The 118,960-nt window shown below is 41.7% G+C and overlaps 8 protein-coding genes across 8 annotated transcripts; 5 read left to right on the forward strand and 3 right to left on the reverse strand.

Annotated features, from left to right (window-relative positions):
* Window positions 1–311: 311 nt before the first annotated feature.
* On the forward strand, window positions 312–707 carry nhlh2 (nescient helix loop helix 2). The gene has a single exon (XM_030081264.1). The coding sequence runs from the start codon at window positions 333–335 to the stop codon at window positions 705–707; it is 375 nt and encodes a 124-aa protein (XP_029937124.1). The 5' UTR covers window positions 312–332.
* An 8,091-nt stretch (window positions 708–8,798) lies between these two features.
* LOC115379867 (vang-like protein 1) lies at window positions 8,799–24,306 on the forward strand. The gene is made up of 8 exons (XM_030080805.1): window positions 8,799–8,869; window positions 9,537–9,708; window positions 15,141–15,569; window positions 16,426–16,601; window positions 17,400–17,533; window positions 19,595–19,745; window positions 20,283–20,517; window positions 21,991–24,306. Exons 1-8 carry the CDS (start codon window positions 8,799–8,801, stop codon window positions 22,249–22,251), a joined length of 1,629 nt encoding a protein of 542 aa, XP_029936665.1. The 3' UTR covers window positions 22,252–24,306.
* Window positions 24,307–27,155: 2,849 nt separating this feature from the next.
* casq2 (calsequestrin 2) lies at window positions 27,156–32,766 on the reverse strand. Its single transcript, XM_030080850.1, has 11 exons — window positions 32,480–32,766; window positions 30,589–30,673; window positions 30,277–30,377; window positions 30,048–30,159; window positions 29,371–29,444; window positions 29,163–29,293; window positions 28,976–29,021; window positions 28,803–28,857; window positions 28,576–28,676; window positions 28,397–28,471; window positions 27,156–27,548 (listed from the first exon to the last, which is right to left on the reverse strand). Exons 1-11 carry the CDS (start codon window positions 32,714–32,716, stop codon window positions 27,282–27,284), a joined length of 1,284 nt encoding a protein of 427 aa, XP_029936710.1. The 5' UTR covers window positions 32,717–32,766; the 3' UTR covers window positions 27,156–27,281.
* A 2,221-nt stretch (window positions 32,767–34,987) lies between these two features.
* Window positions 34,988–55,927, reverse strand: LOC115379859 (potassium voltage-gated channel subfamily E member 2-like). The gene is made up of 4 exons (XM_030080794.1): window positions 55,800–55,927; window positions 36,730–36,857; window positions 35,681–35,718; window positions 34,988–35,416 (listed from the first exon to the last, which is right to left on the reverse strand). The coding sequence occupies exons 2-4, from the start codon at window positions 36,818–36,820 to the stop codon at window positions 35,084–35,086; spliced, it is 462 nt and encodes a 153-aa protein (XP_029936654.1). The 5' UTR covers window positions 36,821–36,857; window positions 55,800–55,927; the 3' UTR covers window positions 34,988–35,083.
* On the reverse strand, window positions 46,305–55,932 carry slc5a3b (solute carrier family 5 member 3b). The gene is made up of 2 exons (XM_030080793.1): window positions 55,800–55,932; window positions 46,305–50,992 (listed from the first exon to the last, which is right to left on the reverse strand). Exon 2 carries the CDS (start codon window positions 50,718–50,720, stop codon window positions 48,588–48,590), a length of 2,133 nt encoding a protein of 710 aa, XP_029936653.1. The 5' UTR covers window positions 50,721–50,992; window positions 55,800–55,932; the 3' UTR covers window positions 46,305–48,587.
* A 1,765-nt stretch (window positions 55,933–57,697) lies between these two features.
* Window positions 57,698–68,782, forward strand: LOC115380359 (ATP synthase subunit O, mitochondrial-like). The gene is made up of 7 exons (XM_030081501.1): window positions 57,698–57,768; window positions 58,336–58,386; window positions 59,126–59,236; window positions 61,053–61,182; window positions 67,887–67,999; window positions 68,105–68,191; window positions 68,560–68,782. The coding sequence occupies exons 1-7, from the start codon at window positions 57,742–57,744 to the stop codon at window positions 68,668–68,670; spliced, it is 630 nt and encodes a 209-aa protein (XP_029937361.1). The 5' UTR covers window positions 57,698–57,741; the 3' UTR covers window positions 68,671–68,782.
* A 1,987-nt stretch (window positions 68,783–70,769) lies between these two features.
* Window positions 70,770–93,205, forward strand: dop1b (DOP1 leucine zipper like protein B). The gene is made up of 38 exons (XM_030080580.1): window positions 70,770–70,992; window positions 73,166–73,343; window positions 74,048–74,229; window positions 74,344–74,514; window positions 75,232–75,421; window positions 75,579–75,677; window positions 76,280–76,403; window positions 76,558–76,667; window positions 76,952–77,063; window positions 77,576–77,696; window positions 78,984–79,103; window positions 79,243–79,351; window positions 79,538–79,774; window positions 79,887–80,197; window positions 80,994–81,394; window positions 81,500–81,771; window positions 81,877–82,029; window positions 82,216–82,316; window positions 83,187–83,377; window positions 83,507–85,103; window positions 85,653–85,752; window positions 85,894–86,085; window positions 86,280–86,402; window positions 86,488–86,622; window positions 86,742–86,797; window positions 86,896–87,000; window positions 87,625–87,691; window positions 87,809–87,968; window positions 88,816–88,898; window positions 88,991–89,100; window positions 89,198–89,347; window positions 89,538–89,599; window positions 90,653–90,781; window positions 90,908–91,044; window positions 91,171–91,226; window positions 91,344–91,487; window positions 91,649–91,781; window positions 91,902–93,205. Exons 2-38 carry the CDS (start codon window positions 73,206–73,208, stop codon window positions 92,169–92,171), a joined length of 6,951 nt encoding a protein of 2,316 aa, XP_029936440.1. The 5' UTR covers window positions 70,770–70,992; window positions 73,166–73,205; the 3' UTR covers window positions 92,172–93,205.
* Window positions 93,206–98,086: 4,881 nt separating this feature from the next.
* On the forward strand, window positions 98,087–115,130 carry LOC115379600 (MORC family CW-type zinc finger protein 3-like). Its single transcript, XM_030080346.1, has 19 exons — window positions 98,087–98,152; window positions 99,202–99,274; window positions 101,354–101,486; window positions 102,690–102,916; window positions 103,742–103,898; window positions 104,156–104,300; window positions 106,597–106,725; window positions 107,650–107,769; window positions 107,875–107,972; window positions 108,185–108,289; window positions 108,423–108,551; window positions 109,397–109,471; window positions 110,081–110,123; window positions 111,162–111,248; window positions 111,442–111,550; window positions 111,718–111,787; window positions 111,883–113,014; window positions 113,443–113,645; window positions 113,763–115,130. Exons 1-19 carry the CDS (start codon window positions 98,114–98,116, stop codon window positions 113,935–113,937), a joined length of 3,249 nt encoding a protein of 1,082 aa, XP_029936206.1. The 5' UTR covers window positions 98,087–98,113; the 3' UTR covers window positions 113,938–115,130.
* The last annotated feature ends 3,830 nt before the right edge of the window (window positions 115,131–118,960 follow it).

Below are 118,960 nucleotides of genomic sequence, written 5' to 3' on the forward strand. Positions count from 1 at the left end.
AGTTTTACATTAACCAAATAGTTTGAAACAAGCAATAAGCAGAGATGTAGTGATAAATCAAAAGGCGCATGGGTATGTCATCACAAGTACTAAAATAAAATACTTATATTATTTTTTAAGTATTAACCTACTGTAAATGTAAAAGCTGGGTAGTGGCTAAAGTTTAAGTGGTTTTACCTTACACTGCATCCCTGCAGGTAACGAATGGCTAGTTAATGATGTTCATTTAGGTCACAGTTTAAGACAGCTTCCAGTTGAGTTGACTTAAGGGTTTGTCTTTTACTGACCTTCTACCAATTTTCTCAGGAGTTTTGAAGTCATAGGACGACAAGATGATGCTCAGTCCAGACCAACCCGACCCGGACCTGTCCTGGAGCCAGTCGGACACAGAGAGCCTGTTGGACTCTTTCAAGGTGGAGTACACGCCTGTGCCGGCCGAGCCCGCGGATGGAGAGGGGAAAGCGCGCTCCCTGTCAGTGCCCGCTCTCAGCAGGGAGGAGAAGAGGCGGCGGAGACGCGCAACAGCCAAATACCGATCTGCCCACGCCACCAGGGAGAGGATCCGTGTGGAGGCCTTTAATGTGGCCTTTGCAGAGCTGAGAAAGCTACTTCCAACACTCCCACCCGACAAGAAGCTGTCCAAGATAGAGATCCTACGTCTAGCGATCTGTTACATCTCCTACCTCAACCATGTCCTGGATGTATAGGCCGATAACAGCGCTGCTCTGGTGGTGGGAGAGTGGCAGGGGATGACAGGTCGCTATCAGACACGAAGCTGTGCGAAAAAAGCTTAACCTTACAGAAAAAATAATTTTTAAAAGGATAATAGGCTTCAAATGTCACAGCAAAGCCAGATCTGTCCCCGTATGATGGTTTTTCTGTAGCTCCTGTAGGATAAGGAGATTAAATATATATATATAATGTGAAAAGGCGACTATAAACTCGTACACTATAAACCCCTCCAGGACAATTGAAGGAGTATCACAGAGATTTTTCGACATGGGCAACAAGACGAGCGCAATGTCACTAAATAGGAGGGGCGATGAAAAGTCATTCCTTCTGCAGATTTTGAAAGCTGCTGTATAGGAACGTTGTGCATTAAAAATGATCACGCTTGACCTTACATGTGCAGGCCTTTATTTTAATCAGGCCTATTTGTAACTTAATTGTTTTGTGTTTGAGCCGATTTAGTATTTATTTTGTTGTCTTCATTTTCATCACATTGGGAATGTTGTTCTTTTGTGCACTTTTATTTATTAAACCCTAAGGGGGGTAAATGCAATACTGAGGCATGTGAATTAGCCCAGAATCTACAACTGCAAACTACAATTATATTGTATTCCAATTTTAGCCTACAAAAACTGTGACTGCTTAGACTGTAGTTTTAAGATTATTCTGTTAAAATGTATTTTGTGCGTGTGTACCGGCTGCAGTTGAGGCTTTGAATTCAAATAAATATCTGGGATTTTTGTTGTTTTATTTTAAGCAATGTATCACGAAGTGTTCCCTGTGATATGAGAACCACGAGGTCTTGTCTCTCCGAGGAGAGGACGGCAAAGCGGTGGGCAGACAGACGCTTTGCGCATAGATGGGGCAGGTGTTCCTCCAGACGAACCGAGACAACCACATTACGGCCCATCCGTCTGCCACGTCTCTGGAGACACACACACACACACACACACACACACACACACACACACACACACACACACCAGACGAAAGACAAGAGGATAAAAAGAGTCTGTCAAACAAAATAAAACTCAGAAATATTGCAGAACTTTAGTAGCAAAGACTTTTTTAGGATGAAGCAGCTATAAACCATTGGTACATGACCTTGTTCACAGTTTGCTAAATAGATTCAGCACTGCTTTTGGTAGGCTATACAAAATTAAATGGGTTGCTGACAGAACGGAGAATCACTGAAACTCCAAATCTTCTATATAGGAGGAATAATACTGTATGTTTGGCGTCTTTTCTGTCCCACAGACTCGACCAGAATGCCCCTTTCAGCTCAGCTGCTTGGCCCTGTGCTTTTTTTTTCTCTCCATTAAGTTAGACAGGCCTGTTTGCGCTCCTATTACTCTTGTCCCTTTATGCGTGTCTCTACGGTGTAATGTGGCCCAAGGGGTACAGCGCATTGTGCATGTCCACTCCAGCAGCAAGAGTGACAGCCCTTTGTCTGCGCTGAGAGAGAGAGAGAGAGAGAGAGAGAGAGAGAGAGAGAGAGAGAGAGAGAGAAATGTGCAGGGTGTGTGAAATAATAAGCGAGGAGGAATTATGTTATGTTCTGTAGGCTATAATTGCAGTTTAGGAAATACTCATCTATACCTAAGTACATTTTCAACTGCGCATACAGCTGTGACGCACATCAGTAGTCCCACAAGGTTTTGGAATAGCTAATGCTTGATCCTTTTTCGGGGTTATAATTTGATAGAATCTGGTTCCACCTAAATTTCAAGGTTATGGGCCTACGTGATATTTTTTTAAAAATGTGGTGCGGCCTGTAACCTACTAGTCAAAAAAAGCAATGCGGTGTTTGGAAGGAGCAACACTGCCCTCTGTTGGCTACATCGTTCATGGAGGCAAAATTAAACTGCAGGTTGAAAAAATTCTAAAATGTTAAGTTACAAATTAATTTTGAGCACAATTTTTAATTTAGTTTTTTTCTTCTTTGTTTGTTTGATTGTTTTGTTTGTTTTGTTTTGTTTTGTTTTTCCGTCATATGCCACTGTAGAGAGCGTAATGCGACTTTAAGCAACCTTTGCCCGTACCCTTTACTATGTTCCCGACCTCTAGAGACCTTTAAATACAGCGTAGCACTTAAATGTATGTGTGAAGATGTGTATAGAAAGAGAGCGTGGTGTGTGTGTGTGTGTGTGTGTGTGTGTGTGTGTGTGTGTGTGTGTGTGTGTATTGGCGGTTGGTTGTTGTAGCCCATGTCAAATAGTATCTGAGGAAGCAGGTGGAATTAAATGACTGGAAAATCTCTGGTTTAGCTATGCTCAAGAACTATTTTGCTTAGCGAAAGAATATGTTTCGGCTATTATTATTATTATTATTATTATTATTATTATTATTATTATTATTATTATTATGCCTATTATTAGTAACGGTTCATCACTGTTGTTGTGAATAAAATCTCACACTGACTACATTAGCTCTGCTTTTTCATGCTATGATTGAAGGTGCTTCAAATGCTTAATTATGTCTTTAATTATAGTGATCAACACCACAACATCAAATTTTAATACACTTGGGCAAAGGTATGCAACTGACACTCATCGGTGGCTCTAAAATCACTGCGAAGCACGACCTCTCGTGGTTCTTTGCTTAATTAGTAACAAGTGCGCCAGTGCCTCTAGCGTCTGTCTTCCCTCCTCCATCCTGCCCCCTCTCCCTGGTCCTGCTAACCACAATAGCGAGGCGCGTATGGAGGAGCGGCTCTTCAGTGGGCTGTGCAGCTTACAGTAGGCTGTAGGTGCGCCCCGCAGCAGCGCAGCTGCAGCACATCCGGACGCAAGTGAAGGAATGGCACACTTTTGAAAAGGTAAGTGAACGATTTGGTTACAGCATGGCTTATCTGCTATTTAAAGTGCGGTGCGGGCTGCTCATCACGCCGGCATTTCTCTACCCACAGCCCGAGACACAACACGAGACAGGAATTAGGCGACTGTAAGCTGGTGAAGTTCAATGCCGCCGTCGTGAAAAAATGGTTTCCTTCTCACCAGACCGATGTGGGGTCTTTGCATTCTGCCTAAGCCCTTGACCTACGTAGATTGGAAGATTGGCTCATAATTTCATGCAGAAAACAAAATTCATTTTATCTTTGATTTCCTATGTGATAAACGTTTGTAAATAAATGCGCCAAGTGAATGTGTGCATGATTTGGCGTAATAGCTTAATTGCTTATGTAGTGTAGCCTGTGGTGTTTAAGGTGAGACTGAAACGAGATCTATTGTAATTCAAACCGCAGCGGTGTAACAGAGAAGTAGCATCTCTTGTAACCTATAACCTACATGGTGTTTCACTACAGGCTTGCCTCTAATGTCTAGTCCTATATGGTTTCTCTGTGGGCTGCCGGTGTGTTTCCTGTTGTTCACCATCATCAGCTGCCTTGCTGCACACTGTGCACTGTGCACAGCTGGATGAGCTGTTCATATAGGCTTGACTGAAGCAGCTTCAAGTATATCCAGTGACTTGGCCAAAGCCAGTAATTTCCACCTCTTACCCTTCTGAGACATGATGGTGTGGTGAAATTGCACCGCTCATACAGCCATTCATTATTGATAGTGCTTATAGGTCCCATCCAGAGAGGGATAGTGGTCGGCTGCACTCAGTTGTGAGATATGAACCTTTAAAATAGATGAGTCAGCTGCTGAAAGATGTTAGTTACTGCCCTGAGAGCTCACTGCTGTGCTTTTGGAATTGAATTTTTTCACTGTGCTATGTTTAACGCTTGTTTGTGGCCAAAGTTGCAGTGGATTCCAGGTGTGAGGTGATGTCGCTCTACCTGTAAACTACCTTGAGGCTATTTAGAGGATTTGGGATTCTGCATGGGTAACAAAAGCTGCCGAGTGTATCATGGTGGTACAGCAGAGTGTATTTATTGGCTCAGAAAGCACATAATACTCTTCTTGAGATAGGCATGTTGGCTTGAAAAAATATCTCCCAGACCCTTCCTCCCACCTGTACCACCTCTCCCTCGCTCTTTTTTCGCTTTTATTTCGTTCCACATGAAGGGATCAGGAGTGACAGAGTTTGCATTCCAGAGAACTGTGTCAGCTCTTAACTTTCTCCTTTTACTGTGTGTGTGTGTGTGTGTGTGTGTGTGTGCCAGCATATCTTAAGGGCAGCCGAGTGGGAGGAGCTGAGACATTATCCCGTCACTCATAGGTCACAGGTTTGATCCCTGCAAATACCAGTTTCCATCCTCGGCAAATATCTTTGTGTAAAGCATTATACGCCTGGGTTTCACAGTATTCAGACCTCAGTGAAGGACCATTATATGCTTTTCTCAAGTAAAAATACATTGAAACCATTTCCTATGTACACTGTAAGCCCTAGTGCTTAAGTCAACTAAATAAAAAAAACACCTTTGAGTTATCATTGGCTTGTTCTGTGTGATTTGGCCAGTCAGTGCTGCAATATTATGTTAATCAACAGCTGTTCCTCAGTGTTATCTGAAGTCTGTGGGGGGATTGGAGATTGTTATCACTATAAATAACACTAGTGGACCCTCTGTCACCCTTTATTTGATTTCAGAGAGCATTTACCCAGCTTATTGGACTCTGTGTGTGTGTGTGTGTGTGTGTGTGTGTGTGTGTGTGTGTGTGTATTTTTCCATTAATCCTACTCAGTTCACCACTTTAAAAGTATGTGTTTTTGTGTTTAAAATGTTATATACACCACATGTTGTAGGGGGAGTATATGTGTCCTTTTAAACTGTCAAAGAAACAAACAATGCAGAGTGCCAGCTGCTGCATCTGGCACATCATGGCGCAATGCCACCAGGGCAGGGCACACACAAAAGAAGATAGGCAAGAGGACTAATGGGTGTGAGGGAGGGAGGGCACAGATGCCATGGTAACCAGGCCTTAGTGTGCACTCTCGATGAGCTATGAGGTCGATCTGTGCCATGCAGGGTAACAGCGCTGCATACGGGCACTTCATGGGTGTCTCAAGTTGCAAACCCCTCCCTGCCCAGTCGTGTGGCCTAAAGACTTTGTAATCATGGGAGATGGCTGCATGCTTGAGAATAAATATATCCTCCCATTTGCACTCAGATTTCAAATGATCCGTTTCACGTGTAATAGATGAGTTGGATCAGCAGGGAAAGGGTCACTGAATAAACTGACCTCTCGGTTGTTTTAGCTCTCCCCATCGATGCTGACACCCTGTTGTTGCAGTAGTACAGTCTCTCAGTGTTGCCTAAAAATGATTCCCTAACGACACACACGTGCCTACACCTCTGAGCCTGACCTTGCATAATTAGCTCCCACTGCGCTGCAGCCTCCATCCGCTAAACAAACACATTAATGAGTGTTTGTTTTACATTAGTGTCACTTTCTGCTCTCATGAATTCCTCCTCAGTGCAGCCAGCCAGAACTGTCTCCGCAGATGAAATTACGCCTCAGCAGAGCCTATATTTTCTCCCAGCGCCAGGTTTTGGACAGACAGGGTTAGGCTAGGAAGGCAGCAGCTCTCTCACGCACGTTGTTATCCCAGCATGCTTTATTCACGTTTATCCATCAGTTTGTAATTGATAGTTTTTCTTACCCCGTGGCTGTGATTTTCCACATGGCCTGTTTCTCTGTGCCTCTTTATGCTTGTCTCGTGGATGAGTGACTTCTCGGAGGGATTGGCTTGGCCCACATACCACTGCCACACGGTCAGAGATCAGCACTCTGGGGGTTAACAGCTTTTATTCAAACTATAGGCTTATTCATTTAACCATAAGGATGCTCAGTGTGATGAGAGTCCATTGTTTGCTCTTTGCGCTCTCTGCATGTGCCACCCCCACCCTTTCTCTCTCTCTCACACACACACACGAGTATATCTCACAAATTTACTCTCAGCAGGGGTGATTGATTACTGCTGCTACAAGGGACCTCCTGCCTCCGGTGTTACCAAGGCAACAGCAGACGCTCCAGATGTGGGTTAGAGATGAGAGATGACTTTCTTCAGTCCAACTCTGGCTGGTTTTAAAATTTGATGCCCTAACATGGGCTTTGATGCTCTGAGTGGTGTGTTCCATTTATGTTCAAGTCCATTATTTATTGAAGTCCTGCATATATGCTGTTCAGCCGTGTTCAACATAATGTTTCTCGCTTGTGAATAACATACTAAATGTCACGGCTCAGTGGAAGCAGATGTTAGACAATCTCAGCCAAAAAAAAAAAAAAAAAAAAGAGCAGCATTGTGCCTTTGTCACTGAGACTGCTTTTCAGTGGTTTACACCTGTTTTGTTTGGATTAGAACGGGTTACATCATGTGTCTGAGAGTGAATCCCACCTCCGGCTTTTGCGTGACACATGCAAAATCATATAGACAGCTGGAAGTAATGTTATTACATAATTCATGATAACCTATCATATCCGAACACATTCTGAAACACTCCTAATGGCAAATCTGTGGTCTCCCACCATGTATGTAGTAGACATATTTTCTATGAGGGATATTTGTAATGAAAGGAGAGCACCCAAACCCACAGATAAGATCCTAATGGAAATCAGCCATACAGCTTTCCAGTGGAAGCATCGCTGATATGAGGGTTTACATCCTAATATGCTGAATGGGCTATTTTGCTGCTTATATGCCCCATCGGTTTGACAGATAATGAATTGCCTCTAAACGGGGCTTGAGAATGCATGATATTTGCATAATCCTGGTTAGTAAAATGAAACTCAGCTGGAGGCCGTGATTGGCAGGTGGTTGTCAGGACAACTGCCGGCGGACAGGCGGAGTATATCGAGATCTAAATGAGTGGTCACGGATGGCGGGGCACTCAGATGTCCTCGTGGAGCACACAGCACACATTAAGGCCCAGGAAGGCGGTCTGGCAGATTCAATCTGAGGTCATTACAGCTAAAATGAGAGTAACAGGATGGAGAGTCAGCTCTAAACCAACAGTTCATTTCCAAAACATGAAATGTCCGTTTTGGAGGAAAAGAGAAAAAAAAAAAAAAAACACTTCCCTGCAAGTCATCATTTAATATCACATTATGTGCTCTGAGACATTTTGTAGGAGAGGTGTCACTTTTTTCAAACTTGAAACTCGATTTTTCATTTTGAAACCCGATTCTTCAATATTGTATCTTTCAGCATCTTCAATATTTGAAACCCTGCCCTCTCGCTTCTAGAGCTGTGGAAAAAAAGGATATCACTGAGTATTGCAGTATTATTTTTCACAATATTATATCAGTTCTCTAGCCCCCTGCATCGACATGTGTCACTTATGCACTTCATTTTGATATGATGTCATGACATATACAGTTGCATGCCTTGTGTTTACTATGTGCATTGTGCTAAATCTATTGTAATGAATTGGAATGTTAATTTTGGATCAAATTGTTTTGAGTCAGTTTATCAACCGATTTACCATATAATATGTTGTATATTTTTGTTAGTATAGCCAGATAGCATGCAGTAGCCTTTATTTTAAGCTCAATTGTGTTGAGTACTGCATTATATCATGAAAACGTTTCAGATTGTGACGCTGGATTGTGTCGTAAGGTTCTCTCCAATAAGCAGCCCTGCTGGCCTCTTTTATTATGGATAATCTTGCATCTACCTGCCAATCCTCTTATAGGTCTGCCTACTAGGGGAATTGTACAGTGAGCTATAGCATGTCTCTGATGCTCTGTTCTAATGACATGGATGATAACTCTGATCAGTGGTTGTTGGAACAAATATAATTCTAAACCCTCATGAAAATGCATTGAATGCTTAATATCAGCAAAAGCATGAGCAGCTTAGTAGGGTTCAGACAAATCTCGGCTGGCATCTGCAGGCCAGTTGTACATCCACTTCATTATTTGTCCGTTGTAGTTGTGATGCAAAGCCTTGATGGCAACCTTGCTCTCTCTCTCTCCCTGTGTCTCTATCTCAGGTCAATGTGGCTTCTAAAGCAGCTCTCCGTGGTAGTTGTCAGTCGTCGCAGATTCCTGAGGTCTTCTGCAGGCCAGTCGCTATAGCAACCCCTTCCCCCTCCTGTGTAGTGTTGCCAACTTGCCCTCTGTGCCACACATCGAAAGTCTCCTCATTCCCCGGGCCAATCGCTGAATCTGAACTGCGTTGGAATGGACACTGAGTCGATCCACTCGGGCTACTCCTACCACTCCAGCCGCTCCGGGAGATCAAACCGACATGGGTATGTCTCGTGCCTTATTATCTAACTGTCTTTGTGTCTCCTTCTCCGTGACATGAGTGTGTGTCCAGCTGTATCGCTCTCCATACACGCAGTGCATCGCTCACACCTGCGCTTGCTAGGCGCTTCACGTTTCGCAGAATGCATTCAGCACTTGTTGTCCGCTCTGCTGCTTTTTATTTGACAGTTTTGTTGTGTTTTTTTTTGTTTGTTTGTTTGTTTGTTTTTTTCCAATTTGAGCAAGCCACATGCCAGTTGTGGAAATAAAATGAGAGAGCAAGAGGGAGGAAGAGAGAGGGAGTGATCAAGCGAGAGATTGAGAGATGGACAGAGCTTGTGGATTAGGGTCGTCACAGCTGAGTGGCTCTAACCTATTTCAGTGATTCACCAGGCGCAGTCTGTAAATGAGAGAATAATTCGCTTCCCCCTCCTCTCTGCTGCTGCTTAGCTGCTGGAATATTCATTTTATTCCCATACCACCCCCTCCGCGCTTTGTTTGTGTTTATGTGTGTCTGTGTGTGAGTCTGAATGCACATGAACAACCACATTTGCCTGCTTTTATGTGTAATAGAAAGAAAACAATTTTTTTTGTCCCGTATGTTCCTCTTCCTCCCTTCTGACTGAGTGTGTATGTGTGTGTGTTACATGCACTTGTATGCCTCTCGCACAGGGAGCGGAGCCGTGAGCGGCACAAGCCCAGCAGCAGTAAGGACAGCAGTCGCTCTGAGAGGTCCGTCATCATCAACCCCCCCGACACGCCCTCACAGAACTCCCCTGTTCACAACGGAGAGCCGCTGCCGGGGGAGCCCACACCGGCCGCAGAGCTCGGAGACGACGCCCAGGTACTCCTTCACATCCTCCCAGGCGTCTTATTGGGGTTAAAAATATAAGATGTGTTGCGTTTGCACATGACAAACATGAAAGAATGAATGCACCCTGCTTTGTGTAAGTGCATACTTTCAAACTGCACTTGAAGTAATCCCATTCCTTTAAAAAGGAAGGCCCAGCACACCATCTGTGAACTCTGCAGCACGACCTTCTGAACTCATCTTCACACAGCTGCCTGCTTTTTGCTGTGGTGCCTGGTCTGTAATCACTATGGCGACAACGGACCAAATAGGTCAGAGGATTAGCATCCCTCCTCCAGGCCTGCATGGATTTGTACGGACTGCGCTGTACTGCAACGTGTGTGTGTGTGTGTGTGTGTGTGTGTGTGTGTGTGTGTGATGCAACTTCCATGTATCTGCATCCATTTGCATATTACATTCTACTTTGTTTCCAGTGGAAAGGAAGTTTACAACTGCATGATAGCCTTTACTGCAGAGTGTATTGGTGGGGGTCTTCCTTGCACAAGGCACAGAAAAGAAAAGAAAAGAAAAGAGAAAAGAAAAGAAAAGAAAAGAAAAACCATTTCCTCCTGTGCATCAGTTTTGCCAGTTTCATGATTTTCCATCAAACGATTTAAAATGATGGTGATGCAGAGGGGATAAAGGTCCTGGAAAAGAAAGGAGAAGAGAGAGAGAGAGAGGGAAAGACAGACAGAAAAGTAATATCGCAGTAAGAGGTGAATGAGAGAGGGAGAGGAGGAGGAGTAAGAAGTGATAGACAACTAAGGAGAGTGAGGAAGAGGGAGAAAGGGAGTGAGTGATACAGAGGACTGTGCCTTGGGCTGACCTACTTGATAGTAGAAAGGAGGCATTTCATTCAGGGCGTATGTACTGTTGGTTTGTGTGTGTGTGTGTGTGTGTGTGTGTGTGTGTGTGTGTGTGTGTGTGTGTGTGTGTGTGTGTGTGTGTGTGTGTGTGTGTGTGCGTGTGTGTGCGTGCGTGCGTGCAAACAGATGTGCTCGCCCGAGCTTTCATTTACCGCGTGTTAGGGTGGGCTGATACATCAATATAATATCAATACTGTGTTATTAGACTGTGTTGAAGGAATTTCTGATTCCAAGGGTGCATGAGCCTCTCACATGTTCTGTGTTCTGTATTCTGCATTGTGTTGTCCTTGTCATTTTAGCATGTTATTCACATGGTTAAGCCTAAGCCAAATTTCCACATGAGTAGACAGTAGCCATCCTGTTCTGTTCTGTTCTGTTCTATTCACAGGGGATATTTGATATCATAGTTACATGATACGGCATGAGTGTTGTCTTTTTCTGGCTAAAAAGGCTGGATTACAGTAAAGGGATGACATTTTCTGAACTTATTAGCCTGTCGTAGCTGTTCTGTTGTTTGCCTCGATCTGTATCCACATGATGAGTTTACAAAAATCTTGTGTGTAAATGTCTTTCGAAAGCACCCGTAGCCATCCCTACAGTATCAACACAATCAACACAAGGTATTCAGTGAAATATCAAACTGTGGCATCTGATTTTGTCCGTATTGCCCAGCCACACTGTGTGTAGGACGCACGCACGTCTTATTCCTCAGCCATGCGTTCTGAAAATTTCTCCCAGATCTGACCTGTTTTTTTTTTTTTTTTTGCCGTCTCGTTCGGCGTTGCCCTCTGGTTGGACTCCCAACATTCCACGCTGTCATGTGATCGCCAGCTTGGAGCTCGCGTCCATTGTGCGCCGTGTAAAGTAATCTGCCATTGTGTGACGTTAGCCTGCCAGCCAAATGTGTCCAAATGGCACACACACACACACACACACACTACCACCACCACTAGCATCATTACCATCAGTACCAGCACTGTGTCCACCGGGGCCTGTGAGTTTGAGGAGCAGCTCTGTGAGATTGGCAGAGCGAATAGAGCGCTAATAGGCTCTAATGCACAGAGGAATTCTCATAGACTGAGATTAGCCTTAGCATGCAGCCAAACACCACTCTGAGGAAAGCTGATATGGATAATCCTCCATGTTTACACGCATGCCTATGACACAACGCTATAGTCTTGATCTTGCATGCGTGTGTGTGTGTGTGTGTGTGTTTGTGTCCATGTGTGAGTCATACACAAGATGCCAAACCTGGAACCGTGAGACTGTCCCAGCTACCTTGTGAGACTGAGACATTGTGACTCTGCGCCGCGAGGCAGCAGCTTCGGTTTCTTCAAGATGTCAGCTCCAGCAACATTAAAGTGTAACTGTGCATCACATGGGGGCGAGGCAAAGCGTCTGATTTGGGTGTTTTTCGCTTGTGCTCGTCTTCTTGTTTCTATGCTCATTGTGCACAGACACACACACACACACACACACACACACACACTTTTTATTTGATCTCACAATAACCTTTCCAACAAAGGAATGACGAAAACGGGAGGAAAACCGTGAGGTGTTTTCAACAAACGCTGTTTGTTTGGGTCTCCCGTATCCTATGACTCATATGAACACACACACACACACACCCATACAAACACTCACACATCGACACATGCACACAAAAGTGGCACAACACAGAATTGTTAATGCTGTTTTAGCCTCCACCAGGCCAGTAGATTTTGGCTGTCGTATTTTGTAGGCAGCCGACTGTTCAGTGTGTGTGTGTGTATTTGTGTGTGTGTGTGTGTGTGTGTGTGTATGTGTGAGAAAGAGAGAGCAGAGCTAAGCCTGTCATTTAGCATTTAGTCTGTTGTTTGTTGTTGTGCTTTCTGTTGGTGTAACAGGCCTAACCATAATCCATATTCACCCTCTGCCATAGAAGGCTGCCAGGCACACAGCACTCATCTCTCTCTCTCTCTCTCTCTCTCTCTCTCTCTCTCTCTCTCTCTTGCTTGCTCGCTCGCTCTCTCTCTCTTTCTCCTTCTCACTTCATATAGAGATCAGACCTTATTAGTGCTGCATTAATCTTTTGGATTAAGCCACTGAGAGTCAGTGGTAATGGTTGGTTTAACTTTGTATTAGCTAGGTCAGTAATACCAGTAATACACACCTTTCTTTCACTGAGACTTGAACATGAAAGCTTGTCTTCATGAACACCTTGGCATTGACGCTGCTAAAGAGAGTGAGGTGTTAATGCAGAATAGAAAACATTAGTATTCACATTTTCTAAAGCTAAATGGTCTCATTTTTCAGCTGAAATGCGCGCAGCTAATGGCCACTGAACCGCCTCTGCTCAGGTAACAGATATTATTTCCACATTGCTGTGTCGCTCATCATGCCCATTCAGACATCTGAGGTGTGGAATGAGGTTTGCTGTTACTGTAAAAGAGTTGGCTTAGGAGAGAAAATGAGCAAAAGGCGAGAGGTGTGAGAGGAATAGAAATGAGATGGGTATTGAATGGAGATGAGGCGGAGTACAGTAACATTTACAGAGCTGACCTCTGGTCACACACATGACTGTGACAGACGGAGCCATATGATGAAATGCTGCTTCTGCATTCCCCCCATCTATTGTCAAATTCAGATGAGCTTTACTGGCATGGCAGGTAAAGACCTACAGGCAGCTGACAAATTAAAGGAAAAGCCGAGATTATGTGTGTCAGTGAGGGATTGGATCAACACAAGCTGCCGGAACAGCTTCACTGTGCCTTGGCATAGATTCTCCACGTCTACTGGAAGTCTACTGGAGGTCTGGAGCTCCATTCTTCCAAAATATTCTGTACTTTATTGTACAGTATAAACACCAGCTGGGGGTGTAGAATCTATGCCAAGGAGCACTGAAGCTGTTCTGGTGGCTCATGGTGGCCCAACACCTTACCAACACATTTTATTTTGTTTCCTGTCTGCATGTTGCCAAAGCATAACAGTACAACAGCAATAGAAAATAGAAATAAATGGCAGATAACATTATGCAATTCCCATGTAATGTTATTGACAATGAAGTGAACAGTTATAATAGGAAATAAGATCATTCTTAAGATAATTATTATTGTATTCTTTATATTCTTCTTTAAAATATCCCTACTGTCTTGTGTAAATACCGCCTATCATCTTTCTCCACTATTCTTCTGCTCTCACAGACGTTCCCCCATTGCCGTCCTCCTCTCTCATTTTCCCTTCCTCCCGCTCCTCCTGCTCGCACTTTCATTCATCATCTGGCTCCCGCTGGCTTCCTCTCCTCCAGCGTGGTCGAGTTAATCGGGTGCGAACAGTAATGGAGGCCAGGATCCATACTTACGTGCAGCATTCATGCTTTTTTACTCTCTGCTTTCTTGATTGGCAATATGCACAGTTCACGCCGAAGGTAAATTTCGTATTTCGCATTCAACAAATTGTGGCGGGGACCACTTAATTTGGCACGGCTGATATCAGCTTCTTAATAGCCTGGAGTGGGACAGCTGACAGCAGCCCAGACTCCAGACAGACACGGTGGGTTGTGAGGTGAGTCTGTGGTGAGAATTAGTCCAGCCTACCTCCCCTACCTGCTTTTTTTTTTTTTTTCTTTTGCGCTCACAGCCTGTCTCATTTCCAAACAGCTTCATTAGATAGTTAGGGCCACATAACCAGAATATGAGGGTTTTGCAGACTATGTGCTGCAATTAGGTATGTGTGTATGTATGTGTGTGTGTGTATGTGTGTGTCCACAAAGGCATATTTGTTGAGCTTCGTTTCTTTCTCCCTCTCCACTCTCTCTGCGGTGGCTGCATCCGTGATTGGTGGTAGTGGGAGGAACACAGAGTGACACTATAGGAGAAAATGAGTGGCTAATTATATGAATTAATGACAGACACGCAGACAAAGACTGAATGCCTCCCCAGACAGATTTATCATTAATTTCCTCTCACCGTGTGTCTTTCCTGGAAAGATTTATGCTTTAAATGACCCTGTCGGCGAAGGAGAATAAAATTTGACTCTAATTTGTGATGATGGGCATGCAAAGCCTCGGCTTTTGTTGTGATTCACTGTATGTGTAGGTGCGCATGTGTATATGTGCCTGTGTGTGTGTGTGTCTGCGTCTGTGTCTGCGCTGCATTACCCATCCTGTCATCCTCTATCACATCAATGGGACTTTGAAGACTTCCTTATAATGAGGCAGAACTACAAGAAATCAAACATCTCTAAATAGCATGAAAGATGTGCTGTGTGCATGGTGCATAAAGTCGTTGGCGATTCCTACTCATCATCCAGTCTGGCCTGTCACTCTCGTATACGTGCAAAGAAAGAGGGGGGGGATCGGATAAAGGAGGCATTGTTGGTTGCCTGACTCAGGTTTGTATTTGTCTGTTGTTTTGCCAATTGTCTATGTATTCTCCGTCATGGTTTTATTGTTTGTCTCTTTTAACGTTAATTTTATCGTTTTTCTGGGAGTAAGAGCTAACATGTACAGTCTAACACATCTGAACATATATCCACCAGTTGTAAAACGTCTTCCTTTTGTCTTTGTTCCTGTCCTGTCAGGATGATAACTGGGGGGAGACCACCACCGCGGTGACAGGCACCTCAGAGCTGAGTCTGTCCCAGGAGGAAGTGGTTGGCCTGGGGAAGGGGACCGAGGACCGGACCCAAAACTGCCGGCGCTATGTCCCCCTGGCTGTGGGCCTGTGTGTGGGGCTCCTGGTGCTGGCCACCCCCCTGGCCTTCCTGGTTCTCCCAGCTATAATGTGGCCCGACAGGCTGCAGGCTTGTGGTGCGGCCTGCGAGGGCCTCTTCCTCTCCATCTCCTTCAAGCTCCTCATCCTCCTGCTGGCTGTGTGGGCTTTGTTCTTACGCCCGGCCCGCGCCAGCCTGCCCAGAGTGTGTGTGTACCGTGCCTTCCTCACCACACTCACACTCCTGCTCACCATGTCCTATTGGCTCTTCTATGGCGTTCGGATCCTTGATGCACAGGTGTGTGTGTGGGTTTTATAGGATACTAGCTGTCCTTAAAAGATGTGAAAAACTCCTAAAGTAAATTGTCTTCACCAGAAGTTATGAAACATGGTGTTTTCTTCACAGTATATTACAGAACTTGTACTCACAATAAGTAGATCCACATGCGTGTCCACTCTGAAGTGAATGGGGTATATTACAGGGTTAATACAAAATGCAAATGTGTTTTTTTCATCTGCATTCATAAGCACATTTGGACATGTACGTGTTTCTATATAATAACTTCCTTTGCTAGCTTTACAGTTTTAAAATGGGATGTTTCGACAGATTTTCATTTTGGTGATAAAAGCAGTCATCGGCTTTCTTAAACCTGCGCTACGATTTCAGGGAAAACACCGTTATTTTTATACACTCCTGATCAAAATCTTAAGACCAGTTGAGAAATTGCAAGAATTTACATTTTGCGCTGTTGGATCTTAAGAAGGTTCTAAGTAGAGCTTCAAAATGCAAAAAGAAGAAATGGGAGTGTGACAAAAAAAAAAAAAATGAGTAAGCAATTTATTGCAAACAACCATTAAACTGAAATAGGCTGTTCATCAGCTGATAAAAAGTTTAAGACCACTGCCTTTAAAAGCCCAAATCTTGGCAAAAATGTGGATTCAGTGTCATTTTCTGTCAGGTATCCACACTGTCATGACCTCCTGATGGCAAAGGCAAAAAATCTTGTTAATCACCTCAAAAATTCGTTCCGGCATGCTTGATGCTAGTGTTTCTTTGCTAGTGTTGCTAGTGTTTCAAAAACGAAAGCATCAGATTCAGAGTTACCACCACAGCGGTGTATGTGTTCGTGACGCCTGTGATGTGTGCTGAACAGGATGAGGACTACCACGGCATCGTCCAGTTCGCTGTCTCCCTGGTGGACTCCCTGCTGTTTGTCCACTACCTGGCCGTGGTGCTGCTGGAGCTCCGCCACCTGCAGCCCTGCTACAGCGTGTGTGTCATCCGCTCCACAGACGGAGAGACGCGCTACTACAACATGGGACAGCTCAGGTACACGTCCCTCACTTCTTACGAAATGAAACTGTGAAGATAAGCCTCGCATATGCTCGCATGACAATTTGTCTGGCACTGCAAGAGGCTCCGCAAGCTCAGGTTTACACACACATCCAGGTGAACACACACGTACAGTACACATCCACACACACACACACACATTATGACAGTCACAGTCATTACAACCTACCATGTTGAAGTATGTGTGTAATTGGAGGCCATATCCTGAGGGAAGAATGGCGTGGCAGTAATCGAGTTACTCATCATTGTCCAGTTTGCTCGAGGCAGGCTATTCTATTCTAGGAGTCTAGGGGGGAGGGATGGGAATGTGCCCCAGACAGGCACTGATGCCGCGGCAGGCTTATTTTGTCTCAGTTATGATCAAGCGTGTGACCATGACGGGGCTGGGAGACACCGAGACACCGGGGTTATTTAGCTCCAGTTGTGTGTCGCTCTGATAAATACCAGACATTGCTGACCAAGTGAGAGAAAACTTGATGGGTTCGCTTCGACTTTGCCCTTGGTCTGATTCTGTGTCAGCTGGCGGGATAATAGAGAGGAAAGTCGAGGCCCAGACAGGGGCAATAAAAGTCATCTGCTGTAAGCAATGTGATCAATTTGTAGTCGTCTGTTCGGTGGGAAGGCTGCGGTTCAGACAGGATTGTGATTCCAATCAGGTAATTATATGAGCGGAATCAGCCAGGACTGTAATATGTATTTCTGCTGTCTCCCTCACTCTCTCCCTCTCTCTCTTTCTCTTGCTCTCTCTCTCCCTCCCTCACTGTGTGTGCACAGTATTCAGAGGGCAGCTCTGTCCATTTTGGAGTTCTACTACAGGGATTTTCCTCTTCACAACCCGGCCCTCCTGTCTGCCTCTAAGCACCGAGCTGCCAAACACCTGGCTGGATTAAAGGTCTACAACGTGGACGGTTAGTCTCAATTATAACCTCTTACCTCATTCTTAGAGGCTCACCCAAAACAAGAAAATGTTGTCATTATCTACTCATCCCCTGTGCCTGCTGAAACACAAGTGCCTGGCTTATTTTCCAAAGAGGTCAAAATTGCCAACAAAACATAGATCCACGCAGCGTGTGCAGCAGTCTCCTAAAGCCACATGAGCTCATCTTGAGGCCTTTTCTGATTAGGATGTGATTGACCCGCTGGCTGATGCACAAGCTGCATGGAGTCATTTTGCTATCATTCTTTGCCCCTTTTGAATCTCTAAAGTGAAGGCCGCTATGGAGCTGTGCTAGTTACCTCCCTGTGTGTTGTATGATGCTTCACCTGTGTTTCAGCGGGAACAGGAGTGAGAAGACAATCGCAAAATGTTCATGTTTGGGTGAACTTGTTCTTTAAATTGTGTTTCTTTCGGTCTCCCCTCCCATCGTTTCCTTTACCAGCTCTTCCGCTCCTACCCGTCTCCTGTTTTTGACGTCTTTTCTCCATCTCCCCCTCTCCTCCCTCGTGCTCCCATAAGCAGCTTTTAAAAACAAACTGAGAACGTACCTTTTTGACAGTAAGTACCGATGAAAGTCCTCCCTGTCACTCGGCACGGCACTTTATCACAGGAAACTGCTAATCTCACGCCTCGGTTCACTCCCATCTTCATCCCACTCTGCAGCCTCATGTCCCAAATGTCACGTATTTATTGCATCCCTGGCAAGCACTCCTATATACACACACACACACACAGACACATATACACTCTCACCCCCACACACTGTGATGCCACATATCACACACTTTACCCCAGTTAAAAGCATCCCCCCCCCAACACATTACCACTACCCCCACCCGGTGGTTGTGATCTGTGGGACAGATGCAGTATGGGATATGGTGTCCTTGTAGCACCTCCCTCCCCCCCTCACGGCTATCAGTGTACAGCGGAAAGGCCTCAAGGGGCCGTGGAATTTCAAGCCTTCAATAATTCATCAGAGTGAAGCTCATTCCTCGCATACCCCCACATCTCTGCCTCCTCCTGCTCGCCCCGTCTCTGGCTCGCTCTCGCTTTCCTTTCCTTTTGTCTTTTTTTTTTTTTTTTTTTTTTTTTTTTTTTTTTACCCCGCCCACACCTCCCTTTTCTCTCCCCCGATCATTCACTCACTCTCTTCTCGTACCATGAATATGTAGGCCAAAAATGTTCAAATTCAGTTAGATTAGTTATTATTTTCTGTGTATATATATATAGTGGGGCAGCAGTGGGTTGAAAATATTTACAGTGCACACCTAGTTTATAATCATATTACAGTCTGGGTGAATCACTCTACAGGCACCACTCTCTGTTTTTCTCTCACCTAGTCGCACACACACACACACAGAAAGGTATGCAGATCAGACTATTAATGATTTATATCCCGTACTTGACCTGCAGGGGTTACATTTTCTAACTTCCCCCAAACTGTACAGATCTTCATGAATATGGACCAGATTTTCCTCCTCCAGACTCATACCCCAGGAACTCCTAATATACTGCTGTATGAGCTCCATTAGTTTTATGGGTTTGTCACACAAACTAATGAATTCACAGATCTAACTGGAACTATGGCCTTTGAAGTGTAAAATGATGAATATTTAATCCACTCCCCCCCAATAAAAAGGTTTTGCCATCAGACTGAGGAGAGCTACTGATGTTGCCAGTGGAAGCTGCCTCTGTTCTCCTCGCTACAATTACCGAGACAGCAGCGTGATAAGCTGGCAGGATGCCCCAGATATGTAACGAAGATAAACAGGCACCCTCCGCCTATCTTAAAACTTGGATCAGGTCCATGGAATATAAAATAGATGTAATGCTGACCAGGACGGCTGATTCATGGTTGTTTAAAACATTAAAGTGCGCTGAAGTGGGAGATCCTGGCTCTCCTCCCTCCTGACCTTTTCTTCCCATGATTCAGTTTGGGATACAGCCCATTAATCAGGGGTGCTGGAGCCACTTCCCCCATGCAGCCCCAGCTGATATCGCCCTCCCGCCTCTGTCCTCTCCCCTGGTGCAGGCCCGGGGAACACGGCGGCAGCACAGCCCGGTAATGGGAATCAGTCACGGGCGATGGTCGCAGCTGCCGCCAAGCGCAAAGACAGCACCCACAACGAGCTGTACTATGAAGAGGCCGAACATGAGAGAAGAGTCCGCAAACGCAGAGCCAGGTGAGAAACAGGAAGGGTTGGGAAGGGTTGCATACGTTTGGAGAACAACGTGGTGGAAGGAGGCCACATCCCTGGTCTTAAAGCAAAATTTAACCTTGGGTGTTTTGGTCTGAACAGTGACCTGGATGCACAATCAGTCCACTTGGTAATGAAATATCCCTATTAGATGCACTGCGCTCCCTTTGTATGGCAATTCAGAATACTGTAGATATTTCACCAAATCGTCTTTCTTTTTTATATTGGCATAATCCAATTTGTTGGCATTTGTTTATGTGCTAGAAGTGTTATCTTTGACCCTGTTTTGCTGTGTTATGGAAGTGAATGGAGAAATATAAATATGGTTTTGTGGACTAGCGATCCAGGGGAGCACGGAGCAGCTAATGAGGATATTTCAGCACCCATGTGGACCAAAGTTAAATTTTTCTTCAAAGTCACACTTAAACTTTAGCATGTTGCTTTATGATCAGTACATAGCATAAACTTGAAGAGGTGATGAGCTAACACGGTGTTGGTGTTTGCATGGTGCCTCAATGCCAGGCTGGTGGTGGCCGTGGAGGAGGCCTTCACCCACGTGCGCCGCATGAAGAAGGATGACGAGCGCGCGTCCCCCTCGGATATCATGGACGTGCGCGAGGCCGCTCTGGCCATTTTCCCCTCGATGGCCCGTGCCCTGCAGAAGTACCTCCGCACCACCAGGAGGCAGCACTGCCACAGCATGGAGAGCATCCAGAAGCACCTGGCTTTCTGCCTCGTCAATAACATGAGCCCCAAGGTAGGCTTGGCTTTTACATGTAAACACACTTGGTAGGCAGCAGACTGTTCAATGTGTGTGTATGTGTGTGTGTGTGTGTGTGTGTGTGTGTGTGTGTGTGTGTGTGTGTGTGTGTCCTTGAGACCTAATTACATGCTGAACCCATTTCCTCCCTCAAAGGACATTTTCAAAGCCTTATTTTGGGATAATTTGTATTGTTTACATTGTCGTATATAATATGTCATCCTCTTGCTCATGACATGCACATGTTTTTAGTGAACACTACAGCATCACCAGTGGTCACAAACCACATTGGGTACCTTTTAAGGGTCTGCAGAAGTGGTTTTGAATATGTCATTTTAAAATAAAAAGCATAATACCTTTTTTTTTTCTGGCCACAGTTCTTGCACATGCAGTTTTCTGTTTTTTTTTTCCCTATATGTGTGATGCAAAATTGCAGAAAACACTGTTCTGAGGACCATTCAACACAGATTTCATCAATGAGCACGTTTACATGCAGACCTTATTCCTGTATTAACCGGAATATTCGCAATATTCCGGTTGCGCACGTGTCATGTAAACACGCACCGAACCCGATTAAGGTCATATTCCGGTTGGAGAGAATTCCGAATAAGCCCCCTGGAATATTCCTGTTCCAACCGGAATATTGGGGCATGTCAACACCTTAGTCGGAAAACTCCCCGAACCGGAATATTCAGTCACGACTGCGCATGCTCGACTCACAAGGACTTCTGTGGCGTCCTCGTTGCTATGGTTACCTGCAAGCGGCAAACGGCATGGCGAACAGCAGCAAGAGCCAGGAGACTGCAGTCCACCTTCAGCTAATGAAAGACTTAAATATCATGGAGGATATCGATGGGAGAAAACATAGAACTAGCGACAGAAGAAGAAGAAAAAGAAGAATAAGACGAGGAAGAAGACTTCTTCGTCTGTTTTTCCGGCAGACCAGACGCCTATACGCGTGCTGCTGCCCCCCGCGGCTGAGTGTCGCATTACGTCAGAGAGTGGAATACGCCGAAACACGGGGGCATGCCAAGTAACATGTAAACGGAATATTCCAGTTGCCGCGGCGCAGTTACCTTAGCCGGAATATTGAGCCGAACCGGAATATGGTGTGCATGTAAACGTACTCAATAAGAGTAATTACTAAAAACTGACTTTCTCGTGAGCCAACTAGAGTGGCATTCTGTCTAGCGTTTACTAAAGCTCTATTACATTTTTTGTGTGAAATTGTCGTTTTCCTTCTTATTTTACAAAGAAAACTTGAAGTCTGAGGCAGTCAAGCTTCCTGTGGTTTAACCATGATACGAACCAAACCATGGCCTGAATAGTGAGGCCCAAAACATACACCTCTTCTTTTAAACAGGAAAATTAATTTTGCAGTTTCCAGTTTTGCTCATTCATGACTCAGCAGCCAACATATTATGCGATACTGTTATAAAGTTAGTTTCTTCTCTGTTTGTCTGTGTGCAGGCCTTCCTCGAGGCCTACCTAAACCCCGGTCCGACCCTGCAGTACGGCCCCGAGCGCTGGATGGCTGACCAGTGGACTTTGGTGAGCGAGGCGTCGGTCACCAGCAGCATGAAGGAAGGGACCGAGTTCCTGCTGAGATGTCTTGACTTCAGCCTAGCTGTCACCGTGAAGAGCATCCCCTTCATCCGAATGACTGAGGAGTACATCGACCCCAAGTCCCATAAGTTTACACTGCTGCTCCAATCAGAAACCTCTGTTTAAAAGACTCGTCGTCACACAGTGGGCTGGTGCTGCTGATCTGGACTGACAGGACTGTTAGGATCACCTGACTGAATTTTTTTAAAAAAGACCCTTTTGTACTTTTTTTGTACTTCTCGTTTTACACCGTCTGTCATCTTTTTTTTTTCTCAATTGATTTGCTCACACACAGCATCTCTGTGAATTTCTTTGGGCACACAGTTGGTCGAATTGATTGAATGATGCTTGTTCAAGTCTTTGTCCCCGGCGACATGAGAGAAGTGAGGATTAAAGACAGAGAATGGGGGGCAGTATGCTTGGGTCTCTCTGTCCTGACGCTCCCAGAACACAGTTCAGGTATTCCTCTATGCACTACAGATGACCCTCACAAATTTTGTTCTTCCTTTATTTGCATGTGCCAGTGTGTGCCTGCTTGGCGTGTTTTTTTTTTTTTTTTTTTTCTGATTTAAGAAGCATACGTAATAGTGTGGGTGTATTAGCTGGTGTGTGCGTGTGTGTGTGTGTGTGTGTATGCCTGTGTGTGTGTGTGTAGGTGTGTCTTAAGTGAGCGGTGCACCCTGGGTCTGTCTCGACCTGTCTCCACTTTCTCCTTTAGCGTTACTATAGCAACAGGGACATTTTCGTATCGCCTGGTTGCCCCTCTGATATGAACAAAACTCCTTTTCACCAAAACTGCTCTTATTTCAATCTGAGTCCACAGCTCATGCAGTGATTATTTAACTGTCATGTATTACAAATGTATAGTATTTATATGTGTATATACTTCATCCTTACATACTTTTTATATCAAAACTGTGCATTGTTTGAATGATTTTTTTTTTTTCTACCGTGTCTGGAATTTGTTTTTACCTTGTTTGTCTTCATATTTGTGGAGATTATTGACTGTAAATAAGCTAAGACATGTTTGTAAATGTCAAGACAAATCACTGGACCCAGATGGACCGAACGTCACAGTTAAATACAGATGTAGGCCTGCCTAATTGGTTACGAATGAACGCACCCATTATTTCGGTGGTTTGCGCGGTACGTGTGTGTGCAGTGTACACTGAACTTTTAATAGACCAACAGAGATAGTGGGTGCAGGGGGCTCATGTGGTTAACCTTTTTATCTCTGTTTAAATCGGTTCCCTTTGTACTGGTCCATCTGACATCTTAACATCTTAATGACTGAACATATGCCCTGGATTTTTGTCTTAATTCAGCATGAAAGGAATCCACTATTACGGCACATCTCTGCAAAGCTCAGCCCTCTGGTTCTCATATTCCTGAGACAATACCTGAAAGACAAAAGACGACTCCCACTTTTCACGAGCGACTTTTAAAGGTTGTCATTCTCTCAGACGTGACATCCCTCTGCAAAATTCATAGCCACTTCAGTTGCGCTGGCATCAGTGTTTAAATAAGTGTTGAAATTTCACAGGGTTAATGTAGATGAACCTATCCAGTGTCAGTATTTCTAGTGTCAGTATTTTCTGTGGACACATGTGACTGAGTGTCACACTACTGCCACCTATCTACACATATTGGAACCACTGTTATACTAATACTGTGTCTCTGAGCACCAACCAAAATGTTAATTTGTATGAATATTAATGTATTTCAGATCTTCTCTATTTAGTAAGCCTGTGATGTAGTACATTTATATTTACACAAGTGTTGCTATTGTCAATGACAATTTTGTGTAGCTTTGTTTAGGATTTTATAGTGTTGACGGTTGTGAAAAAGCACGATGTCTCCCCGACTACACATGTGCCTCGGTTACACATACTTAAGGATGTGCTCAGCATACATGTGCAGTTTGCGTGTGTGTGTGTGTGTGTGTGTGTGTGTGTGTTTGTGTGTGTGTGTGTGTGTGTGTGTGCGTGTGCGTGTGAGAGAGAAAGACTAAAAGGAAGACAGAGAGAAAGCAAAAAAGAGAACCACAGAACATGGGAGAAATCAATTGCTGTCCTAGACGTCATGCAGCTGACAAGTCATGAGTTTTCTTGGCGCCTTTTATAAGACAGAACATGTAAAATCACAACAGCTGTGTCAAAGTCACATTTGTAAAAAAAAACAAAAAAACATAATAATAATAATAAATATTTGTATTGACCTTTTCAAGATGTTTGAATATTGTATTTTTTTATAGAATGATTTATGTCGTGATTACTGCCTGTCATCTCTTATCCTTGATCAGTAAAAGGTTTTCTATAGTCTGGTGTTTAGAGTTGACAGTGGTGGTCAATGGTTCCACTACATGAAATTAAACTAGTAGTTTATCTGCATTTTGCGATAGTCCAGTTTAAATTTGGATAGTAATTTTTTATTTGTAATTTTATATTTTTGTAATTTTGAAGTGCAGTTAATTACTTGGATAAGCAGTTACTTTCAGCTATAAAAGATTCATTCATTCATTTTCCAAATTGCTTATCCTCATAAGGGTCTCGTGCTGGAGCTGATCCCACGTTCATTTGGTGGAAGGAAACACCCTGGACAGGTCGCTGGTCCATCACAAGCACATTCACACACACATTCATACCTAGGTGCAATTTAGCATCCCCAGCTCACCTGACTTGCATGTCTTTGGACTGTGGGAGGAAACCGGAGCTCCTGGCGGAAACATGAGAAGAACATGCAAACTCCACACTGAAATAAATTATTTGTTTTGTTATCTGCTTCTCATCAAAGTTGTCCAACTTAGGTACCACAGAGACCCTTTATTTAACTTACATAATACATAATAAGGTATCATTACTTCTATTTTGTCTGTATAGAACACAAACTGAGTTGCTGTGTTGAGTTTTCGGTCCGCACTGTATCGTCTCTGGTATCCAAGTGAAAACATTCGGCTGTACAAGAGAATGTTAAGGTTCTTTTGCTTTAACTGAACCCGGGTTGGGCCGCTTGGTTTGTTTGTCCAGACTTGATTTCCTGGCAACACCGATGTCACTTTGGGCATTATAAACACCCAAAACATCCCATACATTTAATTATTTTTATCAATTATCATGAAAATCCTAATCAGTGGTATGCTTGCAGTAATTTTGTATGATATGACATTATATATACCAGATCACTTTTACAATCTGGGCTACTAAATTGCATTAAAACTGACATTCACACTTTGAGGTTTGAAGGATTTCATTACATGACATCAATGAACTGCACACTGCTTGTACCTAAATTTCTTGAGTGGCTGGTATTAGTGGAGATGATAAAAAAAAAAAAAAAAAAAAAAAAAAATGTGTTTTGCAGCAGGGTCAGTCCTGCATTGGACAGAGTGGTTGCTCTGTTTTCTAGGACATATTTTTGTATTTTGCCCTTAAGTTTTAATTTGTCACATCCTGTGTGTGAAGATTTCCCTCCAGTGAATTTAAGTCCATCCCATCACCAGAAATAAATTGTACCAGCGTCCTTGTGATTTGATGAGATGGTATATTTTAAGATCTTGCCTAGTGCATTGTAACAAAACTGTTTCTTTTGAGGACAGCTTTGCTTTTAGTTCCCCCTCTTCAGTTGTGAAGTAACATGTGGCTTGTAAAACATTTTCAAAGCAGCTTCTCCAGCACCTAGGGTTTGGTGTAAATCTGCGTGGCAGACAGAGACAGGGATTGAAAATCTAAAGCCACCCTTCCCCCCCAGTCTTGAACCACAAGAATAGAGAAATCTCTCCAGCCACAGTATCTTTTATCTCATTTCATTGTGCGGGGAAGGAGACGAGGAGCAAGAAATGAGCCAGTATGGGGAAGAGAGAGCAACAAAGCAAAAGAAGGAAGAGAGCAGTCACGAGAGAGGGGAGAGACATGACGAATTAGCATTCAGATGAGCTTTCCAGCGTCTATCCAACAGTGTAATGGCGATATTATCTCCCCGTGCAGCTGCTCCCTGGTCCATTGATTCAGGTGAGAAATAACCCCCAACATGGTGAAGGAGGAATAAGTGAGAGATGAGAGAAGAGACTGGGTCTGCCACTGGAAATAGAGATTGTTAGAAATTGCCTCAATGATTACAAAGCAGCAACCCCCGGGGCAGGAAATACACTTCATCTAGGTAAAGTGAACATAAAATCTTTAGTTTGAATTACCTGAGTACAGAACGCAACACAAAAGGAAAAGAAAAGGCAAGCACACACGTACCACCTGGTCTGCTTTATTGATGGCGAGGGCAATGAGCTGCAGAAATGAACTGATGTAATCAAACAGATTACCAAGCAAAAGAACCAAAGTTTAGAAAGTGCCGCTTTTGGTATTCAAGTTTCAGTCGACTTGCCATTCCAAAGTTGGGGTAAGTTCTCTCTTTCTCTTCACAGTATATTGAATTAAAAGGAGACAGAGGAGAAATTAATTTAGTGACAAACATAATTTAAGGCAGCTAACAACAGCCTAATTCCAATATTATAGCCACAGAACTTGAACTGGAGTAGAACAGACTTTCTTATTGAAATCATCATGGCATCATCATGTGAACTGTCGCCATTGCAAAGAACTGTTGGTGATAACAACTAATGTTAATTTACTACTTTTATCAAGCAGCCAAAGCACAACATATCTTCTGAGTTCTCAAGAGAAACCCTTTACTGCCCTACAGGTGCGTTGTCACTGTGGCAATAACCACACCATTTAATTCTGAACCAGCCAAATGACCAAACAGCATCATGTCTGTTCTACTCATTCCAGTTCTGCGATTACACCCTTTTTTCCACACATTCACCCAGCAGTCCATTATTATTAAACAGTTACAGAATTGTTTTTACCTGGTCCAGACACCTCTACTGTCTCAAATATGATTTTATTGTGTTGAATCCATTTTTTCTTCCTGAAGATAATTGTCATAAAATGGCATATTTGTATGTTTAAATAGACACATCAGTGTGCACCACCATTCAGTACAAACTGTATATATATAACTGTATTATATATGGGTGAAAAGTAAACTGTATTTGTTTGTTATAATGGATTTATTGTGATGGAGATGACTCAAATCCAGATCTGTCCACTCAGCCTGAAGTCAGTGAATGGACCAATAAAGATTTACAATTCACAGTTTATGAGTTATTCATCATCATCATCGTCATCCTCGTCGTCATCATCATCATCATCATTGTCATCATCATCGTCTTTATCATCGTCATCATCATCATCGTCGTCGTCGTCATCGTCGTCATCATCATCGTCATCATCGTCATCGTCATCGTCGTCATCATCATCATCATCCTCAGTGTTGACTTTGCCAGAGAGCACATCCTCAATCCAGTCCTCCAGCTCCTGTGCAGAGGGCAAGTCCTCTTCATCGTCCATCTCCATCCACACACTGTCGGCCTGTGATCAAACCCACGGAGACAGAACAGTCAAATCGTGACAAGCAGCATCCAACATGCTTTTCTGATCTCTGTGTTCCCACAATGCCTTGCTTTACTCATTGTTCAAGTCGCATCATTGGCCCATAACAACCACTAGTGATAGTCTGACATGCAACTTCCAGTCTGGAGATTTACACAGAGTTTAAATTAAATGTAAACAGTTGACTTGAATATGGATGATCTCGATTTACGCAAAGAAGGTTGTCACTTTGATCTTTCCCAAGATAAAAGACTTAAAGTAAAACTAAACCCTCAAACCCAAATCTCTGTGAACCCTGACCTCTACTGGTGAAAAGCAGGGTGCCTCATGTTTGGTTACAGGTAATTTCACTGCCTGTTGTGCTCTATTGGTCCATCATTATGGCAAAAATGGCAACATACCTACATATTTCTTTGCATTTATGATTACGCAGATCAAATCAGAATCAGTAGTCATCAATTATTTCATGCCAGTTAGAAGAATTGTGAGGTTAAACGATCAGCATGAATAATATGAAAACATAACTAATTAATACTGGCTTACTAATGTTATCCAGCTGTTACCATAGAGCTGAAGTAATCCAGACTAGATTGATCATCTTAGTCAGTAGTAGGTGCTCCTCTGATTAGTTTTATTCTTCAAACAAAAGTAACTTTATCTCTTACTCATTTTTTTAGGTACTTTTTCATTAAGGCACAAGAGTATGATATTATTTTCCATATTACTGAACAGTAGTGTTTTGACTGGAACAACTGGTAAAGCAAAGGATAATGGGAAGGGCTAAAATCCACCATGGGTGCGCCTGGACAATGCTTTCAAGAACTTACATCAGTGACATTGACAACTCCAATCTGTGGTCTGAACAGGTCCACCTTGAAAGTCTTCTCCCAGTAGGGAATCAGCTGAAAGAGGTCAGTGAGAGCGGGACATTAGACCTGTAGCTACTGAGCTGAATGTTACACCACTCCCTTGTCTGTTTTTTTCTGTCTGTGGTGTCATAGCTCACCAAGGGGAAGTCATCAGGGTCAATCCAGACAATGCTGAGGTCAGGCAGGTGAGTGTTGTCGCGGGCCACCTCCTTCAGGACCTCCAGGAACTCATAGCCATCTGAGAGAAATCAACATCAGGACGCAAGAGTTAGCCCTGCAAATGCTACGTATCTGTGGTGTCCATTAGCCACCAAGTCCTGATTGGATATATTCTGTAAAGCAAAGCTCACGGTGGCGCTCTCACCAGTGTCCTCCTCCTCTGCAAAGGCCACAATGTGGATCCCTTCAATGTCATCCTCCTGGCAAATAAAATCAATTTCTGTCACCAGAAATATCAAGTACAGAGCCAATGTTCATCAGGAAAATCAAATTTAAAGTTGGAATTGTCACTTAGTCTTCCAAGCAATCCTCCCTCACCCATGTCTCAAACATGTCCTCTGCACGCAGCTTTCTCAGGGTTGGTCTGATGACACAGAAAAGGGTATGAGAATTTCATCGCACATCAACTCCCTGGATGTTGTCTCAAAAATCATAGAAGTAGAAGAATGCAAATACAAATTGGGTGGAGTATGGAGTACCACGTTTTTCTACACATTTTCCTCACCGTCTGTGCTCAGTTATGAATTCCACCAGTTCTTCCTCGGAGTGTGGCTTGCCCGGGATGGTGACAGGCTCCTCCATGAAGGGCTCATAGAAGTCCACCTCATTCATTTTAAGTGTCAACTCCTTGGCCACCTGAAACACCAAAGAGAGCTCACTCAAGAGACAATGGCAGCTCTGTGAGAGTTTTCTGTAAATGCCATGTTACTCACAGATTTCTCAAAAGTGGCAAAGAATTTGATGTAGGGCTGGAACTGCTCTGCAGCTTCTTTGAATGCATGGTAGTCTAAGGATAAAAACAACAAAGGAAAAGCACAAATAAGATTAAAAAAGAGAGGTAGAAGGAGTTTGAGGTGAAGAATAAGGTTTAAAATACATAAATTAATTGGTGCATGGTCATCTGTTTCCGCTGTTTTCTTAACAGCAGTGGAGTTGTTTTGCACTGTTCTTTTAGCGAAACCATTAGGACACATCTGTTTGTGCTTTCTTTGGCCTCGGGAGAGATGACATTGACACATCAGGGAACTGAAATAGCTGAACTCTGACCCCTGGTTCATGCTCCCACAGTTGGTCAGGGGTGATGCAGCAGCCACTCGTCAACATGAGCAAACTGCACTTAAGGCTCGGCTCTTAGACAGGACATGAGAAGAGACCAGGCAGTGGCCACTGTGTGTGTTGCAGTGGTAAAAATGGATCTGTAAATCCAATGGAAATGAGGGGGTTAAGAGCTCATCACACAACCATCTATCATTCTAACTCTAACAAGGCACTGAGCAATGTTCACACAGCCCAGAAAGACACACAAGCACTTGTAGCCTCACAGACCATTTCACTCACATTGTCATCAAACACTTGCAGCTCTCTCACGCTCACAGCCTCACACACTCACGCTCAGAGTCTTCGCTCTTGAAGTAACCAATAAGACGGATGTCCTCCTCCATTCTATCAAAGGCTCTCAGCTCCAGAGCATTATCTATCACCTCCACCGGCTCCTCCATCAACTAGTGACACAGGGACAGAGAGGACAGGAAGGCACTGAGATGAGCTTGTAACTGTGACAGTGCTGGTGTTGATTAGTACCGGCAGCTGGGGATTTGCTCCTAAATCAGTCCACTTACATCCAGCAAGAACTCCACCAGGGTGTTAGCAGAGAGCAAGCCATCGAATTCGATCACTCGGTCCTCCTTGAAAACATACACACTGCCCTCTTCTTCCAGACCTATGGTCAAAGGGAAATTACACATCATTTACAAAGAGATTACATACACACAAACACTCTCTTAAGACCTTGAATAAGTAACTATTATCACAAGCACCTCTCACTCCAGAGTAACATGCACATATCAGCTGGAGGAGGTTAAACAAAAGCTCTGCATTACTCGGTAGTGTTATCTTTGCTGCACACGTGTGACATTTAATACTTCACTTACCCAGTTTTTTAGCCACCTTGGCATCTTTGTTGGAATCGACCATTCCAAACCCGATGTCTTTCTCCTCCATGACTTGGGCTGCCAACTGTAGCCAAAAGAGGAGGGATAACAAAAGATTAACGGATTAAAAAAAAAAAAAATTACATTGTCAAAGATTAAGAAATAGTATAGACTGGTAGAGAAACAGAAACTGAATGAGAACCTTTCTGTGATTGGCTTAAAAAAAAAAAAAGTTTTTTTTCCTTTCCACTACAATTATTGTACTATAATTACTGATCAAGGTGGCATGTGAATGGGCACTTGATTGCAGTGTTGGATAAGCTCTTGATTCTAAAACTGATGAGCAGCATTAGCAATACACTGATTAATGCCATCAGTTCAAAATGGAAATGCTCATGTGCCTACACGCATTTATATATATATAAAAAAAAGAATAATAATATTCCCTACATTGGCAAGATGACAGAGGGGCCAAGCTAAGCATGGGTGATGGTGACGTTATTGACAAGATAAAGACCTGTGGAGCAGAACAGCCAGGGGCCACAGAAACACGGTTACATAATCACACAAACTGCCATGCTCTATATATAACCCAAGCATTATATTATAGGCCTAACCATTGTTATGTGAAATAGGTAGACTGAGTGAGATTTGGACTCTGATCCAATATGAACAAGACTGCTTTGTCTGTTCTCTGGTACAACAGACAACAAATCAAACTTCTTAAATGTGCAGTGAAAAGCACTGAATCAGTGAAGTTATGATTTTTGTGAAAAGACTTTCTGAAGAGCTGAATGATCTGACAATAAGTCGTGTGTGACAAATCAGTAAATGTAGTGCATCTGACTTATTTAGGGCAAGTAATCAAGTTATATGTGGTCAGAGTGGTGGCCAGCTCATGCTAACAGGGCCCACCTGTGCTGTGTAAAATAAGTGAAGCTATTATCAGGACTGCGAGACTGGGCTCGGGTTACCCTCAACAGATCAGAAAGTAATTCACCATCCGCCATGTGTAACCCAAGACTGGGCATAGTGCATACTACTGCCTGGTTTGCAGGACTCAGACAAAGAGATTCATTGGATCAAAAAGTCACTTATATAATGTCCCAACTGCTCAGTTAAGCCTGAATATAGAGTATGGTGTATTAAGAATCATTTTTGCTTTGATATATCCACCACAAAGCCAAGCCAGAAGAGAGGGCCGTGTGTCCTTGTCATGTATAGCTCCATAACTTAATACACACAAGCTCTTGCCCTATTTCTGCCAATAGAGGAGAGCCATGGGAAGAACGACATACATTTCTACAGACAGAGGTGCACATTAAATTAATCTGTCAGGAATAACCTTAAGTGACAGCTTTGTATCTCACTGAACTGCAATACTTACATGCACACACACTCATCCACATACACACACACTGACCTTGAGGAAATGCACACATTTCCATACATATTAAAAGATCTGGGGACACTGAGATGGTAGGCTGAGAATGTCTGATTCTAACTTTAATGTGCAGTTTGTAAAAGGAGAGGGGGCTGAGCCAAATGCAGCCTGTGCAGTTATTGACCTTACCAGTGGGCTTTCTGCCCACTAGAGCACCAAGTCCAACTACTGTACAGTAAATCACTTATATAGCACTGTTTAATGGGCAGCAATGACCTAGTCACCCCAGACTATTAGTCTCCACTCCTCATACCACCCCCACTAGCCCAGGAGACCTCCTGCAAAACCACACCTCCCTGTCCTTCCCTTAGTGTTTCTTTACTCTCCGACATTTGGTGACTAGATTCTTTTTCCCCATATTTTTCATATGATCTGCACAGTTTCCTCTGCCTTATACCTTTTATCTACATTTAATCCTTCTCTCTCTTCCTTTTCCTCATGTCTTACCTCCAGCACTAGTTCAGTCATCTGGTGTTGTTTTTGCAGCTCCTTGCTGTCTGGTATAGGCTCGTGGTAGAGCAGGCACAGCATGCTATGCTTCTTCAAGGCCTTCTTGTAATTCTTGTCATTGATGTCCAGAACACGGTCTTTACCGTCATAGTGAGGGAACTCCAGGCCCTTCTCAGCCGGTGCCAGATGCACAAGGCTCAGGCAAGGGAGCAGGAACAACCACAGGGAGCGCATGGTCCACGGCTGCCACACACCCCCAAAAGTCACAGAGTAAAATGTATAGACTTGTACAGTGGGAAAGGTCACCAAAGTCCTGCGAAAGGGTAGGAAAATGTAGGAAATGCTACAGAAGGGTGCAGAGATACAGTTTGGTCCGTCAGTAGGAGGTCTCCTCAAGCTGTCTCCTGAAGTCCAACTTGTAAAATCATGTGCAGGACCCAGCAACCATGTCCCACTCTTTCATGCCTTAGCTCCCTCTCTCCAGAAGGGACAAAGGGGAAAGAAGAGCACCGTCAGGCCTGTAAGGGACTGGGGGGCTGGATACCGTACATAGCAGCACGCCTCTCCCCCTACCCGTGCAGGACAGGCCCATTTTTAGGAGACCAGTTGTTTGAAGGCTAAAAATAAAGAAGCCAATGAGAAAGAGAGAGAGAGAGGAGAGGATAAGAGTGGCGCTTGATAGCAGCTTGTGGGCCCCTAAAGCACAATTTGTGATGTCACTCTTATAGGCACCTAGTGAGATAGCAGGACGAAACTGAGCCCCAGAGATTCGGGGGGTTCAGTTATTTTGAGGTGTGTTCATCTGCAGGAGCAGCAAGCGAAGCAGACGTCTGGTTTGGAGATAGAGTGGAAAATGGTGATGTATTTTAAGTTGCAGCTCACGGGACAATCTGCCAACAGGTGTGCAAAGGGCAACTGGATTAATATATGCACCGTAGAGTGTAGAAGTGACTGTGGCTGTTCTGCAGATGTTCTCCAATGAGTTTAGCAAGTGTAATGCATTATCTGGACAGAGGTCAGACACTATTAATTTATATGCAATAATATTTCTTATGAGTTTGTTCCATAGGGATAGTTGCCATGCAGTGAAATGCAACAACTGGCATTCATTTTAAAGTCATTTTGGTACACTCTAGAGCAACTTGTGAAAACCCTTGCATTGGGAGGTGAACTAGTCCTGTATTTGTAAGTGTAATTAAATCTAACATTTCAAAAATTAGACACTTCCTTCTTTCGGCCTGAAGCATTTTGAGCTCTCTATAAACACCACCTAATGCCTGCATGTGTGTGGAGGCAACTGATGCCCGGTCTGGCACCAACGTTTCTTTGTGGCTTTTATTTTGAGCCAAGCTGAAACAGTAACTTGATCTTCTAACTCGTTCATTGTTACTTTGGCTGCAATGGAGCAGCCAGGGCTTACAGTGCATTGTGGTGCTCTGAATGTAAATCACTTCTACTGTAAGCTGCTTGTTGCACTAGACTTTACCTCAATTTCACTGATGGCTCTATTGGATGTCTATGCTCCTAAACTCCTGATTATTTGGTACATAATTATTACACTCATGAAAGAAACTTCACCTGGTTCAAAATGAATGAGGAAGGCACAAATTAGGACATATATGATTAATAAGTGGAGGAAAGTTGATGTTTTTTGAGTGCATTGGTACATTCTCTAATTCGAGTACATGCCCCATCTAAATTACCTCTTGTAAAATTGGAACCTTTTATCAAATTCAATCTAGGCAGGCCATAATTGATCTTGTGGATTTATTTTAGTAGCTCTAAAAAAACCTCCTGCCAACAAAGAACCAACTTCTTAATGCCATAACAGTCTATAGAGTGTATATTCAGTTTTTTGTTTTTGTGTTTTAGATACATAATGGTTGCTCTTCATAATCCTGCAGAATTTCATGCAACACTTCCAACACTTGGCCTGATGTTTTGTTTTTTTTTTCCTCTCAAAATTTTGAATCAGAATTGAATGCTTCGCCTTCTTTGCTCAACAGGATGTGTACGATCTAACTGAGCATAGAGATGGAGACGTGTGGGTCATGGCCTTTTTCTTCCTTATCTCTTTCTTTCCAAACCTACAGACTCACAGATCTTACACTGACTTACCCATAAATTAATTCTCACATTTACCCTTTTCAGTATACACAGAGCAGCAGCTGCACTTCTATTTTTACATCTCTCATTAGCCTTCTTCTCATCTCTGAATCCTCCGCCCCCTTGCACTTTTCTGAGTCTGTCTGACTTGTGTTCCTTTGCAACATGGGAAGGGGATTGTGCTGCCCTCCGCAGGTAGAAGAATGTACGTTCTGCCAAGCCATAACCCGCTCAGAGATAATACCTTCCCTAATCCTCTAAGTAGATCCTATTGCATGATGCTGATGGATCAAAGATGGTGCTCCACCACAACTTAGATTCACAATGTTGACCAAGCTTGTTTATTTTGATTACAAATTTGACTGGCATAACCAACATTCACAATTCGTCAATGTGAGGTGGACAGATGGAAAAAAGACAGTTTTGATGACCTGTGATGTTGATGCTGATGATAACAGTGATGACATTCTCTGTGCCACGTTATCTGTGTTTATCTTAGCTGGCAGTGGTGTTGCCGATGATATGAATCTGTTTAATCTCAGCAGTCCAGTCCTCCTCAATGTATGTGTGGTACGGGTCGTTGGAGTGCTCCCTCCTCTTGGATTTGACTGTGCTCACCAGGATGGCCACGATGATGAAAGAAAACATGCCGATCATCACTGCCAGGTACCAGATCACGTTCCTGAAGTTCTCCTCAGCCAGTGTCTTGTCCAGGGCGTTTGCTGCGGCTGAGATATTTTGCCTCCAGTTGTTGAGGTAATGACTCAAGGCACTGGTCAAGGAATCCTCCAGGTGAAAGGTCAGGTTGGACCAATCAGACATGCTTATCTAGTACAAGGGACAAGAAAAATTGCCCTTTTCATTTGATCCAGTGTTTGCATTTTTTTAGAACAAATTAAGACAAATTCCAGTTGCCTAAAATGCAAAAAACCTTATTTAATTTACAACAAATGTTAACTGACACATACTCTTCTACAGCCAAGGAAGCAAAAGTTAAAAAGTCAACTTCTAGATTTCTGTCCAATCATTGCCCAAACCTAACAAAACGCACACAGATATGATATGTTCTTAAGTTTTCTAATTCATACCAACCTTTTTCCTGTCTCTGATTGTGTAGAAAACGCAGGTCCCTAAGAGAACAGAACAAAGTGTGAGACGCTGTCAGCAGAGAGCAAGGTGGTCAAATATCAAACAGGAACACAGTGAGACGCTGCTCATATTTAATTTGCATTTTATCTTTTTCTGTTTGCATGAGAAATTGGTTTTGTGAGAGTGTGTGTGTGTGTGTGTGTGTGTGAGAGAGAGAGAGAGAGGTGGGTGACCTTGAAAATGCATGTTGTTTAGTTAGTCAGATAAAGAAATGAGTGTGTTGGAAGTCAGTTTGACCCTGACACCCAACCATAAACACACACACACACACACACACACACACACACCTTGAACTACAAAATGATAGCACGGGCCAAGAATAGTAGGCAAAAAGAAACAGTAGTGACAGTTAAGTGTAACAGTTGCATTGTACTTCACACTAGATGGCAGTAAAGCACAATGCATATCACTTCCACACTGGGAGTTACATTTGTTCATTAAAATAAGTGTTAATGTGTCCCAATAATGTATTTTTTTTCCCCCTCCGCTAACAAATACTTCATTGTTTGCCTTGCGGCTGTGTAAACAACCAGAGCTGTGGTATTTGGTCAAGATGGGCCTGACTTCTAAGTCATGCGATACAGCATTTACCCTGCGGGAAAACTGTCTCTTGCCTTGCCCACCTCCAGAGACGACCGGGGTCCAGCAGCAAAACAGCACCCCTAGAGTCACTGGGGGTTCGGCGTCTTGCCAAAGATAATCCAGTGGAGTGGATGCTGGCAGAAATGAGGCCTTGTAATCAGATGCTTTGGATAAAAAGGGTGGCGTCCCAACTCACCGAGCCACTCTGCTGGATTTCATCACTCCCACTACTCCTGATCATTCCCAGATCATTTATGTTTAGCTGTGGAGGGCCATTGGGTTGACTCTCCCCCCCTGCAAAATGAAACATGGTGAAGTGGAACATTATGCACAAAGAGCACAAACACACAGAGGCAGACAGACAGATGCAAACACACACACACACACACACACACAGAAATGGAACTCACAATGAGCTGGTGACTGGTAAAATTCCGTAGCCCGCAGGAGTGGTGGAGAGACGACAGAAGTGGCAAGGGGAGAGCACGTGCAGCAAAACATTAATCCACCAGTGATCGACCTGGCACAATTTCCGATCCTTTGGGGGAAAAATTGACAAAAGTTAAGCACAGAAAGAAGAGAGTGATCTCTAGATTTCAAATTGCTAATCCATTGTTTTGCCTTTTATGTTAATGAACTCTGCTTCTATTAGTACGTGAGACTACGGAAAAAGTAAAATATTCTGACCTCTCTATCGAACTCAATCTGTCTCATAAAATATGATATTCAGTTTTCAATAACTCCACCTGAATGACTTTAACTTAAGTATTTTAGTAATAATCAAGTATTTTACAACTTTTATTCATTTTTTTTTTTAAAGATCAGCTCATTCTCAGCAGTTTCTCTCTTGGTTCAGCATGATGTGGGGAAAATTAATACACAACTTTTCTGGAAATGAGCTGACAAGAGCGCAACCATAACATCTGGTAATTTTTACAACAGGGGCACTGTATTGCCTAACTAACTTTGTTGTCCTCCAGAGATCATGTTTGCATAAGTTTTGCAGAGCAGCGAGATCAGATGGCGCAGCAGACAAATCCTTTGTTCAGAAGAGGTTGAAATACCCTGATGGGATGGCAGTCAGATAAACATGAAAGCCACAAAATTTGCAATTAAAGTAAAAGTAAAAATACATATTCAATATAATGTCCTTGTGTTTCAGGGCTAAAAACATTCCAGCTTTGAAGCGTTATTCACTTGTTTATTTTTTCCATCCATGTATTTATTTATTTATTTATCTATTTATTTATGCTTTAGCTAGCTATTCAAAGTTGGAAAGTTAATAATCTTCAGTACAGATCATGTGTTCTGTGTGATTTACAGCTTCTTTTAGGTTCTTTGATTAATCTAATTGAGTAGAACATCTAATATTTATTTTAAATGGTTGTTGAATGTATGCACAAAAGCTTAGAGTAAAACTACCTTAAAAATGTACTTGAGCACAGCTCTAGCCTTGGGGTGTAAACATACTAAGGATAGCAAAGCTGTGACTGAAACGGCCAGAGGCGTTCTGATATCATCGCTGGATTAAAAACAAAGGGTCAAGGGCTGACCAGAAAAGCAGAGAAACCTGGAGGCAGGGCTGCCATATGCAAAAGAGAGACACCGAGCAGGGCCACTGGAGCCAGTGAATTATGAGCATCCTGATAAAGTCATATGTTACATAAAGTCTCAAATGAACACTCACACACACACTTCATATACCACTTATTTATGCACATGCAAACATAAACACACAGGCATATAGTGTGCGTGGTGTTACCTAACATGTCTGGGGGGATGGAGGGTGCCACTCATAAAGCATAAACAGCATAAACAGTTCACGCTCTCATGGTTACACAGCTCCAGGACTCCCGGGGGTTACTTCATTACATGATTGGTCGGATAGTCTAGGTTTTCACTTACATCATAACTGTAGGTTTACATTTAGCGGTTTATGCCTTGCAGGTGGAAACATGCATCATGCATATATGTCAAAATGTCAAATGTACTTCAGAAGCATGTTTCTAATGGGAACTGCCCGCCCTCTTTCTCCCTTAGGACTGTTTAAATTGAGCAATGACACAGCAGAATTTCCACCTGCATGCACATGACACTCTCTACCTCCAGTATCACTCCCTCTGTTTGGTTCAGGTGTTGCGAGCTAATATCTCATGGAGCTGCAGCTTCTATGAAAAAGAGCTATATGGTAATACTATAACAAAATATGGTATGGTATAGTCCCTGTTTTTATAGGGCAATAACTTTGGAAAACCATGCTATGTGATGGTTTTGTATCATTGTAGTGGTGACCCATGTTCTGTACTGTTATGGTGTTTTGTACCTGACATTAGGCTCCTGGCACAGTACCACCACCACCACACATACTTACCATAGAAATAAAACAAAACGGCTGCTGGTGTATTACACAGGCTATCCAATAAGGCCACTGACACAATATGTTACCTTGTAGAATATAAGAATATTAGTTTTTGTTGTTGTTGTTGTTGTTGTTGTTAATTTAATTACATTAACATGAAATAAAAAAAAAAAAAAATGAAACAGTTCCTTTGGAGGTTGTCCTTGAAAGTGGTAGTAAAAACCATAATTAATGTTGCTCCTGCAGTGATGTGAGGTTCGGTCTGTCGGAAGTTACTGATACTGCCCGCATAATGAAATGTGATTCCACTAAACCCACTAACAAAAAAAAAAAAGAAAAAAGAAAAAAGAAAAAGAAAAAAAAACATTAAAAACAGTAGCAGCACAGAATAGATACAGTTAGCAACACTATTTTTCATATATTTATTTATTATATATTTTATTTATTTATCTCAACACCCCATAGAAACAGATAGAAATACATAAACCATGAACATAAAGGAACTGTATTTTCTTTTCAGAAATTATACTCTTGACTAAAACCGGTATAGTTCATATTCATATTTAACCTGGCACTGTATAGCCTACATTACAATTGCATGAACTAACCTTCCACCACCAAGAAACCCTCACCTCAGAGGGCACCAGCAGCACCAGAGAGCTCAGCCAAATATTATATTTAACATGTACACAAACGACATCAAATGCAACACAGAATGCAACACAGAAACTTTCCACAATGCACCTACGGGACATGATGTCTACGATGACGCCGTGCCCTTTACTGACATGGTGTTTCTCTGTTTGCCAGTCTGCGTGTTGTTTGCGTGTTTTCATGTGCATTACGTCTGAGGCTTGCTGCACTGTGTAATGTTTTCTGGGCTTGTGTGTAATGTGTTTTTATTTCTTATTACCTGTATGTTGTTCTGTCAAGAGCACACTGAGGCAAGTTGTTTGGTAATAAAGTGTTGAATGTTGAATTGTGAATCTTGACATGACCCGGATGAAAGTCACAGTGAAGTTTGACCCCCTTGCACCCCCCACATTTCATAAGAAAGGAAAGGGAAGTCCATTCCATTAAACATTTCCTTTGCATCACCCTTGGCAGTCAGGCAGTAACAGAGCAGGTGATGAGGACGGTCCTTTAAGAAGTGGAAGGACTTCTGTGCTCCAGGCCTATGGGCTACATCTGATTTGATGTTTCAGAGCTTTACCCTGTCTTCTACACCTAATCTTGGCCTGAGACTATTTCATCAAAGTCAAGTCAATGCTGATCATTTTTGATCATTGAGTTTTCATTAGACATTTTTGCCACATAGTCTGGCAGAGATGACACAGGTACATCAACACCTCTCCTGGAACCCGCCACGGGTAATGCAGCCGATCAGAAAAGTGACTGTTGTATCCCATATCCATCTAGTGTCTTATTTTATTAAACTTCCATATGTGGTGGAAATATTATTCAGCAAATATATTCCTCGTATGATGATTCCTCCCAATCAAACCCACATCCAGAAAAATATGAACATATTGTAAAAAAAAAAAAAAAAAAAGAAAAAAGAAAAAAAGAAAAAGAAAATGACTAGTCTGCACGAGGCTTAACTGCTTAGACACATCAGCTTTGTCAAGAATGTCACATTCGCCAGCAACATAATTCAGGGAAGCCAAGTCAAGCCATGTTGTCAACACACCCTCCCCCATGAGGTCCTTCTGAATCACTGCAAAATGATATCACTGTGCAAGGTGTGAGTGTGTAATAGTTTTGTTTTGTTTTTTACAAAGCCTGAATCCTCGCCAAGCAAGAGAGTAGACACCACTGTTGTTAACTCTTGACCATTTTACAATTGGACCTAGTTTACAAAAGTAGCTATAATAACCCTGCTGTGCCAGTAGTACTTCTAATGTCACTAAACGTACAAGTTTAATTACATTATTATGAAGTGTACCTTTTACAAGTACGACAGAAGTAATAAAACTGTAATACTGTACACAGTTTTGGCATCCCTTGCACTTTGAGCTCCAACAGAAGTCTGGTTTCACTGAGCAGACGAACAGTGTACAGTCTCCTAGGCTTGTGGAAAGATATAGAGGAAAACTATGTGCAGTGACAGGACTGTAGATGGCACCATGATTTTTTTTTTTTCATACCTTGTCAAACCTCTTGTTGTCAGTTCTATCCATCCAACCTTTTCCAACCATTACAGGTTGAAGAGGCTAAAAAAAAAAAAAAAAACATTGTCTCTGTCTGCATAAAACAAAGGGAGAAAGGAGACATAGCAACTTATTGCTTCACTTGAAAGGATCCTTCCAAGGATCCTTTTTTAAGGAGAGGCCAGATCACAGCCAGTTTAAAAGCCTAGAGTAAAATGCCAGATTTAAGTGACAAATTTAGGAGATTGAGCATTGTTGGGCCGCAGACTGGAAAGACCTCTATGTAAAGTTTAGTAGAGAGGGGAACAAGCAGGTAAAAGCCTGGTTTGGCAGAGTGCACCAATTTTGGGAGAGCATCTGAAGAGGGAGTATCCAACAGAGTTAGAAGGTGCACATCCTGATTAATCTGAGTGATAGAGGACACGAGGATGAGTTAGCAGTTTGAATGCCACCACGGATTAAGTACATTTTTTTTTTTAAATTAACAATATCATTTGTTATGAAAGAGCTAAATTGAGAGGTGTGATTCTAGGTTAACATGCATATCTATTGTTTTGCAAAATCTCATCTCAAAATCAAAATCAATATAAAAAGGCAGCTACAAGGCCATGTTACACTCTACCAGAACTTCTTTGCTTGTGAGTGGTCACTGTGCCCCATTCTGCAGTCTAACATGCTATAATTAGAGCAGGTGATATCAGTTACTATTATTGTTTATCGCTAACAAGGCACTATGCCATGAATACACCGGATACGACTTCCATAAATCCAATCTAAATTGCTCTAATCTCCACATCATAGCTTTCTATTTCACAACATTGCCTCATGACTTCCACATCAGCAACTAGTCCATCAACCGTTTACACATGACACTAAGGGGAGGAGCCATGCTGTTGATGTGTCAATGATCAAAAATGTCATTGTCCCAACAGAGTATGACGGGAAAAGGCCTTTGAAAGTGACTTGTATGCTGCATTGACTCTCATACATTCCCATGTGGCTAGACAGTCTATTCCACCAGCTGTTATTCCTAAGAGAGGTAAATATTTCCCTTTGCTATTGAAGCATTATTCCATGGATTAATGCTAGAATCCCAGGCATGCCGCCATAGTTTAGTCGGGGTTGTGTGCGGGGAATGACAGGAATGCATTGACTATGTGTTTGCTGTATATCTGAAAGGTCACACCACATTCCCTACATGGCTGCTTCCGTTCCGTCACCCCAATAAGTGAGAATTACTGTGACGTGTTTTCGCTTTCCAATTGGCTGATTAGGCAACAGTCCTTTGACTGGGGTCAGGAAAAGACAGACATTACTCATGATTGGACGGGAAAACAATAAATAAACTTTACATATGACAACATGTTGCATGTGTGTTTTGGTGAGGTGCTTATCCAAAAAAACATGCACTACTGAATGAGCAATGAGGGATACATTGTCTGGTTATTGCAGGGATCAAACCTAACCTCATAACAAAGTTAACAGGAATATAGATAACAATACTAAACCGATCAAAAATGTAATAAGAATAATAATACATTTATTTGTATAACACTTTTCTTCAAATCAAAGACATTTGAATGTACTGAACATCTTGCCAAATTGAACCCACTGTATATTTATTGTTAACCCTTATTCTTTATTTTATACTAACTATATCATTGTGACTTTGTATTTATTACTATATGCCAACGTTACATTGCTACACACACACACACACACACACACACACACATGCACACACACAAACACACACACAGACATATTTTTTTAAGTGCACAAATGACACAAATTGCAAATATTTGTAGAGCTGAATAAAGCAATAAAGCGAATAAACAGTCTATTACTCCATATCAGTGTATTTCTAAGATTGTTTTTAACAATACAGTACGGTACAGGCTGTCTTCAGCAGTTAGTAGCAGGTGCAAACAGCAAGCCAGGCTCATTGTCATCCTGATCAGGTGTGCACTGAGACTGCTTCACCCAGACGTGCTCTTTAAGCCATGGTAACAAAATTCAGTGCAGCAATGCAACACTGTGTCGCTGTATTAAGCAGCAGACTGATGCATACACCATCAACAACAGCAGTCCAGGAGGGCTGTTTAATGTTATGACCTGACCTGGTGGATGACCCACCTGTAGTCCCCTGCCACTGACTCCTCTCAGCACAGTCATCTCTATACTGGCGCCAGCAAACAAACTACAACCCGTGTGCCCTTGAGCTGCCAAGACAAATGCAAGACATTCGGATACGTGCCTAACCATCACTTATCTCTGTCTAACCCAGCTGTGACGTGGTTGATACTTTTGTTGCTGCCTCTCTGTTGTCAGAACCAGACCTTGAGTGGTTACCCCCCTCTTTCTCAGGGGCATCTCCACGACAACCAGTCATAACTTCAGAGTTGAGCAAGCAAATGACTTCCTATCCTCCACAGAGAGAGCTGATGTATTGTTGTGATAGAGATAAGGTTCTGGTGAAACACGTTATCTTTATATTTCTTAAACTTAATGCAAAACTCCCTTGGCCCTGTGATGCAATTTTTATATAGCATTTGTTTTTGCATTGAGCCTCGCAAGCATACATAATGTACAATCATGAAAATGACCAGATGTAATTGTTACATGTGTATTACACAAAGTAAATGACACTGCTGAATACATAAAACCAAACATATCACATCTAATATTATCATCATACCAATGTTGTGATGCCATTTGCAGCATTTGTTTCAGACCATTGTTTCACTGTCCAAAATAGACAATGAACAAAGCAAGGCCTGAATGCCAGTACTTTTCCACAAGGACAATATCATTAGTTTCCTCTTGGGAAGGAGGGAGGGTATGAGTTGGGCGGGGGTTGGTGGAGAAGAAAGTAAACCATGTAAAAGAGCAGGGGGCAGATGAGAGAAACAAAAACTCTAATCCAATCTGCGTTACTGCTGCCAAAGTCAGAGTGTGTGTTGAGCCCCCTTCAAGTGTCTCCCCTCTAACTATAATGATGTGAGATAACACTGACACAATAGTGGGGGCTCACCTACCACTCTGCAACATGGATACAATTAGAGGAGGCCACAAGCTCCAATAAGTTCCACAGGTAGACTATTTTCTGAGAGGTACCCATCTGTACACAACATGTGGGTCTGTGCTTGACGAAGGACAGAGAAGATACTGGCAGTGTCACAGGCTGGTCAGTTCAATAAAACGGCTGCAAGGCGTTTGTTTGTTTGCTGTGAGTTGGTGTAAGGGTAGCTTCACATGGTCACGGTGACATAAGGCTACACCCCTTTAACAAGGTCAAGGTTATTTTTTTCAGTGACAAGTAGAATTTAAATGCGATTAACCTTGTTGTACAGTTCCCTCTTTGACACAGTGTCAATCATTCACCCAATCATTCACTCTTTTTTACTGCAATAGACATTAGAAATCACAAGACTTTTTAAAAGAACAAACACCAATAAGGCAACGGGTCATGAAGGTGTCTCAGCTGTCCTTTTCTCCTGGGCCTGGGCTTCTGTCCTTCGAAAGTCTGTTGATTCACATACAGTTCCATCTCGCTAAAAAACAGCAATTGTTACTTCTCTTCCAAAAAAAAAAAAAAAAAAAAAAAAAACCTGTTCACAAAAATAATTTCTGTAGCTCAGTAGCCCTGGCTCTATTGTAATACAGTGTCTGGAATGGCTGATGGTGAGAGAGCTGAAGTCAAACATGAATGGACAGCTAGATTCTTACCATACTTACCATATTTTGCAACACCTTGAAAACGATAAGGCCTACGCCAGATTGCTGTTTGTAGACTTCAGCTCTCCTGCAGCCACACGCTCTTCTCCATAAGCTCAGACAGAGTCTGTCAACTCACATCATCAGGTGGTATCACTCATTTTTGACCTACAGGACCCAGCAGGACTGTGTAAACCAGACATGTTCTGAGTCTAAAGTCATTATCACAAGAGCTTTTCAAGGACATGTGAGCTCTCCAATTCTGGCTACATTATATACAAATGATTGTACAAGCAGTCATCCCAGGACTTCTATTGTCAAGTTTTCTTTAGTTTGGATTTTAAGTTTGTACAATGGTGTGATGACCATCATCTCATTGTAACCACTTATAAAACAAAATAAATTCTTTTTTAAGGTAAAATCACAAACAAACTGGTCCACACAGCAGTGAATGTGATGGGGGTCAGGGAGCATCCCTCCTTCCAAATGCTCTTTGAGAGGACTAGTTAAACTGGCAAGGAAAATTATCACTGACTCCTGCCATATTATTCATATGAACTGCTCCCATCAGGTTGAAACTATAAGATGACAATTAAACAAAGGAAAAGGTGTCTGATTTTGTATAAAAAACTCTCTCATTCTTCTATCAATGACTCTCCCAATCTCGAGACATAAAGAGGGTGTGAAAAGGTGTGTTGAGGTCATCTAATGCACTTTATACCTGTTATTGAATTCTGTTTTTTTCTTTATGTGGCTGCTTTCATGTCCAAGACAAATATCCCTAGGGACAAATAAAGTGATCTTTAATCTTGAATACTGCATAAACATTAAGGAGATCTAGTTTCAGCAGTCAGTGACCAGGACAGAAGTTTGCTCTCCATCAAAAAAAAAAAAAAAAGGATCATGTGAGGAAGTGTAGGTGAAGTTTTCAGTGGTTGTATTACTCACAAGGTTAATTATTTATCTGCCTAAGCCGAGGCATTGGCTCATAATGTGTAAGTCAGGAAGGATGAGGTCATATCCTCAATATATTTCCAACCACCAGTGACACTCAACAGTGGCATGTTTACAGAATAACAGACAGCCTCAAAGATAGACATAGGAAACACTGACTTGGACAGTTTTCCATTTTTAACACCACTTAAACCCATTTAGTTTGCATTCCCTTACATTTTGCCATTTAAAATGAGTCTTAAATCCATGTTCTCATAAACAAAATGTCACTGCAGTTATTTATGAGTTTTGATGGTTGTCTTGTCATTACCATAAGCGTCAGAGAGATCACCCACAATGTGGAGTCAACAGCTTTTGACAGTGTTTGTCATGGCTATTCCACAAACTTCTCACAACTTATTTGTGACACATTTGTAACTGAAAATGAAAAAATGTATAATAATAGCAGTTGTTGTAATAGTAGTAATAATTCACCATGTTTGATACTCATGACAGTTACATAATATCCTGTTGTCACTAATGTAGCATAATGTGACATTTCAGTGCGAGAAATGAGGTCAAGTACACAGCACAACAAATCAATGATAAATTTGTTATAGTTTAATTGCATTTGCTAATTAGTAACAGTTGATGGGCCATTAGGTGTTCCAAAGTGACTTCTTAAATTTTCCTCAATGTTTTTCTTTGGTTGTTATGAACCAGTGATGTGTATAGGCATGTGTTCCCAAACTGTCCCAGTTTAATTTCACTTCACGTCTTTCCCACCATGAAGAATGAAAAACACACTTTTCCTTTTCGTCTCCACAGACACTTTATTGATTTTCAATCTCTAAAAATAAAATCCATAAAAATAACAATGTATATTCTCTCAAAAAAGGAAACAAAGATTTAAAGCTCTTCTCCACACAGCAATCACTGTCTATCAACCCTCCATTTATTCCCATTTATTCCGCATCGTTTTGCCTGACATAGAAAAAGATGGACCTGCCACATTGTGACACTGACTTTCTGGACTGAGGTTAATCCCCTCCCCAGTCTGACTCCACAATACAATGCACAGTTTGTTTCTTCCTTCTTGCGTAGACTGAAGGGGGAGGATGTTGACATTCAGACACCTTACACAGTGGTAGAGGTACCGACTGAGTAATGACATCAATCCAGAAGGCCGGCAACTCTACACACCTGGCCAAACTACCCTTGATAGTGTTATGAATAAGCTCATCCAGTGATGTGCGAATCCTGCAACAAAACTGCCCAACATCTGAGATGCCTCTTCAACTTTGCATTTTGATTCTCTGTTGATATGCAGCTCATGATTAGCTGAAAATGTACTACACAACTAAGCTAACTGATTTATCACATGGCTTTAACAGGTGTGGTGTTCACTACACAAAATTTTCAGGATGCAAAAACTCAACTTTTTTTTGTTTTTTTTGCTTTAACATTGCACACTAAGACACATTTGGTAAGAAGAGGTTTATAAAAGATGCACTTGAAATAAGATTAAATGACAGTTCAGCACTGCAGTACACAAAAGACACGCATATTGTGGGTGATCCAGTGAGCCCTGAAATATCATGAACAACATATTAACACAATACAACAGACTTCACAAGCAAAGTTTTCAAAAAAGAGATGATAAACGTAAAATACAAAATATGCATGAAATAGTAATTGATACAGAATTATGAGCCTTGGTACTTGTTGCTTTTTTGTACAGGTACAATAGTAGTGCATAAACAGTTGTACGTTGGTTTTGAATTGCAACACATTATAGAGCCACATAAAAATGACCAAACTCAACACAGTAGCAGAGGAATTTATAAACCTTGAAAATTATAATAATAATAATAATAAAAAATAATAATAAAGCAGCAAAACAGCTCCAGACACAAATGGAATTAGATCAACAATAACAGCAACTATTCACTGAACAGCCAATCAAAATGGTGAGTGACATACTATATAAAGATAGGCTATTTTTTTTCTCTATGGATGGAAATAAATTTATTTTGAGGAAGCATACTAACATGACTCAAGCAAATTGTGCTTCTTCTGTTTCGTTCTTCTTGCTCTAAATACCAGATACATAGGTTTGACAAAACAATATGACAGTACTGATGGAATACCTCACCAATGGGCTAAATCAAATCAATTTGATGAGCAGGCCTAAACTGCTGCTTCTTAGCACTTACAAATGCACAGAGGAATGAGATAAACAGTGAAAATCCACGAGTAAAGGCTTGTTTTGTAATCGTTACAATGGTCCCTATATATGAGAAATGCTTGGATTATCACTTCCACATATTCTCCAGAAACTTTACAGCTACTTTGCTTGCCATTTTGAAATGACATGTCAGTGCAATATAAAAATCAAAGACAAAATCACATACTTGAAGGGCTACTGACATTATGCTGTAATAATCACAGATTACAGTGGCAGAACTCGGTCACGACAAAATGGTCATGGCCGATAACCTAAAATTAATTCATGACTTATTACAGAGACACTGATAAGAATAGGTACACCTGCAACTTAGCCTATAGTCACTGTCAACATGTGGTTAAAAAAAAAAAAAAAAAAAAAAAAAGGAACTGGAAAAAATACCTTTAATCACAGAATACATTTGTTTTTCACCATACAAAAGCAAACAAAATAATAATGTAATAATAATATTAACAAAATAAAAACAAAAAACAACTCCATTTGTCAAATAAGGCAAATATTAAATTCACTTAGAGTACAACAATTCTAAAAATCCCAGTAGATATTCTTTATGCAGGATTAACAATAAGCGCTGTACAAAATTGGCACGCTAGTGCCAAATGAGCTTTATAGTCATAAAGGAATACCTTTTTTGTTTATTTTTTTAATGGTGGAGAAGCTTCAATCATTTAAAAAAAATGATTAGAATAAGCTTGTAATCCCTGTTAGAGAGCTACAATAGCCAACTGTAAATATTACAGACAGAAATTGTCAAATCTCTGAAAATTCAACTGTGCCTTTGTTAATAGCTTCCACCCCAAAACAACTTCCACCCACATACAACCCCCGATCCAGTCCCCTTTAGTTCAGTGCTGGTTAAAACTACAGTGAGAAATAAACAAACATGAAGATGCCCAAAGAGCAGACAAGAAGCAGGCCCAAGTTGAGAAACAGTTTAACTCTAGGCGGTTCGTACAGCATATTCATAATGACTCTTTCGTCCTCCTCAATCACTTTCGGCTGGGTATTGTGTGCTTCCTTATACCCACAAAGCCAGTCCAGAAAATGCAGGAACCTGCCTCTCTCCCCATTACGGTGGCAGCCTTCCTCTGCTGTGCCCATCCCCAAATTTCCATTGCCAACTCGTTCTGCAGGGGTGGTTGTTAGAGATGTCTCCGTGCTGGGCGTTGCTGGATCATGGTCAGTGGATGGGACAAGGAGTTTGATATCCGCCCCATCCAGAGACCTCTCATTTTGGACATCTGGGGGCAGATCTTTACGGAAACCTCCATTTCCATTATACTGGCTCTTCTCAGTTAACCTGTATGTTTCCTCCCGGTCCTTCAGGGGAACCTTTTCAATGTTGCGCAGGCCCCACACTGTGGTGGTACGAATTTGCTCCTTATCTGGTGGAGCGGTGCAGAGACTGACCACCACAGTCACCAGCCCAGAAATCCAGAACAGTCCAGCAGCCACATACATGTAGTGGACATGAGTGATGATAGCAGGCCTATTATCTGGCTGGTCACAGCGAGGCTCACGGTAGATAAATGCTAGGACCAATCGTATGGTACCTAGTGTGAAACCTGTCATGCCGCCCCAGAATGCACCTTTCTCATTACAGCGCTTCCAGAACACACCTAGCAGGAAGAGGGCAGCAATGGGTGGCGTCAGGTAGCCAGCAACTTCCTGTATGTAGAGGTATGTCTGTCCACCCTGCATTTCAATAATGACAGGGACCCAGGCAATGCTAATTGCCACCATTAACACTACAAACATGCGGCCTACAATCAGCAGCTCTCGCTGTGATGCCCCGTGGCGAACACTCTGGTAGATGTCCAAGGTGAAGATGGTGCTTGCACTGTTGAAGATAGAGTCGAGATCACTCATCAGGGCAGCGATCATGACAGCCATCATCAGACCCCTCAGTCCTACAGGCATCACAGACATGACCAAGCGTGGGTAGGCGATGTTGGAGCAGCCAGCCTGAGACCCACACACAGACACACAGTGTTCTGGCCCAATGCAGGCTATCTCATCCGCAAAGAGGATGCGGGAGATCATGCCTGGAATGACGATGATGAACATGGGCAGGATCTTGAGAAATCCAGCCATGAGGGTGGAGCCCTTAGCATGAGCAATGTTCTTTGCTGCAAGTACCCTCTGCACAATGACCTGGTCTGCACACCAATACCAAATGGAAGCTGGAGTTTGGCCAAGAATGAAGCCTGGCCATGGGATGTCCTCATCCAGAGGACCCCGGAGGATGCGCAGTGAATCTGGCTTGGGCTCTATACGGCAGGATGGAGAATAGGAGAAGTTTCCACTGGCTACTATGGCAGTAACATTGGGAATTGCGTGCATGTACTTAGTCCTGACACCCTCAAGTCCACCAACCTTGACTAGGCTGATTATGGTTAAGCTGAGGGCCCCACCAATCATCAACACTGCCTGAAGGGCATCAGTGTACATTACTGCCACCAACCCGCCAGTAACAGTGAGCAGTGCAGTCATACTGATGAGTAAGATTATGGACAGATAAAGGTTCCAACCCAGTGACTCCTGAATGAATAAAGCTCCGGCATATAGGTCCACAGACAGCTTGGTAAAAATGTATAGCAGCACAGACAAGGCAGCAAAGTAAACCTTCAGCCTGTTGCCTCCATAGCGTTTCGACAGGTACTCAGGCATGGTGTACACCCTTGAGTGGATATACACAGGAATAAACACCCAGCCAAGCAGCTGCAGGAGTAGAAGTGCATTAAATTCCCATGCTCCAACAGCAAAGCCACTTGCTGCTCCTGACCCGGCCAGGCCTATAAAATGTTCACTACCAATGTTGCTCACGAAGAGTGATGCGCCAATGACCATCCATGTCATGGACCGTCCCGCCAGGAAGTAGCCAGTTACTGTGCTGCGATTGGACTTCCACATGGCAAAGAACCCAATGCATAGCACCAGGACAAAATACAGTGCTACCACAGCAATGTCGGCTGCCTCCATTCCAGGACCCATTTTTACTGGTTATTTTAACAGCAGCCTCTTGTTAGAAAATCAGTTCACAACTATAGGAAACAGACACTAGAAAGAGTCAATGTATCAAATAAAATGAGCAACGGAAATGCTCTCCTTTGGTTTGCTGTCTGGATGGAAGCTGTAGTATCCACCGTCAGTTCAAATTCACTAGGATGTGCTTCGGGGGGGTTATCCACCAGCACTGAGGTCGTTCTAGTTTTAGAGGAGGATGCTGCAGGTCTCTGGTCTAGTAAAGCCTAGAGTTAACTTTCCTGCAAGACAGCAAAGACAAAGAAAAAGACCTCATTAGAGCCTAATCTGAGTGGAAAAATCCACACACACTAACGCAAATGCCTGGCTGTTTACATTGACGTGTCTAAGAAATACAGAAAAAGAAAGATCAGAATAAAATAACAGAAACACAAAGACAGATTTAAAAAGAATTTATTGGAACAAGACAAACTGAATCACTTCAACCTTCAGAATTAGGGATGCACCGATTTATCGGTGGAATATCGGTATCTGCCAGTATTGTTGATTGCCATCGGCCTATTGGCCAATAAGATGACTTTCACCAGTGGCAGTGGCCGACATTTATTTGTACAGTTTTGTCCAGGGCTCAAGACAAATGCTGTCCCATTGATGAAAAGGGAAGGAAACATACATTTCAGAGAGAGAGGTTGTGGAGGAAGATTTTTCGGGGACTTTTATTATAATTAGTATCTCTTCTCTTGCTGTTTCTGTTAGTAATCACTGGCTGTCTCGTTTGTTGACTGAGGCGTGAGACAGAAATTGTCAAATCTCTGAAACTGTCAAATCTCTGAAAATTCAACTGTGCCTTTGTTAAAAGCTTCCACCCCAAAACAACTTCCACCCATATACAACCCCCAATCCAGTCCCCTTTAGTTAAGTGCTGATTAAAACTGCAGTGAGAAATAAACCTGTGAAAGAGGTCCTTGAAAAATTTAATGATTCTGAAATTTTCCTGCAGTACCGACATTTCCCCCTCTCAAGTGAGAAAAACATGGTGCACTATTTAGGGAGAATAAACTGAGGCACTGTCACAGATGACAGTCAGGAGTGAACAGGGATGAAGGCTGATGTCTGAGTTCAAGACAGGGTCACAAGACCCGGGCCTCACTGAGCTGTGATAAATTAATATGTTGACTTGATGAGTCCAAATGTAGCTTTGTAGTCTGAAATTTGTTAGAGTAGGTAGTTTCTGAACAGTTCAGTTTTTTAAAAAAAATTATCGGTATCTGCTATTGGCCAAATTGTTATTTTAAACACTGGTATCTGCATAGAATTTCACAATCAGTGCATCCCTATTTAGAATACATATTTAATAAGGTCATTAATTTAACAAATAAAGAATGATACATAGCAGCCTACAGGTCACCTGAAGATCACATTTTATTTAGTTTTGTAAGAGCAACATTTTTCCAGTGGTGTTTGTTTGGTTTTAGCCTTCCAGTGACTTTCCATCTTAATCTTTTTTAAGCCACAAAAGAACTAAATAACATTATGTAAGAAACCAAAAACACTCATCAAAAGAGTCAGAAAGCAACAAAATAAATAGGCAAAGACTATACATATCTTATATTACCTAACAGGTGTGGCCTAACAAATCATATCTCCTAATAAAACTTGCATACACAACCATATAATGTTTCAAATTCAAAGCATGCCTAGATGCAGACAGGCTAATCCAGCATCCTTTAAACTGGATATTTGAAAAAGGCTACATGTATTCAAGCCACACACACAGTCACAAAAACAAAACATCATAAATCAATATATAAATATAATATTTAACAAATGAGTAGCAAGGTCATTGTAGTTTATATAATTTGCCAACTAATAATGATTACAAATTTACACCAACTTAATTTCTCTAAGATAGCTTGTTATATTAAAACATCAATGCATTACACTGTTCTGATTAAGGTTGTACATAAAAATGAGAACGTGTGCTTGCTTCAGCCGTGAAAAATTAGAGTTGTATGCACTAGAAATAGTTTAAATGTCTTTTAATTTGTTTATTATGACCTTAAGCAATTTATCTGTTGACCAGATGTTCTGTAGTACTCAAGACACTGATGAATGAATGATGTTTTAAATAGCAGTCATAGTAGCAGTAGTAGTATAAGCAGTACTAAAAATAGTAGTAGTAAAAATAAAAGTATGTGCAAAAAGTAGGTGAAGTATTGAAGAGTTTATGTTGTTGAGTTACTAGGTGCAGTAGTAGTAGTGGTACTACTACTATTGGTAGTAGAAGTACCACTACTATTGGTCGTAGTAGTAGTAGTAGTGGTAGAAATAGTAAAAGATGTGGAAGCAGTGAGACTACTGTAGACTAGGGATGAACAGACTGATGCCCAAACTATTGATATTACTAATCCTGACATCTTTTCTGGGAATCAATATCAGAAAATCCTCTTCTCCTTTTGAATTAACAAAGTTTTATTAAATATTTTGTTATATGTAACCTACTGCTGCATAGTCTCAATGTACAGTATTGTTGACTTTGCCAAGTCATAACACATCTGTTTTGCATCAACAGTCTCTCTCTCTCTCGCTCTCTCTCTCTCTCTCACGCACACGCGCACACACACACACACACACACACACACACACACACACACACACACACACACACACACACACACACACACACACAAAGCTATCCATATTTTGGGATAGCATGCAGGGCAGCCTTTATTGAAAGACCAATAAAGGCTGTCCTGCATTTACATTTTTTTATGATTAGAATTCATAAGAGTGTTGGCTCCCTTATTCTCCAGTTTGTCACATTCCCTTTATGACATCACCCACCAGCCAACCTGAACATTCTGTCATTTATTTGTATGAATGGCAGAATGGGGCAAAAACTTGAATTGCAATAAACAAACACACCAGTGTTTTCCACAGGTTGACAGTTTACTTGTGGCAATGGTCATTGGGGGTGAGGACTAATGACCTTTACAATGAGAGCAGTTTGTATCTGGTGGAATCCAACTGGGTAACGGGCAGTAGTCCAGTCTTAATAAGTGTCAAGTTACTAACATGTACCAGCTTGGAGGAAACTGGAAACTATTAAGCTTCCCTTTCCCTTTTACAACTTGTGACTGCCAGCTCAATGCTGCCCATCAACTGCACAAAACATCACTTGATGTGCACATAGGTGTAGATAAAGTTTGACCAACTTTTCATTTTGTGCCAGCCATGCCAATATCGCACCACAGAGGAGCCTATGTACAGGACACTGCATATTATTCCCAAATATGCTAATCATTTTAAAGTCTGAACACTGTTAGTCGCCAGAAAGTGTCTGGGACAAGAAGGATAAGTGAGTAAATGAGTGGAAGTGTGACTTGCTGAGGCAAACACACTAATAAGTTTATACTTTCAAGAACACAGTGTCAGAAAATTCAAGTTCAATGGATACCCATGGATAGATGGATCTAATTATTGTCCTACCTCAACAGAAGGATTGTGATTTGTGAATCTGTTTTGCGTCAACAATCTCTCTCTTTCTCTCTCTCTCTCTCTCTCTCTCTCACACACACACACACACACACACACACACACACAACTATCCATATTGTGGGGGTTTCTATTTGCCATGCATGATAGGGAAAAAAATTCGCCTTAATCTTCACAGCCAGGCCTTACCACCCCTCTCACTAAAAGAAGCCTTTGTTTGTTGTTGCTGTTTTTTTTTTTTTTCTCAGCATCTCATCACCATGCTCACCATAAACTATCCCAGAGACCCTTGCTCAGAAGCACAGCCATTTCACTCATAAACTTTTATTTACAAAGTTAATAAAACGTGGCATTCAAACATAACACCCAAATGTGCCAGGCCTACTTTTCCATAGCCTCCTCTTGCCCACTGGTAAAAATAATAATAAAAAAAAAAACACGGTGCTCCCAATGGGATGCCTGGCCTGGCTAATCCTTATTATTGGATTGTAAAAAAAAATAGCAGGTCAACAGGTGTAACCCCCTCCCTCTGTTTTTTCCTCCTCCCAGCAACGAGCTATTGTCTTCAGCAAGGGCGACAATTAGGTTAACTCAACAGAGATGTAATTGGAGCACTGCTGCTCCCAATTAATCCAAAACACACAAAAGGCGGATGGAGGTGTCAAGGCAGCCGACAGTCTAATGACTGAAACCCTGCGCTGAGATGGCACATACAAAGTCATACACTGGAGCACAGACGATTTTAATTCACTTTAGCGCAATGTGTAGCAAAGTGCCACATTCAAACCTACTTCTATTGACCTTATTTGTCAGTGCAGTTGAATCGATTTTGGAAGACTAACAAAACATTTGATCAATATGATCAATTAGGCTATGAGATGTAGGTCACTAGACTATCTTGCGCGGATTCACATAGTTTAGAGAGAGAAGTTGGGAATGTTGTTTCCTATCATTTCTTGCCTAATTTTTGCTCCGCAAGTGCTATAATGAGAAACCAGAGCAGTGTGAGGTATGCCCATGTCCAATTAACGCCCGTACTGGTGTAGTAACAATCGTGCAATGAACAGCATGGTGATCAATGGCCAGGTAGGACTGAGGCTGTGTCTTTCTGAATACAGAGGAGGCAACACTCCATCCAGCCGGGCCATGCAGCACAAGGACGCACCTACTGACGCTTCAGGAAATTTCTAGAACAGTCATTCATTGAACTGGCTGCAAGAACTGCGCATCTTCAAGGGGCGTGCGTTTCTGGATTAACCCTCTCGTTGCAATATCCCAGGTGTGCCGTGGGGTTTTATCTAATGGAAAACTGCCACATTTATCACCACAGCTGCATCTCACCGGGTCCTACGTGGGAATCCAATTCATTTGAGCTATATAACGTTTGTGTACGGCTGACGTCAGCGGCAGGGTGTCTGACTAATGTGAATCATAGTTGAGACATTTTTTTTTTGTCTTATCACATACAACTAACACTGTAGGCAGCACTGCAACAAAATCAAAACACTGATCTGACAGTAAAAAATGTTTTTAAAAATCCACTCTGCCCACCATACCCAGGTAACAGCCACCCACTTGCTAATATCCACTCACCCGTTCCATTGTTTAACAAGAGATGAGGATGGATCTTGCTTGCTACTAGTTAGCAGATGAGCTAAAGATGCTAAGGAACTCCACGCCCCAGAGCGGAGATGTGGATCCCTGCCGACCTGCTTCTCCGGCGCACTCCGTCTTTGCAAACACCGGGATCCAGCGGGGAATGTTTTTTGTCGTTAACGTTAGACGCTTCGTTATCTTGTCTACACCTTGTGATTCAATGAGCATGCGATGCGCGACAGACAACGCTGCCTCTCCTTCTTATAGGCACCAGTTCAAATCCACGCCCCACACGTGTATAACACCCGTGACGTTTTTTTGGATGCAAAACCCACTCCTGGGAATTGTTCTAATTATGCTGGAGTATTGTTTTGACTTGCATTTAAAGACCAATCCCCCCAACCATGGATGTGGTGGTCTCTAACTCCGCCGAAACCACATAGTAACAACTTTTGTAACTGTGAAATGAAGTTCACCCATTTATAGGACTGTTTTTTTTTTTGTGTGTGTGTGTGTGTGTGTGTGTGTGTGTGTGTGTGTGTAATAAATTTATAAAATATACTACAGTAAGTAGCATCAAAGTGACTGGAGCTGTATACTAATAAGGTCTTTTAATGAAAAGAAGCATTTGCCTAGTAATAATTTTTATGCAAATGCAGTTAATGTTTGTTTCTGTTATTGTTTGTTTATCAGCGGGAGATCGTAGTTTACCCAAAGTTTGTTTCTGTACACTCCAGGCTATAGTTCCAGGCGTTATTATCATTGTCAAATGAATTAAAAAGAAAAAAGAAAAGAAATTTTAAATGATAAGGAAATTGGAATGGGTATGTGTTTTCCTGTGTGTCCCTGAAGCTTAGTGGAAACTACTAGAAGTCCTTATCTGGCTTACTGTGGGACTCTTAATTCTAATCTGATTTTAACGCGACCCTTGTAATGTGGAACAGTCTGGAAACAGTCAACTGCTGCCTCTTTGATCTGTCCAAATCCAGTGTTTTTCAATAACTTTTTCTTGCGCCTTGACCATATTAACTCACCATTGTTCTCACCACAGCCTCCCTCGAATGGAATTTCATCCCGTATGCCAGCAAGTAATGATGCCCACAAGAGTTATAAAGTTATGCATGCTCTATTACAAGCAACACATGTTTTGCATTTCGATTTTAGAACTGTCCTGGCACACTTGAGGTTATTCATTCGGCAACATGGAGCTAGTGATAAAGGGGAAATGGGTACTATACAAGAACCGTGCAAAGGAAACCAGATAATAATAAAAGCTCTTGCGCCGTCATCATCTGTGGTTGCTGCATAATAATATTAATCCACAGCTTTCAGTAGTCAAATTCTCCAATGAAGTTAGGGTTTCTGGACTGCATCTAGTTATTAGAGCATGCATATGATTAATCACATATGCAGAATCACAGTAAGAAATACTTTATCAATCCCCATCGGAAAATTGGGTTTTTATCTATATTGTTATATAGGATTTCCTATATAACAATATTCCTAATTTTACACCAGTTATTAATTTGGGTTGCAAGCTTTAGGTAAGTTTAAGCTGTAGGACTGTGTGTGTGTGTGTGTGTGTGTGATTTTGGGAAATGAAGGCAAAGGTTAAGCGAGGCCATAAAACTCGCACAGCTTCCTTTCTCTTGTCTGCAGCATCTGTAAATCTTGATTCCTGACAATAACAACACGCTAATAAGCTGTCAAAATAAGCCTGATGATAAAAGCATTGGAGGAGCGGGTGACTAGCGACAAAACATCCTCCAAGAGGCACAGCGCTGCTTAGTACAGGGAGACAGCCAGAGAGTAAATTTCCACTCTAGACTGATAGATTGGAAATTTCCACTGGAGATAAGCCTACAAGTCCCAGAATGCCCCTGTTACGTATTACAAGAGCGACGGGTTTGACCCAGTCAGTCGCACCGCTTCAGGAAAAATGGCAGCGTTGGCTTTGGCGCTGCAAGTACGAGTTAATTTCTCTTCTTGTGTGCATTTTTGGGTCACCTGTTTAAATAGAAGAGCGCGTCTAACTTGTAATTGCACCTGTTTTTATGCATGTCTCCGCATGTAGTGACGTTTTTCCTCTCTTAAACTTCGTGTTCTGCCAGTTCAGTCTCTCCTCCAGCTAGCCAAAGTCACCATAACACTGCTGCTACTAGCTGCATTGTAGAAACTGTGATGCATTGTAAAGACGCAGCTGCAAGAGTCTCGGTTCCTTTGTGTTTGTTCGAGCACTGCACTGCAAAAATACTTTGTGGAACCAGGCTCCATTTTTCCAACTGTAATATATCAACTATCCATCTGTTCTTATGTGCTTTCACTACATAGGAAGAGGGGTCATTGCTGCGTGGATAGCGTGCATAAATTCAGCATTTTTTTAAGGTGCTGAGTGAATGGCGTCAAGCCAGTGTGAACCAGCAAGAGGCTTAACAGAAAATATTTGCATTATAACAAGATCTAGCACGCTGCAGGGGTTGACTCAGTGATATTATTTGCTCTGCAATTCAATCTACCCTCCTGATTTCCACAGGTGCGTCAGTTCAGCACATCAGCCATCCGGCCAGCAGCCAAGCTTGTCAAGGTAAAGCATGACTGAAGATCTATTTGGTATTCAAATATTGTGAAACAAACTGATGACACCTTAAGTCCAAGACATAAAGAGAGAGAGATTTTTCAGGGGCTTTGGACAGCTTTCTCTCTTTTTTCCCGACGGCGTTCTGTGGAAATAAAGCAAGTCAGATGGTGGAGCTAGATCTGTTACACTAATGCTTTCCTCTCGGTCTGATGAGTGGCGCTTTGTAAAGCATTGGCACCAAACAAGACCACTCATCTTTGTCATACACTATCCAGCTCTGTTTGGCTCAGCTAAAAAGTGCACAATATTCCCAGCTCTTGCAACACTGAGATATTTGAGTGACTGGTTGCTGCTTTGCCACATAAACCCCACATAAGCCCAGTGAAAGCATAGTGGATTTGATGGGCTAACAGACTGCTCCAAGTCCACAGGTGTGGTCAACAACTTGTGAAACTTTAAATCTATTCAAGTTTTTCTTATTGATATGACATTTGAAGCTTCATTAAGAAAGCTACGAAATCATCAGGTTTCTCCACCAAGCTGAATCTAATACTCTAAAGCAGAACGTGTTGTAAGGTCAAAATATGTGTCGAGTACAAGTGAATATCCCCAGTGCACTGTGTGTGACCCAACTAGCAGGCTATTAAAGCATGCACCCCATCTATTATTGACATTTTTACATAGCTACTTACACATTACTGATTAGTGTTCACACTCTGAGCCTCTTTCTTTGGTCCCTCCTCAGCCCCCCATTCAGGTTTATGGGGTGGAAGGCCGCTATGCCACCGCCCTGTTTTCTGCTGCCAGTAAACAGAAAAAGTTGGACCAAGTAGAAGGAGAGCTGGCACGAGTGTCGGTGAGTAATTTTCGGCTGACTTCTTTCGCTCATTTGTTCGCCTGTTTTCTCTTGTCATCCTCTGCCCCATCATTTTCAATTACCAGCCCTTTGGTGTTAATTAGCATTACAGCTGGCCAGCTATATTTCACGGTGGGGTCCATGCAGAATTTCTGCCAAACTGCCAGTTTATTTGAAGCCTGCTCAAAAATTATGTAACACCATTTAGCAGAAAACAACATTTACACTGTTTGAGGCAAAATAATTTGTTTGTTTTTAAAGTGTTTGCAGCAGCAGTTTGGCATACCTGTGGCCTGTTTTTTTTTTACTCATATAGGTCTCATTACGGGTAGACTGCAGTCAAATCTACCACCATCCCTGTCTGTGCAGTTTTTTAAAAGCAGTTAACAGGGAATGAATGTAAAAAGACAAACAGGAGCATACTGTGAATTTGAAACCCACATCCCTATTCATTTCCTTAACACTTGGCCCAGACTCTAACCATACAATTTGCATTTGTTTGTGCAAGCTGCAGCCATGTTTGAGGGTGTCAAATTTCCAAGTAAGCCAGTGAAATGAAGGCAAGTGGCTGTTCAGCCTTCTGACATTCCCTCTAAATTGAGAAAATTGAAGCTCTGGTTTACATATAAAGGTCACCTCAGGAGGTTTGGTGACACCAAAATGAACTATCGCACGACAGCATGGCAGACATGGAGTCAGCTTTGCATAAACTAAATTATATAGACCTTAATTAACTGGCTACAATTCAAATTACGGTTGGCTAACACCACTTGTAAGCAGTCATGTATAACACCATGGATAGGAGTTATTTTTCAGCGGACTGTTTGACAATTACGAAATTATAAAAGATAAAGTTAAGTTTTAAGAAAAAAATACAATACAGTATGATACAGTGCAATACACCTAAAGTTACACATAGCTAGTTAAAAACAGGGATCAACCACAGTAAATCAAGTACAAACCATCACACACACAAAGTTAAAAAACATTAATTGCACATCTGTGATATGATCCAAAGTTAATGTAAGTTCAAAGAGTAACTTCTCAGGTAAAATCATCCATTTTACAATTTTGCCCTGTCATTTCCGTTATGCTTGTCTGAATTTTATTTGTTATTTTTGAGTGTATTTATCCAGTCCAAGCTCCTACACAACTATGGCAATGGGAAGTGATGACAGAGGGAAGTGTGTCTCAGGGCTGTTGCTGCAGACTACACACACAACCAGTGGGGCTGTTAGGCGGTCAGATGGGGACAGGGGGAACTCGAGTCAGGAAGTGCTAAAAAAGAAAGGAAGGGAAAAAAAATCTTCAGTTTGTTCTCTTCCTACAGTGATTGGTCCAGATTACCTTTAGCACACTTCCTCCCATGGATGAGTCAAATGTTATGTATTTTGGTTTTAAGGACATCTCCTCTTTTCTAGAAAAGCTCATGAAGAGCCTGCACGGAGTGAGTTTAGAATGGGAGTAATATCTGTTCAATTCTCGGTAAAATCTTTGCTGATGCATCTTGGGATGAATTGTCAGTTTGATTTCCACTTGAAAAGGCCCTTGAATGGAGCCTTGAGGCTTTTATTCTGAGACGCTTTTAAGTAAGTCAGTGTGCGTTAAGATGCTTTTTTTTTGTAATCAAACTTTTGTATATGCCTTGGTGAGCAGCTAACAGCAACTAAATGTGGTTTGCAAAGCAGATCCACAGCAGTCAGTGGAGAAACAACCAGTTCTTTGATAATGTGTTTTTTTCCTGTGGTCATGCTCAAGCTGTGACCATTGCTTCTTGCCTGCTTCCTTTAACAACTTGTCCTCTCTTAACTTTCAGACTCTCATAAAAGACCCCAAGCTGTCCAGCATTGTGTTGAACCCTCATGTCAAGCGCAGCCTCAAACAAAAGACCTTTGCTGAGGCCTTGAGCAAGGAGAACCTCTCTCCCATCACCATTAACTTCATCAGTGAGTTACCATTTATTACAAAGTTTTATTTCTATGTGGCCATCCTGCACATGCCTGTAAGCTAGAGCAACCCTGACACTTAAAATTAAATGGAAAAAAATGACAAAAGACTGGGCACACTGAGCGTTGTAACATGTTGACTGAAGCACTGTGGTGAACGACAGTAGAAAATGCAGTTTAACAAACTCGGTAGGCTTAGGGCTGTTTCATAGTCTACACACGCAACACGAGCAAGTGACGCAAGCAACGCACTTCCTTTCATTGTCAACACATTGAACGCAAGCGAGCAAGGTAGCAAGGTAGCAGAGTCAGTTTTTGAATCAGAGGGTATCCAAACCCCGTTTTCCCTGCACCACTTTTACAGACCTTTTTATACTATCAGTGTGCACGAACAAATTTATCTTGGACAGTCTTCCAATCGTTTTTTACTTTTTCAGTGGTCTTTCCCATTGATGCGGCAACCTCTTTCCACGCATTTTCAATAGCTATTCTGTTCGAGTGCAGGGCACTCGACTATCATACAAATGGGGGTGCACCCGAACAAGCTCTCACTGCTTTTCCTCTTCATCTGCCATGTTTTCAACCTGCTTCTTCTGTGAATACAGAAAGTGGTTAATTTCAGGTACGTCGCTTGCATTATCACGCCTGCTGGCAACGCATGGTATTACATGCATCGATGCGTCGTGTTACAAAAATCCGGACAACACATTTTGCGACGCATCGACGCATCATGGCCGCCAATGCATCACGACGCGTCATGATGCGTTCGTGTTTGCGTGCCTTTGCGTCGATTATGAAACAGCCGTTAGAAGTAAAATCCTTGCTAAAAGGATCCTACGTACCTGTTCAGTGGTACAGTAGGTTTCAGAATTGTTTTCTTCCTTAGCTTTTCAGCAGACATTTTTTTATAATTCATGTGTGGAGTAAGCGATCAACACTTAGAGCAAATGTTCCCTCACAGGCAGTTTCATCCTGGATAGATCAGGTCATAGCCATAAGTACTGTATGGACAGTAACATTTGACTTAGCAAACTCAGACTATGTCCACACCAGCCTGAGTAAAGTTTAAAATGCTGTTTTGTTGTTTTATCCTCACTATACCCTAATAGTGTTTTCAGACCATTTTCCAAAAGTGCATCATACACACTGAAATGCTTCCCTATAGAGCATGCACTAGTGTTGCAGGCTATATCCTAAAAATATCAATGTCGCCTTTACCTCTACATTTACAAACTGACTGACATAATAGATCCTGTTTCTCTCGAAACACATGCCCAGTGTTTAACAATTATCAGAGGTTTTTGTGAAATGTGTTTGCGCCTCTTGTTAGATGAGTGGCAATGGGTGCATTCAGTTTAAGGCTCGAGGGAACCCGGTGCAAAGTGGGGCTGTTTGCTGACCTCAGATATTTAGGACGCTTTTTCCACAGGTGGAGAGCATTGAAACTAAATGCTGCCTCCCCTTGCTTTGTTTTGATTGTTGGAACACTGGTCCTGGATGACCTGACGGGCCTGAATGCTTCATAACGTAAAGTAAATCAGAGATGTATGTAGGCCCGAGAGCATTAGTGCTTTGAAATAGGAAATAGGGTCTTAAAATCTATCCTTTGCCACACAGGGAGCCAGTGCAGTGATTTAAGGACCAGTATAATGTGCTCCACTTTCTTGGTGTGAGTGAGGATTTAGGTGTCTGGCTGATTTTTTTTTTTTTTTTTTTTTTTACTAAGACCTGTGAAGACGCCATTACAGTACTTTAGCCTGCTGGAAATAAACACATGAACAAGTTTTCTGTGTAGGTTCTCAGTCATGATAAACCAATAAAATAAAGTAGGTATGCGTTTTCCTACACATACATACATACATAATAATAATAATGAAAATAACACTAATAAGTTTAGTATACTTAAGGCATTGTCAAACATGATCTGTGGCTGGTACACCACTGGAGTCCGATTAGCTAAAGTAGCTGTGCACTTTAAGTACATTTTGTTCGGGGGGGTGGGTAAGGAACTGGTTGGTCCTGGTTGTCAGCATTCTCTGTAATGCTGACTGCAGGGAGTTTGCCCTTGCTTTGTTTAGATAAGTGGAAACTTTTGGTGCCACATGCTAACATCTCGTCAACCCCTTTTATCTGCATGCTCACATGTAGGTCGTGTTGTTTATGCCAGGTGGTCCAATAGTATGCAGATTTTAAATTGAAACAAACACTACAACAGCTGATTGACATGTTGACATACATGCAGCCAGAAGAGGAATCTAATCGGCAAAATCTGCTGTCAGAATCATGCAATGAGGCTCTTGGCCCTCGCTGCTGTTCCAGGTGAAATGATCGGCTGCACCGCACTTCGGGCCTTGTGGTGCAGCATTCTGTTAAATCAGGCCAGACAGGACTTTGCCAGTCGATGAAATGAGCTTGCACCCTCGCCCATACAGAGGACTCCTTCAGGTCATAACAGTCTCTCATCCAGTCACTCTGATCCAGCTCATCCTGATGGCTGCTGAAGGGGACGGGTGGATCCTGTGGTCCTCTGAGAACAAAACCTGATCCAGGCTGTCATGCACCACTTGGCCGGCATCTCAGACAGAGCCAAGCAACTCGTCATCCCATCATTTGAATCCAGAATGTTCTTGATTAAAAGTGTCCTTATCAAGTATTTATGTTTCACGGTCTAAAAATGTCTTATTTGCATGCTTAGACCTATCTTTAAGCCACTGGCTATCTTGTTTTTGTAAAAAGGAGAGTCTTGCGAGGGGAGCAATCAGGATATTACTAGTGTACTGGACATAAAACTTTAACTGTAATTTCAGCTCCAGTAAGATTGTTAGTTGTTACGTAGCAGCAGCTTAAGCCATGACTAGGGTTTCTCCTGAGCTTCTGTTGGGTACTGCTCACGCTAGCCGATAATGTTGCTTGGTTTAGAGCCATACTGAAACTGTAGACACATCCAGTACTAACTATAAATGACTGCACTGATTCGTGTTTATTTTCATTGTATTACTTCTCATGTCATTAAGCAGATCATTATACTTACATGACAGTGTAAGTATATGTATCATTTTGTTCATAGTGAACTTGGAATATCAATTAATGATATTAAATTGTAGGTTCAACAAGAAAACAACCCCTCCACACTCTTGCGTTCATCTGTACGTAATTAACTGTAATTATTGATTTGTTTGGAATTGGCCATGAGGCCTCTGTTTTTGCCAGACCACTAAAACATCCACAACACCAAAGAGTATTGAGAATAGAAACTAAAATCTGTTGTTTAGTGAAGAAAAAGGGGATAGCATTTGGCAAAACTTCAGGAGAATTGTGAAAGGACATTAAAAAAATTCAGTTAGACTGGGCGCCAGCAAAACTGAGTAGGCTGTTGCTCTTTCTTTGGAGATCGGTGACAGACATCTGGAGATGTCAGGGTTCTGAGTTACACTGTTGCATGCACTTTAGCAATCGGGGTTAAGGTTTTTTTGGAGACAAAGATGGCTAATAGAGTTTTCCATTGTAAACAGCATTGATTTGTTTACAGTTGTAGTTTCACTTGTACAGACATGGAATATGTTGGTAGACCCCGATGACTCCAAATGTTTTTTTGAAGGTAATAAGTTTAGACAACATTAAGTCTTTAAGTCTTCCTTTAAGGATTACGAGGCTACAGATTTTAATTGGATTTCACTTCAGCAACTTGGAGAGCAGCCTCTTGTCCCTTCATTTGATTCATGGTCTGCGTTGCAGGCTTTTCAGGTAACCAGGTCAGCTACTCCATCAATTGGCACGTCATTTACTCAATTTCCTCCTTCAGTATAGGATTGCTGCATGAGTAACATTAGCTAGACTAGCTAGTAAACTAACTTGGCCATCTGCGAAAGAACAGTGCAGTGCTTGCTGTACCTTCACTTTTCTCCACCAATACATGGTCTCCTTTTGGCTGTGACTTTTTTCTTTACGCAACATTACAATCTGGTTTTCGTCTGTTTTTTTTTTTTTTTTTTTTTTCTTCCGTTGACTTGGTTACTGAGTAAGCAGTGAGGAGAAGCAACCTGAATTGGCTCCTGCTCTGCACAATAAACAGATGTACTGTATTTGTTGTGTACTATATCACCTCAGAGTTTGTGGTGTGCTCATATGTCCTTGTGTGCATGCTTGAGAACGCAAGCATATCTAATTACAGCTTGCAGACTCCCAAACACACCCCTGCAGGACAGGCCCACCACTGCCAGACATACCCATAAAGTCCAAGACACGCCGCCTCAGAGAGGTTGTAGTTAGGGAAAAGTGATGACCAGGAGTTAGTGATGCACCTGCCTTCATAATCTGCACCTTCCCTGCATACAGACTCCACCCAAAAAACATTTGAAAAGTGTTTTGTTTTTATATGGAGGTCCACTTTGCTCACTCGCACTACTAGTGTCTGAAAACTCTGTTGTCCATCTTTGATGTGTACATAAAAGAAAGTTCTTTACAGCAGCGCAGTAAAGGTTGAGTTTTGTTAAAAGAGAGGCTTTCAAAAAAGGATGGGGGCGTAAAGACCTAGTGACCCAGTTTTGACATGAAGTGTCATTCCACCTCCTCTGCTGTATTGAGGAGAGCGTAAGCAACATTCAGTATGTGCTGCAGCCTCTGGGGTGTCACCACATACCTTTGCGTGGCTCTACCGGATCAGCACAGCATAGCTACTCTTCTTGTGGTGGCACTGCTGTTTTACCAGTCTCCTCAGTTGTCAGTGAAGGAGGTGCTTTCTCCTGAACCTGTTGATAACTATTAAACGCCCCATGTAGTAGTGAGGGGCGATATGGACTAAAAATTTTATCACGATAATTTCTGGCATTTATTGCGATAACGATAAAAGTGACGATAAAAAATATAAAACAATTCAACTCCATCTTTTTGACTACAAATCTATCACCGCATTCAGTCTTGAGAACCCCACAAATACTGCTCAAAAATAATACTTACTGTAGTCAAATACGCTACTAAACTATACCAATTAAGTTTAAGTAGTACACCTGTACTGCATCCTTTGTAATCACAGCTTTTTTGCAAACTTTGCATATGACAGATGTTTGCTCCACGTCAGACTTACTGTAGCCAAACCAGTTCCAGATAATCGAGCTGGAGCCTCGTTTAGCAACGAGCTCTTCGCTATCAGCCCCGCCTTCCGCCATGCTTGTTATTGTGCTACACACGTGTGAGCTGCCAGCGGCGAGTGCGTTGCGCACGTAATTACGTCATCAACAGGAGTTTATCGTTATTATCGCGAGATGACATATTCTTACCGTGGGGAATTTTTTTGACGATATATCGCAAACGATAACATATCGCCCATCCCTACCATGTAGCATTTAGGAGAAATGAAACGGAAGATGTATGGGTGTAACTGCAGTTCAGTCACCTAGTGTGCACCCAGTGCATGTGCATGGGGACGCACATTGCTGCCCTTTGTCATCCTACGTCAATTAACCTTGTCGTAAGAACTTTAGTTGCACTTGCATGAGAAGGTTAATATCCAGTGTTAAGCATTGCTTCTGTTGCTTATCCAGAATTAATCGAGCTGTAGTTAAATCTGTATTTTGTGTTTTCACTCTACAACACTACACCAGCCGATCTCACTGAATGGTACAACTTCTGCCAGAAAACTAATCGGTGAAATCAGCTTGTTTTGTGTTTGCTTGGAATTATGGTGCCTGTATTTTTTGGCCTTGGCAGCAGGATTTGCATCAGTTGGACTACAGCCCTAGATATAACTCTCTTAAAACATTCCTCAGGTTTTCACACCTCATAACTCTCTGAACGCGCGCGCACACACACACACACACACACACACACACACAAGCAGAGAGAGTCCTAGTTGGACTGATTAGAAACACCAGTGTAGAGTCAGGCTGTAGTCTCACACGTACACATGCATGCTCAAACCCGCCCCTCTGACTCCCACAAGTGGACCTGGGAGAATAACAAAGCTTAGGGATCTGAAACTAAACAAACTTGTAGTTAATGAAATATTCTGATGTAAGAAATGTCTAACTTTTGTCTGTACTCATCAAAAGGAGGAAAAGAGTGTCATGCCAAATGTTTGTTGTAATGGGCATAATGTGGGTAACTGTAGATGACTTTTTATCTGATTTTGTGCAACTCTGTCACAAGGTCCAATTGCAATAATCAATCTGTAGCAAACAAAAAAATCATTTTCTTTGAACTCAAATGAACTTTGAAGGCCAGTATGAACCAATATACCTGTCCTTACTTACTGTAGGACTTAACACAGCACTGTAGTAGGTTAACATCCAATTGAAGAGTCACAGTATGCGTGCAACTCTAATTTTTGCTAGGAATTTACAGTCAAGAGAATACGTACCTTAAAGGAAGAGTGTCAAATTATATCTGAAATTGTTGCTGATATTGTGCTTAACATCATGTCATGTTTCAAAATTGAAAAAAAAAAAAAACTGTTTGAAAGCTTGAAATCTAATGAGGTTTTGCAATATAGAAACTAAGTTTTGAAGCCTTGCATAATGTTTTGATAGGCTGAAAAAGATTAAAATCTCTGCAGTCATCTGTCTTTTTACAATGTTTTTCCAACAGCTTTTCAGACTTTGTCACTGTCATTTGTCACTTTTCTACCAGTGCATTCCTTTATTCAGTGCTCAAAAAATGAGAATATGTTGTGTTCCCAGTATAACACCATTATATGATGTCACCCTCAGATGTTTTGTCAGAGAATGGGCGTCTGACGCTGACTGCAGATGTCATTGGTGCATTTGGCAAAATGATGAGTGCTCATCGTGGAGAGGTCATCTGTTCGGTCACTACTGCACAGGTAACTGTATGCACAGTGTATGTATTTATTACTGCTGATCGGTGTAAGGGATATAAGAGTTTGAATTTTGACACTGAATGAATTTTGAATATGTGCATCCATCAGCCCCTGGATGAGGCTAACCTGGCAGATTTGAAGGGCGCTCTGAATGGCTTCCTGGCAAAGGGGGAAACACTAAAATTGGAGACCAAGGTGAGAAGATTTTCCTTTTTTTTTTTTTTTTTTTTTTGACTGTAAAGGTTTTAAATTTTTAATCACCCGAAAGCATAATTGGCTTTATTCACCCTAACTTTTTTCAGCTGTCAAGCATTTGCAGTGTACACACATCTTTAATAATTGCACTGTCACAAAGAGTGTCCTTAACCTACAAGTTAATGTCAATTATCAATTTAAATACGCCATGAAGTCTTTCCTGTGACAGTTGTGTCTATAATACTGTACTGTTGTACAGGGTGCTGTAATCTTACAATAGCAATTTCTGTGATGCATTTTCAATTCTATAAATTTCTCATCTTGTAATATTTTGATATCATCATGATTTCCGTCCCCCTCTCCTGTAGTCTGACCCTTCCATCCTGGGCGGGATGATTGTCAGTATTGGCGATAAGTATGTCGACATGTCCACCAAGACCAAGATCCAGAAACTGACCAGAATCATCAGAGACAGTTAAAGTCAAACCTTGTTGGCCAGCCATATGCCATCAGAGGACTGGGTCCATTTTTCTTCCTATGGGTACTAAATTTTCAGCTTCCTTTGTTCATAATAAATTATTCTTTGACATATAATGTGTGTATGTGTGTTATGTCAAAATATTATCAATGACTTTCAAATGAGGACTGTGCATATCTATTTTAATTTGTGGAGTCAGTTTTAACAAGAAGTAATGTCAATGCCACTGTGTTCAGTGACTGTATTAGGTTAGGTTTGTATAACACAGGAGCTCCATCTAGAGGCATAACCCAGAATATGGCACATTTTGTGTACACATGAAGTCCATTACATATCTGAAGACAAAGGGAGAGAACATATTCACTGAATTATATGCAGACTAACAGGCACAACAATCATATATAAATACATGTATACACTGCATACCAATTATTCACAGGGCATAATCCCTTAAATTTGTATATCTTTTCATTATTGTCCACAGTCATATACAATAACTGAACTGAAAACTTATTTTTCAGAATCACATTTTTTTTACTTGTACAATACTTCAGTGAGAATTTATATTGGTAGCATTGGCATGGAGACATTAAAAATGAGGGAAAACAGTACCTACTGAAACAAATATTACAGGGACAAGAGGACCTCATGTTGAGTGTGAGATGGTAGTGTATGAAGTACAGCTGACTGGAGGAGTAAGTAAAGAAGTAAAGGATTAAATTTAAGAAATTACTCTTACAATTCACATTTTAACAGAAATTGGTTATTTGATAGGGACGATGCAATTAAGCATGCTATCAATACAGTGCATGAAAATAATTTGCTGCACTCTTGTCCTGAGTTAGGTATCTAAATGTTATGGTAATTAAAAATGTTCAGATATCATTCATAAAATTACAATGCAGTATAGATATGGAACTGAAATAAGATACACATACCAAAAACACATAGATTATCTATATGTTGTGGGGAGAAAAAGAAACAAAAACACAAATAAATAAATGTGTACAATTTGCTAAAAATGGGTACAGTTCTGGTTTAGTTTTAACCAGCATTTACCCTTAATTAATAGATAGATGGATGGATGGATGGATAGATAGATATAGCTGGAATCTATAAAGCTAAGTAGGTTGTATCTTTTCAGTATGTTACAGTGATGCCATTGAATAGTTTTGTTTTTTTTGGTTCATAATTTTTAGTGTTTCATTACATTAGGATGTACAGTGTTTGGCTGTAGATTGTGATGCTGGGGTCCATACTGTCTTAAAAATTTGAAAAATTAGAAGAAAAAAAAATCAGTGCATAAATATCTGGGCTCAATGATGGGCTATGTAGTTCCCTCATGGGTGTAGCAGGCCCAGACTGTGGACCTCTGGGTCAATTTCTTTATGTACAAAAGAAGAAATAGTTGAATTATTCCAAGGATTCCAAGGTGGGATGGGGGGTTCCAAGGTTTGGAACCCCTTTCCCATTTCAATCTAGTCAAATTCACAAAATGATACATGCCTATACATTGTTTTACTGGGCTGGTATGGCTTTAAAGTTACTTGAGGAGTGGTTTGATAAGATATGTGAATAAATATAGGCTAAGTATTACATGAGCCTTAGAGACCCCTGCTCTATGACTTCACTTTACATTGTCTGCAGAGATGGTCTCTATAGACGCAGAGCTCAAAATGTTGAGCACAGTAAAAGGGCATGCGATGCGTTAAGACAAAGCTTTATTTGTTTGCAATTACATGTATTTCCCGAACAAAAACAAACAAGCGGAGAAGGGAAACTGCCGCGCTGTGTCGACAGCAGTTTTCTCGCTTTGCCCAAATATCTGACAGTGAGGTGAGAGGTTTGTAAACACTGCACATCCTGGACTGGACCAAAACCGGACGGCGGTGGGATGAGACTGCTATCATACCTCCATGATAAAGCCGTGTGCAGGGTATAGCCGGTTTAACTCGTTTGATTTTTGCTCAGAGCGACTATTTAGCATGCATCTTCGGTGTGTTTCCTTTCTGAGAGAGGTCTGAGGTCAAAAACAAATCTCCTGATGGCGAATATACCCCCGCCCCACCCCCTTTGTATGAGGAAGTGCGCTCTCCGTGCTCAGGTCAGGGCTGAATCAGCTGAGTTGGAGGATTCCTCCCGGTTATGGTTATTGTGGCTGCCGCTCCGGGGATGAGGAGACCTGCTTGTGACCAATAACAGGTTGTTTCCTCTTGTCTTTGAGCCACATTTGCACCGGCGATGGGGACAGGGCCTGTGATTTCGGTCGGATCGGTGTGAAGCCTGTGCGCTTCAGCGGATCTTGAGCCTGCCTCTCAGTTTGGTGAGTCATTGATGCATCCTAAAGCTAACTGCTGTTTACTGCGCCATCAAAATGCCCCATAACCAGGAAAATTTACCATGGAGGTACACTACGCCTTGGATTTGCAGGTGGTCATCATATTCTATCATATTATAATTTGGATTATTTCCATCCCGCAGCCTAATTTATGATTTATGTCAAGTGTAACATAGGAATACACTGAGGGAGTGTGTATTAGCCATGTATAGTAGCTTTGTCCTAAAATCTAAAAATGTCTAATTTGTATACCAACTCTCCATTGCTCATATTATGGAAGACGCACACTGGCATACGTTGTGCCAGTCAGGTTTTATCCCTGGCGCTCTTCTGGCCAAGCAGTTACATAATGCACTCAGCAGTCAGAGATGGCACATGCCACACGCATCAGGCCAAAGCCGACAGTGCTTCTGGTTAGATGCAGTTACTGGTACATGTAATGTCTTCTCCTGTGTAGCAAAACACTGCCACATTCTGACTGTTGTGGTGGCGTCGGTCAGGTGACTGATATCTCTGCTCTGCAGTGGGGGGTGTGTGTGTGTGTGTGTGTGTGTGTGTGTGTGTGTGTGTCCGTGTGTCCACCCTCAAAGCACACAGTCAGCTTCCACTGCCAACACACTGGCAAATAGCCTATAGGAATCCATTCTCTCTCTCTCTCTCTCTCTCTCTCTCTCTCTCTCTCTCTCTCTCTCTCTCTCTCTCTCTTTACATGAACACATGCACACATTAACAGGAAGTGAAGATGTATTCTCATAATTTGTTGACTACCAGTTTTGGTTGAATTAGCTTTGAATAGTGCGCCTGACATATGGCTTGGTTCCTCTTATTGCCTCATCAGTGACTTGTTAGCTGCAGTTCCTGAATTATCTTCTCAGTAGAGAACAAAAACGGAAAAAAAAAAAAAAAAATGCTGTTACCTACGTACTGTAGATCAGCAAAGTAGCATTGCATATTTTTGAGCAATGCAAATTGGTTCCTCTTTCCTCGTAAGCACTCTCAGTGGCAAACAGAGAAACTGTGATCAGGGTAATTCATCAGCAGGTTATAGTTTGTGTAAGTATGCGTGTCTTTGACAAGGCATTAAATTGTAATTAGTGCAGGCGCTGCCCAGTGATTTACTGGTTTAAGTCTCTGGCAGTGTGCAGTGCACAATCAGGGGGAGGAGGAGCGAAGTCATTTAACTCCATCACTTAGGCCCCCTCCTCATTGCTTGCTCATCAGAAAAGTTATCCCTCCACATACTCTCTTCTCCTGTTTCTCCTCTTGTTTCTCCTTCTCATCCTGTTCCAGACAAACAGCTAAGCGCCCCCCCCAGCACCATTACACCTTCTCTCATTTCCTTGAACAGACATTTTTCTGTGGCTTTTCTGTTGTTGTACTGAAAGTCCACTGTCTACAGCTTTGCCCTGAGCATGTGTTGCAGGGCTTGCCCACGATGGTGCTAAAGCCCCTCGGCTCAGCCACAGGGAGTCCAGATGCCCAGATGTCTGTGCTGCTCTAATCCTGCCTTCCCACTCCCCCGCCCATCTCTTTGGCACAGCCCGTTGCCATGTGCAGGAAAGCAAGGCAGCTATTGTTTCTAGTTTACATATTCAGCAGTCGGTTATTTCATGTTTCTACAGTTTTATCATTAGGGTTTTTACTAATTTTTCTTAGGCTGTTAAGTGGTGTTTATGCCCATTAGGATTATATGCCTCATGCGATAGTGTATTTCAATTATCCAAGATTTTGAAGGTTTCATTCTTTGAATATTAGAATATTACAGCCATTTCCCCGTGTATGTTTGTGTTAGGGTAGCTTGCCCCAAGCTTGTTTTTTTTTTTTTTTTCACATGGTAGTGCTTGCAGTTTGTGTGTCTGTGTTTGAAAGACTCCTCCCTCCTCAGAGAGAGGCAAGTCAGTCAGACAAGCACTTATCTAGCCATGAATGAGAGCATTTGTCACCATCGCCCATGGGTTTGTGCCTGTCAGTGAACACAGCTAATTGCCTAATTTTGTTTGCTAGAAACAAGCCTCAGAGGCAAAAGGATTAACCAGTTACAGACATGTAGATACTGTAGGGGAGTTGACTCTTCCTGCGAGTCTGATAAATCCCGCTGCCTCAAATCCAAAAGTTATTCCAACTCTCAGCTAAGATCTGTGCCTACCCTCCTCTCTAGATTCATACTGCTAAACATGCTGGGGTGAGACTGATGCATCATGGATCCCGAGGAGCTCGAACTGCAGAATGACTACCGTTACCGTAATTACGCGGCGGTCATCGAGAAGGCACTGCGAAACTTTGAGTCCTCCAGTGAGTGGGCTGATCTCATCTCCTCCCTGGGCAAGCTCAATAAGGTACAGTGAATATGGACAACGTGATGCTACAGAAACATCTGCTAATTACTTTATTCAGATGTAAATTGGAAATTGCCAAATCCACTTTCCCTCTTAATTGTGAACATGACTCAACACATGAAGAAACAATCAAGAAAAACATGTAAAGTAACTCTTATCTTACCACATATGAGTTCCAGTGTTTTATTTAAATTGGGGTTTGCATTTATATGTTGCCTTTCTTTTGGTTTATGGTTTGAGTGTGCTAACCTCAGGGTTGATTTATATATTTCAGCTCTCTGCAATAATGTTAGACAATATCGATGCACATTCACTCAATGGCGCTTTCTGTGTAATAGGCTACATCCTATTACCCAGCATCAGTTTAGTGCTCAAATCATCCGTCCAAAGTGGACTTTGGCCAATGAATGTGTCCCAGGTAAAAGGGGTGTTTACTTTGGAGTGTCTGTGTGCTGATGGACTAGAATATGTGCTGGAAGTTCATGTATGGAGAATGTGAGGGAGAGATAGAGAACATTTTCATCTGTTTAACATAAAACTGTGAGACAAATGATATGCAAACAGTCCTGCCTCTCCAGTTTGTATGTTTTGATGTTTTTGTATCACTGGATGGCTCTGGCTAATGGTTCACCTCAGTAAATTAGTGTTTTTTTTTTATTTCTGTCTCTCTTTGTGTCTTTCCACTGTCTCTCTCTCTCTGCCAGGCCCTGCAGAGTAACCTTCGCTACTCCCTCCTGCCCAAGAGGCTGATCATAGGGAAGCGTCTAGCCCAGTGCCTGCACCCAGCCCTCCCCAGTGGAGTGCATCTCAAGGCTTTGGAGACCTATGAGGTCATCTTCAAAATAATTGGAACAAAATGGCTGGCCAAGGATCTCTTCATTTACAGGTGAGGGAGCAGGCTTGGGAATTTAATCTAGGGGGAAGTGTTTGTGTTGGGTTGGTTATGTGTGCTATGAATGAATTTACTAACGTGTGTCTTATTGCATGTGCCTACTTTTAGCTCAGGGTTGTTCCCGCTGTTGGGCCATGCAGCAATGGCAGTCAAGCCTGTCCTGCTGACGCTGTACGAGCGTTACTACCTCCCCCTGCAGAGGGCTTTACTGCCCAGCCTCCAGGCCTTCATAACAGGACTGCTGCCAGGCCTGGAGGAGGGCCTGGAGGTCAATGACAGGTACACCCTTTCTCTGTCTCTGTTTCTATGGGAGTTTACAGAGGAACATAAAACAGACATCTCAGGGAAAGACTGACATGTGACAAACAATATTTCTTTTTTTCTTAAGTTCGAGTATTTTTTCACAACTAAGTCATATCTATAACCTGACAACTTGCACTATTTAATTTGCACTATTTTATCCAGCACTGTGCATAGACAGGCCGTCACACCTGTCTCTCAGCTGTCCAGAAAAGAGTGAAAGAAAGTGCAAAAGCAACAAGCAAGATAACATCAAAAATGAAAAACTGAAGATAATTTTTATTTCATTATTTTTAGTAACAGCCCAGCATAACAACCAGTTGAAGTTGCTAGTTGGATGATTTGTGGGAGTGATTTTTGACATGGTAGTTGGCACAATAGGAATAGACTGGACAGCTGCACAGAGACAGGCTGCACATGCTCGAAGTAGTGCTAAAGTTAAGCCATTAACCATGGTTTTGGCTAGAATCATTTGGGTTAGAATCGTTCAGTCTGGGAAATGGGATGGGAAAGATAAGAGCATGATTAGAGTTAAAGTTTTTATTTAAGGATGGTTGAGCAGATTTGGAAACGACCCCAGCTGGTGTACGGCCTCAGTAACCACCAGCCCATCCTGCTGCCACTAATTATAAATAAGTAGACTTAGTGTTGCCTTCAAGTCGAATTCCTGCCCCATCTTGTCCTCCTTCTGTCCAGGACTGATGCTCTGCTGCTTAGGCTGTCACTGCTGGTGGGCCAGCAGGTCTTCTACGGGGCCCTGTGGGGCAGCATGCTGGTCAGTCCCCAAGTGCGATTGCCAGCTACTCTCTTTATAGTCAACCACTTTGACCGCACGGTGTCACCACGCCGGCAAACACACATGCTCGGCTACGACCATCACCTGGTGGTGAGTATCTGTGTTTGTTCCTGTCAAGAATAGGAAGACAGTTGCACCGTGAGAACATTTTGACATCACATGCTTGAGTTTATTCTTCATCATTATGTTAATATAGGGTACTCTTCTTTCAGCTGTGCAAACAAAGTCTGCCTCTGTGTGTCCCCAGGTGAAGGCGGTGTGTCTGACGCTGCAAGACTCTAATGTCTTGGTGCAGAGGAACATGCTAGAAATCCTCCTCTACTTCTTCCCCTTTGCTGCATGCTTGGTGAGTGCACACACATCTCTGGTGCCATCTTTGCACTGCACTCAGCAATCAAATGCTGTGTCCAATGCTGTGACGTCTTTTCCCACTGGTTTTCTGTTAATGAAGTTAACAGTTGATGATTTTGTGTTAGCTTCTCTTGCTAACTAGTATTATGCTAATTATTTATTCTAAACAAACTGCTGTTGCTGCTGCTGGAACCCAAAAACACATCACTTCCTATACAAGTGTGCAGCAGCGGACTTGGTGGAAAAGACCTACCCATTACTAACTGTTTACAGCAGAAAACATAAAAGCTTTCATGAGCTGAATCACTATTGTGTTTTATTGATCACTGTTTGTTATGCACATGTAAAGTTTTGTAGAGTGCTGTAGCGCTATATAAATAAAGTTCTTATTGTTATTGATATTGTTATTATTGTTCTTTTTACATCAGTGGCTAATGGAGAGTAGAAACATGAACAGTACCTTATGTAAAAGTTGCAGATGATTGTTACATTCATTTGTTTCCATTAGTGTTTCCAGTGTCTAGACTCTCCCTGTCTTTCAGCTCACTGTCTCTTGCTGTTGTTCCTCAGCTTATGTGTTTGTGTGTTGTTTTTTAGGAGCCAGAGGAGGCTTGTATTCCACTGAGTGGTGAGGACATGGTTGAAGTGGTGTCTGCAGCTTCACTCACACTGCTCCGCCGAGACATGTCCCTCAACAGACGCCTCTATGCCTGGCTTCTAGGTGCTGATCACTCACAAACTAAGAGGCATCGCTTCAGCCACTGACGCATGCATGAGCATATAATCCACAATTTGCACAAATACCAAAACGTGCATCACAAAGTATTGGTCTGGTTGATGAGCTAAATATTTGTGCTTATTTGTGTGTTTTCTAGGTGTAGACATAAAAGGGGAAATGGTGGCTCCACACTCCACCCTCTCTACCACCATGGAGGAACACACAACCTTCTACTTAAACACCTACTCCAAAGACTTCCTTGTGCAGGTCATTGAAACATTCAACAATGCGTACATGTATGCAGAAACCCACGCATCACAAGCCCAAACAAATATTAAGTCTCTTTTCAGCAAAACATGATTCCTCCTCATATAAACTCAAATGCTGATAAATCCAAGCATATCTGGATCTAGAGTAAATAAAAGGAAGTGTGATCCAGATACATACACAGTTTTAATGTAGGTTGGGTGTGCATGCAGTTGTCTTGGTATGTATATATTTGTACTGTACATTTAGGTGTGTTTCTCATCTGTTTGTCTCTGTGACTTCAGGCTCTTATTAACATCCTGAAACAGAAGGATATGAAGAGCGACCCAGAGAATGTGATGGCTTACCTGAGGCCCTTTCGCATCATCATCAGCCTGCTGGATAAACCAGAAATAGGCAAGCACTGCAACATGCAAATACCACAAAATGCCTCAGTACCACTTTACACAAACTCTGCCCTGATACCTACTTATTTCCTATGTATTATTGAATGCCTATTTAAAGGAATACTCCAACATTTTTGGCATAATACCCTTTTTCCGATTTACCCAGAGTAAGACAAGATGTTCTTTACCTTCTTCACATCTGTACATCCAATGGTTCAGTTCCAGTGGGTAGCATGATGTATCATGTGTATTTGAAATACACATGATGCACTGTGTAAATAACACAGTTTCAGAGTTGCGGGAATGTTTTTTCACTTTGACAGAGCTAGGCCAATGACTCCCATAGACCTTAAGTCTTTATGCCAAACTAACACGAAATGCTACCCAGAGAAACCAAACCACTGGATGTGCAGAGGTGAAAATGGTATTGAGCATTTTGTCTCAGTCTGGGTAAGTCTGAGGAAGGGTATTTTGCCCAAAACTTTGCCCAGAAACAATGATGGTTGTCATGTTTTCCCTCAGGTCCTTTGGTTTTGAGCAGTGTGCTGTTGGAGGTCGTCCGGGCCTTTCACAGTTACTGCCGTGAGATGCTTGGGGAGGAAAACATCATCAGCTCAGGGCTCACAGGCAACCAGCTGGCCAGGTGAGAGGGTCTGTTCATGGGATATATGCAAGGATGCTCACAGAACTATCTTATAATGTCCAGTGTTGACTAGTAATGATAATAATAATAATAAAACTTTATTTGTATAGCACCTTTTGTACAAGAATTGCAGCTCAAAGTGCTTCATAATAAAAAGAAGAACATTTGAAAACATTAAATAAAACATAAAAAACAGCACAGGGTGGAATTAAAAAGAAAAGGCTAAAAACGAGAACTTTGAAATAAAACAAAAGATGCAAATAAAACAATAAAAGACAACAGTGTGGAATAAAATAGGAGCTAGTTAAAGGCTAGAGTGAAAAGGTAGGTTTTTGGATGAATGCCACTAAAACAAAGACATTCTACTTTGAAATGCTTGAAAATATGTAAATAACATCTTCATTGAACAGTCGCCTACCTGACAAAACTGCAGCTGACAGAAAGACCCCATTAACACGTGGTGTTTTTCTTACAAAATCTATTTGCCGGTTTATCAATTAATCATAACATACAGGTGAGAAACGCATTGAATGGAATGATGCGGTGTGATACTGTGACACCACCACACATGCAAACATGAATACCCGACCCCGACCCCACGCTCGTCCAATATCCTAATCCTCTTCAAACTAAAATTTTCTGTAGAAAAACAAGGATTACTTGACATTTTCGAGGGATGGAGTCATCAGAATCAGCCGTTTGCACTTAGAGCTGAAACCAGGGGAACATACAGTGAAATTGAGAATGAAACAAAATCAAAATCAAGCAAAATTGCGCAAGAGTTTCATTTTGTGTTTACTGTTCGATTTGCCATGACTTTTATTTCAAATTATTCTGCAGATGTCAGAGTCCAGATCTGATTTGGTTAAGCAATGCAGATAAACCTAAATGGCCCTTTCAGTATAAATCATTATTTGCATTTGCCAGTTATCTGGATAAAGCTTGGGATAAGCATGTAAAGAGAGCATTTATCTGATATCTTTGTTGTTGTTGTTTCTCTTTCTTTCTCCTTTCTGTTTATTTATCTGGTTTATGTGGTAAGAGTGTAAACGTTACTGTGCACTGGATAATAGAAAAATGACTCTATTGTTTATTTGTGCCTTGGTGTTTTATAATCTAATTAGGGATGGGTCAGAAGACAAGACTCATTCAGTCATTCATACACTTGTATTATATAGGTCTGCTTGTACAGGTGAACCCGGTGAAATTGGTCAGGAAGCTCTCTCACATTTTGCTGAATTTCTTTGATGGTGTTTTCCTTTTTTTTTTTTTTTTTGTCTTGAACAGTAAGATAAAAGAGAATAAAAATGCGTCTGAAATCATAAAGACAATGAATATGCTGGTGAGCTGCATGAACAGTGAGTACCTGTGGGAGTACATGACCCGACGCTTCTGTGCTTCTCTCAGGTATGGTGGGAATGATTGTGACACAGAGCCTTTATGTTGCCATCACATATCATCTAAAATTGTACAAAAAAGTTTTCTCTAAGGCGTATGTATTGTATCACAAAGTCCTTGCCAATGCCAGCTCTAATGTTTTCCATAGTGACCCAGATGACCCACCAACACCCCCCCAGCAGGATAACAGCCACCCTGCCCCCACTGTAAAAGAGATGTCCACTCTCATCATATTCCTGTTAGACGTTATACCTCTGGTAAACAACAGACACACACACACACACACACACACCCTCATAAATTTAAGACCATATCACCTTGACTCGTTGACAGTCAATTTTGTATACTTCTCTTTGGATCCAAGTCTGACTGGCACACACATTCATAGATACCGTGCCTGCATACACTTAGCTGTGTTTTGTCGCGTGTCTTCCGTCCAACAGGAGCTGCATGCAGACATCCAGTCCCACTTCCTTCCTGAGATGCTGGGCTGCATGCTGGAAACGCTGCGCACCCACATGGCCTCTGTGGACCTGGCAGAGCTCACACAGGGCCTGCGTGCCTGCTTCAAGGTCCTGAGTAAGATCCAGATGCCTGTGGCTTTCATGGACATTGAGGCAGGGGCACACACACAGGAGGCAGAAGTACAAGAAGCGGAGGAGGCAGACAAACAAATTGAGGTTAGACCCTGTTTATGCCGTTAATTACTTAAGTGTAATTTCTAAAAAAAAAAAAAAGATTTCTTTGAGGCTGGATGGTGCCACAGATAATGTATTTTAATGCTCCATCTAGGATGTCGAAAAGGAAGGAGAGAAAGAGAGCAACAGCGGTCAGGTTGAAGGAAACCATGAAGACGAAGAGCCAAACAGAAATGAGGGACAAGAGGCAGAACATGCAGATGATGTGTTCCCGCCACTCCGGTCTGAAGACAGTGGCTTGGGCATCAGCGCCTCACCGTCAGAACAGCAGCTCTTGCCGGGGATGGGACTCGGGAGAGAGGGAGGGAACATGTGCAAGGAAGGCGAGAGCGTGTGGAGGAAGGGAGGCAGTGTAGACACCATGACCCAGTGTCTGCTGGACATCCTGGCCTTCATTACCACAAGGTACACTATAAATTGGCGATTAACTTTGGTTGGAGACCTCTTTGTGATCCCCTTGTATTTACTGTAGCTTGTGAGAGTTTGGTTTTAACATCCATTTCTGATGATCTGATCACAAGTAGAAAGCAGAAACAAGTCACAGTGTGTACGAGGAGTTATCACGTGTCTCAAATGTGTCTCCAGTGACCACTTGTGACTGGATTTGTGATTGCAGCCTTTGACCCATTAGAATTACATTTTTTCTTTTCCTTTCTTACTATGATTCCTGTGTAATTTCCTCCATGTTCCCGCAGACCTTCCTCCTCAGTTGTATATTCCATGTTTCCATTATCTTCAGAATATTCCCTATCTGTATTATTCCTTATCTCTGCTCCATTCACAAACGAGTTGGCCCCTACTTTTTTGGTAGTGGTGGTGTTTGTTTTTTTTGAAAACACACCATCTCACTGTGAAAACAACCTTGATTCAAATTTAAATGTCACACCCAGTCCATGTTATCAAACGCTCCTTCCTTCCACAAAGTGCTAAGGCAGTCTTAACGTATTTCTAGGGACGCACTGAAACACATCAAGATTCACACTACAGATATAATGTGGCCCAGTACGTACCTGACCATCTCCGAAGGTGGTTTTAAGCGATCAAATCAAAAAGTGACTCCAAGATGCATGAAACTCCTTCACACCTGTTCTAGCACTGTCTGCTTGTGATCAGATCACCTGAGTTGAATGGTAGAACCAAGTGTGAATGTGGTCTGTGATCTCTTCATGTTCATTTTTTTGTTGCCCCTTCTTTGTTTCAGATACCTGCTGGTCCAGGTGGAGGATGTCCGGGAACAAGAGGAGGCACCCCAGCCTGACCTAACTGCTGTCCCTCTGGATCAGAAAAATGTGTTGGGTGGCCTGGGTGGGCGGGACATTAAAGACAAACTGGCTGAACTGTTCACCCCAAACAAAAACAGACCCCGCTCTTCGTCTGATGCCCGGCTATCAACAAGCTCCGAGAAGAAAAAGGAGCACAAGTCTGTAGGGTCTCTGAATTGGGGGGCTGACTTCATGCCCCGGGGCAGGTCGGAGATCTCTGAAGCATGTCGACAGGCCTTCACAGCCACGTGCCACCTGCTGCTGGAGTGCACCACCTTCCCCCTCTACCTGAGTGAAGAGGAGAGTCTGGCTCTCTGCACAGAGATGTTCAGTAACACAGGTCTGTAGACACTAGCAACATATTCACCATGGATTGACCACATACTGCAACACACAAAGGAGTAATCAAAACTTTTAAATTTTTTGGGGTGTTTATTTTCCACAGACAGCGATGTGGATAGCCTACCAGTATGGCTGAGGTCCTTGATGACTCTGTGCTGCCTGTCCAGGGACTACAACATCCAACACACCGCATTAGCCTGCTTACTAGAACTCATCAACCACTCCCAGTCGCTGGCACTGGTCATCCAGGACAAGCAGAGGCGCTACCAGACCTCTGACTCCAACCCTCTGAGTGGGCGCCTGCAGATGGTCACTGTGCCACCCATCTACCCTGCTGTGCTTCGTGCCATAGAGGAGGGCACTGATTTTTACCAGGTTTGATTGCTGTTAATCAAAGAAAAATAGTTGATGTGTAACTCGTTATGTGCTTTAACATAAAAATGGTAGTGAAGCTGTGACGATTTTTTTGTTGGGACTCAGCGTGTGTCTCAGGTGCTGTGGAGTCAGCTGGACACCGAGCGGAGGGAGCAGCACATTTCCTGTGTGGATCTCTTCTACCGACTTCACTGTTTGGCTCCAACGGCCTTGATCTGCGAAGACATCATCTGCCAGGCGCTACTGCACAAAGACAAGGTGAACATGCACGCACACCACCTGATCATCAAATGGTACACACATTTTCACCTCTTCTGTCCATAGCTTCTAGATATGTGTTGAACTGTGACAGGCAAACACACAGCTCATGTGATGAGGTGAACAAATAAGCCTCAGGATGGGCAGGTTAAACTGCTGTATGTGCTTCTGTTTTGTTTGTCCCAGGCTGTGAGGCTGGAAGCGCTACACCGCTTCACTGTTCTGTGGCACCTGACAAGGGAGATCCAGACCAACAGGACCCTGTCCCTCAATCGCTCCTTTGACCGGTTCGTGCTTGTCTGTGGGTCTGTGTGTGATTTAGATCTCAACCAAAACAGGATTTGCTTGGATGATACCGATATTATTATTCAGGAGATGAAAACCTTGTGATAACGATATATTAGCCAATATTTGTATATGTAAAAATACGTTTGTAGCAGGGATTCTTTCAAATTAGGTAATCAAATGGTTGTAATAAAGATGTGTACTGGAGGTTTGATGTTTTACAATTAAACAGTAGATGGACCTTAGCCCCAGACAATATGCACTCGTGCTGGTAGGCTCAACTGGAACTTCAGGGCAAACAGACATATGGTAGAATACCACACACACAGTTCTCTCTTTATTTTTCTTCCATTTGCGAACAGATGCCCAACGTTTGGGGCTTATGCCGTCATCAGGGGCAAAGCCTGGCATAGATACAGGCTTGAACAATAAACTTCTTGTGCCACCATCTGCTCGGCTGTGATACCCTGCAACAATTTATTCATGGAAACATTTCTCAACAATTCCTTGAACTTTTTACACCCTAGATTTACCACCCTTGTCAAATTTTCTGCATCAAGGAAACCATTGATTTAAAAAAAGTCATGATGTTTGAATATTATGTAAATTTTCTAACTTTTTGTGGGATCAGTGCCCAGCGATGGTCAAGTGTATATTTTGCCCACCTCTGGAACCACATGTTCCCCTTCTGGTCCAGTTTGAATCCCCATAGAGCTTGTTTTCCTTCGCCTTCCTCATACTGTTCTCTTTGGTATTTTCCCATCATCTAAAAAATGAGAGCATTTGCTGCCTACTCTGCTTTAGTAAAAAAGCAGAGTAGGCTAAAAGTAAATTAAATCTGGTGTCTGACTGTCTAACTTTGCTTCCCTCAGATCCCTGTGTGTTGTGGTGGAGAGTCTGGGTGGTGCAGACGGCTCGATGAGTGCAGCAGCTCAGTGCTGGCTGGTCAGGGCTCTGTCCCTCAACGATGTGATTCGGATCCTTGAGCCCATTCTGCTGTTGATGCTTCACCCTTTCACTCAGCGCTGCTCCATTCAGAACATCAAACACAACCTTACTGCTGGTGTGTGTGCATTTGTTGGTCTGTATTCTATAGTGAATGGGTGAAATTTTGTAAGGACAAAAGGTTTACACATTTGTGTATGTATGTGTCTGTATGTTTTATCGTGCTTACTTCCTCTTTCCTTTAAAGGTAACCTGAAAAGTCTAAGCAACAGAAGCCGAAGCTCCACCAAAAGTTCTGGAGCATCTGCGAACCCCATGGCAACAGAGGCTGCCACCTTGAATTACATGAACCTGGTGGACCGGGAATCCCTGTGGGCAGAGTTAGAAAGCGACCCAGAGTTGACCAAACCAACCGACACCATAGCAGTATCTAGAAGTGAGAGCGAGGAGACAGAGGAGGAAGATCCAGTGGAAGAGAGAGAGGAGGAAGTGGAGAGTGAACACACTGAGTCAGCTGACACGAGCGGCACCCAGGCGTCCACAGAAAACTCCAGCTATGGCTCCGGACCTTACCGCAGTAGCACAGAGGAAGGAGGCATGGTTAACGGCCTGCGGAGGGCAGAGTCAGAGCACACGCAAGCATCTGATTCATTGACAAGTGAGGATGAGGAGGATCTTGAGCTGGAGGCCATGGCCAGGTCTCGCCTGTTGAAACAGGAGCGTGAGAAGAGAGAGGCCATCGACTCTCTGTTCCGCCATGTGCTGCTGTACCCTGTGACAGGAGGGTGGCGCTATCTGCTCCAAGGTCTGGCGCTGCTAGACAGCCTGCTTAGGAGCAGTGCTCAGCGCCCTCTGGTGGATGCCCTCTCCTCCACCTCTCTGGACACAAGCTCTGCTGCTCACCTGAACCTGGTCTCTAACCTCTTGCAGCGTCACCAGCAGGCCCAGGATGGTAAAGGTTTTTATGGCCAGCTGCTCTCCCCTTCCTCCTCCCCCTCTGTGCCCCCATCCCTGCTCATTGAGCTGTTTGTGTCCTTGTGCCTGCGATGTCTGCGATCTCACTACCCCTCCTACCTGAGCCTGAGTCCACATGATCTTCAGGGGAACAGGGAGGTTCAGGTGAGGAGTGTGGAGGTGCTGACCCGAATGGTGAACCAGCTTGGCTACGTGGCACGGGGACAGGAGGGCAATGGGGCCAGCTTGGAACCCATCCGCAGACTCCTCTGTGGGTGTAAAGTGCAACAATATGCCCTGCTTACCCTGTCAGCGTCTATGTATGTCAGCCAGAGAGGGATGGACAAGGGGGCTGTCAAAGGTGCAGAGCTTCTTGAAGAGCAGGGAGGCCTTTCAGAAGAGAGTCTGGTGAACCTGGGAACAGGAGGAGGACAGGAGCAATACCCCTTACAAATAGAACTGCTCAAGCTCCTCCAGGCTCTCATAGTCTTGGAGTACCACGTATGGCCTGCTGGAGCTGTCTCCGCAGCTGGGTCAGCAGGGGCATCTGGACAGGCTGAGGAGTTTCGTGACTCCCCCACAGCAAGCACGCCCCTTGCCCGGGAGTGGCAGACAGCGGTGCTTTTCCAGCAGTCCATCAAGGCTGCCCAGTATGTCCAAAGTCACCCGATCACAGCCCAAGGCATGTTTGTTTCCGCAGCAGCCAGGGCTCTGCAGCCACAGTATGGCTATGCCATGCACCCCCACTGGGTGGCACTGCTGTGCTCCTCTCTGCCTTACTTGGGTCGCTCTCTAGGCATCATTGTGGCTCCACTCCTTTCTCAAATCTGCAGAAACCTGGATGAACTGGTCAAACTGAATGAGCACGACGGTGGAAAGACAAGTCAGAGGTAGAATGAAAAACACTGATAACACAACTTATATTCACGCTTACAAAAATACATACGTAGCATTGCATGTTTACACACACTTTACATTTCAAATGATTGTGGAGAAATTATGAACTATACATCATATCCCTTAACCTTGTTTATTGCCTGATCTCTGGTCATGAGATCTTCATTACAGTTAATCACAATCAAATCATTACTACTATGAAATAGAACAAGTGGGAAACCAGATAATGCACAGAAACAAAACAATTGCTATCTAGTGCTATTATTTCATAAGCACATCAAAGCAGGAAATGGACACAGAATAGGCTTTGGTAAGGAAGCTGCTAATTTACAATAGTCACAAGTTTGGCACTCGGATCAAGCAAATACTCATACGATTATCCCATTTGTTCTATTTCATGCATTTCATGCAAGCATTGCTATGAGGCATGTTATAGCTTATTCTGGGTCTTGTAGCTATTACAGAGTGCTCCTGTCTTTATTAATCACTCATTGTTGTATTTTGACTGAGATGTTTAATTTATGTCTCTGTGTTCTGATCAGCCTAAGTGGTAGGAAAGAGAACATTGCGCCGGACTACCCACTGACTCTACTAGAAGGCCTTACCACACTTACACACCACTGTCTACTGGACAATAAGAAGGTGAAAAGGAAGCACACACACACACATGCACAAGCATCTAAATATATATACACAAGTGGTAACCTATACAGGCCTTGGAATTGATAGACATTTATTGAAGTCTCTCTGTCTTCATCTTCTCTCTCTTTATTTCTCTGCCAGTCCCTGGTAGCCTGTGATCCTGCTGATGTCCGTAATGCACGCAACGCTGTGATGGAGGAGCTCCCGCATATGCTCAGTAGCATGGCTTGGTTATGGGGCGTTGTTAGAAGGGAAGAGTCTCAGAGGAGGGGATCTGATTCCACCTTGAGCAGTAAACATACTTCAGCTTCTGTGTACTTCAAAAGCACCAAGGTGTGTGTTTGGGCCATGTATATTTAATGTTTTTTCCTGCGCTACATGTATACTTGACACATGTTTATATAATGACAGATCTGAATTTTTGCATTATTTGTTTGTTGATCCTGAAAGATGCTTTCATATTTTCTAGTTAGTTATTCACAGATTCCTCCTATTAATGGTGCATACATGCGTGTTTATTTATGTAGATCCTACGACAGCGGATACTGGAATTCCTGGTCCCTCTAACAGGGCAGTATGGAGTTCAGCTCATGGCTTCAGTGGGAGCAGTGTGGAGCAGCAGGAAGAGTAAGAGGAGACATAAAAATAAGGTAAGAACTATGAGCTCACTACCTAGAACCCAAAAAAAGAAAACAAACCCGTTTACATCCTAATACTCAGCACTCTGTTCTGTAGGTTTTACCTGTGGCCAGCGAGCCTCGTCTGACAATCGTGGATCTGGTGAAATCTCTGAACACCTTGCACACTGACACCATCCTACATTTAGTCAAGGAGGTGGTTAAAAAACCACATCAGCTCAAAGGAGACCAGGTACACACACACAAACGTACACATACACACTGTAATCTTGTATTCTGGGGTTTTCAGTACAAGTAAGGTCATTATTGCTCATATTTGTCAACCTTTTTTTATTGTTTCCCCGCTCTCAGAAGTCATCCCTGGTAGACATTCCCATGTTACAGTTCAGCTACACCTATATCCAGAGGTATGTAAGAAACAACAACCTAAGCCCCACTCCATTTTACAAATATGGATTTTTACCTTATCACTGATCTCAGCGTCTCTCTCTGTTCTTGTCCGTAGTATTTCCGTTCAGGCACTGCAGGAAAACATCGTTCCTCTGCTTAGTCTCCTCCGAGAGTCAGTTCAGCTCAACTTGGCCCCGCCTGGGCATTTCCTACTGCTGGGGTCAGTTTTAATTTTTGTATTTTCACTGCTCATCCAGTACTCTTAAGTGTTATTGGTGATACTTCATTAATACAACAGGACAACCACCCATGTCTCTTACAACAGACAGATCAGGTAGAAATTCATTATGATCATTCCACAGTTTCACTGCACTGGGATCAAATTAGGGCTCAGTAATATATCAATATAGCAATATCGTGACTAGACTAGATATTGTCACTGAGATTTTAGATATCTTAATGTTGTGATAAGGCCTGGTTTTTAAAGGCTGCATTGAAGTAAAGTGATGTAATTTTGGTTGATCTGTTATTTGCTTTTACCCCCTTGCTTATTATATAGGTGTTACTATAAAATCTCATTTTGTAAACATTTTGTGAAATCACCAGTAGCAACCCACAATATCGTCACAGTATGAATATTGAGGTATTTGGCTGAAACATATTGTGATATTTGATTTTTTTTCATGTCACCCATCCCCAGAACAAATTATCGATTGATTATAAAATTTTAATTGAACTGTGTGGACTTTTATTACTTCCATACAGTTGTTATTGTCCTTCAGAGAAATGTGATAGGCAACAGTAAAAAAAAATAGTAGTAAAAGTAATTGCTTCTGGTTTACAGAATCCTCAATGACTTTGTTAACCGGCTTCCCAACCTGGACAATAAGAAGGACACTCGAGATCTGCAGGTATGATGGACGTCACATAGTGAGGAAAAGATGATATACATGCATATGACATCAAGAGCACCGTGACTGATGGAGATAGTGGGTGAGTGTATGTAACATAATGATATTATTGTGTAGGAGGTGACCCAGCGAATCTTGGAGGCAGTGGGTGGGATTGCAGGTTCATCTCTGGAGCAGACCAGCTGGCTCAGTCGGAACCTGGAGGTCAAAGTTCAGCCACAGGTGTGCCCCGAGGCTGAGGAACCTGATGATGCAGACACCGAGGGTGACCTCTATGGTAAGTGTAGATGCCTCAGACACATACACACATTAAAGGTACAGTTGCTGACAAAGTTAACACATACTATTTTAATGGCAAGACGACAATGTTTCAGTCTCAATTCTCAAAAGAACTGTTACCTGACAAAGATCGTTGTTGTCCTGCCATGTAATTACTGAGATCTACCACACTGTGCTGATCTCACCCTTTTCCTTTCAATGAGGCTTGTTTGGTCCTGCACCTGTAGAAGGTTTTGGTGGGTGTGCACACTTCTCCACATCTACAACACATTTCAAATCACCAAATGAATTCACTTTGTAAGGTATAATTTAATAGACACACAGTTGTTAAACACAGTGAGCCTGTCAGATAGTAACCATAGTAGCTACACCCTGACCTCCGTGGCATTTTCAGATCACTGGCTGATAAAACTGACCCAGTGAGCCAGCGTAGTCCTCCATCACATTGGATCTGGTAAAGCTTACAAAACCTTTACTGTTGCCATGGAAACACTGGTGTACCCCACTGTTATCCTCAGTTTAGTAGCCCAGGGACTAGGAGTAGGAACTTTCCCCCATTTCCATGGAAACCCAGCAGTCCAAGTGCTACAATAGCCTTACAGCCTGTCTGGAAGCAGTAATGATGGTGGTAATGTTGGCAGAGAGGCAGAGTTGGCACAGTTTGCTCCTAGGTAGAAAGACAGATATTGAGCTAAAATGTTTGCAAAATGCATAAGGGCTGGGTGCTCAAGGACAGCCCCAAGGTTTCCCTTAGGGTTGCTACTGTATAAAAGATCAGAATTATTAAAAGCTTTACTGCAATTTCTAATACTAAGCCCAGTATTTTCTTCTTATTTCCTTTTCAGAATCAGCAGCTCAAGCCAGCACTATGGTTTCTTCCTCAGCCCCCTCTGCTTACAGCGTACAGGCTCTGGCACTCCTGGCTGAGGTAGGGTTTAGTGGTTGTATTTATGGTGACTGAATGAGTAAGAGAGTGTGAATGAGTCAAACACCTTTTGAGCACATTTTTTTCCACTGCAGATTTTGGCACCACTTCTGGACATGGTGTACCGCAGTGATGAGAAGGAGAAAGCAGTTCCTCTCATCTCTCGACTCATGTACTACGTTTTCCCTTACCTGAAGAATCACAGGTAACCCTCACATTATGGTGCCTGGATTTGAGGCAGGCTGATAATTGTAGCTTTGGGCTTTAATAAAGCTGTCTAACATGGACTTTCTATTATATAGTGCCTATAACACACCCAGCTTTGAAGCGGGTGCTCAGCTCCTGAGCAGTCTGAGTGGGTACGCCTACACCAAAAGGGCCTGGAAGAAAGAGGCATTTGAGCTTTTCATGGATCCCCTCTTCTTTACCATGGAAGCCTCCTGTGCACCAAGGTTGGGATATGACTGTTATATTTCAACACAGAAAGATCACACAATTGTCTCTCTCAGACGAAAGCAGTATTATTAAAATAATCTTGGTGCATCCTTTCTAAAAGTGAAAGTATATCCTCTATCCAAATATGAGATAAATGAACTAAACAATGATTGTTCAGTAACCTCTGCATGTATGCATTTTCTGCAGTTGGAAATCCATCATTGACCACCTACTGACTCATGAGAAGACTATGTTCAAAGACCTCATGAGTGAGTACAGCTTCTCAGACTGTTTGCACTGCTGTATGAATAGTTGTTAGTAATCTAAAGGAGACATGTTGTCTATGATGCAGAGAGGCGGTGATGAAAATGTTGACAGGTAAATGTTACGATGAAGTAGAATGCAAGGTGCAAGATGGTAAGGTAATGAGCAATGGTGAGGCATTGAGACAAAGAAGTGTAAGGGATCGTGGAGATATTTTTGAAGGAAAGAGCTCAGGGAGGTTATTAAATGTTAAGAAGATTATTTGACCTCCTCGACCATTTGAACACACTTGTTGCGACAAGAAAGAGTGGCAAGAAATTTGAGAGCAGTATCATGTAATAATGGGTAGCTACCACTGTCTGCAGTACATACATACATTTATATAAATTTTTACATACACATAGTGTACTAGGGCTGGGTGATGAATCAGTTAATTCTAGTTTATGTTTTCGATCAATGCAAAAAATGTCTGCCTCATAAAATTGAGATTTTGATGTATTTTTGACTTTTTAACAGCCCCTGAACAGACTGTCAAACAAGCCCCAATTCACTCATCTACACATAATATGCATGCCTAGAAATGCATTCCCACAAACATTCCCATCAAAAACAGTAACTATAAACTATACATACCTTTTCACACATTTCATACAGCACTTTGTTGCTGCTAATAATTTGCAATTAAAAATCACCATCCTTAATAACCCTTTTAGCCTTAGCTTTTTTCCCCTGAGCCCCATGTCTGTCTCCCCATATTCCACACAGTTAGCTCCTCCTGTTAACATGTCCTGTTTGTTAACTCTATGCCTACTTGTGTCACCCTGTGTTATATGATGTCTGATTTCTGTTTGTTTGAACTGTTTGTACCCTGAAAAAATGTAGAAGCATTCAGATCAGTGCAGTCACACTGCGTGGCATGCATATTTATTGACTGTGTGATTGCAGCACCCCAGAAATGTCACCTCTGGAAATGGTGTGATGAGTGCATTCAAATGTGAAATGCAGGGACATTATTGAATATTTATTATTGGATTGTCGGATCTATATTTGTGCCATAGGTATGCAGAGCAGCTCCCTGAAACTGTTTCCAAGTGCAGAGCAGAAACCCATGCTTCTGAAGCGCCAGGCATTTGCCATGTTCAGTGGAGAACTTGATCAGTATCATCTTTATCTGCCCCTCATCCAAGGTACGTGTGTACAATTGTTCTGGTTGTTAACTTATTGTGGTATTTGATATTTTTATATTCAGTGTACTTGAACAAAAAGACATGTAATCCAGAATGACTGTCGTTTAAATGAACTCTTCTCTCCAGAGCGCCTGACTGAGGCTTTGCGTATGAACCAGACCCCTGCGGTTGCAGCTCAGATATTTTTGATGTTTCGCGTTCTCCTGTTACGGATCTCACCACAGCACCTCACCTCCCTTTGGCCAATCATGGTCACAGAATTGGTAATATCCATTCCTCTGATGGCTGATGTTATTCACAAGAGTCATTTCTTGAATGTGCAGCTTATCCATGATTCAGTGTCATCTATCTTTAACAATGTCAAATTTTATATTGCATTTATTTTTCAGATTCGCGTATTCGCACGTCTCGAGAAAGCACTGCAGGAAGACAAAGAAGTCTCAAAGTGAGCTGATTTCACTGAGAAATCCACATTTCATTCTTTGCTCACACCTGTCACTGCATATTAATTCACATTCTTCCTTAAAACACCTTGCATTTTTTTCTTATTTCTTCCACCTAGGCTAGCTAAAGTGGTGCGTGGAGCTGTCGACAGGAATGGCCCAGTAAATTTCTCCCAGCCAGAGTTGGACATGTACCTGTCAGCCTGCAAGTTCCTGGACACTTCATTGGCCTTCCCTCCAGAAAGGATGCCCATCTTTCAGTTGTAAGACCCCATATCTGGTTTGAAGGAGATTCATATCTTGCTCATAAGTTATCCTATCACAAATGTTGCAGTCTATTTCGATTAATTTCTCTGCATGTTGGTCGCTGAATATCTGACTCACAAACTTTCTGGTCACTCTGGATGGGATCAACTGTGTATAGGTATCGATGGGCATTTATTCCTGAGGTGGATGTGACCCGCTACAGTGGCCCAGACAATGCACTTCTGGAGGGTGAGCAGGAATGCATACCCCGTGTTGTCAGAGTACTGGAAGGAATGCAGCAACGATTCGGGGTAAGCCTCAAAACACAAAGCTTATCAGCGGTGGTGGGTGCCTTCCATGAACTAAATGAACTGGAATAAACGTGATATGATCATGTGTCATTCTGATGGTGTTTTTTTCTGTTATTTCAGGCCACAAATGGGCTGAGTGATGAGTCATCCACAGAGCATTTGGAGTTCCCCCTCCTCACCCAACACTCCCTGTCCTCCATCACCCAACTGATGCCCTTCCTTCGCACCCTTTGTTGTTCCTTCCAGGGCCCTTCTCTCCACAGCCCTTCACCTGACCACCCTACACCCCACCGCCCAGTAGCAGACTACCCAGCAACCAGCGCTGACACAGTCCTCAGGCGGCTGGAACACATCACTGAGGAAGAGTTCCTGGACTCCATGGAGAGTTAGGACTCAAGCATGAAGCTTTAAGAAACTACGCCGCCTTCTCAAGCTTTTAAAACCCCGGAGGAATGAATGAACGGCAGCCGTAAGAATGGACTTACTAGAAAAGGCACAAACAGTGATGGTGTTGTATTGTACACAAGGAGAAAAAATGTATTGGAATGCTGTTTTTATTGTCTTACCTTGTCAAATCTCTACATTAATACATTTACCTCTGAGATACTCTCACACTGAATCTGTACTGGAAAAGCCAAGGGACTGTACAATAGCTAAGCTATTTCCAGTGGGCTTTTTGGATATCATAAATAGGGAAGTGCTGAGTTCTAATGACTGTGGATTACTTTTTCTCTCTCTCTAAGATCTGTGGCATCTCAGTTAGATGTTCTTCACGTTGAGGTTGTGTCTATTTTCTTTGCATTATTTGGTTTAAACTTTAACTATTGGGGATGGACTAGGGTCCATTTAAAGGAAAGGAAATGCTTGTTAAGTGTAGGAACTTCAGATTCACTGCCTTACAATAACAACAGCTCTGATGCAAAATTTTAAGAATAATACTGATACTAAATAGCAGATTCACTGTGAAGAGCTATATATATATATATATATATATATATATATATATGTATATATGGCTTGTGTCCCCTTTCATAAACTCTCGTTAGCCATGTTCTCTCCTAATAGCTTATGTCTGTCTGACAGAGAATGTAATGTGGGACCACGTGTCTGTAAGACACTGTTGGAGATGTATTTCATAATTGGAAATTATTTAGGAAGTCAGCTGCTTGGTGAAGACTGATGTTAAGATTTTAAGGGTAAGTTACTGAATGTGATTTGTGCACACAAGAAAACCCCTGCCATGTCTGTTGTTATATTCAGTATATTTAAGGGAATTCAGATTTTGTATGTAGTTGTTCGTGGATAGCTTTTACCACTGGCCATAGTCTTTCTCTCACATCGGTGTTACGGTAATTTATTTTAAATGCTTAAATCATGTCAAGATTGGAAGTAACAATGACTTGATTAAACAAAAAGAGGCTAAGCATTATGTGTTTTCTATTCTCTTCTGGTGGCCTGACCTTAGAGAAAGTTTGGCTCACTGTGCAATTTTGTACAGTGTTTGGCCAATTTCTGATGGTGTTTCTATCCCTATTTACCCTTACATACAAATTTGGCCATAAATACTGTGATAAGTAAGATCAGGTGTTCATCTTGTCACCTCCAAAACACAGAATAGATCACTGTAGCTACTATTGTTTACATAAATATTAAAATTATAAAGTTAAATATTTCATACTTCTGCAACAACAGTTTAATAAAATCTGGAAGTGCCTACATTGAAGAGATATAATTTTAAGAGTGAGCAGAAGAAATGACAAAATGTGCAGTTTTCATAAACCTTGCCTCACATTATGGGCTGTACTGTCACTCTCTCCCGGCGCCAGGCAAGACAACTAATAAAGACGACTTGAACAAAGGAAGACACAAAAACAATTTACCTGCATTTTAGTTAGCAGTGGATGGACAAACTGGATACTTCAGTGAATCATGGTAATTTTTGTTATTGAATTTTCGTAATGCAACGCAAATTAACACAGTTTTATGTGTGGAAAAACGCAGGAAAAAAGTTTCAGTGCAAACCGTCAGTTAAAACTAGCCGACCCAGACAGTTACCCCATTCCGTTTGGTTTAAGTGAGTTCACTAGCGGTAATTTCCTGATTTAAACAGGTAACATAATGCACCAAGTAGAAAAAAACAGTCATTTTATTTCACTTGTCGTTAACCTGTTGTGTGATAGTGGTGGCGCTGTTTTACTCATTATTACCGACTCCTGGATGTTGGTTAGATCCAGATGCTGACCGTTAAAAAGTCTGACTTCCCCCTGGCGGACATTTAAAATAAAATAACCGCTCCCAGGTTGCTAATTTGTCTTAATCAAACAAGCCAATTCAAATTTTATGCATATTTAGCAAATTCTACAGCGTTACATTAAAGGTCAAAGGCGCTAGGGTCCATTATTTAATTGTTTTATGTTAGTATTATCTTTTAATAAACTCCGTTCTCTTGTAATTCAAGAGGAAAGTAAAACAAATATCTCATTTGAATCGTGTTGTCATCCGATGACAGGGAGTTAATGATGGAGAGGCAGAAAAGAAAGCTCTCTGGGGCGCAAAACAGAAAACGGAAGACGGAGAATGAAAAAAAAACTTTTCAAAGTGGTTGAAAGACAGTAGGTAAGTTATGTCAGTATCAAGAGGAGGCTTATAAATATTCAGGTTAGCTAAAGCTGCTACTAGTAAAACGACAGGTTACTGTTGTCTTGCAACTGTGTACTGATCAGTAGGCCAATTTACAATATCACAGATCATGACAAGAAAAATAAAGGAACTTGTTTGTGGTCATTTTGGTGTTCAGACAGGTTTTTTTTTTTTTTTTTTTTTTTTTACTAGATGGTGAATCAAAACAAATTATAGAACTTGGGAGGGATACACTTGAGTTTAAATGTCTTCACTCGGATATAACACTACAGTGCTGTTGTGCTGTATCTGATAAGTCTGATCAGATGCAGCGTCCAATCAGTATCTGATATCCAATAAGGATATCATTTAAAATTAAAATTTCATGTTATTTATATGTGGTTTGACTGCTGTATTTTTTAAATCTTAACACAAAGTTCATGTCATTCAGATGTGAGGATGGAGAGAAAGAAGAGAATAAGAGAGAGAAAGAATCAGGGCAGACAGGGGAAGGCGACAGGTTGGTCTAATATTAGGTGGAATTTTAGGAACCAAGCCAGGCTGTGTCCCATGCTTCCTCTGCTGTAATAAGACAGTCCTAAGAGGCTATATCTCTTAAATGTTATACAGATAGGAAGCTTCCTTGCAAATGAGGCAGGCCCAAATTCCCTTGACCCATCAGATAGTGGCATATCTATGCAAAAAGATGATGAGCTGCTGATAATGTGAAGTGATTTGTACATTGATACACTGAAGTAGGCTAGGTTTTTTTTTTTTTTTTTTTGTGAATTGAAGTTGTTCGGACATGTTATGCAAGCATTTAAAGTTAAAATTGGATTCGTAAAACACATATCACATTCCTTTTGATGTGCATTGTTTTAGATAACATTTAATACATGCAAAATTTGCTTCATTTGTAGGGGAGAGTGGGGTAATTTGTGCCAAGGGGCAAATAGTGCCACCCCTGTTATCTAGAAAACCATAGAAGAAGTTGGTCATGTGACCACATATTTTTGAAGAGGCATCCATTTCACTCATCCTGTAAAGAAGGGAGACACATGGCTTGAGAGGTAAGAACATTTAAGTTCAAAAAACATTTTTTTGCCCTCCAAAGTAAAATTTCCATGATCAAGGTTTTTTGACTGCTGTGTTTGAACAATTATAGAAAACTCTGAAAACAGTTCACACAGGTTTTAGTACTTTAGTAAGCTACACCATGAGTCTATAAAATTAGCATGATGTTAGCTCAAAACAGCTGGGGGATGCATTTTTTTCAAAATGGTGGGCTTGGGGTAATTTGTGCCAAAGGGCCTTGGGGTAATTTGTGCCAGTGGCACAACTTGTGATTATATACTATATATTACTTTCTTGTATTTTATTGTTATTGTACATTATTTTCTTACCTTTGATCACTAAAACTATTCAGATTCAGGTGAAGATGATTTGCAGGTGCTCATTTTGTAATTTTTATTTTGTTCTGGGTATGTGTTCATGTGGCGCTAGGCCTTGTTATAGAAAAGTGGCCTGTGATCTTGTTAAAATAATAAATAAATGTTAAATAAATAATTTTGTGTTGAATTTGTTTTGCTTTTATATAGCATTATCATTTGTGAGATTAAAATGATCTGTTTTACTTCAGTTATCAATGGCACAATTTACCCCGGTGTTTTCTCTCTAATGGCACAATTTACCCCGCACCAGGGGCAAGTTGTGCCACAAAACCACTTTTTTTTCGAAAGCTATATTTCTCAAACAGTTTATATAAGATCCAAAGTTATTGTTCCCAGGGATGCACAACATCCTAAACTATATGTGCATATTTTAGTTAGAGGCATTACTGTAATCCCCTCGCTTTAAAGGCACTTTAAGTAAAAATTGGCACTATTTGCCCCACTCTCCCCTACCCATATTGCTATACTACTATCAGTATTGCAATTGTTACAATTGGCCTTATAGTTCGATTGTCTCTTGCATTATCCAGTGTATTACATAGTTCAGGGCAGCTTGGCTGCTAAGCAGAGGATAGACACAGCAGGAGCCAGATGTACTTTCTCTATCTTGTTATTTAGGTCTGTTGCATTAGATACACGCCCAGTCAACATTCACACACATAGCATCACACATTCCGGAAACAAGGCATGGACAGTGGTTGGCCTGTCCATGTCCGGGTAACTGGCCAATTATTCTCGGTTGCGTTTAAGTCCAACCTATGTACGGGGCAGGCCCAGCCCAAGAACATAAATGTGTATCATTTCCTGATATCGGGGCTCTTTCTGACTGAGATCCTGCGGGAGCTCTGTCACACTGAGACCAGCGCTGCCTTGCTTTATATGTGACCATAATAAATATTGCATCAGAAAATTGAAGACTGACTCCGGTCTGTCCTTGGGCTTTCAACAAAAGAATCGGGAGCTAACAATTTGTACACTGATACACTGAAGTAGGCTAAGTTTTTTATTTATTTATTTATTTTTTTGTGAATTGAAGTTGTTCGGACATGTTATGCAAGCATTTAAAGTTAAAATTGCATTCGTAAAACACATATCACATTCCTTTTTATGTGCATTGTTTTAGGTAACATTTAATACATGCAAAATTTGCTTCATTTGTACCCATATTGCTATACTACTGTTAGCTCCCGATTCTTTTGTTGAAAGCCCAAGAACAGACCGGAGTCAGTCTTCAATTTTCTGATGCAATATTTATTATGGTCACATATAAAGCAAGGCAGTGCTGGTCTCAGTGTGACAGAGCTCCCGCAGGATCTCAGTCAGAAAGAGCCTCGATATCAGGAAATGATACACATTTATGTTCTTGGGCTGGGCCTGCCCCGTACATAGGTTGGACTTAAATGCAACCGAGAATAATTGGCCAGTTACCCGGACATGGACAGGCCAACCACTGTCCATGCCTTGCTCCCGGAATGTGTGATGCTATGTGTGTGAATGTTGACTGGGCGTGTATCTAATGCAACAGACCTAAATAACAAGATAGAGAAAGTACATCTGGCTCCTGCTGTGTCTATCCTGTGCTTAGCAGCCAAGCTGCCCTGAACTATGTAATACATTGGATAATGCAAGAAACATTGAACTATACGGCCAATTGTAACACTACTATCAGTACTGCAATCAGTAGCAGGATTATTACTACTTCAGATACCAATGACGTTACAACTACTGCTGCATTTCTGTGACTTCTGCTGTTTTTTACTGCCTTTGTTACTGTGTGTACTGCTACGTTTTTTTTTTTTTTTTTTTTTGTTACTTTCTGAGTTAAATCATCTCTAACGAATTCAGGAGGTTTTAAGTCAAACGGAGACCTGCGAAAAACTTTTAATCTAATACATTTATTCTCAACCATTGGCTCTGATGCAAATATGCTAAAATAAATACATGCTCATTCTGTGAATGTGCTTTGATGTGCCACAGGAGTATGCTAATAAAATCCAAAACTTGCTGGAAACAGCTGGCTATGACGTCATGGTGACGCTCCATGTCGATAGGAGGAGATGACCTGCAAGTGCGTCATTTCGTGGGGAAATTTGGTACCGCAGCAAAAAAGTATACCATACAATTTAGATCTGGAGAATCGACACAAAATAAATAAATAAAAATAAAAATAAATAAAATAACTTACGTTCAAAGGTCGATGTAGCTACTTCCGAAACCGCAGAATCACGTGATCGGTCCAGCCACCCGCCCCAGATCCGGAAGATGGCGGTGCAAATGGAGCGCGGTGTTCCCTTAAGTGCGGTGAGCTGTTATGTTTTTCAGGAATTTTAACGGTTTAACTACTCTGTTATCACATATGACTGTTTGGAATTAAAACGCTTGTTGTGCTCCGAGCGTGTGGTTATGTTTTAGACGCATACTTGTGAAATCGCCATGTTTGCGCGCTGCACAGCTCCGCAGCAACCATAACATTGGACTCAGTATGTTTATTTATATGAATAGTCTGTGGTAGCAACACAGCTGTTTCTGTCTGGAATGAGGCAGGGGGTCCTGCGACCGTCAGCATCACCGGATAAGATACGATCTGATGTGCACATTTGATTCCGGGTGGAACAGATCGTAGACTTTTTGCTTTCACTTTCCTTTGCTCAGAAGTAAGCGTGTCAGACTTGCGGTCATGCTGCTGTCTACTGTATCACCACATACAACATTATTTGATGTGCCCATTTGACTCAGCGTCAGAGACTTAGATCAGTTTCTATAGATCACTTACGTAGGTGGATGTATGAAAATAAGTAGGCCACTTTCAGAAATAAAGGGTGTAATTTAAACATATTTCATGTAGTATATTCAAGATTCAAAAGCTTATGAGTTTATTGTCACTCTGGTTATACAAGTACAGTCGTGTGAAATGCTTTGGCCAAGAGGCTCTGTTATAAGAGAAAGGCCAAACAACATTAAATAAATGGGACTTAGTATGAACAATATCTACCTTCGAGGCAAAGCAAAATAGAAAAAAATACAGCCAAGGCAACAAAATATTTACAGTTAAGGCAAAATGTATCCATTCAGTATACATATTTAGACAAATCTATCTGAGTGTTGCACAGGGGTTAAATTGCACTTGTGTGTGTTTGGGTGTGCATGTGGTGTGTGTGTGTGTGTGTGTGTGTGTGTGTGTGTGTGTGTGTGTGTCTGTTTGTGTGTGTTTGCTATTTATTTATTGAACTAGTAACCAAGTAGTAGTGAAGTATGCTATTTAGTAAAAAGTGGATCTGAAATTTCCATAGCGTCATTTGTTGCTTATCATGTAAAATTGTTGTATAATGTTTTTATTAATCCTCTGGCAGCTCTGCCCCAAGTTTCTGCATACCAACTCTACCAGCCACACCTGGCCCTTCAGCGCCATTGCTGAACTCATAGGTGAGTCATCAACCGATACACATTTTCCAAAGAGTTTTTCAAAAAGACACAGTCAACAAGTAAGGAAGGGATTGGTTTAGTAACAATGATTTCAAACAAACAGCATGATAGAGGAGTTTGCACAGGGTGTAGTTAGAAGGGCACTGATACTATCTGTACTGTTGGGGTCAGCACCAACTTGGCTCCAGACTGGTTCGGTTGGAAAATTAAGCTAAAATAAGATCAATACATACATGGCATGTGTTTTGGCCAAATGTAAAACTTTTTGGCAGGAGGAAAAAGTCTCTGAACAGCACATATTTTCTGAAAATGCAGAGAGTATGTGCTACGTCTGAAGTTCATCAACATGGCACCTGTTGCTAAGAGGAGTAAATCTGCTGCATTATTTGTGCATGTAAATGTTTTATAATCAGCCAGTGCCAGGTAGCATGAAAGAGAACTTGGAATGGGAAAATTTGAGCTGACATGGCGACATGGCTAAATATCAGCTTACTTAGGTTATAAGTACTCAGTAGTAGCATGTGCTTAAAATTTGTTTGGCCCACTTCAAAGTATGCTCAAAATATGCTAATAACAAATGTTTGTTCAGCAACATAGCTTTTAAAAATCAAGACCTTCACACAGTCATTATTATTATGAATTAATCTAATCTCATTCAATCTGTGTTGTCCATAGTACACTCAGTATACACTCAGTGGCCACTTTATTGGGTCCACCGGTACAATCTAACAAACAGGTAGTTGCGTTTTGCATGTGTTGTAATATGTGGAGTATAGTGCCATGTATGCTGTTGCAGGAGATCAGTCCAGAGGTTATTAAAGCATGGATGGTGTTTCAGTAGCTCAGGAGAAAATGCATCATAGGTGGGCAATGTTAGAGAAACAGAAAAAATGATATTGGAAATGACACCAAAGCTTCAGACCGGAGGGTAGCTGTGACATTGTCACTGTCAATTATGTGCTAGAAGTTTTGGAGGGAGAGGGTTGGTATGGGATTTGCAACTCTTAATGGGAATATAGTGAGCTCAGAAAGGTATGATTTTCACCAAGTGCACTGAACTGGTTCTGGTGAGGCAGGACTGCCAACAACTGAGGAGCGTTTGATGGGGTGTTTGATGTTGTTGAAGCATGTGCTGAGTTCCAGCACAAGGAGCATGTCAAGGTAGCTGGAAACAGAGGAGAGAAAGATGTTGTTAGTGACTTTGTGCAGAGCAGTTTCTGCACTGTGATGTATTTTAAAACATGATGGGATTTTTTTTTAAGTGGTTGTTGTGCAGATGGTGTGATGGTGAAAGGTTTTTCATTAAGGATGAGCTGTGAGTGAATGCTGTGAGCTATCCCAGTGTTTCCCCTATCATTCTATTGGCGGGGCGCAGCGCCTAGCCAACGGAGCCTCCCGCCTCGCCCGAGAGTCACACTAAATTAAATTAAATTAAATTAATGAATTAATTCACAATTAATTTAATTTTCAAATTAAAAAATGAATAAAATCATAACAGAAATAATTTAACAACACGCTTCTATACCTGCACCCATCCACAAGCAGACAGAGAGAGGAGGAGAACAGAGGAGAATCACACTTTTACCCCTGTAAGTGAAATAAATAATTGATGTCAAGTCGGCTCCAGCCGCCTGAAAAACAGGCGACAATATCAGCGTTTTTTAAACGCACGGTACAGCAGTATGAATCGACCACCAGTGGCGAAGATGAATGCGTTCGCACTCCTCTGGTCTCCGGTCCAAGTCAAATGGACACCCACACGGGCGTTCCAAGCACTACAGCCGCAGGTACGAGTTCTGACCAGAGCGATAGCCCCCTGATTGAAACAGTCTCCCCTCCCCCTGACAGGCCGGTCAAGTCGACTCATCACCAGGAAGATCAGTGCGTTCCCGGCCCAAGTCAAATGGACACGGGCGTGCGCTTTGCGCGCACCCCAAAATTTTCGTGTGCACACGCATCCCCCCTTGCCAAAGTCAGAATCCTAGGGGAAACACTGTATCCATTGATATACTGCTATAATGTCCTGTCTTAGCGCTACAGTCTACAGTTTTGGTTACCTGAAATTGTGTCTTTTCCCAGATAATGCCTATGACCCAGATGTCAGCGCTAAACAGTTCTGGATTGATAAGACTGTGATCAAAGGACAAGATTGCCTGACCTTCATGGACAATGGAAATGGGCTGACCTATGAAGCAATGCTCAAGATGCTCAGGTACAGATACTGCCTCTCTGTAGTCTTTAGCAGGTTGGGAAAAGTATTGAAAAATCTATCTGACAATTTCCACATTTTGAACAGTTTTAGAGCTTGACAAAATATGTATATGTATATGAAAATACTGTTCAGTTCTGATACAAATGTTTACATAGTTTATTACGCTGGTGTGCTGCTGTCATTTCACATATTCTGAAATTTGATATAAGAATACTCTTAAGCTATAAAGTGATGTGGCATAATCATATTCCCTGGCCACTTGTGGCAAACTTTGTAGTCACAGCAAATGAAATCATCAGCACTCAAAAATAAGTATATAAAACTTTTTACAACACACAGCAACAGAAGAAAAAGGACGTGCTTCAGTTCCTCTACTGTTTTTGTGCTTTTTGGGTCATCACCCATTACACTCTGAAGACATTTGATTTTAGTATGCTAGTTCTCTTTTTTAATTGTATAATAACCCTGAGTAAAATCGTTAAATCCAAGGACATTATAGGACATTACCGGTAATTTTACATTTTGAGCGTATTATCTACAAAATTGATATACCTCATATATTGATGTACTGTCTGCTAATCTTTTCCCAAAGCAAGCAGCAAGCAAGTTTAGATATGACTACTACTCCAGTACTGATACTGTACACCAATATCATTTGTCATACGTTTTATCCAGTCATTGCATTCGAACCAGATAAGCAATTAAAAATCAATAATTAACAAGACAGACAATTGTCATAACATCAATCATAATAATAATAATAATAATAATAATAATAATAATACACTAGTATTCCGTCACTGTAATACAGTTGTCCACGTTAGTTTGCGTAAAGTACTGACACTGTTGTGTTTTGATGACTTGAAATTGGCCGGAGTGTAATGGTCTCTCTGCTAGAAAATAGTTTCCAGGAAAACATTTGCTTTGTGCAGCCAATTATCAGTTCTATGCTTTATGGCTGTCAATGATGTTGTTGTATTACAAGGCAGTTGTTTTCATCCAAAAATTCATATTTAAAAATCAAGGGATATTGATTATGTGTTGTGAAATCTTAAGTACCCCCTCATGATTTACGAAGTGGTTTGTTGCAGTGTAAAATATGGGTAAATTGTAGTAAATAGGCCAAACATTCTAAATCACTGGTATGATCCTTTAAAGTCTCGTTTTAGTATAATATGATTGAATATCACTTTTTCCCTCAAGCTTTGGATACAGTGACAAGATTGCTGTGAATGGTCTAGAGCCTATTGGTATCTACGGCAATGGTTTCAAGTCTGGATCCATGCGCCTTGGACAAGATGCCATTGTGTTCTCCAAATCGGAGAAGGCCTCTTGTGTTGGGATGCTCTCCCAGTCCTACCTGAAGGAGATTGGTGCTGAGCAGATCATTGTACCTATAGTCAGCTTCGAACTGACAGGGCAAGACAAGAATATCCTTTATTTGTTCAAATAAGCTGTTATATGTTCTTGATTAATTGCCGCAGTTGAAGTATGCTTCCAGGTGTGAAGTGGGCTGGATCTCATCCAACACATCTTTCCATGAGTAAACTGGTGTGACTCTGAAATAAAAACTTTTAAACTTGGATTATTGGGGACTTTGCATCATCTAAACCATGTAAACACTTGTGCGATAACACTCCCAAAAGTATTTTTGGGAGTGTTATCACACAGTTTTGCATTTTATAAGGCAACTAGGGCTTGTATTTCCACTAAACACACTAAAAACACTAACACCACATCAGTTAGAGCAGAATGCAGCCGAGATTGCTTTAAGAGAAGTTTCCAATCACCTGAGTTTTTTTTTAACATTTTATGATGTTGCAGCCTGAATCCAAAATAAAGTTTTGCATGTGCACTGAAATTAAAAATTAGAAATTAACATTTAAATCAGTCTGCAATTTGTACAACAACTCGGTCAAAACAGATTGGACAGATTGGACTGGACAGATTCTTCTGTTCAAGGATACTTTGGTTATTTTGTGCACACCAGAAACAAAAAAAAGCTGTTTAGGCTGTAAGAGCACATTCACAAAGAAGTCATTGTATATGGGCTCAATAAAAATTTATTGGAGGCTGAACTCCTGAACTGCCTGCAGGCGTTGACTATGACATATTTTTAAAGTTTTTTTTCTGCCTGTAATTAAGATTAGGAATTGATATTGTCTCAATGCCTTTGCCACAGTTTTTGTGTTGTCAGACAGACTGATCAGATCAGTTATGTTCCCATACTGAGTTGTCCTTGACTGTAGACTTACTCCATGTGAGAGAGGAACACAAAGCCAGTCTGAAGGACATCCTAAGCTATTCCCCATTCAAAACAAAAGCGGAACTTCTTACTGAGATTGGGGCCGTCAACTCCACCTGCTCCACAGGGACCACCGGGACACGAATCATCATCTGGAATCTCCGCAAGTCTGTGTGCCTTTCAGTTTTTAGTTGAATCTTTGTTTCTCTCTCTTTTTGTTTTGTTGTTTTACCCAGTTATTCACTACCCACACCCACCGATCTCTCTAATCAACCCCCTATTTGTAGTCATTCCCACACAAAGCATGTTGTATTCGCCATCGAGAGAGATGTCAAATGACAAGTGCTGTGGCATGTAACAATATATTGTTTGTGTTGTGTGGTAAGGGTCAAATAAGAAAAAAGTGTCTTTTCCCCTTTGATAGGACATCCACTGGATTGACAGAGTTTGATTTTGTGAAGGACCGTTATGACATCCAAATTCCATCTGAAGTCTACGAGGCAATAAATGATAAATCCCAACCAGAAAGGACCGCATCATCCATCCCTGAGAGTGAATACTCATTGCGAGTAAGGAGTAATAATCACACATACAGTGGTGGAAAAAAGTCTTCGGACACCCCATGCATTTGTGAAATATTGCATTAACAAATCCCTCTTAGGTCTTCAAGTGCAATTTCTTTTAGTACAGTCACAGCCAAAATACTAAACAAATCCAAAAAAGCCATTAAAAACTTAAAATTGATTGGTTCCATAAAAATACATAAGAAATTTTGAGTATTGTGTCATTTTGGTACCAGTGATGAAGGTCGTTCTTTTTATTAAAAGTCACAATTTTTGTTGCCAAGCTTCATGTCTATATAAAGCCAGCACATTTGAAAGTTCTTCAGACACAAAAATGGCTAAAACAAGGAACCTAACGCAGGGAGATTGTGTAAAATTTTAAGGGTGTCCGAAAACAGAAGTGTGCTATTACTTTTATAAGGAATCTGACTCACGGAATTCTCAAAATTCCAATTTTCCCGAAAATTTCGGCAATCCAAAATGAATGGCCAAAACCTCGGAAGCCTCCAGGACCCAGAGCTTTTGACCTGCGTCCACACACCAAATATGAAAAACGTGCATCTTGTGGAGAAGAAGCAGCGTGTGAATTTTCAAACCGATCCGACATTCCGTTTTTGCGCAATTCCACTTTGAAGTCGGAATTCCAGACGCAATACACACTAATGGTGTGAGCTAGAGTGAGTGACATCACAGTTAGAGTGCAGCAGCCCTGAAAAATCGCCTAAAACTTTTGTCTTTTGCTTGCTCTCCTGGCCACAATTTTCACTCCACATGCATAAATTTGGGTAAAGTAGTAGGAAAACTAGTTCTGCTTTGAAAAATGTAAATACAAAAGCAAAGTAGCTTCAACTTTTTAAACTGTGACAATTAACGAGGCAGGAGTGCCAGCTCTCTCCCCCATAGACTCCCATTATATCTGGAATGCAAAGTCTCGGGAGAGAAGCAGAAACACACACTTTTTGAACTCACTCTAGGGTGGGCATTTTTGGGAGTTGGAAAATAATTTTGACACAGTTTGAAAGCCCAAAGCCTTACCTTTCTCATGGTACATTTTATTTTCTGCTCGGACTTACTGTCATTGAGAAAAAAAGCAGCTGTTTGACCACTAGTTTTAGGCGATTTTCTCCCAAGCATCACTGTCACTCATGCTGTGTGCTTTGTAGAGCCTCATTTCTGGCTCCGTCCACATAAGCCTCAGTGGCACAGCGGGTAGTGCCTCTGCCTGCCATGCAGGAGACCAGAGTTCATCTCCCCACCTGGGCAAGAGTGACAACACTACACAACCCACAAACAGCACAGGGCTGGTGGTTTAGCACATGTCCAGGCGGTCGCAAGGGTGGCAAGCACATCAAAGTTTCTTCAGAAACTTTACAAAGTCTAGTTATTATTATTGTTGTGCACTCATGAGGCCTTGGGTATTGTAGCCATTATCAATGCAGAAACTCTTTTTACCAGACATTCACCACCCTGTAATTGTTTTGAGACCCTTAACATTAAAGAAATCATACACACACATGATAACCAGCTTACATTTATTATACATTAAAACATTTTCTCCAAGAAAGGATTAGATGGGAGATATTCAGTAGTTAACTGGACTAGATAGCATATACCTCTAATAACTGGTGAAGGTCAGAATACAGTAGTACAGCACTCAACTAGGTGGGAGAGGACATTATGTGATCAGCAATGGAGCCACTATGGAACGGGTAATTTTGACTTAAAGAATGTTACTTGGACCTACAGGTGAACTGTAAATTGATTGTAGAACAGGCAGTACCTTTGGTGAACCTGCAATTATTAACAGTAGTCGAACAGGAGGTCAGCAGAGATGACATGGTGTGTGATTGCTTTGCCCACTTCTTTCTTGAAGTGGGCAAGTTGAAGTTTTTTTGTTTTTTTTTGGATATACAGCATTCTTCATTGTAGCAATATAGATTGCAAACCTTTTATTTTTTTTCCCCCTCTTTTTTGTCACCATCCATTGATAAGCCAAAATGTACTCAAATTGTTACAAATTTGATTGAGCATCCTAACCTTTATTTTCACTGTGCTTGCTATGCAGCACACATGCTTACGCTTGGCCCATTTTGCTGGACTTACTCTCAGTATCAGCCAGGAAAAAAACTTGATACCAAGATGTTCAAATGCTGGTTTTATTTTCTGGTTTTCTAACTAAAAATGAAGATACTTTCATAGTATTCTGTCAAAACGTATGGGATAGCTTGTATGCATGACTTTAAGTTTTTACAATTTTACAGCAATTAACAGTAATTAATTGCTATGTTCTTAATGTGCCTAGGCATACTGCAGTATTCTGTATCTGAAGCCTCGGATGCAGATCATCATACGTGGTCAGAAGGTGAAGACTCAGCTCATCTCTAAGAGTCTTGCCTACATTGCAAAGGACTACTACAGGCCCACATTTGTTGTATCCTTTCAACACGGCTCTCTATAACTGGTGGTAACATTAGGGAAACAGGTTGTCTTTTTGTTTGCTATGTATACAATATGAGAATGGTCATAAATATCTATCTATCTATACATACACTACTCACAAAAAGTTAGGGATATTCGGCTTTCGGGTGAAATTTCAGGATGAACCTAAAATGCATTATAACCTTTACAGGTGAACTTAATGTGACCTTCTGTAAACTTTTGAATGCACATGTCCAACTGTTCAGTGTTTCAGTACTTTTTGCACAAGTTGCTGTTCTCTAACAAGGAGTTTAACAGCAAAAATCACATCAGGTGTTTGATGCTCCAGCTCATCGAGGTCGTATCATTAGGGAACGGCTGCTGGAGACTGGGGTACCTCAGATGGAGTGGCCTGCACTTTCTCCAGACCTGCATCCCATAGAAAACCTATGGGATCAGCTGAGTCGCCGTGTAGAGGCTCGGAGCTCTGTACCCCAGAACCTCAATGTCCTGAGGGCCGCCCTTCAAGAAGAGTGGGATGCCATGCCTCAGCAGACAATAAGTCGACTTGTGAACAGCATGAGACGTCGTTGTCAAGCTGTAATTGATGCTCAAGGGCACATGACAAGTTATTGACACTGACATTTTTTGTTGTGGTATATCCACCACTGTTGTTGGATTTTGTTTCAAGAAATTGTTTGAGATGAGGAAATCACCAGTGTATGCTTCTACTTAAATGCCTTACTTTCATGATATAATATCACTGTAGCGTGAACATTTTACATTTTCCATAAATTTCACCCAAAAGCCAAATATCCCTAACGTTTTGTGAGTAGTGTATATATCTATATCTATATATATATATATATGAATCTGCAATATTTCAGGTGTATGCAGAAGCTTGCCTTCTCTGAGTCTTCCTTAAGTCTAATTTTAGACCAAACGAATACCTATCACGTTTGGGTACAACACCAAGAGCAAAGACCAGTATGGTATTATGATGTATCACAAAAATCGTCTAATTAAAGCCTATGAACGTGTGGGCTGCCAGCTCAAGGTGAGTCTGTGTTGATTTGGTTGGTCTGTTTGTATATCATACATATTTACAACAGCTCTGCATCTCAACACCTGTTTATCTTTCATCCATATATTCATCTTGTAGGCAAACATCTCAGGACTCGGGGTCATTGGGGTCATAGAGTGTAACTTCCTGGATCCTACGCACAACAAACAGAATTTTGACAACACTGATAAATACAGGTGATTGTTTTTTTATTCAAGCTGGTTTCTGTTGTGATGACCTCAGTTTGATAAAATTCTAATTTAGTTGTTGTCTTAGTATTTATCATACAATAAAAATGTCCTCTTTTTAAGTGTCATCAAACTAGTGTAATAGTGGATTGTCCTGTCCACCACTATGACACAGGCCATTGAAATACAGAAATTTTTAAGCGCTTGGCTTCTTGTTGCAGGAAAACCATCACCAGCTTGGGGATCAAGCTGGAGGAGTACTGGAAAGAAATCCGCTTCAAGAGAAATAAAGAGGATCCAAACAGCATACCAGTGGAAGATACCATGTTAGTATATTCCCGGATTGTCAATCTTGGGCCTGTCACTGTCATCTGTTGAACCACTTTTATTCTCTACATGTTATAGTCCTGGAATTCTTAGCTATTTGTCTCCTTTGCTGTCTGCGTCTCCATTTTACAGGAAGCGACCAGATCAAAACTGGGTGCAGTGTGATGAATGTTTGCGTTGGCGCAAACTCCCTGATGGGATCGACTGCAGTTTACTGCCAGAAAAATGGTTTTGCCACATGAATCCTGATCCTCAGTTCAGGTAAGGTGTGACACCTGCTACAACAGATAACATCCTGACCTGTAACACTCATAAAGATCTTCACTGATTCTTGCATTTCTTCTCAATGAACTGCACACACCAGACGAGTTCACCAGCTTGGCTTAGCATGCATTTATGAATAGTTGGTCTAACAAGATGTCACAAAACAGAGAAAACAGATTCTAGCCTCAAGTCAATAACAGCGCTAATACACAACACCACCATACCATTACGGAGGGAACAGAGGGTCAAAATCCAATCTTCATCCCTGATAGACCAATAAAAGCAATAGGCTACAAGCAAATGCTTGTTAAAAACAGCGTTGCCACAATCCAGAGTTAGAAGCTCCTTTAAAAGCCTTTAATGTCCAGTTCAGCATTTGTCTTAATAGTCCACTCAGGCTTTCAGAAGTTCAGTCAAAGACACCCATCAGCACTTGTTGTGTGTGGTCGGATCTTAAGAACCAGGAGATTTTTTTTGTTGTTTCGCTTTTAGATAAGACTTTTCTATGCTTTTTGTACAATAACAAAAAACTACTCTTCAACTGTTGTCTTCCTCCAACAAGATTTCAGAGTGAGACCTCTCCTTGAGCTAGACTTCTCTTAAGGTGTGCACCATCTATTGTGTGCACCACCATAATTAATAAGATGTAAAGAAAACGGATAGCTCTGTAGGGATCCTATCCATAATGTTGTCAGACTCTTATAATAATTAATCTCAGCCTGCTCAATACTGGACCAATTCCAAAAAAAATGCCCCTATAAGTCATTTGGACCCCAAAGGGTGGAAAATACCTGAATTATCATTCAAAGCTATTTAGATGTCGATCTGATTTGTACTTGCAGGAGTTGCGTGGTAGACGAGGAGCCTGAGGACTCTGATGATGACCGGCCTTCATACCGGAAGACCTACAAACAGCAGTGAGTCTAATTTGCATCAACATTATAGCTGCTACATTATCCACAACATCTAATGGTGCTTTAATGCTTAGATCTTAGAAAGCAGTCTGCTTTGTCTGCTGATGATTTCTAATAGTGTAAAATTGTTGTTTAAAATGAATTTCATTTTAACACCAGCATTTTTCCCACGGTGCACTGTGCTGCCACCATTAGCTATGCATGGCAAATTGTGGTCACTCACCCACTCACTCATGGACGACCTGCAGGTGACGTTTAGCACGACGCAGGTGCTGTACACATCCATGCTGCAACCTGTCGAGTTAAACTGATATTGTTCGTGTGAAGCAGCCATTTTGGGTTTGTCATGTTGATTTTTGGAAAATAATGGATGCATGCAGGTGCACTGTGGGTCTGGATAGTTTTGTGCTTGTTACATCGTTCATTACCCATTTTATGTTAATCTGGACAAAATAGTCAGCAAAATACCTAAAATATAGTATAGTATAATATAGTATGATTAGGTTTTACATCTTTAGCATGGCGGTATGTAGACTTGCAGCTGAGCTTGTAAAAATTGATTTGAGTGGCATTCTGGTATGGGTTGTTAATTGTGTGATATATTTGTTACAGAGAAAGGGAGGAAAAACTGAAACAAGAGAGGAAAAGAAAAAGGGTAAGGAACAAACTACAATCTAGAGACCAGTGTTAATGCTGTCTGTATTATTTTTCCGCTTTCCTAATTTTTTTTATGTATGGTGTTAAACATTTAGAAAGCTACAAATTATTACTTTAATATCTCACAGTACATTACCTTTGACTGGCACGCCGTGTCAGTGGGGTTTGAACAATAATTTCCTTTCAAAATTGCTTTAACTGTTTCTCTTACAGAAATAAAAGGACACTTACCAGATCAAAGTAGCATCTTAAGGAGATTTTGGACTTTTGAATGCATTTTGCTTCATAATTCTTAAAGAGCAAGTCAGCACCAAACCACACATGACAGAAAACATGTTTTCTCTAGGGGTCTAAATGGTCAGGCAGTTCTGGCCACACCCAGTCAGTGTTGTCACAGCAGGTATTTTTTTCATCAAGTTTCAGTGGATGTGCTCCATTTCGAGGTGCTACTTATGTAGCAGCAAGAGTGAGGGAAATTACAATGGCATATTAGGCCCATTGTAGGGAGAAAAACGTTTTTATCTTTTAAGTTTGTGTCTTTATCATTTCAGAATTGTTGTGTTTTTTTCTTGGAAATTCGTTAGTTTTTTTTCTCTGAAATTTACCATTTTGAACTCAAAAATTCTGAGGATTTTTTTTCTCTGAATATTAGCCCCCTCCCTGGCTTCATCATTTTTTTTCCCTTTCAAACAAATGTTCTGGTCAGCTGAACAAACACTGGAAGGAGCTGTGGTAAAAGTCATTGTTTATGAAGCCACACTTAAGTAGCCATCATTTATAATTTTTTATTAATTATTTTGGAGCGCACCCACAAGTATCTGCCATGACATCACTGATTGGGTCTGGTCAGTAGTACAACATGCCAGGATGTTTCAATCCATAGAGAGCGGTGCAGCACAACTTTTCTGCTCAGTGTTTACTCACTGATCAAGTACTGTACACGTTGGAAGAAGTGGCTCACTCACTGGTGGTATTCATCTCCAGTTCCTTGATCATTTGTGTGTCAATAACGGGGCTTTTGTGATATTTCTTCTAGACTGAGGAGGATATAGCTAATCTTGCCAGACAAAATGAGGATCTTCGAAAGGAGCACGAAGCTCTGAAACGGAAGTTGAATGAAAAGGTACATTTCCTTTCTAGAACATCAGCAGTCTTAAATATAAAGCAGCAGTTGGTCAGAATGATTAAAGTTGTTGTAATAATGTTATTAACACCCTCCAAATATTTTGCAGTTGCTGCATACAACTGAACAACAATAATTACATATCCAGAATATATAGTGATGCTTGTTCTCTTTTTATCATTTATGTTAACAGACTGTCAGCCCTCTTGCCTCTCCTCGCAATACACCAAGGAGCAGTCTACGGGGGGGTGCTGCTAGGGCTGAATCCTCTTCCATCGTGTTGTCAACCCTCTCTCAAGCTGGTAAAGGACCTCTGTTTTCACCTGTGTGTGTGTGTGTGTGTGTGTGTGTGTGTGTGTGTGTGTGTGTGTGTGAGCATAGTGCTGGTTTTGTATATTTGCAGCTTGTATATTGTTTTGTGTTCAGTTCGACAATTTGAGAGATTAAAAAATGCCTACTTCTCCACCAGCTTGCAGCCCCTCTAGCAGCAGCAGTCTTCCAAAAATTTCTAATGTATGTTCTCTGTCAACACCACCAAGGTAAGACTCACTGTTTGCTGTGTTTCTGAACTTCTCTTTACACAAAGACTTTTATTGAGGAGGCCAGTTAAATAAATCCTTTGTGTACACTGCAGGATTAAAATAATATCAGCTGAGACTCTAAAAAGACCCAGAATAAATGGGTTCCAAAGGAGCACCTCAGAGACACCTTCATCATTGGAGGCAAGCCCAATAAGCTCTATGTCACCTGTTATCCCTCTTGATGATGATGATGATGATGATGGTAATGCCACCGATGATGATGATGTTGTCATCTTGGAGACAGCCAGCACCCCCGTGCCAAAGAAAACAGGCTTTGACTTAAGAAAGGTGAAGACAGAGCGACAGCAGAGTGATCCCAGTGTTGGCATGCTGATGGAGTGCAGTGACGATGCTGCTGTGGATGTATCTCCAGAATCGAATGCTGGGGGAACTAGCTCCACAGAGATGGCAGCTGTGGGGACCGGGCCTTCTGCACCGCCTCCTCCAGAGCAGGCCAGCACCACCACCCAGACAGAAGTACCCAAAGTTAAGGAGGAAGATGAGGAAGAAAGAGGAAAACAAAGAGAGGATGAAATCAAAACAGAAGTGGAGGAGAGAGCAGTGCAGAGCACAGCTGAAGTAAATGGAATCGAGCAAGGTTCAGATGTGGACACTAGTGGGTGCAACATTGAGCAGAACGTGATCAAGAAAGAGAGTGCTGGAGATGATCAAGCAAAAAAGCCCTTGCACAATGGAGTAGCAGTGTCATGCTGTTTGAACAATGCGGAGGCTGTAGGACCTTCCTCTGCAGATCCCCTGCAGAACAACTCTAGTATAAATGAGATACAGGAACAGCAAGACAAGCTCCTGGAGCTCATGGAGACTGCAGCTCAGGAGAGAGACGACTACAAGCAGCAGTTCCATGAACTTACAAACCAGTTACATGATATGCAGATGAGACTTCAGGAATTGTCTCAAGCCAATATCAAGAAAGAATGTGCTCACCAAGGCAGCCAGACAGAGAGTGCAGGGGAGGGACAGGATTACAAAAATCTGTATGAGCAGGCCAAACATAAAGTCGATGAACTGAGCAGGGAGAAAGAGGTTTTACTGGCAGCTGGTCAGGCCTGTGCCGGTACTTCACAGGGTGAGGAGAGGATCAGTGATGAGCTAGTGCTGCAAATTGACTCTCTGATCCGGGAACTGGACAAAAGCAACAAGGAGAGGGATGCCCTACGCTCACAGGTGAGTGTGTGAATTTAAAACATTACCTTCCTGTAGGCATTATATTTCCCTCGGTCTGTGAGATAAAGCAGTGTTGTAGGCAGAAAATGTTACATGACACTTTAATTACAAGGTGTAGGGTGTGTCTAGGAGGCTGCTGGAGTGTTACTAGGGTGCTTCTAGGCGAGACGGTTGTAAATAATCACAGGATAGCCCTTAATGACAGTGCACAGTGTAAAGCAATCAGGGCACATGCCATAATCATAATCAAAAGTTGAATGCAAACATATTACCTAAACTAACTGAACATTTTCAGTTTTGAGTGGTGCTAATAGATTAAAGGACAATACCAGTGATTTCACATGTTTAGCCTAATATCTACAAAATGTATAACCCTATCTGCTGACTTCCTTGCTCATCTTGGGTACTACTAACTGTTGTCCAATGAGGTGGTGTGTCTGGAGGAAGAAAAGGCAAAGCTTTCCTCCCAATGTGAAGAGCTGAAGCTAAGTCTGCAGCAGCAGAGGGCACATACAGAGCAAAGCTCCTCACCTTCCTGCAGAGAAAATCCTTCCAGGGTAGAAACGCAGCCAGAAGAGGCAGGAGGGACGGGTGACTCTGGCACAGCATCTGGCTCAGAAATGAGGAGAAGGTGAGAGACTTGAAAGAGCTATTTTTGATTTTTTGAATTATCTTTCTCGGTCAGGACTGTTGAGGATCTCAGTACTCCATCAGAACACACTGACTTTTCTCTCTCCCGCTATCTCAGCTTGGTGGGGCTGCGGCAGAATGTTGGACGCCTTCTCACCTCTTTTGTTCCTGCTCTGGACCCGGATCAAGTAAATTATGACTGCAATGTAATTGATGAAATCCTTGAACAGGTTCTCACCGATGTAGAGTCCCTTCAGGTGAATAATTTGAGAGAACGAGCAGGAAATGACTGAACGAATGACGCATCCTGGATTTAGCATCACTGAAAGGAAGAGTTCACCAAAAATGAGAAATCTGTCATTATCCTGAAGCAATGTGTAAGTTGGTGAGCACTGTTGACAAACTAATACTAACTAATACTTGGGTACTACATCCCCTGAAGATAAATGATCACATTCTGAGTGGGAAAGCCCACGCTAACATGCACCTAGGCCCTACATGTCTACATAGAGTGTTTCAGTAGAGGGTTGATGCTCAAGGCTTGGAGGCACGAGTGTGAACCGGTCTGCTACCAAAGGCTACAGTAAGATTTGCACTAAATAACAGTGTAAATATCAGACTCTGCTACTCAGGATGCAATCATTCGGTTAATGGATGATCTTAAATCTGCTGAACAAGCTGTATTGAGTAATGTGTTGTTATATTTTGTCATTTTTTTAAACAAACAAAAATAAAAGTACCCTTTGACTGTAGTTGTTTTGGGGAAGGCTGCTAGGAGTTGTGTTAGCTACCCCCCCTGTCTGTTGTATAAGGAACAACAATTAATCTGTGTCTGAGGTGGCACTGGATGAAATGGTCATTTAACTGCCATGCTCTATCTTTATATTGTCTCTTTATTTCTTTATAATATTTGATACAGATTTTAAAAGCATGAGAATCCTAACTCGCTGCATTTACTTGAAAATTTGTATATATTTCTTTTTGATTTTTACTGTATTTTATATTGACATTAAATGCAACTACCCATGAACTGCTTTGCATTAAGACTGTTGTCAGACACATTTTCCAACAGATTTGATTCCTAATGCTGGGCAAAAATAGTATTTTCATGGTGTCTCCCCTTCAAACTGAAGGTCATCTGTTACCTGGGGGAAAAAAAAAAAAAAAAAAAAAACATTGTGAAACCACACTTCAACAAAAACTCAGTATAAATCGTAGTAGCATAGTGTATATAAATGTCAACATGCAGGAATGTAATACACATATGGTTGCCTGGCAGAAAGATTGTACCAACACATTTATCAGTTTGGAGATTTTTGTGTTCCACTGGCATAACTAACAGTGTACTCTTTTACTCTTTTTGATTTTTCTCTTCCAAATGTTTGAGGTGTTTTGAAAAGGAACTGAAAACTATTTTAAGCCAGCTTTTGCACTGCTAACTTGTCAAATTTAATTAATTTGTCAAATATATATTTTTCATTCCTAATTTATCATGTTGTGTTTTTTTGTGGTCTGTGACAAAAAGCACATTTCCAGAGTCATGTATTGCTAAATAGAAATTGGGCATCCTCACTCACATTGTTATCTGACAGGACTGGCAGCAAACCTCATGAATAGCAAGGGAACAAGGGAAGACACAGCACTAGGCGATCATTGATAAGTTTCTCTCTGGAAGGTGGGCTTACCTTGCAAATCATCTGGCTCTGTTTAGTTTGAACAGAAACCATTTTTCACTCACTATGTCTTATGGCTGTTAGAACAGATTACATTACCATTCCTTAGTTCATGAAATTTTGCATGAACATTGTATTTCAAACTGGTGTCTTTCATTCCTAGCCCTCCAGACACAGAGCCTTGTAGCTTTGCTTTCTAACCATTTAATCGAGTTGTTCACCTCTGGTATACAAGGTGAATGTAAATGAACTGCCTGGTGAGTAATGTTGAGGATACTAGAAAAAAAAAAAATGACGCATTCATTACCTGTTACTTTTTGCTCTTAAAGTAATTACTTGGGGATATTAATTTGTCACACAACACTTCACATTTACCCCCTTTTTACATCCTTAAATAAAGACTATTTGAGTTGATTTAATAAGACAATAAGAACGGAAAGAAAACTAAAAAAGAATCACAAATAAGGGATATGTCTTAATGTATATATCATTAAAAAAAACAAAAAACAGGCTAAGTAATGAGTTATCATCAGTCACTGTGTGTGATCACAGGACCATTAAGAACATTTTTTCTTTTAACGGTACTCAGTTTCAAGTAATGTGACTATGGTAAGGCAGTAGTACTTAACTTTACTTACCTTACTGACTGTTTACCAAGTTGGTTACTGTGCAATGCATCAAGTCCAGTCCAGTAGAGGGCGCGCTGTCAAGTCAAGCCCCATCTTACACCAATGAAACAATAAACGAGAGCGCGCCTCCCCGGACAAAGAGGAGTGAAAATCAAGCGTACCCATGTCCGCCCTAACCCGCATTGTCCAATCGGCGCAGCTTCTTACGCCGGAAGTTTTGAGTGAACGGAACGCGGGAAATACACAGGAGTCTTCAGCTGTTCAACATAAACCAGCCCTGCATTCCAATTCGCATACTTCTACTTTTTACTTTTAGTATGTACTGCAGCTGCCCATACAAAGTATGTAGTGCAGTATGCATGTGTATGTGTACTATAGGTACACACTACATACGTCATCCCTGAAGTCCGACTTTCTGGCTCACTTCCACCGTCAATGCCGGTGCTGTTTCGTACTCTTCTGTTGTTTGTCATATTTCTTATCTTCTGTCTCCCTATTGCTGCTGCTGTCACTGACCGAGGTTTGTGTCTTGTTGTCGTCCATATGTGGGCGTGGTTTGTACACAGCTCAGTCAGTGCAACCATTGTGGGTCAGAATGGCCAGAGAAACATGCTGAAATGCATAGGCTGAATCTCAATCTCCTCCCTAAGCCCTGAGCCCTGAGCCCTCACTGACTTAAGTAGCTGCACCTGGAAAGTGATCGAGTGCGTGAGGCTGCAAGGGGCTGAAGTACGATAAAAAGGGAATGGGACAGCCCTTTGTTTGGTTGTCAACAGCGATGCATCATGTTTCTCACAATCACAGCTTTGGAACTTTTTATTTTACGTTTTTGTTTTTATATAAAATGTTACACTCACATGAGAACTTCTTTTTTGCGGCGTCACTGCTGATTGCACCCTCCATTTTTTTTTTTTTTTTTTTTTGGTTTACAAATTCGCTAGTTTCACTTCGCTTTTATAGCGGCTGCCAGCTGGTTTCCCCAAGGGATTCATGTCATAAGTCACAATGCAATGAACTATGGGTAATTCCCTAACGCTAAGTCTGCAGAGATGCCCACTTACGGAAAGGGTGCATTAAGGGCTCAAAAAGTCCGCGAGAGATCCCTCACGCACTTCATGATTTGTCAATGGGACAACCCTAAGCCCTCACGGACTTAGCGGGAGCGCGCCTCAAAGTCAGTGAGTGTGTGAGGGTGGACATTGGGATTGGGCCATACTGCGAAATCTGACTGGATTTAGTAGAACATCCTGGTACTCTTGGCATACTGCATCTGACATATTATGTAATGGGACATGCTAATTCTTTTTTCTTTTTTCTTTTTTTTTTTTGCCTACTAAATAGTATGGTAGTATGAGTATTGGAACGCAGGGCGGGAAACATTTCGAAATAACGTTAATTGACTGGAAAACAGGTATAACCCACATATATAGGCTATGTATGGATGCATGTATGTATTCACTGTGCACATGTACATTAACTAATGCCACACATTTATCAGAAGTTGCTGTTGTATTAATTTACCAATCTTTCGTGTCATTAACTGAGCCACCGTAATGCTAATGTTAACTCAACTAACATTACAATTCTGTTTATGTTAGTTCAAATGTGAACGTACTGAAATCAAATTTTATGCATATTTAGGGTGAGGGTTAAATTCTACAGCGTTACATTAAAGGTCCAAGGTGATTTGATCCATTATGTGTGTGTGTGTACATGTATGTATGTATGTGTGTGTGTGTATATATATATTTTATATATCTATATCTATCTATCTATCTATCTATATATATATGTGTGTGTGTGTGTATGTATATATATAGATAGATAGATAGATAGATAGATATAGATAGATATATAGATATATATAGATGTGTGTGTGTGTATAGATAGATATCGATATAATTTTATAATATCTCTGTCTGCCATAAAAATAACTGGATGTGAGGGTTTTCAGCAGTAGGCTATTATGAGATTTTCTATGCTGTGAAGGAAACACTTGATATTTCCTTAAAATTTCACTAAATCAAGGAATTTAGCCAGGCTGTGTCCCATGCTTCCTCTGCTGTAATAACACAGTCCCAAGAGGCTATATCTCTTAAATGCTACAAGGGATGAGCGAGTACACCACTATCTGTATCTGTATTTATTTAACCATATTATCCTATCCGTAGCCGTACTCGGAGTGGGCGGGGCCGAAACCGGAAGTTTGCGGGGTTTGGCCGGAAATGGATGGGGCTTATAGATATCTATGGGCTTAACCGTTATGTTATTTTAAGTCTGATATGGGTTGATCAGAAGTTGCTATATTTATTGTTTATTGGAAAACTATTTACAGATCAGCCTCAGAATTGAGCTTCAGATCAATGTTTTTGATCACAATAGTAAATGAACTATTTACAGAACAATTTTTTTTTTTTTTATAAACAAACCTGAATATTCATTAACTGACGTAGCCGGATACTCGGCTCAAACGAGTATCCGGTACGTACTCAGCACTTTTGCCGAGTACGAGTATTATTACAATCAATATCAGGATTATTATTATTTCAGATACCAATGTTACAACTAGCCTACTGCTGCATTTCTGTGATATTACTGCGGCTGCTACTGCTGCTTTTAAAACTGCATTGATGTGCCACAGGAGTAGCCTATGCTTTTGTTTTATGGTTAATGGGCAGAGCATAGATATAATAAAATCAAACACTTGCTGGAAACAGCTGGCGAGAACGTCATGGTGACGCTCCATGTCAACAGGAGGCAAGGGCGTAAATTTAGGGGGAGTCAGGGGGGACAAGTCCCCCCCAATATTTATAAAAGATAAATTTGCCCCCCCCCCCCAAAAAATATCATGAGATACAAACACCTTACTAATACAGGTAATATAACAATACAGAGTGACAAAACACTTGTAAAATCGTTCATAATTGTTTTCCAAAAAACCTTACACCCCTATGCTTGGACCATACCATTTTTACTTTGGCACCCCCTCTTGCGCTGCATGCCTTATGTCAATG

Source organism: Myripristis murdjan, chromosome 21 (assembly GCF_902150065.1).
Source record: "Myripristis murdjan chromosome 21, fMyrMur1.1, whole genome shotgun sequence".
NCBI classification, from domain to species: domain Eukaryota; kingdom Metazoa; phylum Chordata; class Actinopteri; order Holocentriformes; family Holocentridae; genus Myripristis; species Myripristis murdjan.

What these genes read in the sequence shown, in the direction of transcription:
- nhlh2 (XM_030081264.1), top strand. Translation starts at nt 333, where the DNA reads ATGATGCTCAGTCCAGACCAACCCGACCCGGACCTGTCCTGGAGCCAG.
- LOC115379867 (XM_030080805.1), top strand. Translation starts at nt 8,799, where the DNA reads ATGGACACTGAGTCGATCCACTCGGGCTACTCCTACCACTCCAGCCGC. An exon ending in GGGAGATCAAACCGACATGG is followed by an intron (nt 8,870 to 9,536) that starts GTATGTCTCGTG and finishes CCTCTCGCACAG; the next exon opens with GGAGCGGAGCCGTGAGCGGC. An exon ending in AGCTCGGAGACGACGCCCAG is followed by an intron (nt 9,709 to 15,140) that starts GTACTCCTTCAC and finishes CTGTCCTGTCAG; the next exon opens with GATGATAACTGGGGGGAGAC.
- casq2 (XM_030080850.1), bottom strand. Translation starts at nt 32,716, where the DNA reads ATGCGCTCCCTGTGGTTGTTCCTGCTCCCTTGCCTGAGCCTTGTGCAT. An exon ending in TGGTGGAGTTCTTGCTGGAT is followed by an intron (nt 30,160 to 30,276) that starts GTAAGTGGACTG and finishes CTGTGTCACTAG; the next exon opens with TTGATGGAGGAGCCGGTGGA. An exon ending in TTGCCACTTTTGAGAAATCT is followed by an intron (nt 29,294 to 29,370) that starts GTGAGTAACATG and finishes TTGGTGTTTCAG; the next exon opens with GTGGCCAAGGAGTTGACACT.
- LOC115379859 (XM_030080794.1), bottom strand. Translation starts at nt 36,820, where the DNA reads ATGTTTTGCTGCACGTGCTCTCCCCTTGCCACTTCTGTCGTCTCTCCA. An exon ending in TTACCAGTCACCAGCTCATT is followed by an intron (nt 35,719 to 36,729) that starts GTGAGTTCCATT and finishes CTGTTCTCTTAG; the next exon opens with GGACCTGCGTTTTCTACACA. An exon ending in CAATCAGAGACAGGAAAAAG is followed by an intron (nt 35,417 to 35,680) that starts GTTGGTATGAAT and finishes CCCTTGTACTAG; the next exon opens with ATAAGCATGTCTGATTGGTC.
- slc5a3b (XM_030080793.1), bottom strand. Translation starts at nt 50,720, where the DNA reads ATGGGTCCTGGAATGGAGGCAGCCGACATTGCTGTGGTAGCACTGTAT.
- LOC115380359 (XM_030081501.1), top strand. Translation starts at nt 57,742, where the DNA reads ATGGCAGCGTTGGCTTTGGCGCTGCAA. An exon ending in GAGAGCTGGCACGAGTGTCG is followed by an intron (nt 59,237 to 61,052) that starts GTGAGTAATTTT and finishes CTTAACTTTCAG; the next exon opens with ACTCTCATAAAAGACCCCAA. An exon ending in CATCACCATTAACTTCATCA is followed by an intron (nt 61,183 to 67,886) that starts GTGAGTTACCAT and finishes TGTCACCCTCAG; the next exon opens with ATGTTTTGTCAGAGAATGGG.
- dop1b (XM_030080580.1), top strand. Translation starts at nt 73,206, where the DNA reads ATGGATCCCGAGGAGCTCGAACTGCAGAATGACTACCGTTACCGTAAT. An exon ending in CTCTGGCACTCCTGGCTGAG is followed by an intron (nt 88,899 to 88,990) that starts GTAGGGTTTAGT and finishes TTTCCACTGCAG; the next exon opens with ATTTTGGCACCACTTCTGGA. An exon ending in TATGTTCAAAGACCTCATGA is followed by an intron (nt 89,600 to 90,652) that starts GTGAGTACAGCT and finishes TTTGTGCCATAG; the next exon opens with GTATGCAGAGCAGCTCCCTG.
- LOC115379600 (XM_030080346.1), top strand. Translation starts at nt 98,114, where the DNA reads ATGGCGGTGCAAATGGAGCGCGGTGTTCCCTTAAGTGCG. An exon ending in ACTGACAGGGCAAGACAAGA is followed by an intron (nt 102,917 to 103,741) that starts ATATCCTTTATT and finishes CTGTAGACTTAC; the next exon opens with TCCATGTGAGAGAGGAACAC. An exon ending in AACGGAAGTTGAATGAAAAG is followed by an intron (nt 111,249 to 111,441) that starts GTACATTTCCTT and finishes TTATGTTAACAG; the next exon opens with ACTGTCAGCCCTCTTGCCTC.